The sequence below is a fragment of the Homo sapiens genome, chromosome 13 (assembly GCF_000001405.40).
Source record: "Homo sapiens chromosome 13, GRCh38.p14 Primary Assembly".
In the NCBI taxonomy this organism is placed as follows: domain Eukaryota; kingdom Metazoa; phylum Chordata; class Mammalia; order Primates; family Hominidae; genus Homo; species Homo sapiens.
Genome location: NC_000013.11, coordinates 86,775,468 through 86,908,949, shown reverse-complemented (window position 1 = coordinate 86,908,949; position 133,482 = coordinate 86,775,468). Strand labels below are relative to the sequence as shown.

At 35.6% G+C, this 133,482-nt stretch overlaps 1 long non-coding RNA gene across 1 annotated transcript, besides 6 other annotated features; it reads right to left on the bottom strand.

Annotated features, from left to right (window-relative positions):
• Positions 25,393-25,994: an enhancer, noted in NCBI's record as "H3K27ac hESC enhancer chr13:87535211-87535812 (GRCh37/hg19 assembly coordinates)". NCBI's record gives its function as "activates a minimal SCP1, AML or CMV promoter by ChIP-STARR-seq in naive H9 embryonic stem cells {active_cell/tissue: H9 hESC(naive)}" and the evidence as "EXISTENCE:reporter gene assay evidence [ECO:0000049][PMID:30033119]".
• On the bottom strand, positions 25,747-116,628 carry LOC105370300 (uncharacterized). Its single transcript, XR_931621.3, has 3 exons — positions 116,366-116,628; positions 113,974-114,071; positions 25,747-25,995 (listed from the first exon to the last, which is right to left on the bottom strand). It is a non-coding gene; the product is annotated as an uncharacterized LOC105370300 (long non-coding RNA).
• Positions 25,995-26,596: an enhancer, noted in NCBI's record as "OCT4-NANOG-H3K27ac hESC enhancer chr13:87534609-87535210 (GRCh37/hg19 assembly coordinates)". NCBI's record gives its function as "activates a minimal SCP1, AML or CMV promoter by ChIP-STARR-seq in naive H9 embryonic stem cells {active_cell/tissue: H9 hESC(naive)}" and the evidence as "EXISTENCE:reporter gene assay evidence [ECO:0000049][PMID:30033119]".
• Positions 26,597-27,198: an enhancer, noted in NCBI's record as "OCT4-NANOG-H3K27ac hESC enhancer chr13:87534007-87534608 (GRCh37/hg19 assembly coordinates)". NCBI's record gives its function as "activates a minimal SCP1, AML or CMV promoter by ChIP-STARR-seq in naive and primed H9 embryonic stem cells {active_cell/tissue: H9 hESC(naive and primed)}" and the evidence as "EXISTENCE:reporter gene assay evidence [ECO:0000049][PMID:30033119]".
• Positions 27,199-27,802: an enhancer, noted in NCBI's record as "OCT4-NANOG-H3K27ac hESC enhancer chr13:87533403-87534006 (GRCh37/hg19 assembly coordinates)". NCBI's record gives its function as "activates a minimal SCP1, AML or CMV promoter by ChIP-STARR-seq in naive and primed H9 embryonic stem cells {active_cell/tissue: H9 hESC(naive and primed)}" and the evidence as "EXISTENCE:reporter gene assay evidence [ECO:0000049][PMID:30033119]".
• Positions 67,501-68,000: an enhancer, noted in NCBI's record as "H3K4me1 hESC enhancer chr13:87493205-87493704 (GRCh37/hg19 assembly coordinates)". NCBI's record gives its function as "activates a minimal SCP1, AML or CMV promoter by ChIP-STARR-seq in naive H9 embryonic stem cells {active_cell/tissue: H9 hESC(naive)}" and the evidence as "EXISTENCE:reporter gene assay evidence [ECO:0000049][PMID:30033119]".
• Positions 68,001-68,502: an enhancer, noted in NCBI's record as "H3K4me1 hESC enhancer chr13:87492703-87493204 (GRCh37/hg19 assembly coordinates)". NCBI's record gives its function as "activates a minimal SCP1, AML or CMV promoter by ChIP-STARR-seq in naive H9 embryonic stem cells {active_cell/tissue: H9 hESC(naive)}" and the evidence as "EXISTENCE:reporter gene assay evidence [ECO:0000049][PMID:30033119]".
• Positions 116,629-133,482: the final 16,854 nt, after the last annotated feature.

The window sequence follows — 133,482 nt, the reverse complement described above, 5'->3', positions numbered from 1 at the left end:
ACCTTCCTAATACTGAATCTGCATCATTCTAACATGTAGATTCTGTGTCTGCATTTGTCATGAATTCCTGTATTAGGCAGAGCTTCTTGAGAGTGGACGCTGTTTGGCTTTTTAGGTTTCTCCAGGTGACCTAGAACACTTGTATATCTCAGTTACTTGATGGCAAAATCCTTTTCCTGCCTCCAAGTGCTGACATCTTTCTAATATATAATAACACTGTCAAACTTAACAAACACCCTACTGTCCTACAGAATAACTGGCTTCCATAAAACTTAAAATTGCAAGGTCCCAGCATTTTGGAAATTTTTGAAAAAAAAGTTTTCAGATAAAAATCTTTCTTTCATATCATTTCTTAATCTGGGCTATCTCATGTATTATGCCTTATAAATACATTTTGAAACACTGAAGGTGAGAACCTGTAAATGTACTTGTCAATGCAGGAAACTTTGTTTTGGAAATGATTTGCATTGTTCCAAGATCAAATGTTTTCAGTTCTTTTTGATCATACTTATCCAGGGCCACTTTTGCAGAATAACAGTTTTCTCACATCTCACTCTCACCATTAGAAGTGCAATATAAAGGCTGGCTTCTGGGTTACATCTACTGCAAATGGAACTAATTGAATGCTAAAAGACTGACAAGAGGTTTAACATTTGGAAGAAATTATTTTGTAGGATTTGGGAATAGATGGCCTGTAATGAAGTAGGCTACAACCCATGATGGAAGTTTAAATAACATTTACTTCATCACTGTGATTTTTACTGACTCAGATGCATAATGTGTATAATATACAGTTTCAAGATTTAAGACAACACGAAGTATTACTGGTTTTTTTCAATATTTTATAAGCTGAGTGATGAGTAAACTAAAATAATATGATCATATGCCTTAAGAAGTAGAAAACATCAAGGTAAATTATAACACTAGGTTTGACATTGAAAGATTTGATTTCTAGAACCAGACTCAATCTGAATTTTATATAATTTGGGGCAAATCTATTAACATTTTAAGTTTGTTTCTTTCAACCATGAAATTAGGAAAAAGTGACATCAACCTTTGTTATTTTCCAGAAATTTAGCTAAGGCAAATTGAAATAATATATGCTTTAGTTTGTAAACTATAATGTGAGGTAAGTAAAAGTGTGATTTTACTAAAGAGAATTGGATTATAATAAAAATAATAGAACATTTAGCATAAATTTGGATGATTGTAAAAGTGGATGTGTTCTTTGGTTTTGTTTTTTAATAAATCTCACATATAACACTTCCTAAGAATCTATTGAATTTTCCCTGACTGCATAAAGCAGTATAAGATAGCAGATAGATATCAAAAAGAATTTATGTATTAGAATAGATCAAATAAACACATGTGAAATAACTTTAGACTTCAAAGCTAATGTCAACGTTTTGAGAATGTGGTAATAGGCTTAAAGTAAGGACAAACTCAGTCTCAGTCATGATAAATCAGAGAAGACATCAGCAGGCAGGTTTATCTTGTGCTGGCCATTAAATAGTTTGTAGAACACATACTTTGCACAAATGGCAGAACCTTATAAATAAGTCAGAAGGAAAAAAAAATCAAGGCCTATTTCATGAACAGCAAGGAAAAGAAACCAGCTGTAGCCAAAGAGGAGTGAAAACCAAGCTTGAATTAGTCATAAAGTTTCCATAGACCACAATTTGCAAGATCTAGGAATAAATTTCATTCATGTCAAGTACAGTTTCTGCAATGGTCTCTGAATAAAAAAGCAATGATGATTTTTAAAAAATGGATACCAACGAAAAATAAGCAAATAAACAACAAACTCTATGTTAATCGGATATGCTTCCGAATCCAATAGAAGAAAATCAGGTCTAAGTAAGAACAAAGCTGTGATTTTCCTAGTTTCAATGTTATCTTTAGATTTACATCATTTCTAAACATAATATGTCTGACAGCATTGCTATTTCTCAGTTTCTCAAAAATATAACTACCGTGGGGATTATTGGAAATATGTTGATAAAGGACAATTGTCAAGCAACCTTCATTATAATGTGAGCTATACTTCATACAATTCAGATAAAGGTCTTAGAACCCCTGATACTCACCTGGCATCAATCAAAATAATAAACCTGCTTTTGCAGACTATGTCTCGTCTGCGTTCCCAGTATGTATTGAGTTGAGGATTAAAACAAATCTGCACTATTTCTGGGAACATTTGAGAGATAGCTTAACTCTCATCATCATAAGTGGATTTGCCTCTGAGGAGCTAGCTAAGCAGAAAGGCAGGATAATAGAATGGAGAAGAGGCTGGACTGTGGAGTGAGTCACTTGATCTGAATCTGCCATGCATGTATAGGAGACCTTGGGAAAATTACTTTTTCTCTCTAAGCCTCAGTTTTCACCAACGTAAAACTGAGAAGTTCAAATGTATCTCAGACGCTATTTACAAATTTAAAATAATTGTTTTTTATTGTTACATAGTACTTATCATAATGCCTGATACGCAGAAAATGTACAATATATGGTAACTAATTATAGATCACTAGATCTCAAGATTGCCTCGTTTTCCGAAAGCAATGTTACTATGCATATCAATTTGCATTAGGTGTTAGAAGGTTGTCAACCCCTTTTTACACTGAAAGGCACCATAAGGCTTAGAAGTTACATTTAGACTTGTAAATTAGGTTACAAGCTCTTTGCAGTCAGGGACAAAATCTTATTTGACTTCTTCATCCCTAGTTCCTAACAAAGTGCCTAGTAAATAGTATGGCATGTGGGAATAGACCAATTTAGATAACTTCAGTTGTTAAATGAGAAACAAGTCTGAAGGGCTTGACACAACTAGCTTTGAATTGAGCTGTGATACTCTTCAGTACATCAGGGAACTAAAACAATCATGCTGGGCTGACAAGTTCCCACAACGCTTCTGACCCAAAGTAGCTGTTACACATTACGAACTGTTGCTGCTGTTTTCTTCCAGGGTCTTTTCCACTTTATTGTGCAATGATACTATTTTTGTAAAATTGAAAGGTATTCTTTTTTAATACATGCAGCAGGAAAAATACTCATTGCTAATGTTAGCAATAACAAAAAAATGCACACTTTTTACCATTCAGATATAAAAAGCATTAACATTTTGAAGAGTATGCCATGTACCCCCCTATGCATATGTGCAGATTTGCCTAGATAGACAAATATATTAAATGTGAAGACACATTAAAGCTGCTATTTTTAAATTACAGATATTTTCATCAGAATGTAGGGAATAAATAAAAACACTAAATTCAATCTGATCTAAATTCAATCTGATCAAATTGCTGAGATTCAGATAAGTATTTTCACATAAAGGAAATATTAATTTCTTTAAAAAATAGTGAGGGCAAACTATTTTAATAATAATAGCAACACATTACTTGCCCTTTCTACTCTGTTGACATTTATACTGGCGGTGTCAAAGTGGATGGTGGTTAAAACTACTGGCACCTTATCAAAAATCAAGGCAGTGACACATCAAATTGTATTAGCATTCATATTACACACATTTGTAGTGGGTATGGGGTGTGTGATTTCTTTAAGAATGTCTTTGATATATCAGTAAAATTAATAATTTTATAAATTCTGGACCTTGGAGTATACATCTTTTTATTTTTTATTATTTTATTTTATTTATTTATTTTTGAGATGAAGTCTCCCTCTGTCTCCCAGGCTGGAATGCAGTGGAACACAGTCTTGGCTCACTGCAATCTCCGCCTCCCAAGTTTCAACCGATTCTCTGGCCTCAGCCTCCCGAGTAGCTAGGATTACAGACATGTGCCACTATGCCCAGCTAATTTTTGTATTTTTAGTAGAGACAGGGTTTCACCATGTTGACCAGGCTGGTCTCGAACTCCTGACCTCAACCACCCGCCCTGGTCTCCCAAAGTGCTAGGATTACAGGAGTGAGCCACTGCACCCAGCCGTATACATCATTTTTTAAATATTTGGTGTTACAAAATGGGATGATAATGCATTCCTTTTACGTATGGAAGTTGTATTTAAAAAATATTCTTCTGTATTCATTTTCTAATTGTTTTTGATAAGTTTTTAATCTATATAGTTAGGGGTATCTATCTGTAGTGGGTTTTTTTGGTGCTGTATTTTTTGGGTTTTCGTATCAGAGTAATGCTGTTCACTTACAAAAGAAATTTTGCATATGTGAAAATTAGTGATAATGCCATGTTAGTCATGTGTACATTTAACTTCAGAGTTCTTATATATCATGTTATCAATTTAATATATGCACGTGGACATAGGCGATATGGAAGAATTCATGATTAATACTAAAAGCCCGTATTACATCCTTCATTAGAACAATGTGCAGTCTCCAAAAGAAAACTAATTTTAATTTATAAAATAAAATTAAATTTTGTTATAAACAGAATAAAAAATGGGAAATGTAATATCATCAGCCCTTCATTTAAACTGTACAAATATAAACATAATGCTACATTATAACTATATGTTAAAAATGTAAAGAAAATAGCATATTATAATCAGATTTTAAATCTATAAGCGTATCACCAAATTATGATCAGATTTTATACAATACAATTTGTTTAAAACTTATCTGACCATTTACTAACATTAATTCCCAATAGATTTTATTACTAAAATTTATGTAATGTTTTCTGTTTTGAATTATTTTCAGTGAGAACTCTTCTGTTGTTCTTTGTTCCTCTGTACACAATGTTTCTATTTTCTCTGTTTTAAAGATATTTTTTCATTATTGGTATTAAGGAAATTGGTTATGTTTTGAGTTCATGTATTATTCTGTTTCTTATTTGTAAAGTGCATTGAGGTGTTACTCAATTGATAGATGGATTTATTGTTTTTATCAAATTAGGAAATATTTTGATATCTATTTCCTCAGATTTTTTTCTGTCATTCCCTTTCCCTGAGGACATCTTTATTGTATCTTAAAGTTTTTTTATTCAACTCACCGATGCTATTTTTTTCATTTTGTCTGTTTATATTTCGTATTTGTTTCATTTTTGATAGTTTCTATAGCTGTAAATAAGATTTTTTTCTCCACTATCTAATCTTCTGCTAATACCTGTATTAAATTCCTAAGGTTCTGTAATAAATTACCACAAACTGAATGGCTTTAAAAAACTACTCTGTCACAGTTTTGGAGGCTAGGAGTTCAAAACTGAAGTGTCATTATGCCCACACGTTCTCTGGAGGATTTCAGGGAGGTTCATTTCTTGCCCCTGCCAGGTTCTGGCAGTCTTCAGCATCCCTCGGTTTATTGCACTCTTGATTCCTTCTTCACATCGACTTCCCCTCTGTGTAGCTCTTTTTAACTCTGCATCTTTACCCAGATAATCCAGGATGAAATCTTCATCTCAAGATTTTTAACTAAACGACATCTACAAAATTTCCTTTTCCAAATAATGTAACATTCAGAGGCTCTGGGGATTAAAACATAGACATATAATTTGTGGACCAACTGCTCATCACTCCATAGAGTCTATTTTTCATCTCAGACCTTTGATTTTCCATCTCTAGAAATGTGGAGGATCTTTTACTATAACTTTCACGTTCCCAGTTAATATATTCATCTCCATTTTGAATGCATTTAATATTTTTATAATAATGGTTTTACGTTCTTTTCCCTCTTATGATTGTTGCTACAACAGGATTTTTCTTTTTCAAACTCAACTTTGTATTTTCATTATATAGTACTATGTATTTTGTTAGCCATAAATGCTGTGCTATTTTGCCTGGAGAGAAATCTGTGTTATCTTGGCCTGCCATATGAATCAGAATTGAAGCCTAATTTTCTAATTTTATTTTTATTTCTTAGTTTACCATTGCCATCAGCTATTGGTTAACAAATCTACACAATTTGTCTGCCGTTGCATGTGAACATTTAATTCAGATTTTCCTATTTCTTCTCAATACTTTATATTATTTGAGTGTCCCCATAAGTAAAACTACTATATCCAAATGCTTATCATCAATATAAGAGAAATATACCTTTTTAAATTCTAAAATTAATTATATCAATTAATTTTTATCTAATAATAATTGCCATTAACATTATTTTACAATGCATATGGTAGTGTGGCAGTATACTTACTCTGTGTGCCAAGTGTGAACATTTTGCCCTCATACACTTTCTCTGCTCTATTACTTTTTCTGCTAAGCATCACAGGGTGAGTGAACCTCACGAGCTGTGTCCTGTGAAAGTTCATGCCAACTCATTTCTGGCTGATTTTCTCCAATGAGGGGTGCTGGTAAGATATTACAAAATGAGAGGGTCAGAGAGGCTGGTACTTCCTTTCCTTGCTTTTAGCCTCTTCTTGTCATTGCTGCCTTTTTTTCTGGGTGCCTAAGAGATGCCCAAGCAGATCCCTGTGATTCTACCTTTTGTATGTTGGTCCTGTCTTCTGGGCTCTGGTGATACTCTTTCTTTTTCTCAGCTATTTATTATCTATGAAACAAGTTATCTATGTCAAATTCTCACTGTTTTAATAACTTAAGAGTAGTTCTTTATCTCCTAAATGAACTATCACTAAAGCCATTTATTGAAGAATTGTTAGTAGAATATTACTTTTCCAAGTTTTTTTTCCTAAGGAAATGGGTAAGTTTAAATAGATAAATTAGTAAAATAAGATGTCCCAGAATATCTCAATGGGATGAGACTGCATAGCCTTAAGAACAATAGACAAATGTGTGATATTAACTAGTACAATCATGTGACTATTAATAATTAGGGCAACAGTCAGCTAGCATTAATCTCAGTATACAGAGAGAATATGAATGAGAAGTCCTCAAAGTGTTTAAGAATGAGTAAACAGCTGCCAGCAAAATAAACCATTTTAAAAGGTATTGTAACTGAAAACCAGAATGCCCAATAAGATGGGGTGATTATATAATATACCCAAGGGTACCAGAAGGAGCTGCATCTTAAGGAAGTTGGAGATAACTGTCTTAGAAAAAAATAACACAGATAATAAATAATAATAAATATAATATATTTAATATAAATAATAACATAATATTATAAATAATAAATATATGGTTAAAAGTATAGTTAGTAACTGGTATATAGCTAATTTAAAAGGGTTATATTTAAAAATAAATACAGAAGCATAAAGCTGTAATTCTTTATATAATCTTGAGAGCATAACATTCGATTTTTCTACTTTATTTGAAAAAGAAATGAAATCTAATAAAACAAATTAAATCATATTAAAAAGTAAAATGACCTGAAGTCCACCTAGGAATCTGTAGACTCAGTCTAGAGGTCAGATATTTGCCTCTTATTTCCTTCTTTATTCCACTATTTGTCTATTTACAAAATGGTTATGGACAAGATAATTTTAATTGAAAGGTCATTGCAAAGGATGTTAAAGGGGTTTGGGTTAACCTGATGACAGTGTTTCCACAAGCATAGTCCACAAAAAAGTCACTTTGGAAGTTGTTATAATATCTCTTACTGCACCCTCCAAACCCATTAAATGAAGCAAAATTCTTGGAGTGGGTCTTGGCAATCTGCATCACTAACAAGCTTCTCAAGCAACTCTTATGTGTAATAAACTTGGAGACCCTTAGACCTAAAGAGATGCCATTGATTAGACGCTTGACTAAAGAGAGGGTTATGTTTCTAGTGAATAGTATGAGATATCAATCACAGGTATCTTTAAATATAGGATTTTAAAAAATCTGCTCCAAGTAGATAAGCATAGCTATGCCTGGAGGTGACCTTCGGTTTTGAGACTGTTTTTTTTTTTTCTTTTAAAGCAGGATTAATCACCTATCACTGAGTGGGTGTTAGTTCTAAGTAGTTCAATTATTTTCACATTCCACATAATTTTGTTTATGACTCATCAAGGCTAGGCAGCTTTAAAAACAAATTTTACTTGTTCTAACAAATGATCATCATGTATACACAATACACTTGCTTTGACCTCAAGTTGCATTTAATTTGTAAAACCACCATTCATACATGCCAGGTGTCTAATTATTTGATAAAAACACAAATAGGTCCCAGTGCAGCCACAAGACTGTCCCCCAGCTTTATCTTCTGTCCTCATTACTCAGGATATATCTATCGTTAATTTCACAAAACTAAAAAAGTTTATGTATTCAGGGATTGAGAACTATGGGCATCTCCATGGCTTTCTGGGATACTTGACTGGCTTGTCTATGTAAAAATAACTTCAAAACGGACCTTGAGGAAAGCGTTGCAGAAGAAAAAAAGCTAAGAATGTTTTAAAAAGGGACAAAATACACTAGTTGTGGCAGAAAATATATCAAATTATTACTGTTTTTTAAATATTTGTTTCTAAAACCAAATACCTTTTACATATAATGGCAAGAATAAACAAAAACAACTCCCCCTTTTCCAGGGAGAAAAAATCTAAAATCATTACCTAGTTGACTTTAGTTCAAAGTCTAAATTAGGACACCTCATGATCTTGTTTCATAAGTTGAATATTTTTGGGGGGAAAATAAGAAAATTTGGAGTCTAACCTAAGACATGGATAAAGATTATAAATTCAAAGTTTTACACTAAGAATTAGAAAGCTATATTCGCATTTTGCATTGGTTATATGAGAAGAAACAATAAAATTAATTTGTGTGTGGGTAACTTCACTACAATATTATCCTTGGTAGTCTCTACTCATTCTGGTCCTTTAAAAGATGGCAAATAAATTGGCCATCACCAAAAATGAGGCTTACCAGAAAGGAGGAAAAAGTCAACTTCTTGTATTGTGGCTAAAATGTGACATTTTTATTCATTAGTTGAGAGGCCCCTTCTTTTGAAGTGCATAAGGTATTTTTTGCTGATTCGGATTTAATGGTACCTTGGTTAATTCCTGAACAAATTCAGTTTCATTTTCAATCCATGTAACACAGAATTTTAAGCATTTCCTGTGTTGTCTGTAGATTTTTTTTATTATTATTATACTTTAAGTTCTAGGGTACATGTGCACAAAGTTCAGGTTTGTTACATATGTATAACATAAGCCATGGTGGTTTGCAGCACCCATTAACTCATCATTTACATTAGATATTTCTCCTAATCCCTCCCCCTTCCTCCAACCCCAAGACAGGCCCCAGTGTGTGATGTTCCCCACCCTGTGTCCAAGTGTTCTCATTGTTCAATTCCCACCTATGAGTGAGAACATGCGGTGTTTGGTTTTCTGTCCTTGTGACACTTTGCTTAGAATGATGGTTTCCAGCCTCATCCATGTCCCTACAAAGGACATGAACTCATCATTTTTTATGGCTGAATACTATTCTATGGTGTATATGTGCCACATTTTGTTAATCTAGTCTATCATTGATGGACATTTATGTTGGTTCCAAGTCTTTGCTAATGTGAATAGTGCTGCAATAAACATATGTATGCATGTCTTTATAGCAACATGATTTATAATCCTTTCAGTATATACCCAGTAATGGGATCGCTGGGTCAATTGGTATTTCTAGTTCTAGATTCTTGAGGAATTGCCACACTGTCTTCCACAATGGTTGAACTAGTTTACAGTCTTACCAACACTGTAAAAGTGTTCCTATCTCTCCATATTCTCTCCGGCACCTGTTGTTTCCTGACTTTTTCATGATCGCCATTCTAACTGGTGTGAGATGGTATCTCATTGTGGTTTTGATGTGCATTTCTCTGATGGCCAGTGATGATGAGCATTTTTGCATGTGTCTGTTGGCTGCATAAATGTCTTCTTTTGAGAAGTGTCTGTTCATATCCTTCACCCACTTTTTGATGGGGTTGTTTGATTTTTTCTTTTAAATTTGTTTAAATTCTTTGTAGATTCTGGATATTAGCCCTTTGTCAGATGGGTAGATTGCAAAAATTTTCTCCCATTCTGTAGGTTGCCTGTTCACTCTGATGGTAGTTTCTTTTGCTGTGCAGAAGCTCTTTAGTTTAATTAGATCCCATTTGTGTATTTTGGCTTTTGTTGCCATTGCTTTTGGTGTTTTAGTCATGAAGTCCTCGCCCATGCCCATGTCCTGCATGGCATTGCCTAGGTTTTCTTCTAGGGTTTTTATGGTTTTAGGTCTAACATTTAAGTCTTTAATCCAGGTTGAATTAATTTTTGTATAAGGTGTAAGGAAAGGATCGTTTCAGCTTTCTACATATGGCTAGCCAGTTTTCCCAGCACCATTTATTAAATAAGGAATCCTTTTTCCATTTCTTGTTTTTGTCAGGTTTGTCAAAGATCAGGTGGTTGTAGATGTGTGGTATTGTTTCTGAGGGCTCTGTTCTGTTCCATTGGTCTATATCTCTGTTTTGGTACCAATACCATGCTGTTTTGGTTACTGTATCCTTGTTGTATAGTTTGAAGTCAGGTAGCATGATGCCTCCAGCTTTGTTCTTTTGGCTTAGGATTGACTTGGCAATGCAGGCTCTTTTTTGGTTCCATATGAACTTTAAAGTAGTTTTTTCCAATTCTGTGAAGAAAGTCATTGGTAGCTTGATGGGGATGGCATTGAATCTATAAATTACCTTGGGCAGTATGGCCATTTTCACAATATTGATTCTTCCTATCCATGAGCATGGAATGTTCTTCCATTTGTTTGTGTCCTCCTTTATTTCGTTGAGCAGTGGTTTGTAGTTCTCCTTGAAGAGGTCCTTCACATCCCTTGTAAGTTGGATTCCTAGGTATTTTATTCTCTTTGAAGCAATTGTGAATGGGAGTTCATTCATGATTTGGCTCTCTGTTTGTCTGTTATTGGTGTATAAGAATGCTTGCGATTTTTGCACATTGATTTTGTATCCAGAGACTTTGCTGAAGTTGCTTATCAGCTTAAGGAGATTTTGGGCTGAGACAACGGGGTTTTCTAAATATACAATTATGTCATCTGCAAACATGGACAATTTGACTTCCTCTTTTCCTAATCGAATACTCTTTATTTCTTTCTCCTGCCTGATTGCCCTGGCCAGAACTTCCAACACTATGTTGAATAGGAGTGGTGAGAGAGGGCATCCCTGTCTTGTGCCAGTTTTCAAATGGAATGCTTCCAGTTTTTGCCCATTCAGTATGATATTGGCTGTGGGTTTGTCATAAATAGCTCTTATTATTTTGAGATACGTCCCATCAATACCTAGTTTATTGATAGTTTTTAGCATGAAGGGCTGTTAAATTTTTTCGAAGGCCTTTTCTGCATCTATTGAGATAATCATGTGGTTTTTGTCTTTGTTTGTGTTTATATGCTGGATTACGTTTATTGATTTGCATATGTTGAACCCGCCTTGCATCCCAGGGATGAAGCCCACTTGATCAGAGTGGATAAGCTTTTTGATGTGCTGCTGGATTCGGTTTGCCAGTATTTTATTGAGGAGTTTTGCATCGATGTTCATCAGGGATATTGGTCTAAAATTCTCTTTTTTTGTTGTGTCTCTGCCAGGCTTTGGTATCAGGATGATGCTGGCCTCATAAATGAGTTAGGGAGGATTCCCTCTTTTTCTATTGATTGGAATAGTTTCAGAAGGAATAGTACCAGCTCCTCTTTTTACCTCTGGTAGAATTTGGCTGTGAATCCGTCTGGTCCTGGCCTTTTTTTTGGTTGGTAGGCTATTAACTATTGCCTCAATTTCAGAGCCTGTTATTGGTCTATTCAGGGATTCAACGTCTTCCTAGTTTAGTCTTGGGAGGGTGTATGTGTCCAGGAATTTGTCCATTTCTTCTAGATTTTCTAGTTTATTTGCATAGCTGTGTTCACAGTATTCTCTGATGGTTGTTTGTATTTCTGTGGGATTGGTGGTGATATCCCCTTTATCATTTTTTATTGTGTCTATTTGATTCTTCTTTCTTTTCTTCTTTATTAGCTTTACTAGTGGCCTATCAATTTCGTTGATCTTTTCAAAAACCAGCTCCTGGATTCACTGATTTTTTGAAGGGTTTTTTTTTTGTCTCTATCTCCTTCAGTTCTGCTCTGATCTTAGTTATTTCTTGCCTTCAGCTAGCTTTTGAATGTGTTTGCTCTTGCTTCTCTAGTTCTTTTAATTGTGATGTTAGGGTGTTGATTTTAAATCTTTCCTGCTTTCTCTTGTGGGCTTTTAGTGCTATAAATTTCCCTCTACACACTGCTTTAAATGTGTCCCAGAGATTCTGGTATGTTGTGTCTTTGTTCTCATTGGTTTCAAAGAACATCTTTATTTCTGCCTTCATTTTGTTATTTACCCAGTAGTCATTCAGGAGCATGTTGTTCAGTTTCCATGTAGTTGTGCGGTTTTAAGTGAGTTTCTTAATTCTGAGTTCTAATTTGATTGCACTGTGGTATGAGAGACAGTTTGTTATAATTTCTGTTCTTTTACATTTGCTGAGGAGTGCTTTACTTCCAACTATGTGGTCAATTTTGGAATAAGCATGATGCGGTACTGAGAAGAATGTATATTCTGTTGATTTGGGGTGGAGAGTTCTGTAGATGTCTATTAGGTGCACTTGGTGCAGAGCTGAGTTCAGGTCATGGATATCCTTGCTAACTTTCCGTCTCATTGATCTGTCTAATGGTACTGTGAGGTGATGATTGTTCCCTACCTTTCTCTCTCATTAGCCGGTAAGCTCTGCAAGGGCATGGCCAGTGCCTGTCTTTCAATCGTTCATTCAGAAACACAATTTAAGTTCTCCCTTGGTCCAGACACTATGCCAAGAACTGAGGGATACAGCAGTGAGTAAGATAGGCAAGAACTATCCTAAATATATCTGCACCAAATACAGGAGCACCCAGATTCATAAAGCAAGTCCTTAGAGACCTATAAAGAGACTTAGACTCCCACACAATAATAATGGGAGACTTTAACACCCCGTTGCCTGTAGATTTTAAGAAAGTAACCTCTTGCATTAGATGCATTCACATGTTTTACATATTCTGGAAGGAGCTTCATTTTTGATACGTGTGATAGATTGAATTTCTGGCAATTTATATTCTTGTACATAAATTGCTATATGTTACCCTTGTATTCACTTTGTGCTTTACATTGTATGTTTTCTTAATTGGATTTGAGATCTTTTTCTACACTTTTGTATATCATGCACACATTGCACACATAACTATATATATTTTCTTTGCTCCAAGATTCACAAATTTTTACTTACAGTCCCTAACAGTTTTGAATTACCTGTCCAGAGAAAACATCTTTCTCTGCAGTCTATATAGTCAATATAGAAAATAGGCTTTTTATATTAGGAATTGTCAGAAGCAATGTTATTTAAAGGGGGTGACTACAAATAATTAAACCTAAATAATATAAAATTTAATATTAGATTTAAACATATGAATTTTAGACATGCTTTATGTTAGAAAAGTACTCGGCTAGATTTTGGCATAAGCTCAGATGTATGTGTAAATTTTGGTATTTGAATGATGTGAATATTAAAGTCACAGGCATTTGTAACTTACTCTATCATGTTTGTGATGTTAGGCAATAAATATACTAATACATCACTTTATTCACCTGTAAGATAGGAATTATAGTAATAATACTATTTTCCATATTTATTGTAAGGGATGCATTATATGTCATGTCAGGATTTCTGATGGATAATAAATGCTCATATATTAGCTCTTATTATGTTTCTTTTCTTCTCTTTTTTTTTTTTTTGAGAGAGAGTCTCACTTTGTTGTGCAGGCTGAAGTGCAGTGGTGCAATCTCAGCTCACTGCAACCTCTGTTTCCCAAGTTCAAGCAATTCTTCTGCCTAGTCTCCCACGTAGCTGGGATTATAGGCGCATGCCACCATGCCCAGGTAATTTTTTGTATTTTTAGTAGAGACAGGGTTTTACCGTGTTGGTCAGGCTGGTCTTGAACTTCTGACTTCGGGTTATCCACCCGCCTCAGCCTCCCAAAGTGCTTGAATTACAGGCATGAGGCATGAGCCACAGTGGCTGGCCATGTTTTTGTTAGGTTTTTGAATCATAGTGTTCTGGCTGGAATTATGTATATCCCCCAAAAATATGTTGAAGTCCTAATCACTAGTACTTGCAATTGTAACCTTGTTTGCAAATAGAGTCTTTGCATGTATAATCAGGTTAAAATGAGGTCATACTTAATTAAGGTAGGCCTTAATTCAATATGACTGGTGTCTATATCAGAAGAGAGGCGACACTAAGAAACAGAGGAAGGGAATGTCATGTGATGATGGAGGCAAAGAACAGGGTGATGCATCTAGAGCCAAGTAACAACATGGATTGCTGGAAGCTTCCAGAAGCTAGGAGAAAAACATGGAACAAGTAGGTTCTTCTTCACTACTTTCTGAAAGAGGCCATCCTGCCTTGATTTCACCCTTCTAGCATTCAGAACCATATATAATAAATGAATTGTTTTAAGCCACCCAAATTCTTGTACATTGTTCTGACAGCATTAAGAAACTCATACACAGTATACTAAAATTATAGCCATATATGCAGTTACATTTCAATGGTTAACATTAGTGAACTCACTCCATGTACCAGTCTGCTTGGGGAGCAGGACAAAAATGTAAATGTAGAGAGATGACAACCAAGAAAATAAATGAGATAGTCAGCTTTCAAGTGAGGGCAGCCATATTGTGAACCATTCAGACAGACATCTAACAAAAGGAAATGGAATAGTTGTGTGCTAATCAGAAAAGTTAAATGCAGGGATTTAGTAACAGGGATGAATCCAATAAGACTGTGAAATATATTAGAGCTATTTATTCTAGCTTTGCAAAATACTGTCAAATGCTATAACTTGGAATTGCATCATCACGTGCTACTGATCTAGATCTCAGAAATCACTTATTTATCAATAAATTTTTTAGTTCACAAAAGCCTTTGATCTTAGACAGGACAGCTAATCTTAGGAATAGGAGTAGATTTTTGCCTAGGATAAAAGTGATGTGGTGGCAGGTAATTCTGCAGCAAATTAGAGAACTATTTTCAAATTCCACTCATAACCTCTTCAGGATTTTTATCATTACCATAGTATTCTATGAGTATTGTTAAAAAAATCTAAATTTTGAATAATTATACATACACATATATGTGTATCAGATCTTATTATATGTCAAAAGTTGTCCCTTTTAGTTTATCGTGAATTTCCATCCTTTCATCAGGTTAGAGATTTTCATTCAAATAAACTGGAAGAAGTAATATAAATATTTGTATAAAGATGTCTAGAAATTAGAAAAAAATGTTATTTAGATAATGGAAGTGATCACTGATTCTACTGAACTAATAAAATACTTTGACTTGGGGTTTTGTTAAAACTCAAATCTTAGTCATATTGATTTTTTTCCATCACTGTGTTGGAATTTCCATAGGTACCTGACTCATTCTATTTGTCAGTTTCAGTGAGTTTTTTTTTTTTTTTTTGTCTTTTAGCTTTAGTTGAAACTAGATATAGTAGGCATAGGCATCCATAGAGCAACAAAATAAGTATGTATAATTTCATGCTTATTTCTATCCTCTATTTCATTCTATGTTAAATTTGTGCTGTTTAAGGAACTTAAAACATTTTTTGCAAAAGCATTCCATCCAACATGCTCTATAGATACAACATGTAACATAAATTCCACCAATCATACGTAGAAACACACACACACACACGTGCATAGTGTTGATCCCATCTACAAAAGACATCCTCAACAATCATAAGAATCTCTATTATATGGGTAAAGTGAGTGTCATGTGTTATGTGACAACTTAGATTAAATATTGTTTTTCTACATTTGTAACAAAATACCCATTATTTAAAGAAGTTGATCAATTTATAATTTGTTCTCAAACTCTAACCATAATAAATGTATAAAATGGAAAATGTACTTTAGTAAAGTGGTAATTAAAATTCAATATAAAGGTTATTTTTACTAATTAATGAATTTTACATTTAGGCTTTCTATGGTTTTCAATACAGATAGCAAAAAGTCAAGTAATAATGTAGTTTCTCTGTACAATACGAGCAGATTTTAAAGTTTCTTGAGGAGACATAAGAAGTCACCCTTTAAATCTTAAGTCCTTCGTTCTTATTTCAATAGATCAGTAATATTTTACACTTTAACTTTGTTAACATATATTTAAATTGTGTTTTTATCATGTTAAAATAATTGGTGAAATATTCATTTAAAATAAATCAACACTTGATACAGATTCGGATTCAATTATCATCCAGAACTTACTATGAAAGAAATATTCAGTTTCTTATTGAATTTCTCATATTGTCAGTAATGTTTCACAAAAGTAAACTTATCAATCAAATACATTTAGATATGTCTTCTACCCCTTTCTTGTAAAACCTGAGATTTGTATTCAGAGTATAGTTTTTTAATAGCCAGCTCCTATTAAAGAGCTCCCACAACTTTTTCTTCAAGACTAGAATCATCTCCCATTAAGAGAGAGGGTATTCACGAGCATTCATACTTTCTCAGGAGCTCTAGGACTCTGCAGGTGGCTGGAGATAAGAATGGTGAGTCATTGGCGAAATAGGCAAAAATCTGACCTCTTTTTTTCTTCCCTAACTATACACAGCTCCACACTTTGTACAGCTAGCTTTAAACAAATAAATAAACATGATACAGATTATGCATTTGACAAAACAATTACACGCAGGATTTACACATAAGTTGGAGTGTTAAATGCTAAATGAAAAAAAAGAGCCTTAGCCAGGCACGGTGGGTCACACTTCTTATCCCAGCACTTTGGGAGGCCGAGGCAGGCGGATCACCTGAGGGCAGGAGTTCGAGACCAACCTGGCTAACACTGTGAAACCACGTCTCTACTAAAAAAATACAAAAAATTGCCGGCCGTGATGGCGGGCGCCTGTAGTCCCAGCAACTTGGAAGGCTGAGGCAGGAGAATGGCGTGAACCCGGGAGGCGGAGCTTGCAGTGAGCCGAGATCGCGCCACTGAACTCCAGCCTGGGTGAGAGAGTGAGACTCCGTCTCAAAATAAATAAATAAATAAATAAATAATAAAAAAGGAAAGAAGAAAATAAAGAGCCTCATGTTGAAAAATGTTTAAGAATTTCAAGACGGCAATAGCACAACATTAAGCCGTGTGTGGAGCCCTGTGACGCCGTGTAAGTTACATGTCTGGGAAGGCAGCAGCCCTGTTTTAGGAGGTTCTGAGGAGCTATGTTGGATTGGATGAATCAAATGCTTCCAATCTTTCAAAGATTATCTCATATTTTCCCCCTTCTGCCCGTAAGAACAGGAACAGCGTTTCACTGGCCCCTTTTTCCTAATGCTGTTAATACCGTAAACAACACCCCTGCCTACATCTTCCATTGTTCAACTTCCACGAATCCATATGGAGAAGAAATCTAAACCAATCAGCTTTCCTACAAAGCCTTGCTCAAAACAATTATTCCATGATTAGAGTTGAGTCTTAATAAACAGCAATATTTGACAGTTCTTTAGAGCTTTATATGTGGTAGGCACTGTTCTGAGGCTTTACGTGTTGTCTTAGTCTATTTGGGCTGCTGTAACAAAATACTATTACCTGGGTGGCTTATAAAGAGCTATAAATCATGCTGCTATAAAGACACATGCACACGTATGTTTATTGCGGCACTATTCACAATAGCAAAGACTTGGAACCAACCCAAATGTCCAACAATGATAGACTGGATTAAGAAAATGTGGCACATATACACCATGGAATACTATGCAGCCATAAAAAATGATGAGTTCATGTCCTTTGTAGGGACATGGATGAAATTGGAAACCATCATTCTCAGTAAACTATCGCAAGAACAAAAAACCAAACACCGCATATTCTCACTCATAGGTGGGAATTGAACAATGAGATCACATGGACACAGGAAGGGGAATATCACACTCTGGGGTCTGTGGTGGGGTGAGGGGAGGGGGGAGGGATAGCATTGGGAGATATACCTAATGCTAGATGACACGTTAGTGGGTGCAGCGCACCAGCATGGCACATGTATACATATGTAACTAACTTGCACAATGTGCACATGTACCCTAAAACTTAGAGTATAATAAAAAAAAAAAAAAAAGAGCAAAAATTTTTTCTTGCAGGTCTGGAGTCTTGATGCTCAAGATCAAGGCACCCCCAACTTCACAATCTGGTAGGGACCTTCTTCCTGGTTCATAAATGGAATCTTCTTTCCGTCCTCACACAGTGAAAGGGACAAATCATATCTCTAGGGTCTCCTTTATGAAAGCACTAATCCCATCCATGAGGGCTGGATCCTCATGACTTAATTGCCTCCTAATGACCCTACATCTTAATACTGTCACATTGATGGTTAAGTTTCTTTTTGCTTTTCTTTTCCTTTATTTTTTTTTTTTTGAGACGGAGTCTCACTGTGTCGCCTAGGCTGGAGTGCAGTGTCGCTATCTAGGCTCACTGCAACCTCCGCTTCCCGGATCCAAGGGATTCTCCCACCTCAGCCTCTCCAGTAGTTGGGAGTACAGGCTCCGCCACCACGCCCGGCTAATTTGTGTATTTTTATAGTAGACACGGGGTTTCATTACGTTAGCCAGGCTGGTCTCAAACTCCTGACCTCAGGTGATCTGCCTGCCTCGGCCTCCCAAAGTACCAGAATTACAGGCATGAACCACCACCACCAGCTGTTATATTTCAACATATGAATTTTGGAAGAATATAAACATTGAGAAAATACCATACGCACTTACTCATAAAACTTTCAAAACCGGTGGGAATTATATTACCTTTATTTTACAAATGATGAACGGGAGTTGAAGAATGGAGAAGGAAGTAAATTGTTTATGATTATCCAGGTAGTAAGTGGCAGATTCTTGATGCAAATCAAAACATTGTGCATCCGGAATCTGCATCCTTAACTGCAAGTTTATTTTATATCGATAATGGTGAATTTTCTTCTTGTTTTCTTGGAAAAGCACAGTAATATGATAGTATACAGCTGGATGAATTAACATAAACTACCACATGGTTTTAGCAGAACCTCTCAGAAACTCCCTCAATTGCTACCCCTTCTCCAGAGGGAACCATGACCCCAAATTCTAAAATTATAAATAAGTATGTTTGTTATTGAAATTTATAAAAATGGAGTCATTTGGTACAAACTGTATATTCTGGCATTTTTCTTGCAACATTATACTTTTGAGATTCATCCCTGTTATTTGTGCAACGGTAGTTAAATCATTTTTATTGCTGTATAAACCATCCACTATTCAGTAGTAAATATATTTACTAATATACTGTTGGCCATCTAGGTGATTTTTTTGGTTTTTTACTATTATAGATGGTTCTTCTATGAACATTCTTGTATATATGTTTTATTATTCCAGCAGGGATTTGTTGAGTAACAGGTAAAGAACAGGGTCAAATTTAGTAGCTGTGGTCAAAATGTTTTTCACAGGTTTTGAAAATATTTACACTTCTACCAGTAGAAAATCTTGAAATTTAACTATGATTGTAGGTGAGTAGTGATATTCCCCAATTTTTATTTTACACTTCCTTGATGAATAATAGAAATCAGCATGTTTTCAAATGTTGGCCTCTTGGATACCTTCATTTGTGATGTGCCTGTTCATGTTTTTTGTACTTTTAATTTTATTGGGTTATCTATCTTGTTCTTATTTATATGAAAGTCTTTTATTCATTGTAAATGTAAAATTTATATTATGTATAATTTTTGTAAATATTTTTCTCCCTCTGTTACACAGTTTATTTTCTTAGTATTTCCTATTGAGAAACAGAAGTCCCTAATTTAATGTATCTAAATGAATAAATGAGTAATTTATTTTATGCTTAGAGGTTTGGGTAAACACCTTAAAATCTTTTCCCACAAGTTCATGAGAATGTTCTCAAATGTATTATTTTATTTTTTCTCTTTTAACTTTTTCCATTTGTGTCTGCAATTCAACTCAATTTAATATTTTATGGTATGAGTAGGGTCAATTTTTATATTTTTCTTTCTACATGGATACCCAATTGAATCAGAGGAATTAAGAAGACTACTCTTTCCTCATGATGTTAGATTTTTCTCTTTGTTATAATCTTTATGTCTATTTATCTATCTTTATATCCATTTATGTATCTGGCTTTTCTATTCAGTACCATTGATCTACCGCTCTAACCTTGCCCTAACACGAAGGACAAGAAAAAAAATATCTTTCTGAAGGGTTGAAAAAATATCTTTACCTCACCCGTCCTAAGTTCACAGAAGCCCGTATAACAGAAGACAATTAATAAGAAAAAGCATATGGATATATTTCATAGAAAATTTACATGACTTGAGAGTCTTCATAAGGAAATGAAGGCCCAAAGAAATGGGTAAACCTGTAGATTTTTTACAGGTTTTACAAAGAGTGGACATCAGAGAAATATGATTGGACAAAATGTATGATTTAATGTCAATAAACTGGGGGGAACTTAGCAAGATCTGTTTGGTCAGATTCTACTTTGTATTCTTGTGTCCTCAGAGATAAGGGTGCTCCTTTCCTCTTGGTATAGAGGATACCCCTCCAATGAGGGTCTTATGACCTGCTTCTAGGGAAAGCTGGAAAATCTTTCCTAGGTTTTATGTCCTGCTTTAAGAGAAAAAGGCCAGAGAAAGTCAAAGGGCAGCCTTTCTGATTCTGTTGTTTTCTCAAATGCCAATGTGCTGTATGGGGTAGGAGGTCCTGAACCTCATCGCCGCTCTGTCTTAATTAAATTGTTTCGTGATACAGATAGAAACCAGCCAGACATTTGCTCTACTTCCTTTTATTTTAAAGTGTCTTGGTTGCTTGGGGGGATTTGCTTTTCGATGTATGTTTTAGAATTGACTTTGAGTTTTATGAAACTTCCTGTTGGGAAAAAATAGACATGTGCATGATATAGAGACTTACTCTGGTAAAAATATTGAGATGTTCTAATTAATTTAGATTTTCTTCAAAGGCTTTCAACAAGTTAAATAAACTTCTTCATAAAATGATTTATATATCTCATTAGCTATATAATGAATATGGTGGTATAGCCATCCACCCTTTTTAAAAAGATTTTTTACAAGATTTTCTTCAGTATCTTGGTTTCTTAGCATTTTCAGGTGCATTTTAGTGCAACTTTGTCAAACTGCTACCATATATCCTCCCTTAAAATATTCCATTTGTTGAGATTCCATTGAATCTATAGATCAATTTGGGAGACAGGAATTTTTATATTGAGCATTCAAATACACAAACATGGTATACACTTCAATTTATTGAAATCTATTATATTGTATCTCAATAATATTATGTTTCTATGTGCAAATATCTGGTATATATTTTAGTAGAACTATTTCTATGTGATTAAATTTCTTTAATATAATGAACACTAGAGTTTTTAAACCTTCACATCTAATATTTTCTTACTGGAGTTTAGAAATAAAGTTTATTTTTTATACTGATCTTTATCCAATGGCCTTGATACATTTACTTATTAAATACACTAGTGTATGCAATAGTTATACTATTGGTACACAATGCCATCTATGAATAATGGCGTTTTTATTTATTCCTTTCCAATCTTTATACCCATGATTGTATTTTCTCGTCTTAGTGTACTGGCTACATCTTCTAATAAAATAGGGAAGAGAGTAGCAGCTAGCTTTATTATTCCAAACTCGCTGAGAAATTTTAGACATTTTACTGTAGGTGAGGGAGTAACAAATGTTTTCTATGAAGAGTCGGGTGTATGTATCTTTAGACCTGCAGAGCATAATCTCTGTCATTACTATGAAACTCTGTCAGTTCAGGACAAAAGCTATCAGAAATAATAATCAAATGAATAACTGTGGCCATGTTCCTATGTAACTTTATTTAGAAAACAAGAATGGGTTACATTTTTCCTGTGGGCCATAGTTTGCCTTTTCTAGTGTAAGAAATCTCTTTAGTATTCAACTTTCTAGCAGTTTTGTGTAATGAATAAGCTTTATTCAATGGTTTTTAACGTAATATTAGGTAATAGCTTTATCTTCCTTGTTCTAGAAGGAATTTTCAGAATTGCCAAAAAGTTTTAAAAATATTAAGCTATTTACATTCCTGAAGGATATCCTAACTGTATGTGATGCATTATTTTTTGTTTTTAATCTATTGATGGATATTGTAAAACATATTTTTAGAATTTCATTTAGTTGCACTGTGTTTTAACTTTTAAAAATGTAACTTTTAACTATTATGGGTACATAATGAGTGTATATACTCATGGGGTACACGTGATGTTCTGATACAGGCGTACAATGTATTATAATAAAATCAGGGTAATTGGGGTATCCATAATCTCAAGCATTTATCATTTCATTTTGTTAGGAACATTTTAATTCTATTCTTTAAGTTATTTATCTATTTATTTTGATACGGAGTTCCGCTCTTGTCGCCCAGGCTGGAGTGCAATGGCACAATCTTGGCTTGGCTCACTGCAACCTCCGCCTCCTGGGTTCAAGCAATTCTCCTGCCTCAACCTCCTGAGTAGCTAGGATTACAGGTGCTGGCCATCACGCCTGGTTAATTTTTAGTATTTTTAGTGGAGACGGGTTTTCACCATGTTGGCCAGGCTGGTCTCAAACTCCTGACCTCTGGTGATCCACCAGACTTGCCCTCCCAAAGTGTTGGGATTACAGGCATGAGCCACCGTGCCCAGCCAAGTTATTTTAAAATACACAATAAATTCTTGTTGACTATCTTCACCCTGTTGTAGTATCAGATACTGGATCTTATTCATTCTAAGTGTATTTTAGTACCCATTAACAATTTGCACTTGCCCCCAACCAACCAACATTTTTTTCTTTTAGTATTTTTCTATTCCTTTTCTGTCAGGATTATATTGTTCATACTGAGTATGGAAGCATTTTTTTCCTTATTTAACTCTGGCAAATATCATTTAAAGATTTGCTATTTTTTTCCTTAATTATTTGGTAGTTTTTTCATGGTGAGATCATTTGGGCATGAAGTTTTCTTCTGGAAAGGCTTTTAATAGCAGATTAAAATAATTTTATAGATGCAGTACTTTTCAGAATTTTTATGTATCTTCTCCTGTCAGTTGTGCTGTGTTTTTCAGGCACTTTTTTTTTTTTTTTTATAAAACACATCAACTTAGTTGGTAAATTTTGTCACTAAATTATCATTCTTAGATTTCTGCAGAATCTATGGCAGCAGAATAGATCCTGCAGAATTCTTTAATTCTGATTTTGTCTTTTTTTCCCTTTCTGTTTTTTCCTTTTTACCCCCTTCCTAGGATTTATCAATGTATTAGTCTTGTTAAAAACTAAATTTTGACGTTTTTGCTACTACATATGCATTTTTTTGTTTCATTAATTTCTTTCTTGTCATCGTTTCCTTGCTTCTATTTGTGTATGTGTGTGTTCACCTCTATTTTCTTTTCTAACTATCTGAAACAGATCTTTACTGTTACTGCCCTTAGCTAGTCACTGTCTCAGAAGGTCTTTCGATTAACAATAGAAAAGGTGTTGCTTTAAGATGATAAAATTAATCACTTCCTACCCACTATTGTAAACTCTCAGTAAGTGTGAGACAAGTTTATAGGGACACTGAAATTGCATCTTCTTTTTTTGATCTCCTTTATTTACTTTCCATTATACTGCACCAACTATTAAATTTATTTTGACCATGCTCATTTCATTTATGCAGTCTATTCCCCTTTGCTAGTGAACTTAAGACTAGCATATATCTATCATGCTAAAACTGATCGCTTGTAATGAGTAATAAATAAAAAATATTCTCAACTTACATATGATCTATTTCTTCTGATAATCTTTGATTCTTATCAAATATACTCAACTTGAATGTAAAAGGGAGGAAAGACCACACTGAGCAGTCCACAGAGGGAAGTTTCTCAGGGCACAGAACAAGGCAGAAAAGGGCAGGATTAAAACATTTGATCTGAGTGTGTGGCTGACAGGAAAAGTGTTTCTTTCCAGTAATAATTTGTAAATTACAAGTTGTGGAGACAGCTACTTATAAACTAAATATTCATTTCCCTTAAATAAATGACATTAACTTATATTTTGTAGATAAATGGTATTTAGAAATCAATAGGCTACAATTTTCTATTTTGATTTCATGATGAATTTGATTTTGACATTTTATTAACATAATCACTTGGTTTACGTCATAGATATATTAAGTTATACTTATGTAATCAAAGTTGAATTGTTAATAGGCAGCCATGATCTTAATTTATTGAATATTAATTTTTTTCTATAGGAATTTCTCCTAATCACTTTTATTCAAGTTGAATTAACAATAATATTTGGATCAAATATGCTATTTCTGAATATTTATTTACCTCTTCTGTAATCAGCAAATGATTAATGCGAAAGAGCCTACTATAAATTTATCTTTGAGCTAATGTAGAGAAAGAGATAGTACAGGAAATAAAATCTATTGCTTATCTCCCTAATCAACTTCTATTCCACGTGAGAAGTCAAGGGAACCATAAATCATATAAAAGTGAACACAATGAAGATGTTTTTTTCATAAACAAATTGTAAATTGTTTGCTCACATTAAAATTCATATACATATGGCAAACATCCATTTTATGCAATGCTATGCAATAGAAGTGTGGGGGAATGTTTCTACCACAAGAAAAACTATGGCCAGAATGTATTTATCTTGTGATCCTCTACAAAGCTGCAGCTCTGACCAGTATCACATAATAGTACTGTTTTTAATCAAGGTATTGACATCAACCCAGTTCAATATCAATTATATCTAAAATTTCTCTCCACTTCCCTTTATTCAGTGTACATTTAGATTATTCAGAAATAGTAGAAGAAAGATATACCGTATATACTTGTGCATTTGTTGCAGAGTTCTTTCTTACTAGTATCGGGCCTTCATTTATTTCAAGGTTCTTTGTTACTGGTTTAGGTCTAGATTTTTATATACTGCATTGACCTAAGCAAAATCTCTGTTTAACAGAATCAAATTAGTTTGATTTCACAGATCTCGTGAGACTTTCATAAACTTTCTTTATATTTTAGTCATGAGGATGCCATAAATAATTATCGGCAATCAAAAATCTCTGCAGCTTAAACTATTCTAATTCCCACCTTGACAGTCAATTACTGCTACTATTCCTACCTTACCTTTGAAGGTCAATTACAGCTACTTGGATTGTACTACCCACATATCTTATCTTCCCTATTGAAACTGGGAACCCACTTCCATCGCAGAATCATCTCTGGCCTGCAGATGAATAGCCAACAGAGTACTTTTCAAATAAACTGACCTTTTCCTCACCAATGTCCTTCTTTGTGTTTTGGTGAAACAAGGCTTTTGTGGTTCTCCTTCAGGGCCATAATGAGGGAATGTGTGAATAACTTTATAATTTCCACTTTCGCAGTACTTAGGATAAATTCTTATGTATTGCAAAATAAAACCAAACACATATCTAGCATTTCACCTTCATTTTCCATTGGCCCCCATCAAGTACAGGTTTCAAAAATCAGAATCTCTGGATAGTGCAGGCATGTTAATGAATTCATTACAATCTAAACTTATGTTTAGTGCCCTAAACATAAACTTAAAATGTAATTCCCTAAAAATATATCGCAAAACAAGTCCTTCTTGTTTTTTGTAAAAAAAAAAAAAAAAAAAAAAAAAAAAAAGTTAAACAAATTTCCATGTATTTTATTTAAATAACCAAATTCTTTTGTTGTATTTCTCCTATTGGCTTAGTCTTATTCAATAGTGTTTCAATCCTTTTCTCTTCTTGTTCATGAGGAAGGGATTCCCACTCCAGGGTATGAGAATGACTCAACACATGAGACCTGCAATTGGACAGATGAGATGGACAGCAGTGTTTTAGTCACGTAGACTCACAGTCCCAGGGAGAAGGGCACAGCATGTCATGCAGGGTTACATGGGGGTGTCCTTGAAACAGAGTGGATAAGCAGCAGCTGTGGAAAGCAGGCTTTGTAGTTTCAAGAGGGTGCTTGTCCTTTTTCATTCCCTGGGAAAAATGTGATTGCCTCATTTGATCTATGGTCTGACAGAAAACTGAAATCTTCTGTGCTCAGGGATAAGCAGGAACTTCACCTGGTCCTGTTGATAAGGAGAGTTGTTTGGTTAGGAGACTTTACCCACATGAGCGGAGGAGAGGAAGTTGTGGCTACGCCATTTGAGACCCTTCTGATTTCAACAGATGTTAAAGCATCACTTAGTATTGGACTTAGATGTTAAACTTTACTTCACAACTAGGCTTCTCTGGATGTTTAGAACTAAAAAAAAGTTGAGAGAGCTGAGAAATTGTAATCAAAACCAGATTCAGCCATTTGCTGCTCAAAAACCACACTTGAAAGACAAGGGTTGGTATTGATATGGCTCCGATGATTGGAGGAACACCAGGGTCCTTGGTCTCACGCCGGTTTGGATAAAATGACACAGACACACGTGGAGTGGTTTTTAGGAGCAAAAAGTTTAATAGGCAAGAAAGAAGGAAGGAAGAAAACAGGTCCCCCATACAGAGACAGAGGGAGGGGGGACTCGAACAAAGAGAAAACCCCATGTGCAGAGGCGGAAAAGTGGCTGCTTATACTGGGATGCTGGAGGAGGCTGTGTCTGCTTTGCATAGGGCTCAGGGGATTGGTTTGACCAAGTGTGTCATTTACGTAGCCCGTGAAAAATGTGGCCCTCCCACCTTAGTCCTTTCATATGCAAACGCAGGTCACCATGATGTTTCAAACACATGGTGTTATCTGGAGGTGGCCATGACACCTGGTACACCTAGTAAGAAGGAAAGGACAGCAGGAATTGCCACATTGAGTGAACCCAGTTTCTAATGGCTGGCATTTGCATATCAAAGCTTGCCAGCCTGGCCCTTCAAGCAGCCTTTTCTGTTAGAAAAGAGATGGTTTAAGGTTTGTTTCTTATTACAGGAAAATTTCCACCGAGAACATTTACTCTTACTATCTGCCTAAAGAATTATTTCTTAATAACTCCTGTATCAGTGGGAGGAAAAGCAGGTTTACCCAGAAAAACCAGCAAAATCAAAAAGATCATGAACTAAAATTCAGAAGTACGATCTTAAGTCAGTACAAATTTTAGGCTCTTTCTACATTAAGGACAGAGAGAAGAGGCAGGGGTTGACATCAAGAGGCAACTGATGACTACAGATATCTGGGTGACAGGGAGGGTCTGAGGAAACTGGGAACTTCTTTGCCCTTAGTCAGGTCACAATTCACCTCTAAATCTTTAATAAAAGATAGTTAGTTGTTTTCATACGTCTCCTTTAATTCCAGAGTTATTTTTTAAAAACTACATGATTGCCATTACTGCCTGTTATCTCAGTAGTCTAAAATTATCCTAACCTACTAGCAGGGACGAGCAAAGGCCCTTTGAATAGAAATGGAGTTAGGCTAGTCCTTTCCTTGTTTCATTGTTACAAAATGAGGGCTATTAGCTTCCCCTTGAAAAGTCATTGCCTTGGGCAATATTCTTCCAAGTCCCCAAAGAAGATAGAGGCCTCTGCCTCAACAGGAATGAAAAGGCTCCTTTGGCTATTAAGGACAGCTCAATTTGGTTTGGAAACTGGGATGCTCTGAGTATCCCATATCCCCTCCAGAGTCCCTATTTTAATTCCCATTCCTTATTGGTTTATGATCATTGTTCTATTTTTCATATAAAAGAACTGGTAAATTGGTAAATTTGATTAGTATAATAATTTAATAATGTACATGGTCAGATTATAATTTTTTTCACTACCTTAACTCCATGATAATTAGACAAAAGTGATTCATTTGGGACACTTATTTAAATGTTGATTTTCCTTGAACTGAGAATTTAAAACTTTTGGCATCTAATGTACTTTTTTCAAGCTCTCAGTGCAATCACAAGCACCACTCAACCCACGGTTCTTATATTTATCTTGTGGTTCACAATGTTCCATGACAACAGCTATTTAGTAACTAAGGTTTTAGCTTCAAGATGGACTTCACTTTCAATAAGTGCAGGTGGTCATTGTAGAAGATTTCATGGAACACCATGGTTACATATATTCATATAAATTATTTTTAAGCTCAACCAGCTTAGTTTACCAATACCTATTCTCATTTTTATGATGATCTGTTTCATAAAGTAATTGTATTTACTGTTTATAGTGTCAATTAAGATTCTAACTTGCAGTCAAAGCAGGCTATTCTGATTTGCTACATGGAAAAATGTATTGATTAATATATATTAGAAAGCTTATAGAATCATTAATAGAGCTAGAGAAAAGGGCTCATAGAAAATTTTGATAAAGACAATCAGAATCACTCCACAAATTGATTTGAAAGACAACACTGTCATTACTACCTGCAATACAATAATGTGATTGTAATAAAACCTCTACATCTACCAGTACACTTGATCATGTAAAATTTCTATTGATGCTTTTGGTTGCCAGGCTTCTCTAAAACATCTCTTTTCATTACATAAATGACTTATGAAGAGTCCTTTTTCTTAAATAGCTCCCACATTATCTAAAATGCCTGTGGGTCTGATTGGTAAAACATTGGTAGGTTACATTCCTTCTTTATATTGGAGGGACTTTTGACAAAGACTATTTATCCATGACAGGACGTAATTCCATTATGTTAGGGGTCCCTGCAATTGAATGTTAAATCCTACTTGAGAACTCTACTATATTAAAAAATATTTCTTCGAGACTGGTGTGTGTGTGTGTGTGTTTGTGTGTGTGTGTTTCATGTGTGTATGTATGTTGGGACTGGGGTTGGTGTGTGTATTTGGCTTTATTTTCGTATGGGTATATTTTATACTAATTACCCTCAGGACTATTAGAAGAATAAACTGACCTGAATACTAATCTAAATGTTTAACTGGTGGGCATAACTAGTATGCACCAATCTATAACTGTTTTATCAACCTTTGAGAATCCTTCTGTAAGCCCCTGTGGAAAATTCTACAACAAATACCTAAGGGAAATGTACTATGGGGTGGAAAATCAAAACGAGTAGGCAAGTTGAGAGAAAAGTGGTCTCTGTTGGTGGGGCCAGATGAGATTAGAAGAAGGAGGTGATTTTGTACACTCCTCAGTCAAACTTGAAGAAAAAATGCTAAGTTTGTAAAGGAGGCATTTATGAGACTGATAGTTTGACTTTGAAGATGTAATCTATTTATTTTTATAAAAGAAGTGGTATCTAACATATAATAGAATTTTTACTATTTATAATGTATTTTTATATTTTCCTCAAACTTCAGTAAATCTGAAACATGTAGTCTTTCTTTGTGGATGATGGGAAATAATGAGAGGGAATAGCAAAGGAATATATACCCTACCCAACATTAATTTCCCCCTTAACATCCATTGAGAAGGATCAGCATTTTCTCAAAGGCACTTTGTCCAATAAATTGAGAAGATGAATAGCCACAGAGTAAGTGAGCTGCTATCCAGGTCAAAGTGGGGACAGCAGTAAAAAAAAAAATACGGAGAAGGTGACAGAATGACAAATGATGACACAAAACCAACACCTAGCTCTCTCTCCATTTTGAATAAGCATATATAATACATCTCCTAGCTAGGAAGGAAAAAAGCAACACTTTACTAATTCATATTAATTAACAATAACATCCAGTCTTCTCACAACAAAAATAATAACTCTGTGAGATAATGCGCATGTTAATTATCCAGAGTCCGTCATTCCACAATGCATATATACTTCAAAACATCATGTTGTACATAATAAGTACATACAATTTTATGTCAATTAAAAATAACTGAAAAATAGTTAATAACAAATATGTTGCCAAACTGTATAGGACTGGTATTCAAACTAGTAGAACCTTAAACAAATTTGCTAACAAAATATTAAACGCATTTGCAGCGCTGATGTTTGTGGATGTGTTACAACCTTTACAAATATCATAATAATAGAAGAAAATTACGAATTTTTCCACTGTGAACTGACAAATAAATTTCCACTGTGAATTGACAAATAAATTACAAATTGGCAGTAAACTCAGTATTTTTTTTTTTTTTTTATCCAGCCAGTACTGAAGTCTGGACTCTCCTGATAATCTTCTTTGTAAGTCATGTTCCCACCCCCCCCTTTTTTTTTTTTTTTTAGCTTGCTATCTTCCTTTGACAACTACTTTCTTGTTCTTTCTCATTATTCAATGTAAGAAGGTAAATCCTAAAAAAAGGAGTGGAATGAAAGTAAAAGACTGTTCTGAGTTTCACATCACGCAAGGGTTATCCAGAATTGTTTGTAGTTTGGAGTAAATCATTAATCTATCATAGAGTCATACTTTTCTATCATGTTTTTAAAATATATATTCAAATAGGTTCAAAGGAAGGTAAGTGAGGCTAATAAATACTGTGAAATAGCCAAAGTAGAAAAATGTGGGCCAGGCGCGGTGGCTCACGCCTGTAATCTCAGCATTTTGGGAGGCCAAGATGGGTGGATCACGAGATCAGGAGATCGAGACCATCCTGGCTGACACGGTGAAACCCGTCTCCATTAAAAATATAAAAAATTAGCCAGGCATGGTGGCGGGCGCCTGTAGTCCCACCTACTCGGGAGGCTGAGGCAGGAGAATGACATGAACTCGGGAGGTGGAGCTTGCAGTGAGCCGAGATCGTGCCACTGCACTCCAGCCTGGGCAACAGAGAGAGAATCCGTCTCAAAAAAAAAAAAAAAAAGTGATTAGCATTTTCATAAAATCTAAGTCTATGTTAGCATATATATATATATATATATATATATATATATATTACATAGATACAGCTTTCTCTCCATATATAGAGATATTAAGTAGATATCTAGACAGAGATATTTTATATATATATATATACACATATATACAGAGAGCGACAGAGAGAGTTATGCGTACGTGTGTATATACATATATATATAGAAAGAGAGAGAGGGAGAGTTATATGTATGTAACTAAACCCATCTAAACCAAAATAATCATTCAACTATCTATCTATCTATCTATCTATATGTAAAGCAAGTATATCTCAAAGTAGTGGAAAAACTTTTAAAATATTCTAAATGACCAATAATTCTTACTTTTGGTAATGAAGACGACACCCTTGAAGTCAACAGAAAAAGTAACAACAAGAACAATAACGAAAGCCTTTGAGGCATACATTTTCTAGCTGAAAGTGACATAATTCACAAAAGCATTGATCAGAAGAACAAGGTTGCAGAAATGGTATTTTTCTCTGGACACCCTGAAAGATATGGTGATTCTAGTCCATTTAATCACCAAAAGAAAAACAAAATCCTCCAGAATTAATAGCTTGGAGATAATTCTAGTTGAAACAGGAAGCCAATATAAATCTGCCAAGATAGGACTAATATGTTGTCTCTTCACAGTGAAAGTTAAATTATGATCCAACAAGTTCTAGACATGCTGTAATTTGAAGATAGTCTTATCAAAAAAGCCATAAAAATAAATGTTACAGTAATCGGTTGCTGTAGCAACTGTGATGTGGAATAAATAAATGAGAACTTCATAAAAGCAAGTTATACAAAACATGCAAAAATGTGGCATAACTCATAAGGTATTAAATTCACATAAATATTTTAAAATCTCATTAAAATATGAATGCTTCCCTGCTTTTTGTGAAAGTGTCAGTGTTTAAAAGCTTAAAGGTACACATTAAAAATGTAGGCAAGTGCTGTGCATGGTGGCACACACCTGTAATCTCATGTTGGGAGGCTGAGACAGGCGAATTGCTTGAGCCCAGGAGTTTGAGATCAGTCTGGGCAACATGGTAAAACCTTGTCTCTACCAAAAAAAAAAAAAAAGCAAATTAGCAGGTGTGGTGGCACAGGCCTGTGGTCCCAGCTACTGGGGAGGCTGAGTTGGGAGAGTCACCTGAGCCCCGAGAAGTTGAGGCGGCAGTAAGTCATGAGTATGCCACTGCACTCCAGCCTGAGAGAGGGAATGAGACCCTGTCTCAAAAAAAAAAAAAAAAAAAAAAAAAAGTAAGCCAGGTGCTGTAGATGCTGTTACTCATGCCTGTAATCCCAGCACTTCTGGAGGCCAAAGCAGGAGGATCACTTGAGCCTAAGAGTTCAAGATCAGCCTGGGTAAAGTAGCAAGACCCTGTCGCTACAATGAATAATAAAAAAGTAGCCTGGCATGGCGGTTCATACATGTAGTCCTAGATACTAAGAATGCTGAAGTGGGAGGATTGCGTGAGCCCGCGAGTTCAAAGTGACAGTGCCCTGTGATCATGCCACTGCACTCCAGCCTGGACAATACGGCAAGACCTTGAATTTGTTGTTTGCAAGATGGAGAGCTCCCATTCAAAAGGAAAACAAAAGATAGCCTTTAAGATCTCATGAGTTATAAATCTGAAGATTAAATATTAGTAATACCATTGAAGCATATCTTCCTATTTGCACCAACGTGGATGAAACTAGAAGTCATTATGCTTCTAGTACAGAAAGACAAATACTGCAAAATGTGACTTACTTAAAAGTCAAATTTATAGAAGTAGAGAGTAAAATGCTGGTTACCAGGGGTGAGGGAAGGTGAGAGAAGAAATGGGGAGATGAGTGTAAAGTTTCAGTTATACAGGAGGAATAATTTTTTGAGATCTCTTGCATAGCATGGTGACCATAGTTAATGATAATGTATTATAAGTTTCAAAAGTGCTAAGAGAGTAAATGTTAAATATCTCACTACAAATTATGTTATGTATGTGAGGCGATGGATATGTTAGTAAGCTTGATTTCGTCATTTCACATTGTATACAAATATGACAACATCACACTGTACTCCATAAATGTATACAATTATCTGTCAAATAAAACTTTTTAAAATTGAGAAAAAATTGCATCTCCTGAAACAATTTTCTTCTTTTCTTTGTCTACTACTCTCCCATGTTTACATTTCTGTCTGTTCTTACCCTTGTCTTTATTGTTTTTCTTTAAAACTTAACATTTTCAAAATATTTTTCTTATTATATGTCCCACCACAATTCAGTAGGTAGAATAGTATTATTCCTATTTTTCAGGTGAATGAATATGAGCTTTAATAATATTCTATATTGGTGTCAAATTTTAATTTTAAAAAATCTTCCTTCAAAGTCATGGAGAAATACCTTACTGAGTTTTCTTGTAGAGTGCCACAATGTCCCCAAGAGAAGTATATAGTGGTTGAGTACGTGATTGAAGTGTTAGTTTATTTATGAGATAATAATTAATCATGAAATTTTAGAGACAGACTGAAATATGTCAATGGTTCTATTGAGTTTATGCAATATAATCCAGAATTTAATTTAACTAATTTGACTATGAGAAACCAATTTTCCATTAAGCTAAGTAACTAAAATTGCAACATGTTTCAAAATTGCATTCTCACTGTGAGCAAACGCAAAAAGAAATCTCAGAAATTTACTCGTAATTCAAGCAGCTTTCTGTCTTGTATTCAAAAATATAAAATTGAATAACTAATATACTTTATGAAAAACATTTTAAATGGAGTAGGTGGTTTCCTATGTTGCCTCTGGAACAAAAGTCTTCACCTGAGTCAGTATTAACCTCTTTGAAAATTAAGAAGAAAAGATCTGTTAAAACAGTATGAGATCAACATAAAGAGATAAATTGACTAAGAAGATATACAAATCTTAATCACATATAAGCATTTAGGACTTCATTTGTTGTTATCTCATTCTGTTTATATTTTTTTCTTACATCTGTGAGATATTTTGTGTCAAACCCAGCTAGCTGCCTTTGTAAAACTGATCAGTCTCTTATACCTTATTATTATATTCCCAAGTTTCTTTGGGGAAGCAAACGGTCCAGTGTCCAGAGTAATGGTTACTTTCCCAGCCTCCCATGAAGTAATGGATAGAAATCTAACATACTTGCAACAAATGAGATGTAAGTGGAAGTCTACTGGTGGGATTTTCAGACAACCTGATTGTTCTCCTGACAAGGTTAAATAATTAGCTCGTGTACTCATTTTGCTTTTTTTTTTTTTTTGTAACCTCCTTTACTTTCATTTGTCTGTTCTACTCTTCTTGCTTAGAGTGTGGTTGCAATGCTGGAGTTTTCAGCCCATTTTGTGGACATGAGACTGTAAAATCCATGTGAAGGTAGGTAGACTAAAAAGATAAACAGTGCAAATACATTGATGATATCATTAAGGTAAAGAACAGTGTCAATCTTGGCTTGTTCAATATTGGGGCATTGTTTTTATGTGAGATTAAAAAAAAAAACTTCTTTGACAATTCAGTTTCCTATAGCAGAAATTCAATATAGTTCTATTGGTGTCCTAAATGCTCTATTTATATACAGGTTTAGTCACATCAGGAAACAAAATATTTTTGATCATTTTATTTTATTATAAGAGTCATATTTTTCTATACTTCTTAAGTGCCATCTATAGCATCAGAATATGTCAATATTTTTCTGTTAAAGGTGTATTCATAAAGATTATAATAATATCTATATGCTCTATTTATGTGGTTATGACCTATGCTACTTTCAGATTTTCTGTTATTCTGCAAGAGCCCAAATAAAAAGATAATTAAAATACAGATTACATACATAAGTCCATCTATTTGATAGTTCATTTTCTTCTGGAAAGTTTGCTGCTATATATAAAATATTTTTTTAATCTGATAGAAATACTTGATTGGGGCATCACACAGTCTCAGAGCAAAAAATGTAATAGACTCAAGAGTCTCAGAACAAAAAGCTCAATAGATTCAAGTATTTTAACCTCAATTTGCATTTCACTTTAAAATTTTTAGCACACTCATACTGGTTTATCATGAGAAAAGATCATAATAAGAAGTGCATTTACCGTGACATATGGTTACTTTGGAAACCTTTGTTACTTTGATATATTTATATAATTTACTAATTTACTAATGCAAAAAATTTAGATAAGTGAACTCAAAATATTTAATCTGAATTCTATTAAGTTTGAAACTACTACAAGCAAGTCCCCATAGAAACTTAAATAGATTTGAAATTCATGAAACTTTTGCAAACAAGCTCAAACATAAATTTAAAAAATCATTTTATTTTTGCAAATACCAACACGAGGTATTATTCTTATATCCTTGTGGCATATGGATACTTTTAAATTCCAGCAAGACTTTCTTTGATCTTCATTCATAGAGGGATATATTATTTGAGTCTCACATTAGATTAAAGAAAGCTTAACAAAATTTAATAAGTAAATAATAAGGTGTGTTAATTTTTTTGTTAGATACCACAACTTCTGATGCAGAAAAACAATAATCATACTTAAAAGACTTTAAGGTAGAAAAATAATATGTAATGTGCCTTTTGAGCAGAATGTGACATGGGCTATATATAGTTTGGCCATTCTAATAGAGTTTATACCACTGTAAGTCTTTTCATATTGTCTACAAAACCAATTACATGCTGATTCAGAAATCACATTTCACAGCTTCCCTTGTCAGATCACCATATGATTAAGGATGGCAATGATTGTTTTCTTTCTTCCTAATCAAATGGCCTGGCCATTTCCCAAGGTCAGAAGAGTGTGAAAATGAAGTTCACTGTCTTGGCAGCCATCTTCCTTATGCTTTTGTTGCACCTCTCTTCCCACTAGGTAAGCATCACCTCCATTACTGTCCTTCCTGCTGACTTCTAGGTTACTCTTGCCCTCACCACCTATGTATTCTGTTGTGATGATTGCCTAACGCTTAGAAACTGTTTCCAAGTATCAGGTCTCAAAAGAAAGATGCCTTGCCAATAACTCCTACAAACACAGTATCTGCACTACTGAGTTTTTCTTTGTCAGACCAAAAAAAAAAAAAAAAAAAAAATGGGGTTTGGACTCAGATTGCCTAGGTTTAAATTTTTGTTCCACAGTGGCTGTGTGATCTTGGTCAAGTTCTTGAAATTCTCTGTTCTTCACAATTGTTGGCGCTAAAAATTGAGGATAAAAACAGTGCTTACCTTATAGTGTTATTGCAAGAATTAAATCAGGTATTGTGCATAAAACTAAAACTAATAGTTCTCATAAAACTAGAACTACAACTCTTACATACAAATCATGTCACTGATTCATCAATAATTGCATGACATTTTACTATAATACAATATAAGTAATAGTATATTTGAATAACACCAATTCCATTGTTATTTTGAAAAACATCATAGGGAAAGAAATCATACTGATATTAAAATAGTGTCAAATTCTATGTTTTGAGCTGAAATTGTGGGGATGAAAAATGGAATACAAAATAAATGCATGAATGCAGAACCACACATTATCATGAACAGTAACATGGGCACAAGACAAGGCAACAGCTTTTAATCCTATCCTCTTCAGTTTCAATGTCATTTCCTCCTTTTGTGGCTGGGTTGATTTTAAATTTGTTGCATTATTATAGAGAGCATCAATTTAAACTAAGGAAAATATCACTTACCTTCTATATTGTAACACATGATAAGCACTCCATGCATAGTATTATTGTAACATTCTTATCATAATATATTGCTGTTTTCTTGTATAGTGGCCTCTTACATCTTATGCATTATCACTCCAGTCTCAGGATACTCAATGGGTAAATCTTCAGACTGTTTTTCTTATTGCATATATTTATCTAATATCTCAATTGATAATATTGTGCAAACCTCTATAATTAGCATAAAATGATTTCCTTTTATTTCATAACATAGAAAATATATGTTTAAATTTTTCCATAGTACTTTATTTGAGAAGATATTTTTACTTCAGTAAAACAAGAATTTGCAAATTCTCTTATTATAGAAGGAGTATGTTAAAGATAATGTGTCCAGACATTTTAAAGTTATCATCTCATCTTAATTCTTAAACAAGTATTTGCAAAGTTTCCTGAACTTGGTAATACTAAAATGTAGTTGTTTCAGTTCCTCTAATTAACAAGTAGTTATTAAACACAATTTTGTAGAAGCAATTTTTTATTAGTTTAGCATGTGGTATTCTAACTAGATTATATACAAAGCGGAAGGATATTAAGGAAAGAATATAGGAAGAGTTATTCCTTTAAGAAAAGTGACCGATTAGGGAACTCAGGGAATATAATTATTTAAAAAAATGTAGACATTACTCAGTTCACTGACTATAAGTAAACTGTAAAGAACCATTTCTACCACCAAGGCATGTGTGCGTTTGTTGACAAGGAAAATAGAAGTAGGAATATCTGAGAGAATTTCTGGGAAAAAGAAGTGCCTCTGCCTGAGACCGAGTCTCGATCTGTTGCCCAGGCTGGAGTACAGTGGCATGATCTTGGCTCACTGCAACCTCTGCCTTCCAGGTTCAAGCAATTCTCCTGCCTCAGCCTCCTGAGTAGCTGGGATTACAGGTGCCCGCCACCACACCGGGCTAATTTTTTAAATTTTTATTACAGATGGGGTTTCACCATGTTGGCCAGTCTGGTCTCAAACTCCTGACCTCAGGTGATCCACCTGCCTCGGCCTCCCAAAGTGCTGGAATTACAGGCGTGAGCCACTGTGTCTGGCCCCTTTTAGCCAGTTTTTAAAAGGCCTGTAATCCATAACCTCATTATCTGGCTTGCCCCAAAACTGTGGCAAAGTGTCCTATCAGAGATTCACTATAAACTCTTAGAGTATTAAAAAGCAAAGTAGTTTAATTTTAGTCTTGTCCTCATCATATAAACAATTTTCCCAAACAATTTTCCCAATACTTGTTGTAATCTAGTATTGTTAAAGAGAGAATAATTATTCAACAATACTTGTTAAGGTATTGTAAGGCAGACTTTATTCAAAACCATCACAATTGGTACATATGAACCACAGCAATGGGATTTTGCAGTAGGGGAGAGAGATTGGACTCCACTCTGAATATAGCGTGGGCAGGTGGGACTTTATAGCCACAGAGCAGGGTGGAAGTCAGTGGATGAAAAATTACTAATAGGACACATCAGGAATTAGAGGTATTCTGGCTACACTGACCTAGCAGGATTCCTGCTGAAGGCAGGCCAGGGCGATCAAACATCTCCTGGAGGACAGCGAATGAAGAACCCGATTAAATATTTTGGGCGATTAGACATCAGGGAGAGGGAGATTGATTCTAGCTAACCTGATTTAGCAGGGTTCTTTGCTAAAGCTGGATTTTGCAAGGAAGTGCACAGGCAGGCTTAGGAAAAGTTTCCGGAGGCTGACTAAAGTTTGGTCAAGCAAAGAATCTTTGTCTGTATGAAGATAATCCAAATTTATGCACACCATATGCTTTGGACTCACTTTATGGTAAAAGCTGAAAATTACTGCAGCACAATGGTGATTTGTGATCAGAAGAGTCTTAAAAGGGCACAGCTTCAGCTGGTTTAAGGAAAACGATGTGTCTGCTAAGGACTAGTAGCCATGAATGATTTTAGTAACCTGTATGCACAAAAAGAAAAATGACTGCCATCCTAAGACATTGAAAAAAGCATAATGTATTTCTTTTACATTTCTCAAAGATTTTGCCGTTTTTGTGCCTTAATCCTGCCACCTGCTGGTGTTACATAGAACTGAAAAGAAATGGCAAAAATATTTTAATATGAATTTTACAGGAAACATACAATTGTTTCAAATTGCTCTAGTATAGTAACTAATGTTTTTCAGCAAAGTTAGTGTTTTTCTTAGAATATATGCCTCTTTAAAACATTATATTAATATACTCAGTGAAGGAAAATATGGAATGTTAGCAAGTGTTATGTTAATAATTTTCTTTTTTTTCATAGCTGCTTTGAGGAGTTGATGTATAAATAAAAGATTTTTTCACCAAGAACTAAGAAAAGTATGCACAGTAGCAAGGTATTTTTATAGGAACTGCAAGTAATGAATTCAAATGTGGCTTTCAAAACTGTTACTTTTTTTTAAATGAATTCTTATGTATCTTTGGTTTTTCCAGCTTCTTGGCTTCCCATGCCTTTTGTGCAAATATGAGCCAGGAAATCTTAGCCACAGCAGAGCTATGTGAGGAGATGCTATTGTATCACTGCTATACAATGATCATACAGAAGACTTGAGCTAAATCTGTACTGAAAGAAATTATAGGGAGACTGTGTAATTACGGTTTGCAAGGAAACCTACATGATTATAATTTGAGAAATTTAAAGAAATTGTTTTTTTCACATTTGGGGACACAATTTTTGTCTCATGAAAACTGATTATTTTTCCTTTTCAGGAGAGCAAAGACAATTATATACTCAGAAACATAATTGGTACAATACTGATTAAAGGCAAAAGACACTTTAAGAGACTGCTTCTTAGTCATGCATTTTTTCTTTATTATAGCAAGAGACTGTCTTAGAAAAAGGCAAAAAAAAATAAAAATTTCAGGGAATTAAAACAAATTCTTCAGTATAGTTTATGCCTCATTTTTTAGTCTTTAATTCAAATTAAAATTATGTTGCTGACTAAATTGACATCTGTAAAATGCAAAAAGACAGTCATATTTTCTTCAAATAGTTTCACATAATGTGCGGCCTGAAACAATGTCATTTTAGCTAGCACTTTGTCAAGGAAAGTAATCCAAGAAAACAAAAGGGAACATGAGGAGTGAGCAAGGAATAGAAAGCCAATGTGCAAATAGGTTATGGAGAGGGCTGGCTCCGTGGCAACTGATGGAAGATGTGGTAGGAATGTCCTCTAAGAATCCCTGAAACTCCCAGGAAACTGATGGGAAAGACTTGATTCTTCAGCTCTAGTGTCTGATTTGTAGGTGTTTTACTCCCAAGATGTTACATGTCAGGCACTTCTGAGTTGTGCATTCATAGATACCTCAAGGCAGTAGCTGAGATTCACATGGTATGGATATGAGGTGAGGTCCTTTCAGTTGCACTTGCATTAATTAGTTGGAACACATAGTGATTTGATCACTTTAGCAGCAGCTTGAACGAGACAATGATAAGTTCAAGAGCTTCCAAAGAGGTATATAAAAGAAGTGACAGGTAACTCAATATTCAATATTTATTACATAATTTAAATTTTATCTATAAGTCATAAAACCTTAAAAAAGGGAACTGCACATTTCAGTTACTCAGACAGATGTATGGTATCATATAGAGAAGATATGTGAGCATCTGACTATCATTCAAGAGTTACAGAAGGAGGCCTGGTGCGGTGGGCCACACCTGTAATCCCAGCACTTTGGGAGGCCAAGGCGGGCGGATCACCTGAGGTGGGAGGTCGAGACAAGCCTGACCAACATGGAGAAACCCCGTCTGTACTAAAAATACAAAATTAGCCAGGCGTGGTGGTGTATGCCTGTAATCCCAGCTGCTCAGGAGGCTGAGGCAGGAGAATTGCTTGAACCCGTAGGCGGAGGTTGCAGTCAGCCAAAATCGTGCCATTGCACTCCAGCCTGGGCAACAAGAGTGAAACTCTGTCTCAAAAAAAAAAAAAAAAAAAAATTAGAGTTATAGAAGGAGAAATATTTAGACAAATCTACACAACAATGGCCCAAAGTGTTTTAGTTTGTGTCTTTGTTAGTTTGTTTTTAATATGTGTTACTTTAGAAATGAACATTTCAATTGAAGATGAGAAAGACATGGCAAATTACTTTTAAATAAATATATTTAAAAATAATAAATATATATTATTTCACATAATAGTAAGCAACCAAATTGCTGTGTTTTTTTATATTTTAATGTGGCCTTTCTTGTTTATTTATATTATATCTGTATCAGTTTAGAATTTGAGACTTTGAAGGCACTACTCATATCACTCCTATATAGCTGTCACTAACTTTCTTCTCTCTTGCTTTCGGTCATTGTGTTCACGGCCTTAATGGTCATGACTCTGAAAGCCCCAGAATGATCATGACTGGCAATGATTGCTAAAGGTGTCACTATTACGGGATTTCATTTGAATTGCAAGAGTGTTATGCATAGTAAATGTTCCTCCATGTTTGTACCAGGGCAATCAGAGCTTGATGTCAAAGGAGCTACTGGTTTGGCTAATGGTTTATTTTTGTATTGCTGCCCAAGATATTAGCCTGGTTTCCTTTGGTATACAAAACACTAGATCAACTATGTGTATTTACATCGTGTATTTTTTTCTGGAAGTCAAATCTCTTACCTTCAGTCTTTAAAAAATATTCTGTTACATAAATTGTAAAAATATGTTTTTCTTTCAGATTTCATTCAACCCTTTCAGCTTTTATTTGCAACGTCTTGTACCTAGACTCAAATATTATCCACGGAAAATAGGCAAGAATAGAATTTGAGAGAGTATATGTGAATTTCTACTCAATAATTTTCCTTACAAATTGAGCATCAAAATAAATAATGCCACATTGTGTAATACCACTCATTAAACAAAACAATAACCCATTAAATAGAAAGATAAGGAAACAAGGAAGGAAAAAAGGAAGAAAAGAAGGACGGGGAAAAAGGGGGGAGGGCAGATAAAAAGGAAATAAAGGAAAGATCTCTCTTATAGCAGAAGTTAAAATTGTATATAAGTGTGTGTGTGTGTATACCAAAAAAATCCTCAAATATTTCAAATTTGATAAACAACAGAATTTTTTTATAATCTCAAGTTAGATACCTACAGCAAGCTTATTCATTAATTGCACTTATTAATGTTACAGGAAAAAACTGTGGTCACCTTCTTAATTAAGTGATAAAAGCTAATGTTACCAATACTGGATGAAAAGCACATTATACATATGTCTTCAGCTATGATGTGCTGAGAAGGACATAGCACCAAAGGTGTGGTATGCCTGACAAACTGCATAACATGAATCTAATCTTTAGGAAATATCAGAAAAGGTCAATTTAGAGAAATTGCAAAAGATAACTGGCCTGTACTTTTTAACAATGTCAAGGTTAAGAAACAGAAATTAAATCTGTGGAAATGTTCCAGATTAATAGATGCTTAAAAGATATGACAGCTAAATACCATATGTGATTCTGCACATAATCCTGGAAGCAGCAACTGTAAACTATAAAGGTCATTATTGGAACAATTGATATTTAAATATGGACTACAGGTTACATTGGTGGTGTTTCAATGTTAAATTTTCTAGCATTTTACATTTCTGTTGTTATGTAAGAAAATTCCCTTTTTCTTTAAACATACAAACTGAAGTATTTAGGGGTAAAGGGGTCCAGCACATCCAAGGTGCTCTCAAGAGGTTCTGAAAAACAAACATATGTATACATGTAAACTTATGAATAGAGAGAATGAGATAAAATGTTAACAACTATAAAACTGGGTACATGTTCTAAGAAAATTAATTGTATTATTCTTGCAATGACCATGTAAGTTTAAAGTTGTAGCAAATCAAAAGATTTGAAAAGCAATCTCCCTTCCTATATATCTTTTCATACTGGTTCATCGTTCTCATAAAAATTTGTGACTCTTGGTCTCCTGGTCCTGTAAAATATTCCCAAGAAACTTCATTTTGTTAAGTGAATTGGTCCATTAATATATTACAGGATGGTAACATAACATTTAAAAGGCAGTCTATCCCATCAAATTTAACTGAAATAAAAATAAAATTTATTTCATTATTAAATATTTAAGGGTTCAATGTGCTAAGAAAAAGATACAAGTGAATTTGAAGGATTTTCTACAGAGGAGACAATGAAGGATACATTCAGTCAACATTTCTAGGCCTTATTCTCCCAACTAGTTTAATACGAAATTAGCTTTGTGTTTTGTGCGTTTTTCTCCAGTGTATTGTTGGTTATAAATCCCATGTTTTGGCTATGTTTTTTTCATAGTGAAATATGTCGTGCCTTGAAACAAAAAATTGCTGTTTCATTGAAAAGATATTTCCCAGAGGCACTTTGATCCTTCATTCAAATAGATCCCTAGAAATCTGATTACATAGGTCTTCCTTATAAAACACATATGCATACATAAATATCCTACATTTTGTGATAAAAATGTAGTTAAGTGAAAAGAAAAAGAGGCTAATATCCTGTCATGCATAGTTAGTAGATATCTTATACTAATGTCCTAGATTAGGAGATAATATTATATAATTTTAAAATGTTTTATTGTAGAATAGTGATTAAAAATGTATCGTATATAGCTAGCATTCAACATTAGTTCCTATTATATATTCTGGATGAAAATGTAAATAACTAAGCATATAGTAAACAAAAAGTTATCTCTTCCCTCTCAAATTAATAAAAAGTAGTCTCATTTTTTATCAATTCTGGTTTCCCCCATGAAGGGAAATTAATTGAGCTTAAAATTTCTAATTAAAGGAAAACATTCTCAATTACTTAGTTTTACTATGTCTTGATTTTATCCTAAATTAATACTATGTTATAGAAGTTACATTTAGAAAAGTAAGATGTTAAATTCCTGTTTGTTAGCATTGCAATGTATTTTCATATTTGGTATAATAAAATATGTACATCATAATAGTTATATGTATATTGACACTATAATAATAATTATTATTATTATTATTGAGACAGAGTCTGCTCTGTCGCCCAGGCTGGTGTGGAGTGGCATGATCTCCGCTCACTGCAAGCTCTCCCTCCCAGGTTCACGCCATTCTCCCGCCTCAGCCGCCCGAGTAGCTGGGACTGTAGGTGCCCGCCACCATGCCCGGCTAATTTTTTTTCTTTTAAGTAGAGATGGGGTTTCACTGTGTTAGCCAGGATGGTCTCAATCTCCTGATCTTGTGATCTGCCTGCCTCAGCCTCCCAAAGTGCTGGAATTACACGCATGAGCCATCGCTCCCGGCTAACACTATAATTATTTTATAAAATAGATAATATGGCTGTTTTTTATCTTGGTAAAGCAAAAAAGAGTGTTGTTGGTTTGTTAAAGTGAATGCCTGAAACAAAAATGTATCTTCAAGTGACCTATTTGTTTGTTTTAGTATTATTAATGGTTAAAATTTGTTAGATACACTTTTTACCATTTCACAAATATTGACCATTTTATATGCATAATAACCCTATGAGATAATTACATTTATTATCTTAATTTTAAAGATTTGGAAGAGGCAGCCCAATGACTTTAATCAACTTGTCCAGAATCCCATGCCTGTTTTGCTTCTCAACAAGAAGACAGGTAAACACCATATTATTAGTTTTATTTCTGGAAGATGTGACATATATATTTAATAGTAAATACAGAAGACATTCAGGTTAAAGCTATAATTGTAAATGATATAACCTCAGCCCCCATAATATTAACATTTTTATGTGGTAAAGATGTTTTGGAAAGAATTCTACAGGTCACTGAAGCTAAAAAATGCTACCCCTTCCCCTCTTTGTCTTAACAATTGAACTTAAATCTTAGTGATAAAAGTTTAGTTCTAAATTGTAGTAAGTAAACTTGATTTAAATTATTTCAATGTTATAATTTATAAATAAGGTATTTCATGGCAAACCATATAAATCAATTAGTACAACTTACAGCACTATTGTAGCCAGCAGAACTTGGTTTAAAATAGCATATGACAATTTATGCATTTTTTTCAGGTGAGTGATGTGTGTAGCGAAAAATGCATCATAAAGCATGCGAATTCATAACTGGAACTACTAGTTTCACCAGGCTCAGCAGCTCAGTTCCTACCATGAAATATTAGACAAACACCCAATTAGTCAAGAAAGAGATGCATAGGTTTTATTAAAATCTTCGTCCCATTATTTCATTTGTAAACCCTTGTCCATTCTCTTTTAGGTACATTAAATGTACATGTTATTTAATTAACAGGCCAATAATCCAATTAATCTCAATAACCAAATTCAAATGGTCAATGAATTTGAATAGACATTTCTCCAAGTCAAAGATACAAATGATTAATAAACACATGAAAATAATACTAGGCATCATTAGTCATTAGAGAGGTTAAGATGCAAATGAAATACCATTTTAAATCCACTAGGATGGCTAAATAAAAGTGACTGATGATAACAAGTGTTTGTGTTGATATGAAGAAATGAGCACTCTCTTATACTGTGATTTACAATGTGAGATAGTGCAGCCACTTTGAAAATCATTTGACAGTTTCTCAACAAGTTAAACATAGAGTTAATAGAGCCCAACATTTCCTTTTATAGTTATATACCAAAAACAAATGAAAATATTTTTCTAGTAAATAACTGTACAGGAACCTTTATACTAGCATCTATAACAATGGAAAGGGGGAAATACCTCAACAGCATATCAAATAGTGCATAAACAAGATATAATTAACCCTTGAAAAACAGAGGTTACTGCAGGGGTTTTATATTAGTCTGTTCTCATCCTGCTGTAATGACATACCAAAGACTGACTCATTTATAAAAGAAAGAATTTTAATTGACTCACAGTTCAGCATGCCTGGGGAGGCCTCAGGAAACTTACAATCATGGCAGAAGGGGAAGCAAACATGGGATTCTTCACATGGTGGCAAGAGAGAGAATGAGAACAGAGCAAAGGGTCAAGCCCCTTATAAAACCATCAAATCTCGTGAGAACTTACTATCTGCAGAATAGCACGGGGGAACTGCCCACATGACTCAATTAGCTTCCACACGTGGGGTTTATGGGAGCTACAATTCAAGATGAGGTTTGAGTGGGGACACAGCCAAACCATGTCATTCTGCTTCGGCCCCTCCCAAATATCATGTTCTCACAATTCAAAACACAATTATGTCTTCCAACAATCTCTCAACGTCTTAACTCATTCCAGCATTAACCCAAAAGTCCAAGTCCAAAGTCTCATCAGAGACAAGCCAAGTCCCTTCCATCTGTGAGCCTTAAAATTCCAAAATGATGTCCTTTAACTCCATGTCTCACACCCATGTCATGCTGATGTAAGAGTTGGGCTTGGCCGGGCGCGGTGGCTCACGCCTGTAATCCCAGCACTTTGGGAGGCCGAGGCGGGTGGATCATGAGGTCAGGAGATCGAGACCATCCTGGCTAACAAGGTGAAACCCCATCTCTACTAAAAATACAAAAAATTAGCCAGGCGCGGTGGCGGGCGCCTGTAGTCCCAGCTACTCGGGAGGCTGAGGCAGGAGAATGGCGTGAACCCGGGAAGCGGAGCTTGCAGTGAGCCGAGATTGCGCCACTGCAGTCCGCAGTCCGGCCTGGGCGAGAGAGCGAGACTCCGTCTCAAAAAAAAAAAAAAAAAAAAAAAAAAAAAAAAAAAAGAGTTGGGTTCCCATTGCCTTGGGCAGCTCTGCCCCTGTGGCTTTGCAGGGTGCAGCCCCCCTCCTGGCTGCTTTCACAGGCCGGCATTGAGTGTTTGCAGCTTTTTTAGCCACATGATGCAAACTGTCAGTGGAGCTACCATTCTGGTGTCTGTAGGATGGTGGCCGTCCTCTCACAGCTCTATTAGGCAGTTTCCAGTGGGGACTCTGTGTGATGGCTCCAACCTCACATCTCCCTTTCACACTGCCCTAGCAGAGGTTCTCCATGAGCGCTCCATCCCTGTAACAGACTTCTGCTAGGATATCCAGGTGTTTTCATACATGCTCTGAAATCTAGGAAGAGGTTCCCAAACCTCAATTATTGACTTCTGTGCACCCACAGGCCCAACACCACATGAAAGCTGCCATGGCTTAGGGCTTGCACCCTTTGAAGCAATGGCCTGAGCTGTATGTTGGCCCCTTTTAGACATGGCTTCAGCTAAAGTAGCTGGGATGCAGGGCACCCATGTCCTGAGGCTGCACAGAGCAGGGGGGCCTGGCCCTGTTCCACAAAACCATTATTCCATCCTAAGACTCTGGGCCTATGGTAAGAGGACTTGTCATGAAGGTGTCTTACATGCCCTGGAGACATGCTCCCCATTGTTGTGGTGATTAACATTCTGCTCCTCATTGTTTCTTATGCAAATATCTGCAGCAGGCTTGAACTTCTCCCCAGAAAATGGGTTTTTCTGTTATATTTCATCATTAGGCTGCAAATCTTACAAACTTTTATACTCTGCTTCCTCTTGAACCCTTTGCCACTTAGAAATTTCTTCTGCCAGATATCCTAAATCATATGTCTCAAGTTCAAAATTCTACAGATCTCTTGTACAAGGACAAAATGCCACCAGTCTCTTTGCTAAAGCATAAAAAGAGACAACTTTGCTTCAGTTCCCAACAAGGTCCTCATCTCCATCTGAGACCACCTCAGCCTAGACTTCATTGACCATATTACTATCAGCATTTTGGTCAATGTGATTTAACAAGTCTCTAGGAAGTTCCTAACTTTCCCACATTTTCCTGTCTTCTTCTGAGCTCTAAAAATGTTCCAACCTTTTCCTGTTACCCAGTTCCAAACTTGCTTTCACATTTTTGAGTATCCTTATAGCAGTGCCCCACTCCTCCTGGTACCAATTTACTGCATTAGTTTGTTCTCATGCTGCCATAAAGACATATATGAGACTGGGTAATTTATAAAAGAAAGAGGTTTAATTGACTCACAGTTCAGCATGGTTGGGGAGGCCTCAGGAAACTTATAATCCTGGCAAAAGGGAAAGCAAACGTCCTTCACGTGGTGGCAGAAGGAAAAATGAGAACTGAGTGAAGGCAGAGGCCTCTCATAAAGCCATCAGATCTCATGAGAACTTATTCACTATCATGAGACTAGCATAGGGGAAACTGCTCCCATGATTCAATTACTTCCCTCTGGGTCCCTCCCATGACATGTGGGGATTATAGGAACTACAATTCAAGATGAGATTTGGGTGGTGACACAGCCAAATCATATGAGGTTCCCTTATATGCCCATTTTTTTTTCAACCAATGTGATTCTAAAATACAGTATTCACTGAATGAGAAACCTGCATACATGGAGGGCCTACTTTTGAATATATGGGTTTTGCAGTGCCTACAGCAGGACTAGAGTATGTATAAATTGTGCTACACATGGGAGTCCTGGAACAATTCCCTGCATATATCAAGGCACTTGTATAATGTATATCCAAACAACTGAATATTATTTGGCATTGAAAAAAATGAAGTATTGATGCATGGAGAAAATTTGATAATATTATGCTAAGTGCAAGAACTCAGTCACGAAAGATGAGATATTGACTGATTTCATTTACATTAAATGTCCAGAACATGCAAGTATATAGGCTAAAGAGGAGATTAGTGGTTGGTAGGGAATAGAAGGGAGTGAGGAGCTGGGGAGTGACTGTTATGGGCACAGAGTTGCTTTCAGGAAGTAAGATATGCAGAAAAATATATTTCAATGCTGGCTACATAACTCTGTGGATAGTATAAAAAGCATTTCATGATATATTCTACATAAATAAATGAAATGTCATGTTGATGTTAGTGTAGCCTACAAAGACGTCTTTTGGTGGTAGAGCAGACAGGATAGCCATTGCAAATAGACAGAGATATCAAGCAGATATTTTGCTGCTTTATGACTATTATCTCAACCTAATTAATAGTAGCATCCCCGTTTACTTTCAAGAGTTTCCTGAATTAGGTGATGCATGACATGATAACTAAGTGTATAAAATTATGTCCTTTCCTGGATAAGGAAGAAAAGTACAGAAGGAAGTTGAATGTACCTCTTTGGTCTCTTTGGTCTGTTCAGTTTAAGATGTCTATTAGACATTTTTTGGGAAATGTCAGATAAGTTGTTATACATGCAGTTTGGAAATCCAGTGGAGCTAATTTGGAGCTTGGGCATTTTCCAAAATCATATTTGGTCAATAAAACATTGCATGAAACAAAAGGACTAAAGTACTAAATTTTTAATAATAAAGAAGTATGTCTAAATAGTGGTGATAAATATAAATACAATATTGATTTAAATGATGAAATTCTTTTTTATACCTCAACACTTAAATGATAAAATGAGGTATGACACTGAGTAATTCAAGATCAAGTTTATGAAGAGCATTGGTGAACTCCTCAAGAATGTCCATTGGTATACAACACTATTTTTCCCTACACCTATAATATCCCCAGTTACACAGAGAATGGATGACTTGGAATTGCATTTCCCAGAAGCGTTTGACACCACTATCCAAGTTTAAATTCTGCCAAAGAAAAGCATGTGCTTGAGATTTGGAAGGTAAAATAGAAATCAGGAGTCATTTTCTTCCTCCAGCTGTGGCTAGCAGAGGAGTGAGTTTTAGCAGGTGTGGGGATTTGCAGCAGTCTTGACTTTACTCTGCAAATTACTCCTTTCAGTTCTTAGCTACTTGTGTCTGTGAGAAGTTAAATAAAATATTGAACAATCTAATTTAACTGAATTTTAAAGAAATAATTCCCTATAGCAACATATTAATTATTTTTAAAGTATTATGTTGATATATTACTTGGATATATAACAATATAATATACATCTTTATTAACCTGAAAAGAACCTTTATAATTTTAAGTCATTCCTTATAATCTTAACAAGTTAGTAATTTACTTATTTAATAATATTATAAATAATTAATATAATGTAATAGGGAATATTAGTCTGTAGCATACAGGTAATTTTGGGAAATATTATCACAGTGCTTTAATATTTTACATAACATACCATGTTTTAACATGTTACATGATTCACTGCAAAAACTACACGGGGACCTGAGACCTCCTATCTAAAACCAAGTACCCATACATGTCCCTGAAACGTTCAGTTATTTCCTGCAGATGTTATGGACCAAAAAACAATTATGATACACTTGCTCGTGTTTTTATTTCTTATCTCTGATTTTGCTACAAGCTATATATATATAAATATTTTTTAAATATCTGTATATAAAGAATTAAAACAGGGCAATTGCCATATAATCATCATTCTTTTAAAACTGTAATTCAAAATGGTCATATTAAGAATATCTCATATAAAGTCATGTGTCATGCACTACTGAAATGATAAAGACAAATAAAAGCCAAGTCCAGAGTTTATTGTGGGAGATCAGGTCCTTAATGTGTGGTATCCCTAGGATACATTCTCCAAATAATTTTGTAAATTTGAATTGAAAATGTAAATGTTATTAAGTAACAAAATAATTATTAGAACTTTCGAAAATATTGCTGTTCATTTTTTTCTAAAATTGTTTATTTAAATGTACAAGAATAGGACTTTAAGACATTTTAAAATATTTCAAAATCTACCATACTAACATTGCTTCATGGCTCATTCAATGCAAGCAAGAGAAAGATAAATGGTTCAAAATACAAAAGAAAATACCATTTTTAGGAATGCAAAAATCTAAAGGATGAAATCATTTTAATCAGTGCAGAACTTTAGAGTTAGAATGTTTCATAAATATTATATTGTCCTTAAGTCATTTGTCTCCTAATATAAACAAATAACAAGTTAATAGACAAGTTGAATTTATTGTCTCCATTGATAAGGGAAAACACCATGTTTCAAAGCTCTGTCAGTATCTCTGAGAAGGTAAACTCTGAATCTAGTCAGATTTGGAAGTTCAATTAAAGGAGGGTGGTTCAAGGAGAGGACTTGATTGGATTTGGTAAAGCTAATAAAACCAACATAGGATTGTTGGGAATGTATGAAAAGGATTTTAAGAGGAGGAATTTATAGCAACTTAGCCCCCAAATTGTTGATACTTTCTGTTGAGGAGTCATAAGTCTTTCAGAAACTTTCTATAATGAATATGCAAACCATTCTTCTTGGGAAGGATCATTTAGGAAAATTAAAATAATGCTAATGAAGACCATGGAATAGTAGAATTATGTTAATATAGACAGTAAAGCATGGTTTATGTTGTCAGTGTCTAGGCTGAGTGTTTGGGTAGGTAGTTTTGTTTTTGAATGACATCATTAAGATTAATGTGCACATAATCATAGAAATGTATCATTTAAATAATAGCAATCTGAAAACTGGATTTTTAATAGTTTGCAATGACAAATAAATGAAATAAATGCCCTCACAGTATCTCTTCAACCAACAATGGAGCAGCTTGTGCACCTACTTAACATTCACATAGTCCCTTTGGAGACCACCATATTGCCAGAAAACCAACTGAGGCCAAAGGAATTTCAAAGCTTTCTCCAAGGTTATTGAACAGGAGTAGATTAGACATATTACTGCTGCTTTTTTAAAATATAGATTCTGACCAGCCAGGCTCAGATGGGGAACATAAAGAAAAGAGAAAGATACAAAACTAATATTCCATAGAGTTATAAAAATTTAATTTACCAGCCCAGAAATGAGAAATATTTGTTAAATTATTTGAGAAGATATGTAATCATTATTTTAATTTTAATTTTGAGTAACTCACTTTTCTATATATGCTCTATATGCTCTCACAAATTTAATGGAAATAAATAATGGACATTAGTTATCACATAGTTTCCATAGTTGAAGTGTATGGGCATGGCAAAACTGGGTCTACTACTGGGGCATTCATCACTGCAATAAGGTGTCAGGGCTGGGGACTCATCTGAGGTTCTAGGTCATCTCCAAGCTCCAAGCTTACACAGTATTGGTAGAATGAATTTCCTCAAAGCCTTATATATCAGAGAAGAGTTTTGCTTCTTCAAAGACAGCAGAAAAAAATCTCTGATTTTCAGACTGTCTTTTAAAGGGCTAGCCTGATTAGGTCAAGCCTAAGGAGGATAATTTACTTTCTATTAACTTAAAGTCAACTTATTAGGGGCCTTTATTAAATTTTCAAAATCCTTTTACCTTGGCTATACTCCAACAAAACATGGTCACAGGAGTGCTATTGCTTCACCTTTGTCATATTCTATTGGTTAAAACCAAGTTAGACTGCACACAGTGGCTCAAGCCTATAATCCCAGCACTTTGGGAGGCTGAGACGGACAGATCACAAGGTCAGGAGATCGAGACTATCCTGGCCAACTTGGTGAAACCCTGTCTCTACTAAAAACACAAAAATTAACTGGGTGTGATGGCGCGTATCTGTAATCCGAGCTACTCAGGAGGCTGAGAGACGAGAATCCCTTGAATCCAGGAGGCGGAGTTTGGAGTGAGCACTGCATTCCAGCCTGGTGACACAGTGAGACTCCAACTCAAAAAAATACAGGACTGTTCATTTAAGAGAAACACTGGAGTCATGTTACAGTTTGGCCTATCACAAAAATCGTTACTGCTTTTAAAGTATTTATTAGAAAGGTATAACTTATTCAAGATAAGCTATTAGCCATGACTTATATATATATATATATATATTTAAATAAATTTTGATTTATTTTCCTATTATATCAAGGGACTACTTCTAGGACACAACTTCAGCTTTGTAATTCCTGACTAGTTTAATGGGTTGAATTATCCAGATTTCTTTCATTCTCTTTTTTTTTTTTTTTTGACGGAGTTTCGATCTTGTTGCTCAGGCTGGAGTGCAATGGTATGATATCAGCTTACCACAACCTCCACCTCCAGGGTTCAAGCGATTCTCCTGCCTCAGCCTCCCAAGTGGCTGGGATTACAGGCACGTGCCACCATGCCTGGCTAATTTTGTATTTTTAGTAGAGATGGGGTTTCTCCTTGTTGGTCAGGCTGGTCTTGAGCTCCTAACCTCAGGTGATCCACCGGCCTTTTCCTCCCAAAGTGCTGGGATTACAGGCATGAGTCACTGCGCACGGCCCCAGATTTATTTCTTTTTCACTGTAGTAGTGAGTCAGACACATTAGTATAAACTGTTTCAAGAACACATTGGTCTATATTGAGTACAAGTTACTGTAATGACTCACAGGGGTCTATCCTACCTTTAGAAAGCAAAGTAATTTTTCATAATGGGCAAATGCATGAATTAATAATTTTTGATGGTTTTATACAATGCTACTATGAATATTTTCACATATGTGTAACCACTTTTATAGGTGATACCTGGGAGTGGAATACTTGCGTCTCAGAATATATACATATTCACACTCATCAAATATGCAAATAGTACTCCAAGGTTGTTAATCCAATTATAACTCAACTAGTGATGCATAAAAGTTCTCACTACTCTACATGCCCCCACAACCTTTGGCTTTGCAGAATTTCTTGTCTTGTCAACTTAAATGTTATGGGTATTTCTTGGCATATCCTTGATTGTTAGATTCTATTTTCTCTGTTTTTAATGATATTAAGCATTATGTTTCTCATTTTATATTTATATTTGAGAACTGCCTATTTAAGTCTTTTGCCCATTCATTTACACAATTCTCTATGTTTCTCTGTATTGGGAGATGTGAGCCTTTTATGTATTATCTATCAAAAATTTAACTGCTTACATGTATGGCATGCATTATCCCTAGCTGGTGATTTAGATTTACTATTCTACTTATATTTTCGTTGAAAAAGATTTTTTTTCTAACTTTTAAGGTAATATAGTCAAATTTGAAATATTTTTCTCCATAGTGATTTTGTGTTTGCTGAAAAACAGAAAAAAGACCTGTCCCTGGCCAGGCACGGTGGTTCACGCCTGTAATCCCAGCACTTTGGGAGGCCGAGGTGGATGGATCACAAGGTCAGGAGATCGAGACCATCCTGGCTAACACACAGTGAAACCCCGCCTCTATTAAAAATACAAAAATTTAGCCGGGCATGGTGGCGGGTGCCTGTAGTCCCAGCTACTCAGGAGGCTGAGGCGGGAGAATGGCATGAACCCAGGAGGCGGAGCTTGCAGTGAGCCGAGATCACACCACTGCACTCCAGCCTGGGTGACAGAGCGAGACTGTCTCAAAAAAAAAAAAAGACCTGTTCCCTGTCCCCCTTTAAGTCATGTCAATTGTGTTTTATTTATTTAAAAGATTATTTCACTTTTAACACTTAGATCTTTAATCTACTGAAATTATTTTACTGTAAAAGTGAAAGTGTAGTTCATTTATTTTCATACGGATTCCCAATTCAATAAACACCATTAGTGAAACTTCTATAATATACACTACTCTTTTTGAAAACCACCCTTTTCTATATATTACGTGACCAGATGGCTTAGTCCTTTTGGGCCACTATAACAAAATACCATAAACGGAGTGACTTTTAAACAACAGAACTTTATTCCATACAGTTCTGGAGGCCAGGAATGCCAAGATAAAAGCATCACCAGATTCAATGTCCGATGAGGAATTTCTGATTCATAGACAGTATTTGGTAGCTGTGTCTTCACAATGCGAAGGGGTGAATTAGCTCTCTGGTGTCTATAAGTGCACTATTCCCATTATAAGAGTCCTAATCCCATGACCTAGTCACTCCCCAATGCCTTTACATCTTAATACTATTACCTTGGGATTAGATTTCAACACTGAAAATTTGAGGTAGATACGAACGTTCATACAACAGCACAGACGTGAGAGTATATTTTTATATACTTTTTAATCTATGCTAATGTTAGTACCATACCTTCTTAATATAAATTTATATTAATGATTTGTTTCTAATAGAACATTTTTCCCACTTCGTTATTTTTATTCAAATTGTCGTATACATAATATAACCAATATAATAATGTCTATGAGAAAGAGTTGGAATAGTGAAAAAGCCAAATGTTATCTAATTCAAGATTTGATATGTATTTCTAAAACTGCACCGAATATATACAGATTTCTTTTCAAGAGGGAAACTACAAATAAAAAACTTAAACATTGAAGTTGTAGATACAATATTTTATAGTAAATAATTTATGTTACAGGTAATATTTGAAAATTAATGTTGGGAGAATTATACAATTGTACTAGTCTTTTTTTAACACCTACATACAAAATGATATGGGAAGAAGTTACATAAAAATTGAGTAAAAATAAAGCAACTATTTTTTCTGGTTTGCATTTTAATAATCTACTCTTAATTATTCATACATACACTTATTTTAAATCTCTTCAATTTAATTTAATTTTATGATTTTTACATATACTTATTAAATTTTTTTTATAAAAAGTACTGTTAAGGCAACATTATATATTTGTAAGGTGAAAAACATTTGCTTTTGCATGTTCATTAGCCACCAGAAATTCTTCTCTTGCATTAACTCATAAACTTCTCACAATAAATGTTTGAAGTCTGAATTCTCATTACCATTTAAAATAATAATATTGAAGTACACGGGAGTTAATTAAATTGCTAAGTTTTATATGAATGTTTTAGTGCAGATCTGTGATTCACGCTAAGGTCTTTTTATCTGCATTTTGTACTTTTTGCCTTAGTAACCATCTAACCAAAAAAAAAAAAATGCTGCATTTAAAATATTTGTTTTTTCAGTATTTATATCTACAAAAAGCAATATTGTTTTTATTTTTGTATTTTTAACATAACTATTTTTTTGTTTTTCTTAACCTAGGATCTGTGACTCAATTTTTTTTTCAGCTTTTATTTTAGGTTCAGAGGTACATGTGCAGGTTTATTAATACAAGCAAACTCATGTTATGGCGGTTTGTTATACAGAACGTTTTGTCACCAAGGTACTAAGCATAGTACCCAATAGTAAGTTTCCTGATCCTCTCCCTGCTCCCAATCCCCTCCCTCAAATAGGTCTCAGTGTTGGCTGTTTCCTTTTTCATGCCCATTGGTTCTCATTATTTAGCTCCCACTTATAAGTTAGAACATACATATTTTTTTTTCTGTTCCTCCATTAGTTTACTAACAATAATGACCTCCAACTCCATCCATGTTCTTGCAAAGGACATGATCTCATTCTCTTTTATGGCTGCATAGTATTTCATGACGTATATGTACCACATATTCCTTATCCAGTCTACCATCAATGGACATTTAGGTTGAGTCCATGTCTTTGCCGTTGTGAATAGTGCTACAATGAACATATGTGCACATGTGTCTTTATGGTGCAATTTTTTTTTTTTGAGATAGACTCTCACTCTGTCACCCAGGCTGGAGTGCAGTGGCTCAATCTCGGCTCACTGCAACCTCTGCTTCCTGAGTTCAAGTGATTCTCCTGCCTCAGCCTCCCAGGTAGCTGGGATTACAGGTGCCCACCACCATGCTCGGCTAATTTTTTAAATTTTATTAGAAACGAGGTTTCACCATATTGACCAGGTTGATCTCAAACTCCTGAACTTGTGATTTGCCCGCCTCATCCTCCCAAAGCGCTGGAATTACAGGTGTGGGCCACTGTGCCTGGCTATTGTATAATGTTTTGTATTCTTTTGGGTATATACCCAGTAATGAGATTTCTGGGTCAAATGGTAACTTTATTTTTAGTTATTTGAGAAATAACCACCCTGCTTTCCACAATAGTTGAACTAATTTACACTCCCACCAGCAGTGTGTAAGTGTTCCCTTTTCTCTATAACCTTGACAGAAACTGTTATTTTTTTGACTTTTTAAAAAATAGCTATTCTGACTGGTATGAGATGGTATCTCATTGTGATTTTGATTTGTATTTCTCTAATGATTAGTGATATAGAGCATTTTTATATGCTTGTTTGCTACATTTATATCTCCTTGTGAAAAGTGTCTATTCTTATCCTTTGCCTACTTTTTAATGGAGAATTGTTATTTGCTTATAAATTTAAGTTCTTTACATATTTTGGATATGAGACCTTTGTCAAATGCATAGGTTGCAAATATTTTCTCCCATTCTGAAGATTATGTGTTTACTCTCTTGATAGTTTGTTTTGCTATGCAGAAGCACTTTAGTTTAATTAGATCTCATTTGTCAATTTTTACTTTTGTTGCAATTGCCTTTGGTGTCTTTGTCATGAAATCTTTGCCAGTTTTTATGTCCAGAATGATTATTCCTTTCAGGGTTTTTATAGTTTTAGGTTTTACATTTTAGTCTTTATTTTGAGTTGATTTTTGTATATTGTGTAAGGAAGGGGTTCAGTTTCAATCTTCTGCAGATGGCTAGCCAGTTATCTCAACACCATTTATTGAATATGGCAGAGTCCTTGCCTCATTGCTTGTTTTTGTCAGGTTTGCCAAAGATCAGATGTGTGGCCTTATTTCTGGGGTCTCTATTCATTTGTATTGCTCTATGTGTCTGTTTTGGTACCACTTTCATGCTGTTTTGGTTACTGAAGCCCTGTATTATAGTTTGAAATTGAGTAATGTGATGCTTCCAGCTTTGTTCTTTTTGCTTAGGATTGCCTTGGCTATTCAGGCTCTTTTTGGTTCCATATGAATTTTAAAATAGTTTTTTCTAGTTATGTGAAGAATGTCATAGGTAGCTTGATAGGAATAACATTGAATCTGTAAATTGCTTTGGGCAGCAAGACCATTTTAGCAATATTGATTCTTCCTATCCATAAGCATGGAATGTGTTTTCATTTGTTTGTGTCATCTCTGATTTCTTTCAGCAGTGTTTTGTAATTTTAATTGTCGAGATCTTTCACCCCTGGTTAGCTGTATTTTTAGATATTTTATTCCTTTTGTGGCACTTGTGAATGGGATTGTGTTCCTGATTTGGCTCTCAGCTTGGATGTTGTTGGCATATAGAAATGCTACTGATTTTTGTAAATTAATTTTGTATACTGAAATTTTGCTGAAGTTATGTATAAGATTAAGGAGCTTCTGGGCAGAGACTATGGGGTTTTCTAGATACAGAATCATGTCTTCTGCAATCAGGGATAGTTTAACTTCCTCTATTCCTATCTGGATGCCTTTCATTTTTTTCTCTTGCCTGATTGCCCCAGCCAGGACTTCCTATACTATATTGAATAGAAGTGGTGAGGACTTCCAATACTATATTGAATAGTGTTGTCTGGATTTTGTGCTGGTTTTCAAGGGGAATGCTTCCAGTTTTGCCCATTCAGTAGGATTTTGGCTGTAGGTTTGTCATAGATGGCTCTTATTGTTTTGAAGTACTTTCCTTCTATGCCTAGTTTATTGAGGATTTTTAACATGAAAGGATATTGTATTTTATCAGAAGTGTTTTCTGCATGTATTGAGATAATCATGTGTTTCTTCTCTTTAATTTTGTTTATGTGATGAATCACGTTTATTGATTTACATTAGTTGAATCAACCTGTTATCCCAGGGATAAAGCCTAATTAATTTACTGTGGTGAATTAGCTTTTTGATGTGCTGTTGGATTCGATTTGCTAGGATTTTTTGAGAATTTTTGCATCGTGTTCATCAAGAATACTGGCCTGAAGTTTGCTCTTTTTTGTTGTTTCTCTTTGCCAAGTTTTAGTATAAGGATGATGCTGGCCTCACAGAATGAGTTGGGGAGGAGCTCCTCCTCCTCAGATTTTTTGGAACAGTTTCAGTAGGAATGGTACCAGCTCTCCTTTTTATATCTGGTAGCATTCAGCTAGGAATCAGTCTGGTCCTAGGCTTTTTTTGATTGGTAGGCTATTTATTGCTGATTCACCTTGGAGTTCATTATTGGTCTGTTTAGGGATTCAGTTTCTTCCTGGGTTAAGTCTTGGGAGAGTGTACGTGTCCAGGAATTTATCCATTTTTTCTAATTTGTGTGCCTAGAGATGTTCATTGCAGTCTTTGATGGTTATTTGTATTTCTGTGGGGTAAGTGGTAATATCCCCTTTGTCATTTCTAATTGTGTTTGTTTGAATTGTCTCTCTTTTTTTCTTTATTAGTCCAGCTAGTAATCTGTCTTCTTATTAATTTTTTTAAATAACAAATGCCTGGATTTGCTGATGTTTTGAATGTTTACTTTTTTCTGCATGTGTGTCTCAATCGCCTTCAGTTCAGCTCTGATTTTGGTTATTTCTTATCTTCTGCTAGTTTTTGGGTTGGTTTGCTGTTGCTTCTCTAGTTCTAGTTGTGATTTTAGATGGTTAATTTGAGATCTTTCTAACATTTTGAGGTAGAGGTTTAGGTTTAATTTTCCTCTTAAGACTTCCTTATCAGTGCCAGAGATTCCGGTGTAGTGTATGTTTGTTCTCAGTAGTTTCAAAGGACTTCTTGATTTCTGCCTTAATTTCATTATTTGCCCAAAAGTCACTCAAGAACAGGGTGTTTAATTTCCAAGTAAATGCATGGTTTGAGTGATTTTCTTTGTATTGAATTATATTTTTATTGTGCTGTGGTCTAAGAGTGTGGTGGTATAATTTTGATTCTTATGAATTTGCTGAGGATTATTTTATGTTAGATTGTGTGGTCGATTTTAGAGTATGTGCCATTTGGTGATGAGAAGAATATATATTCTGTTGCTTTGGGATAAAGAGTTCTATAGATGTCTATTAGGTCCATTTGATCAAATTTCAGTTCAAGTCCTGAATATCTTTGTTAATTTTCTGTCTTGATGATCTGTCTAATACTGTCAATGAGGTGTTGAATTCTCCCACTGTTATTGTTAGGGAGTCTAAGTTTCTTCATATGTCCCTGAGAACTTGCTTCATGAATCTGGGTGCTTCTGTGTTGAATGCATATATATTTAGGATAGTTAGGGCTTCTTGTTGAATTAAACCCTTTACCATTACATAACGCCCTTCTTTGTCTTTTTTGATCTTTGTTGGTTTAAAGTCTGTTTTGTCTGAAATTAGGATTGCAACCCCAGTTTTATCTGATTTCCATTTGATTGGTAGATTTTTCTCCATCCCCTTATTTGGAGCCTCTGGATGTCATTGCATGTGAGATGGGTCTCTTGAAACAGGATACCACTGTGTCCTGCTTCTTTTTCCAGCTTGCCACTCTGTGCCTTTTAATTGGCATGTTTAGTCCATTTAAATTCAAAGTTAGTATTGATATGTGTAAATTTGATCCTGTCATCATGTTATTCACTGATTGTTATGCAGGCTTGTTTGTGTGGTTGTTTATATTGTCATTGATCTGTGTACTTGAGTGTTTTTGTATTGGCTGGTAACCATTTTTCCTTTTCGTATTTAGTGGTCTTTTCAGAAGCTCTTGTAAGGCAGGTCTGGTGGTAACAAAGTCCCTAAGCACTTGTTTGTCTGAAAAAGATCTTATTTCTCCTTCACTAATGAAGCTTGAATTGGTTGGATATGAAATTCTTGGTTAGAGGTTTTTTTTCCTTGAAAATATTGAATATGGGTCCCCAATTTCTTATGGCTTATAGAGTTCTGCTGAAGGTCTGCTGTTAGCTTTTTGGGGTTCCCTTTGTAGGTGACTTCCCATTTCTCTCTGTCTTTAATATTTTTTCTTTCATTTTGATCTTAGAAAATCTGATGATTATGTGTCTTTGGGATGATCATCTTGCGTAGTATTTTTCAAGGGTTGTCTGGATTTCCAGAATGTGAATATTGGCCTCTCTAGTGAGGTTAGGCAGGTTTTCATTAATGATGTCCTGAAATATGTTTTCCATGTTGCTTGCTTTCTCTTTTTCTCTTTCAGGGACACCAGTGATTCATGGATTGGGTCTCTTTATATAATCACAAGTTTCTTTACATAATGATGTCATTTTGTTCATTCCTTTTATTTTTTCTTATTTTTTGTTTGATTGTCTTATTTTAAAGATCCAGTCATCAAGCTCTGAGATTCTTTCCTCAGCTTGGTCAATTCTAATGTTAATACTTGTGATTACAGTATAAAAATCTTATAGTGTGTTTTTCAACTCTACCAGGTCAGTTAGGTTCTTCTTTATACTATCTATTTCATCTGTCAGCTCTTCTGTCATTTTATTGTGATTCTTAGCTTCCTTAAATTGGGGTTTGACATTCTCCTGTATCTCCATTATCTTTGTTTCTTTCCATATTCTGATTTTATATCTGGCATTTCAGCCTAGTTAAGGACATTTGGTGGAGAATAAGAATCCTTAACTAGGCTGAGATGGCTAGTTTGGTCATTAGGAGGACAGAAGACACTCTGACCATTTAAGTTGCCAGAGTTCTTATGCTGGTTCTTTCTCATCTCTGTGGGTGTTCCTTTAGCTGTGGTGTAGGTTGAGTACAGTCAGTTGAATTCTTTTTTTTTGGATGTTTCCAGAGGGCTGAAGCTCTGTGAAAAGTCTTTATGTGTAGCTGACTCCTTGTATTTGGTTTCACAGTGTGGTATGGTAGTAAAGTATTTTTGACATTTAAATTTTGGAATATGATCCAGTAAATAGCACTTAACCATAATGTAGAGTAGGTAGACTCTTGCTCAACCACATGGCTCCTCTGTGTTTCCTTACAGTTGCAGCCATGCTCCCTCTCAATGCACTGAAAGTATGTGCTCCTTTAACATTTGAGTGTTAACTGCATTTCATGGCTTGGCACTCCCAGTCTGCCCACCACAGCCCTGGGGCAATCTCAAGGTTTATGTTCTCTTCCCAACTTGCAAGTACCAGAGAAAGGGAACTTAGCAGTGCTTGTGGGCAAGGGTCTTTCACTTTTCTCCTGGGGCTCCACCCCAGAGACATGCAGAGCTGTCACCAAACAGCCCCATTGGCCCAGTATAAGGGGCTGTACTCTGGGCCCAAGCTGTGGGGGCTTAGCGAGGGCACCTTGCCTGGTGCCAAGCAGGGGGAGTGGTTGGGACCTGTGGAAGACAGACTGGCCTCCTCTCCTTAGGGTTACTGCAGCTTGCTGGAGGTCTGGATAAATAACTTAGGGTCTTTGTTCCTTCTCCAGTCTAAGAAAAGCAGAGGCAGTGATGGAGGGGCTTTTGGTTGCCCTGGGAGCTCCACCTCTGACAGACACAAAGATACTGCTACAGGGAGTGTTCAGCCAGCGGGTGAGGCAGCTGCACTGCTAGCATGAGCTGGGGGTTCCACTTGTTGTGGAGCATGGATGAAGAGCTCACAGATAGGACAGACTGATCTCTCTTACGGTGATGATGGCATACTGTAAGCTCTGGTGTAGCCCTCAAATTTTGTTTCTTCCCCAGACCAAGGGCAACAGGAGTGGAACCACTGTTGTGGTGTGTCCAGAATTTATTCCTTCTGATGCATTCTTGGTCTCGCTGACTTCAATAATGAAACCGTAGACCTTTGCAGTGAGTGTTACAGCTCTTAAAGATGGTGTGTCTGGAGTTTGTTCCTTCAGATGTTCAGATGTGTCCGAAGTTTCTTCCTTCCGGTGGGTTCGTAGTCTCGCTGACTTCAGGAGTGAAGCCGCAGACCTTTGCGGTGAGCGTTACAGCTCTTAAAGGTGGTGCAGACCCAAAGAGTGAGCAGCAGCAAGAATTATTGTGAAGAGCGAAAGAACAAAGCTTCCACAGCGTGGAAGGGGACCCCAGTGGGTTGCGGCTGCTGGCTGGGATGGCCAGTTTTTATTCCCTTATTTGGCCCCAACCATGTGCTGCTGATTGGTCCATTTTACAGAGCACTGATTGGTCCATTTTTCAGAGTGCTGATTGGTGCATTTACAATCCTTTAGCTAGACACAGAAAATTCTCCAAGTCCCCACCTGACCCAGGAAGTCCAGCTGGCTTCACCTCTCAGTGGCAGTGGCAGAGGGGCTGTTGTTTCCTCTGGGAGCCTCTCCCCAGTGAAACTCAGAGTCACTACCAGTGGGTATGCTCAGTCTGTGGGGCTTCTGTTCTGCAGTCCTGAGCTGGGGGTCCTGCCTAGTTGAATGTTTTGGGTGGGGTTTCCCAGGATAGAAGGACTGGGCTCCCCACAGTACGTTGTGTGCTCTGTGCTGAAGATGCCTGTGTAGTGACTAAGCCTTTGTTCCTTCCTCAGCTGGAGGGTGGTTAGGGTGTTACCACTGCAGCTGCAATAATGGAGAGGCTGTGGGTTGACTCTGGGATTTCCTCCTCAGAGAAATGTTGAGCTACCTCTGATTTAGGTGATCAGGTAGGGGGTGTGGTGGTTATGCTGGAGTCCCAGGTCAAGAGGCTCTGCCCAGTAAGGAGAAGTAAAGTCTGGGACCTCTGTGGAGGACATTCCCATCGCTTTTTTGTGTGTGGCGGCTGTACTGTGCTAGGGGTCCACACCAGCCCCCCCTTCCCCTTGAGACTCTCCAGAGCCTGGAGACAGCAAAGACGAAGGCTGCGGAATGGAAAAGATTACAGCCCACCCCTCCCTCTGTGAGCTCCATCTCAGGGAAGTGCAGAGTGGGTGAAGGCTTGAGAACACTGTGGGGGGCCGCTAGAATCCCAGGTCAGTGGGTCTTGGACTTTGTAAGATGTCATGCAAGTGAAGCCTGCATACCATTGCTGCCTAGCCCCCTCACTCAGCCCCTTTTTGGGGTAAGATAAGGAAGGCTAATATCCCCCTTTGCCAGAGCTCCAGCTACTTATTGCCTGGATGCCCAGGGATCCACTGCTTCTAGGATTCTGCATGTGTCTGAGAAGCAGCTCTGCTAAGATACCATGTATCTCTGCATGTCAGACTGAAGGCTCTGGTGAAATGGGTTCACAGGGGATCTCCTGACCCCAAGGTGACAAAGATCCATGGAAGAAGTGTGGGACCCCAGGGTCTCCCACTCACTCACCATTTCCCTGGGTTGAGGAGCCTCCCCTGGTTCCTTGTTGCTCTCAGGTGGACGGTCATCCTGTTTTGCTCCTATCCATTCTCTGCTATTTCCTTGACTAATCCAAATGAGTGCACCTGAATGTTTCAGCTGAGGGTATATTCACTCATCACTTTTCTTTCTTGCCATGAGAATGACTCACACTAACTGCTTCTTGTCGGCCATGTTCCCTCAGCATAACATAACATTTTACATGGTTATGTCTCCTAAATTCTTATAGTTTTTTCTAAAATTTCAATTTTTTCGAGTGCAGTATTAAACATCATGATACAGAGATTTGAGATCAATCCCCTAATAAATGTATATATACCCAATATTTCCACTTAATAACATGTTGACATTTATCCATTAATACCATTGACATCTGATGTAACAATACAGTTTAGTCAAATTCAGTACTCATATACTTATGTTTTCTACATCATGTCCTTATTAAACACAGCAATATGTGTCTAGACTATATATTAGATTAGTCATAAAGAACTTACAACGTTTTTGTGTTTGTGCTGGGAAGCTACAAAATGTGCAAACTACCAGAGAACCTAGTTCTGAATAAAAACATAACTAACAAATACTGAATGTAGAAGCAGGATTTTAAAAAGCTCTCCCCAAAAGACTGAAATTTTAAATGTCTCCAATGACCCAGACAATATTTTCCCTTTATAAACTATGGTGCCAGTGATAACATGGAGTGTTCTATGTCAGTTGCAGAAAGTATGTTGCAGTTTTATGTACATTTGTGTGTGTGTGTGTGTGTGTGTGTGTGTGTGTGTGTTTTAATATTAGAAAGAGGTGCTATTTTTCCTTAACATGGAGTTTTAAGTGGAAGCCAACCCAAGGCTAAACTGAACTAATATTTCAAGTGATTTTACGAAGACTGTCATCCAGTATCATCCTCAGGGTTGCTCTCAGTAGCTATTCCTGTGGCCAAAGGAAAAAGCATTTTTCAAAACTGTTTTCAGAACTTTAACTTGGGATTCAATGATGAAGATGACTGGTGTGTGAAAAGCTAAAGTGTTATTTTCTTCACGTTGTTTATAACTCTCCAAATTTGTTTGAAACACCTGCTCATTGGATAAAAGGGACAAAGATTGTTTCCCAGTTTAAACTCAGGCATAACTAAGGAAAATGATTTCATTTCAACAGTGTTTCATTCTCTAATTCAATGTATGAAAAATATATGTTCATACTTGATTTTATCCATCTGAAAAAAAACCTCTGAATTTTGTGTTAGAGATATTACTGCTTGAGAGAAAGTTATGCTAGTCATCATGCAAAATGTTCCAGATACTCAACTCACCCATGCACACTATTATTTTCCCCATTATTATTTAAGCATCTTGCCTTAGTTTATGTTATCACATAAATCCTCAGGAAATAAAATCCATTCTAAAACATTTAAACACCTTAAAGAGAACTTTCATTTCTTATGTTCTTATCATTTGTAGGGGCTAATATTTATCAGACTTTTCCTTTCATCACAACCAAGAAGTGATAAAAATTTTCCTAAATTACACTTTATGACAATGAACTGCACACAATTTAAATGTAATTTGTTGTGCAGAAAGTATTTTCTTAAAAAATATTAATTGATCTCAGTGTACAGACATTAATTTAAAAACACAATGAAATGTAATCAAGGTTGAGAAGACCCTGCTTACATTGTCTCTGAGACATGATAATTTCCCAGTAGTATAATGATCTCTAATAAAAATAAAAAATCAGAAGGACATAGGAACATAATAAATTTTCAGTTGGAAATCAAATTAAGTCGAGAAAATAGAAAGGTATTTTTCTTTCAGAGGGAGAAAAAAGCCTTACACAAATTGAGAGCTTCGTTGAGATTATTTTAGATTCACTTTTTTTTGTGACAGAAAAATCACCTTAATAGTCTTTTGAAATTTTTTGAAATGTTCAACACTTAAATAAAATTTTAAATCATTTATCTATTTTGTTATGTCTAATGCCAGCACGCAATATATATTATTGTCTTAGAGTAGGTATTAACTTATTTTCATAACATTGTATTGCATATTTAATTAGCCATAACAGGATAAGTCAATAATTAAAAGTGGCATCTGTGTTGAATATCTTAAAAATATCAAAAGTCACTTTATTTTGAATAAATTTGAAAGCTTATATACAATGAATTGAAAAATATAATTAAAACTGGCTATTTGGTAGTGGAATGAGTTTAAATCTCTAATAAATAATTTTATCTAAATCAGTTTTAACAGACTCCAAGACCATAAAACAAGTAGCTATGAAGAATGTATTTGGTTACCTTTATGTTTATTTTTCAAAATATATTTGGAATCATTTTGACAGTAGATAGCTTTAATGACCAAAATTTTGTATTACCTTTGTTTGTATTTGCATTGTGTAAACATAACTCACAGCATATCAAATAGGATTTAAAAGTGTGAAAATTTACTTTTTTTACATTAAATTGAAAAAATATATAAATTTCTGATTCAACCCACTTAATACTATTGTTTTGTCCACTTATCCAATAACTTGGAGTCAGAAACTAGGATTATTTGAAATGGTAACACATTCAAAGACCATATCAGACAAAAACTTCACTATTTTAACTTGAGCTTTGCTTAGACTTATTTTTATCAAACACACAAAAAAAAGACAGACATTTTCCCCTAGTATTTAAGAGTCCAAAAGAAATAATTATTTGAGGCCAATGACTAGAGAAAATTGATACAAGGAGGCCAAGTATTCAGTGAGTAGAGCAAGGTGCAACAGATGCTCAAATTATTTGTTACAGATTATGTAATTCAGCATACAAACATGCAGTGGAAAGTGGACATTTTAAAATAAAAATGAATGTTACAAAAATTGGATTTTAGCAGTAGTTTGGCCATGTGAATAAGGAAATTTTAACTGTTTGAATTTGCAAGCAGAATTATTCACAATAATCACGGTATGGAATCCACCTAAGTGCGCACTAGTAGAAGAATGGATAAAAAATGTGACATGTATATATATGAAATACTATTATAAAACTGTAAAACTACAATGGAATACTGTTTAATTATTAAAAGACAGGGAATTCTGTCATTTGCAACATGGATTGACTTGGAGGACATTGAGTAAGTGAAATAAGCCAGGCATAAAAAGGTAAATACCACGTGATCTCACTCATATGTGAAACCAAAGAAAACTGAACTCATAGAATTAGACAGTAGAATGGTGGTTATCAGGAGCTGGGGTGGAAGGTAGGGTAGCAGGGGAAGGTTTAGAAGATGTTGGTTAAAAGATAACAAAATTTTACATATGAATAGGTTTATTTAGATAAGAGGAATTACTTTAAGCAATCCATCATATTTAATATATTGCATTCTTGAAAATGCTGAGAGATGTAAAATGTTCTCATCAAAAAACTGAAAACTGTGAGATAATGTATATGTTAATTAGCTAGATTCACTTATTTCACAATGTAGATATATGTCAAAACATCATATTGTGCACTAAATACATACTTTTATCTGTTAAAATTTTTAAATCTTCAAGCGGAGTACATCTAGAAACTACTTTTATTGGAAAAGATGGACTTATCAAGGAAGATATGAGTAGAGCAAAAGTGAATTAATATTCTGGAGAATCAGGGTATCAGACCTGCAAACAACATGGATTCACACAGAAAAGAGGTAAGAATTTAACTACTGAAACAAGATTACAACATGCAGCCCAGGTCAATGAGTAAAAGTAAAAGGCTCTATTTATTTACATTGTATAACAAGGACAATTATAGATGTTAACTTTAAAATATACTGTGAGACTTATCCACCACATCCCCCACCTCCAACCACCCTCCCATCTCCAACACACAGAAACATACACATAGTAAACAAGCTGATTAGTTTCTAAATTCTGAAACAAAGCTAATACATCTCAGTGTTTGGTACCTAGTAAGCATTAAAAAATATTTTTTATTTGAAGAGTCGTTAAGAGAGTTGAATATGAGTAAAGAAAGATAAAGGGATCGTATCCAGATATAACTTGAATATTTAACTGTATATTGCAACCATTACTTTTGGTTACTGCACCTATATCTCCTGCAAAATAGCCAAGTTTCCCATGTGGAGCCAAGTAATAGATTTATCATGAAGTATTTTGAACTGATAGGTTAAAATTTAATTTTTTGTGTAATTAAATACTAATCAATTTTGTTCTGTCTCTTTCACTTAGTTTTTCAGTTAATTACCAAGATATTACTTTTATTAGCAATTGGTAACAATTAGTGTTAATGATGGCAGTGGCAGCCCCTCTGAAGCAGCTGCTGCCATGATGCCAGCTGCAGTGGGGTACAGGCCCAGGATATAAGTCCTCAGATTCAGACACCAAGGCAGGTAGTCCCCGGAGCTTCTCCCTAGGGCCTGCTGCCCTGGGAACACACCTCTGGAAGCCACTTTGGTGGGGCCAGGCCCAGTCACCCCCTGATGTGAAAGCAGTGTGGCTGGCCATGGAGGAGTGAACAGAGAGAGGCCCCAAGGCTGGGCTGGGCCCAGGGAGGTGCTGCTTTTGCACATGGATTCACTTGGAGGACATTGAGATAAGTGAAATAAGCCAGGCACCAAAAGGCAAATACCACATGATCTCACTCATATGTGAAACCTAAGAAAGCTGAATTCATAGAAAGCAGAATGGTGGTTATCAGGAGCTGGGCTGGAAGCAGCAACTCCTGGGTCAGCCCTGAGACTTGGAACTGGAGCTGTGCATCAGAGGCCTGTGTGGCAAGTGGGAGCATCCCAGGCTTCAAGAACCCAGCCAGGATGCAAGCACTACACCCAACCCATCGACAGCACCAAGTTCCTGCACCTCAACAAGAGGCTTTGTGCAGGGCTGCCCAGGGCTGCGTCCCTAGGATCTGCCCCACATGGAGGTGACCACTGAGCCTGACGCTCCCCATGGCCGGGCCCAGGGCCATGATCTGCTCCTGGAGGCGCCCCTCAAGCAGGGCCATCAGCTGGGAGAGGGGGAGACCCAGGCCACCCCTAAGCACTGGGGCCACAGAAAGAACTCACAGCAACATCACCCCACCTAGGATGACAGCCCAGGCCCAGAGAGTGAGGACACGAAGCCCCCGCCCCAAGCTGTGGTGAGGCCCAGCTGGGGCTGCATGCTCCTCAGAGCTGACAGGAGCTGGGGACAAGCAGGAACCCGTTCCTTCTGAGCTGACGGGATGGGAGTTCCCTGGGTGCAGCTGTAGCCACCCTCCCATGGTTGCGGACCCAGGCATCTCTGCATTCTTTGAGGCCCAGGAAGGCCCCCCAACTTTACCCCGCAGATTTGAAAGTGCCTGCTCCCAGTGTCTGGCTTCTCCCTGCTATCAGCACCCACTCTGATCTCAGGGCAAAGTTGGGGCAAGCCCAGGCACTGTCTGAGCCAGGCTGGATGTGCACATGCTCAGGGCAGTGTTAACACACCAGCCCCCTGCCACCTCAGGCCCCTGTGGACTTTGGGCATTGACAAGCATGGGAGGGAGGGTGAGGAGGTGCTGAGGACAGCCCAGTACTAGCATGCAGCCACTCCTTGATATGAAAAGCCTGGGCACCATGAACAGGCATGAGGCAGACAGGCTTCTGAATGGAAGGGAGTGGTCCCAGTGAAGCCCCACTTTCAAGCCAGGTTGGACCTGAAGCCTGGGGCTGGGCTGCCAGTCCTGCAGTCTGGAGAGGGATCTTGCATTACTTTTTTCTGGTGCTGCCAATGCCCCCGCTACATGGACCAGTCAGCACACGCTTCCTCTCCTCTGAGGCTCATAAAAACCCCCAGACTCAGCCAGACTCAAGGAGAGGATGGAGATGACATGATGACCAGCTGTAGAGAGGAGCTACCCTCTCTACTGAGAGCTGAAGAGTTGGTGGGATGACCTGCCCTCAGAGAGGAGCTACCCTCTCTGCTCACTGAAGAGAAGATGAAATGACCAGCTGCAGAGAGGAGCTACCCTCTCTGCTGAGAGCTGAAGAATTGATCGGATGACCTGCCCTCAGAGAGGAGCTACCCTCTCTGCTGACTAAAGAGAAGATGAAATGACCAGCTGCAGAGAGGAGCTACCCTCTCTGCTGAGAGCTGAACACTTGTTGGGACACCCTGCCTACAAAGAGGAGCTACCCACTGCTGGTCTTCTCTAAGCTGTTCTATCACTCAGTATAGCTCCTTTCATCTTGTTCACCCTCCACTTGTCTGTGTACGTCATTCTTCCAGGACACACAAAAAGAACCCAGTGTAACGGCAAGGTTCTTGCTTCGCCATGCCAAAGAATTGGTGTGGTAGCTGATCACAGCAAGTGATAGAGACACAGACCGATAGAGAGAAAAAGCTGTAGGCTTTATTGAGCAGAGTGAAAATACAAAGCTTCCACAGTGTGGAAGGGGTCCCGAACCGGTAGCCACTGCTGGTTTTGGGTGATTGCCTTTTAAACTCTTTAAGGCAGGAAATACGTGCGGCAGGAAGATGTTACTAGAGCGAGAAAAAAAGGAAGTAAATTATTTTGTGACATGTCTTAGATTTTGAGGAAAACCAGAATTGCAACTTAGGTTATATTTACTTTATGACCTTGCAGCGGCATGGCAAAGGAGACAGGATCTCACAGGACTTTACAAAGTATATTTACAAGGAATTGGAATTGGGAGTAGAGATAAGGTCTGCTGGCCACAGAAAAATGGGCAGTTAACATTCCTTTTACTTTAGTTTTGAGGGAGGGGGAATGGAGAGAGGGAGAGAGGACACAGGGAAACTTACAGCAACATTTTCGCTGTTTATATTTTTCTTGAGGAAGAAAACAAACGCACAAATCCTGGTGTTAGGAATAGTTTAAGCATATATCTTCAATATTATTCTTCCAGGACCAAAGTAAGTCCTGATGCAGGAAATGAGTGAGTTTCACAGCTTTTGGAGCCCTTACTCCATCCAGGAAGCCCAGCTGGCCCCTCCTCTCACCAGGACCCGCTCAATGGCAGGGCTAAAGGAGCTGTAACACAAACAGGGCTGAAACACGTTCCTTGCTTACCACATTGCAGGCAACAAGAAGAGAGAAAGAGAGAAGAGCTGCAGCCCTTTGGAGAGCCCAGACCTAGAAGCTTCCTGAGCCAGGGCTACGATATCCTCTTTGGGGTTCTGCAGTTTCTGGCATCTCCAAGCTTCTTGGAGCCACTGCATTTCCTGGTGTCAGCTGTGGAAGTTGCTTATGGTATGCCTGGTGTAGCCACAGCCTTGTAGGGAGCCAGCACCCGTGTCAATGCCTGGGACTGCATGTCCCATCACAGCGAGTGTGCCCGGCTGTGCTCACTGGCCATTCCCCATCCTCATTCACGCACTCCTTGCTGCTTCGTGCCTGTCTTGACCTTGGCAGGCATAGGATCCAGGCCGGTAGCAGGAGCTGAGTGCAGTCTGCCAGGCTGAGTGGGCAGAATGAGCCCTGCAGTCCAGAGCAAAACTCAGGCAAAGGTGCCAGTGGACACAGAGGTTTCTGATCAGTGAAGGGACACCCCAAGGATTCCGTAACATTAATGCAACACTTTAATGCATAGAGTGATTCACATACTAAGTAATGAGGCTCCTAACTACTAAGTGTTTAATTATGTAGAACTCCAGAATATGTAGAAACAAACAGCATAGTGCATGCAGTTAAATTCCTCTTATTATTAACTTCTTAAAACATCTCTCTAATATTTTTAAGTTACTTAATAATTAACTCATTACCAATCATTATTACTTAAGTTTACTTATTAAGGATATGAAATCAGAAATTTGATTTCCCAGGCACTATGACAATATCACTCCTAACATTGAATATTGAGAAAAATTATGGAGACAAATGTGTTAGTTTTCTTTCACTCCGTAGTAAACATCTACGTAGAGAAGTAAACAGCACCCATGTATTATCTCACAGTTTCTGTAGGTTAAAGTCTAGTCACAGTTTAACAGGTTTCTCTGATCAGAGACTCACAGGGTAACATCAAAGTATAATAATCTGGACTGTATTTTTTTAAGGCATTGAGAAAGAATCAATTTCAAGTACACTCAAATTGTCAAAGGTTTTTTTCTGGCAGTTGTAAGACAGATCCCTTGATTATTTGTTGATTGTCCGTTTGGTTTTACTCTCAAGTCTTAGCGCCCTCCCACATTCCTTGACACATGATATGGTTTGGCTGTGTCCCCATGCAAATCTCATTTTGAATTCCCATGTGTCATGGGAAGAACTTAGTGGGAGGTAATTGAATCATGGGGGCAAGTGTGTCCTGTGCTGTTCTTGTGATAGTGAATATGTCTCATGAGATCTGACAGTTTTATAAAGAGGGGTTTCCCTGCACAAGCTTTTCTTTTATCTGCCACTATGTGAGATGTGGTTTCACCTTCCACCGTGATTGTGAGGCCTCCCTAGCCATGTGGAACTGTAAGTCCATTAAACCTTTTTTTCTTGTAAATTGTCCAGTCTTGGGTATATCTTTATCAGCCATGTGAAAACAGACTAGTACAGTAAATTGGTACCAGTAGAGTGGGGCACTGTTGAAAAGATACCTGAAAATGTGGACGCAACTTTGGAACTGGATAACCAGCAGAGTTTAGAACAGTTTGGAGGGCTCAGAAGAAGACAGAAAAATGTGGGAAAGTTTGGAACTTCCTTCCTAGAGACTTGTTGAATTGCTTTGACCAAAATGCTGATAATAAGGACAATGAAATCCAGGCTGAGGTGGTCTCAGATGGAGATGAGGAACTTGTTGGGAACTGGAGCAATGGTGACTCTCGTTATGCTTTAGCAACAAGACTGGTGGCATTTTGCCCCAGCTGTAGAGATTTGTGGAACTTTGAACTTGAGAGACATGATTGAGGGTATCTGGCAGAAGAAATTTCTGAGCAGCAAAGCATTCAAGATGTGACTTGGGTGCTGTTAAAGGCATCCAATCTTAAAAGGGAAACGGAGCATAAATACTTTGTAAAATTTGCAGCCTGACAATGTGATAGAAGAGACAATTCCATTTTCTCGGGAGAAACTCAAGCTGGCTGCAGAAATTTGCATAAATAATGTGAAGCAGAATGTTAAATGCCAAGACTATGGGGAAAATGTCTCCAGGGCACATCAGAGACCTTCACAGAAACCTCTCCCGTCACAGGCCAAGAGGTTCAGGAGAAAAAAATGGTTTCACAGGCTGTGCACAGGGTCCCTCTGCTGTGTGCATTATAGGGACTTGGTGTCCTGTGTCCCAGCCACTCCAGCCATGTCTAAAAGAGGCCAAGGTACAGCTCAGGCTGTTGCTTCAGAGATTGGAAGCCTCAAGCCTTGCCAACTTCACATGGTGTTGAACCTGCAGGTGCACAGAAGTCAAGAATTGTGGTTTGGGAACCTCTGCCTGGATTTCAGAGGATGTATAGAAACACCTGGATGCCCAGGCAGAAGTTTGCTTCAGGGGTGGAGCCCTCATGGAGAACCTCTGCTAGGCCAGTGCAGAAGGGAAATGTGGGGTCAGAGCCCCCACACAGAGTCCCTACCAGAGCACTGCCTAGTGGACCTGTGAGAAGAGAGCCACCATCCTCCAGACCCCAGAATGGTAAATCCACTGAAAGCTTATACCATATGCCTGGAGAAGCCACAGACACTCAACATCACCCTTTGAAAGCAGCCAGGAGGGGGGCTATATGCTGCTCAAGACCGTGGGAACCCACCTTTTTGTCTCCAGCATGACCTGCATGTGAGACATGGAGTCAAAGGGGATCATTTTGCAGCTTTAAGATTTGTCTGCCCCGCTGGATTTTGAACTTGCATGGGGCCTGTAGCCCCTTTGTTTTGGCCAATTTCTCCCAGTTGGAACAGCTGTATTTTCCCAGTACCTTTACCCCCATTGTTTGTAGGAAGTAACTAGCTTGATTTTGATTTTACGGGCTCATAGGTGGAAGGGACTTACTTGTCACTGATGAGATTTTGGATTGTGGACTTTTGAGTTAATGCTGAAATGAGTTAAGACTTTGGGGGACTATTGGGAAGGCATGATTGACGTTGAAATATGAGGATATGAGATTTGAGAGGGGCCAAGGCAGAATGATATGGTTTAGCTGTGTCCCTATCCAAATCTCACCTTGAATTCTCACATGTTGTGGGAGGGAGCCATTGGGACGTAACTGAACATGGGGGCAATTCTTTCCGGTGTTGTTCTCATGATAGTGAATAAGTCTTAGGAGATCTGATGGTTTTAAGAGGAGTTTTTCTGCACAAGCTCTCTCTTTTTGCCTGCCACCATCCACATATGATGTGACTTGCTCCTCCTGTGACTTGCTCCTCCTTGCCTTCCACCATGCTTGTGAGGCCTCCATAGCCATGTGAACTGTAAGTCCATTAAACCTCTTTCTTTTGTAAATTGCCCACGCTCAGGTATGTCTTTATAAGCAGCATGAAAACTAATACAACACATGATCCCATATTGAAAACCAGCAATGAGGAATATTACACTCATTAACTTCCCTTCAAGCTTTGGATCTCTTTCATAAGGAAAAGCTTGGTCCCTTTCAAGTATTCCCTTAATTAGTTTAAATGCACTGAGGATAATATCTCCATTTTAACACCAACTGATTTGGGACATTTAACATATTAGCAAAATCTTTTTGCTGAAGCACCTAGATTATTGTTTGATTGGATAGCCTGGAGAAAGTGTGTGTGTGCTAGAAAATGAGGATTTTGAGGAGCCATCTTAGAATTAAGCATAACCTCAAAAGTAGATGGACTGGAATGCTAAAAAGGTTTACATTATCGCCCATGCATGCTGTTCATTAAAAAGATAGAGAAAATCTATATAATGACCTAATTGCACATAAAATGGACAATGAAAATAAATTGTATTTAATTTTGGACAAAGAGCTAAAATACTTTGTTACCTTTTACCTATATTTAACTAAGGAATTTTGGAAAAAAAACCTAATACATAGGGTGGTGAAAATTCCATGTGAGATCTAACTGAGGGCTCTCTTTCAAGAAAGCTCACACCTATGCATAAAAAATTTACAGCTATGTATAAATGGCTCTTGCCATGCCAAATTATTACTATTTCTTGAACATTCTACTCTGGGTAACATCTGTTCCCTTTGTGCATTTTATTCTTAGGCAGAATTAGATATGCCATTTTCTGTGATCCAACAGTTACTTGCATACATCTCTATTCTGGAGCTTATTACTTTATATTTTTGCTAACTTCCCATGAAATATTGAATTCCATTTTGGCAAGAAATGCCTTGCTGCCAACTGCAACCAATAGATACTTGTTATGCTACCTGCCTCAGAGTGATCATTTCATAAAATATGGTTGTATTATTAAGTTGAATAAATGTAAGTCAATTCAAATAAAAAGATGTGTTTTTCCTACATGCTATGATTTTATATTTTTCAGCTATGTTGAAATATATTGGACAAATAAAATTTTTTTTATATTCAAATGTACAATATGGTCTTTTGATATACATATACATTATGTAATAATTACCAAAAACAAGCTAATTAACATATCAATAACCTCATCTGGTTACATTTTTTATGGTAAGAATAGATAATATCAATTGTTTTAGTGAATTTCAAGTATACAATACAGTATTATTAAATAGAGTAAGCATGCTGTGCATTAGGTCTCCAGAACTTATCAATTTTTCATAACTGAACCTTTGTATCCATGAGCAACAACTTTATGTTTCTTCTGCTCTTCAAATCCTGGTAACTACCATTCTACTTTTTACTTTTCTGAGTTTGACATTTGTAGATTCCACATAGAGGTAAGATCATGTCCATGAGCGTTGGAGACCACTTTCTGTCTCTAGCTTATTTCACTTAGCATAATGTCCTCCAGGTTCAAGTTGTCACAAGTGGCAGAATTTATTCCTTAATTAAAGCTGGATAATATTTTATTGTGTATATACATATATCCACATTTTCTTTATCCATGCATCTGAGGGTAGACACTTAGGTTGTTTCCATATCTTGACTATTGTGAATAATGCTGCAATTAAAATGGAAGTGCAAATATCTCTTCAAGATAGTGATTTTATTTATATATATACCCAGAAGTGAAATTGCTGCATTATACAGTAATTCTAATTTTTTGAGTAGACTTCATACAGTTTTTCAAAATGGTTGTATCAATTTTAACTCTCACCAACAATGCACAAGAGAAGTTTTCTTTTCTCCACATCCTCATGAACATTTGTTACCTTTCGTCTTTTTGATAATAACAGACATGATGTGATATCTCATTTCGATTTCAATTTGCATTTCTCTGAAGCTTAATGATGTTAAGCATTTCTTCATATACCTATTGATTATTTGTATGACTTCTTTTGAGAAATGTGTATTAAGGTCCTTAGCCCATTTTTTAGTCAGGTTTTTTTTTTTTGCCAATTATTTCTCGTAGTTAATTATGCATTTTGCATATTAACCTCCTCTCGTTTACATGGTTCATTTGGCAATTTTTGCTTTGGTTGCCTGTGCTTTTGAGTTCCATAAAATCATTGATCAGATCAATATTTCAGATCTTTTCTCCTGTGTTTTCTTCCAGTAGTGTTACAGTTTCAAGCCTTATACTTAAGTCTAATCAGTTTTGAGTTGATTTTTTGTATATGATGTGAGATAAGGTACTAATGTTATTTTTCTACTTTTATTATAATAGATACTCAGTTTCCCCAACACCATTTGTAGAAAAGGTTAGCCTTTCTCCATTGTGCATTCTTGGTACCCTCATGGAAAATTACTTAACCATAGATGTGTGGACTTATTTTGGATGTCCTATTGTCCATTCGTTTATATGTCTGTTTTTATGCTGGTACCATACTGGTTTGATTACCACACATAGCTTTGTAGCATCTTTTGGAGCCAGGTAATTTGATGCCTAAAGGACAAAGAATTTTGTCCTTTTTGACCAAGATTGTGTTGGCTATTTGAGGTTTTTTGTAGTTTCCTAATCATTTTAGGATTTTTTTTTCTATTTTGGTAGAGAATATTATTGAGATTTTAATAGAGATTGTATCAAAGCTGTAGATTTCTTTGACTGCTATGGACAGTTTAACAACATTAATTTTTGCAGTGCCAGGACTTTTTAATTACATAGTTTATTTTGTTGACTACCTTCTCATAAATAAAAAACTAATTAGTATCACAACCCTAAAAGATTAGAGCATAATCGCTAGCTAAGCCAAAAAATAAATAAATGTGTATGTATTCCATTAACACATGGGAAAAATTCAGTTGGCTGTCAAAATATCACCTTTTACCATTCATAAAATTATTCCATTTTGCTAAAACAAACTATTTGTTTATTTGATATGTGTTAACAAAATATAACTCTTAGAGCCAAATAAATAATGTTTTCTTGGTGTAAGCATACAATTCTCCTGAGTCATTAAGTAATACTAATTCCTAAAAATAAATAATATACAGGAAAAAGATAAGGAACCAAACACTGAAGGCTAAATCAACGTGTTCAAAGTAGTAAATACAGAACCAGGGAAACATGAGCCTACTGTCATAACTTCAGACAGCACAGATGGAATTTTAAAGGCATTATATTTGATTAAATAGTTAAGTGCCATCCAATGCCATATGAGTAACTTTATGTAATCAAAAAAGATTATCAATAAACTATACCAGGTATTGTTTATACATACAAGTAAAAATTCACATAAAGTTTATAATTGTGCTTCAAATCAATATCTTCTGGACTATTTTATGAAGAGTACATAACATATGTGTGTCAGGTATTGACAGATTGTAAGAAAAAGATAATTCACCTGAATTTTTAATATTCCAAACAATCTTTGAATGCATTAAAAAATGCTAACTTGGCATCTGTTTAAAAATATTATATGCAAAATTATTATTCATGCACCCAGTCATGCCAACACTCAACAAATATACAGTGATACATTCTTTCACCCAAGAAATAGAAAACTGAAACTTTTAAAAATTAATTTTCAATCTAATACATTTTCTGTTAAAAAATTACAGAAGTCACAATATGCAGCATTCTATGTGTTATAGGCAATGTGTTACATTTACACATATTAAGTAAACTAGAAATGGAATAATTTTCCATTTTTATGTTTACGTTGAATTATTTTATTTTTCCAGGGTTGCATATTCCCACAATAATCTAACGATAATGCCCAGTTCATGAGGTGTAACAATTACTTTTATTTGTTCAATAACTTACTTAATCAGTGTATGTTAATTCCAGTCTTTAATCTGCATCCAGTGAACTCACTTTATTATAATTACAGAATACATTGTGTGAGTTCTACGTGCCTAATGTTGTGCTTATTGAATTTGAGCCTAACAGCTCTGAAAACTGGCAATTGTATTCCACATTTTAGAAATAAAGTTTGTTGATTTTAGTTATGTGTGTATGTTTGCATGCTAAAATTACTTGTACTATCTATTATTTTTGTTTCCCTAGAGTTAAAAAATGTATTGTATTCAGTTTGCTTAGTTTTCTATGAACTTATAAACTCATCAACAAACTCTTCCTGTTATCACAAACCTTTTCGCAGTATACACAGACACATCAGGCAGCTTATCAGCTTCATCTTCTTGAAGAAATCTTTTCACAACTTGCTGCTCTATTCTAATTTGAAATGTGGTCTCTGTTTCACACTAGTCATCTTGGGGTTTTCCATCATCATTAACCTGACAATTCCATTGCCTTTATCTTACATATATCTCCTTATCTTTAGATCCTGTCTCTTCCTCTTTTTTAGTTTAATCTCTTGTATTTGTCAAGCCCATTTTTCAGTAGCTTTTTCTAAAATATTTATTGGGAGGGTGAGCTTTTTGACACCTTGCTCATATAAATGTTTTCGTGTTCTACCTTCATACTTAAATCAATATATACTCTGGATATAGAATGCTTCCCTTTCTCCACAGCTTACCACCATGCCAACTAGAGTTCATTATAACAACAGTGAATGAAATTAACAAAACAAATAGGTAAACCACAAAATGAGACAATTTTGCAACCCATATACCCAATAAGGAGCTATATCCAAAGGATGAGGGGACTTCAAACAGTTGTGAAAAAAATAGAATTAAAAGATAAAAATTAAAATATAAACTTTATTTTCCAACATAAGTTCTATCAAAATCATGACACTTTTGTAAGTGATGATACCAGTCATTTTTTTTTGATTCCTAAAGAACTGAGGTCCCTGGAAATGTAACCATTTCAATAAAGTATTTTTTATCTTACTAAATGAAAGAAAAAATGAGTGGCCTTTAATTTTTTTTTAAATAAGGATATAAAAAGAAGGCAGAAGGAGCCAAATGAGGACTGCAAGGAGGATGCCAATAATTTTCCATCAAAACTCTCACAAAATTGCCCTTGTTTGATGAGAAGGATGAGCAGGAGCATTATCATAGTAGAGAAGGCTCTCCCTACTGAGGCCTTCCTTGGTGTTTTTCTAAGTCTTTGGCAAATTTCTCAAAACACTTTCATAACAAAATATGTAATTATTCATTGTCCTTCCATAAAGTTACCAAGGAATATGCCTTGAGCATCTCAAAAATCTGTTGCAATGACGTTTGCTCTTGACCAATCCACTTTTGCTTTGACTGGACCACTGCCACCTCTCGGTAACGATTGCTTGGATTGCACTTAGTATTCAGGATCACACTGGTGAAGGCATGTTACATCTCCTGTTACAGTTTTTCAAAGAAATGCTTCAAGAACTTAATCCCACTTGTTTAAAATTTCCGTTGCAAGCTCTGCTCTATTCTGCAGCTGATCTGGATGCAAGGGTTTTGGCACCAATGGAGTAGAAAGTTTGCTCAACTTTAATTTTTCAGTCAGAATTGCATAACCTAAACAAATTGAGATGTCTGTGTCATCAGCTATTGTTTCTGCTGTTAACTGTTAGTCCTCTTCAATTAGGACATAAACAAGAAAACTTTTTTCTCACAAATTGATGTGGGTGGTTTGCTCCACAGGCATCATCTTTAGTATTGTCTCTTTCTTTCATACAATGAGTTATCCATTTGTAAACTTCTGACTTATTTGGAACACTGTCCCTAGTAACTTTTGTAAAGAGCAAATAAGTTTACTTTCTTCTACTCAAGCATCATCATAAATTTGATGTTTGTTCTTGCTTCAATTTTAGCAGAATTCATGTTGCAATGATAGGGAATCTTTTCAACTTTTCTTAGTAGCTCAAACTAGATCCTGTTATACATGTTACAACAAGTTTATTGTAACTCGTACAAGTTTATTTTGGTAAAATTTTTTTAAATTCATGCATAATTATTTTTATAATACAAATTTTTCCCATGAAATTTTTGAAAGTCCTCTATATAAGGAAGTCAAATAATTTAATAGCAAAACAACAAAAACCAAAACAAAAACAAAAAAACAAATGACCCTACTAAAAATGGATGGACAAACCTGAATAGACATTTTTCTAAAGAAAACAAACAAATCGGCAACAGATAAATGAAATTATGCACAACATCACTAATTATCATGGAAATGAAAATCAAACCACAGTAAAATATCACATCACACATTTGGCTGTTATTAAAAAAGACAATAGATAATAAATGTTGAAAGTGTAAAGAAAATTCTACATTGTTGGTGGGAACGTAAATTAGCATAGCCATAATGCAAAGCAGTGTAAAGGTTACACATAAAATTAAAAATAGAACTACCTTATGATCCAGCCATCCTACATCTGGGTATAAATCTAAAAGAAATAAAATCACTATCTTGAGGTGATCTGTACACCCTCATTAATTGCAGCATTATTCACAATAGCCAAGATATAGAAATAACCAAAGTGTTCATTCACAGATGACTGGAGACACACACACAAACAAATCCAGACACACACTGAAATTTCATTTTGCATTAATAAGGGAGAAAATCCTGCCATTTGCAACAACTTGGATGAATCTGGAGACATCATGCTAAATGAACAAACCAGACAGAGAAAGACCAATAATGCATAATCTAACTTATATGCAGAACCTAAAAATATCAAACTCATAAAAGTAAATAATAGAATGGTGGTTACCAGGGACTTGGGAGTCAGGAGAAATGTGGAGATGTTGGTCAAGAATACAAAGGATCAGTTTTGACAGATAAATAAGTTCTAGAGTTCTCATTTACAGCATCATGACTGTAGTTAATAACACTGCATTGTATACTTTAAAGTTGTTAAGAGCATTGATCTCAAGTATTTTTACCACACACGCACAAAATATAACAGCTTGGGGTAATGCATATGTTAATTAGTTTGATTGTGGTAATTATTTAACATTATATGTGTCCATATATCAAAAACATAACATTGTACACCTCGAATGTACTGTATGTAAGTTTTTATTTATCAAGTATACCTTAATAAAGATGAAAAAAACAATGGATTCTAGCAAAAAGAGCTGGAAGGTACCAACTCTATTTAAGAAAAAGTTATTAGGGAAATCTTCATGAGGAGACAAGGGCAGAGACATTAGAAGAATTTAAGCCTCTGGCACATACAGCTAGAGCAAACAAAATTATAGCTTAATTTCTAGCCACATTAACATTAAAAACTCACAGTAAAGTCCTCAGTTCCTACTACATCATACATCATGTTTGACTTTCAACAAAAAGTTAAAAGACGTGCCAAAGGCAATAAAAAAAAGAAACATAGACACATTCAAATTTGATAGATATTGTAAATCCACATAGTTCCATAGTTCTATGGCTTCAATCCATTGTCTATGGGGTGGTGACTTTCAAATTGATGACTCCAATCTTGACTTTCTCTTTGAGCTTCAAACTTAGATACCAAACTACACAAACAACATCTCCACTAGGATGTCTAATGGGTATCTCATAATACAATTTCTAAGAACTCCAAGTAACAGTCCCTATAATGAGATACTTTCCTGGTGCTCCCTACTTTGGTAAATGGTACATTCCTCCCAGTTTTCACAGTATGCACATATAATTTATCCTTATTCCTTTTTCCTACAGTTCTGATCAACTGGAATACATTCTTCGTTTACCATCAAAATATATTCCAAATCCATATGTATCTTAGCAGGTCCTTATTGATCACCTACTCTACTAATTTCTATAATTTTAAATAGACCTTATTTCTTTGAATAATTTTCAATTTATAGAAAATAACAAGATAGCGCAGAGTTGGCATACATGCCTCACCTGGTTCTCTCTAATATTCACATATAATAATGGTATGTTACAGCTTTTACAATGATTAAAAATTATTAATACTCTATTTTCTTACAATCCATAATTTATTCAGATTTCCTTCGCTTTCATGTGATTTTCTTTTTCTGTCCCAGGCTCCTATTATACATAACATTTAGTTGTTATCTTTCCTTAGGGTTCTCTTGTTTATGGCAGTTTCTCAGAAAAACAGGAGCCACTTCCAGACTTTATTGAAAAGACCCTATATAAGCTGTATATAATAGGCTTTGAGCCAAATACAGTGATTTGTTGGGATGCTTGTTGTGGGGCTGAATGTGCTCTGTGGGTTAGATGAAGGAAGCGATGAGGTGTTGGGGTGGAAATCAGCTATCTGAATTGCAACTGATAGATCACTGTTTCTGAAGTCGATGCTTTTCATTGTTCTTCTTTGCAAAATATTCAGCTTTGCAAATGGTGTTCTAAAATGAAATCTCCACTCCCCACCTTATTTTGTAGCTACATGAGTACATATGGCTGAATCCTGACCAGTTTGGAATGAGTAGGAGTATTGTGTGCCGGTTTCCAGAACCTTTCTTTAGAAAGTAGTTTGTGAATCGTCTTTGTTTATTTTGCTTCATTCCTTGTCTTTATTCCTTTTCTCGCTGGGATGTTGTCAGAGTTGTGGACAATGAAGACAAAAGCCACATTATAGAAGGTGGAGTGGTGAAAAAACCGTGATACTGATTCTCTTAGTACCTAATGTAGCAGTTTGCCTTTTTCTCATAATCTCATTCCTCTGCGCTTTTATTCTAGATTTAAATAAATTTCTATCATTTTAAGCTGCACTTATTTTGGGTATTTTTTTCTTTATCATCAACAGTGTAGCCTAATCTTAACTAATACAGACCATGGAGGTAAATGATAGTCACACATATCACAGTGCTGGACACCATGCGTTGTTGACGTATTTTCCACTGTTTTTTACATCAATAACATACATGTGCATATTTTCAGATTAAACACGCAAGCTGTCATTTTTCTTAGCTCAGAGGGGAAGGATACGTTCCGCGATTTTGTCTGTTGAACAGTAGTTGATGTATGCGAATGCTGGGAAAGTGTGTGGGATCTTGTGATACTAAGGGAAAAAGGCAAATATGCTGATGTTTGTCATGGTGTGAGTAATACTATCTTTTTTTCTGAAATAGGAGTCTTATGTTTTTTATTTGAATCCATAAAACCGTGGCATACTAACATAGTAGCTGGCAAATAGAAAAAATGTCAGACACTTCACAATTCCTAATACAACAAACATCCTCTAGCAATATATCTAACTCAGGTAATCCTCTGCAAAGTCTCCAGACAAACAAAAGAAAACTGTTCTATAGCAAGGAAAAGGAATACATTTGTGCTTACCCGAGGTTTCAAGGGAATCTGGAGATTAAAGTTTCTCTGGCACATCCACTCATGTATTCTCATTTTATGTGACTGCAACTCACTCCTTCCGTTTAAGAAACTGACTCTAGCATTGGGACTCATATAGGCAGTGAATTCAGCCAGTTTAGAAATTTAGCTATTTTTCCATTATATCCTCAGCCTGATTTTCTATCACAATTGGCTCTCTGGCTGTTCAAGGAGAGATCTTTCAATGCTCATATAAAGCCCATCTGACTTTCACACTGTCCCTTTAGTTGTTATTTGGCTTACTTGACTCTCCAAGGCCCCACTCCTCAGCATGATAACGATAGCTTAAAAAAAAAAAAGTACTGACTTCACTACTCTTAGAATTCTCTATCCCTGAAAATTCTCAAAGGCAAAACATATTGCTTTGCCCAGTGTATTTTCTTCTACCGGTTTGCCGTCTACCATTTGTGATGTTATCTGAGAAAGAGGGAACTTGATAGATTATCCAGAAAATTATATTAATCATTAGTTAAACCCATGGCACTTTCAGACTTCCCTGCAAGTAATCACTCAAGTGGTCAGAGACAGATCTCAGACAAAGATTTGCATTTAGAAGTCTGACTGATGTACAGGAAAAAATAGTAAGTTTCAGGCATTTGGACAAGACACAGTATTTGCTACTTCTGGAAAGGTCCTTCACAGCAACACTACAAATATTTGTTTTTCCAGGGCACAGCTCAAGTGTACCTGTGGACCAAGCAAACATAAAAGTGGAAAATTGTGACAAATTGATTATTGAATCAGTTGTAGTTATTGCGTTTGCCCACATTCACTTTAAAACACTGCTTAGAATGGTAAATTGCATTTATGTGAATTGAAAGCAAAATAAATATATTTTTATTAGGATATTCTAATATTTACTAAGAATGGAGATTTAAAAAACTGTATGATATAAAAAAAATAGGCTGGATGCAGTGGCTCACACCTGTAATCCCAGCACTTTGGGAGGCCGAAGTGGGCAGATCACCTGAGGTCAGTAGTTCGAGACCACCCTGACCAGCATGGCGAAACCCTGTCTCTACTAAAAATGCAAAAATTAGCTGGGGGTGGTGCACATGCCTGTAATCCCAGCTACTCAGGAGGCTGAAGCAGGAGAATCACTTGATCGTGGGAGGTGGAAGTTGTGGTGAGCTGAGATCGCACCACTGCACTCCAGCCTGGGTGACAGAGCAAGACTCCAACTCAAAAAAAAAAAAAAAAGTAATAAACAATTTTAGAATTAATTTCAATATGTGAGGCTGTTTAAGTAAACTATAAAAACACCAAGTGGTTTAACTCTTAAACATCATTAAAGTACAGTTGATAGTTGGAAATGTTTTATTATTGGGAGATTAAGAGCAATAAGGATATTTGAGCACTGTCATGCACCCCAAAACAATATTTCAATGAGATAGATTATATATACCACAGTGATGTCATAAGATTATAATTGAACTGAAAAATTCGTATCGCCTAGGAGTTATTATACTATAATTTTCATCATTACATTAGAGTGTATAAAATGACCCCTGTCTGTTCCTTCAGGGGGTATTCCACAAGAATACATTGTTAACATAGGAGATAACAGGTCCATGTATGTTACTGCCTTGGAAGACCTTCCAGTGAGACAAAAGCTGGAAGTGAAAGACAGTGATACTGATGATCCTGACCCTGTGTAGGTCTAGGCTAATGTTTGTGTTTGTGTCTCAGTTTTTAACAAAAATGCTTTAAAAGTAAAAATAAAGTAGAAATTTTGAAAAATAGAAAAAGCTTGTAAAATAAAGATCAAAGAAAGAAAATATTTCCGGATGGTTGAACAATGTGTTTGGCTTTAAGCTAATGTTATAAAAGAATCAAAAAGGTTTTTAAAAATTAAAAAGTTATAAAGTAAAAATGTTACAGTAAGCTAAAGTTAGTTTATTATTTATTATAGGGTTGTGTGAACATTTCAACAACATTAATGCTTTCAATCCATGAACCAAGGATATCTTTCCATTTGTTTGGGTCATCTTCAATTTCCTTCATCAATGTTTTATAGTTTTCAGTATACAGGCCTTTTAAATCTGGTTAAATTGATGTCTAAATATTTCATTTTTTTGTAGCTATTGTGAATGGAATTTTTTAAAATTTCTTTTTCAGATAGTTTGTTAGTGAAAAAATCTCAATTGTTTTTGATATGTTGATTTTATATCCTACAACCCACTGGAATTTATTAGTTCTAACCATTTTTCTGGTGGAATTATAAAAATCTTTATGCATAAGATCATGGTGTCTGCAGAAACAATTTAACATTTCTTTTTCTGATTTGAATGATGTCATTTCCTTCTTTCTCTTGCTTAATTGCTGTGTCTAGGACTATATTGGCTAGAAGCAGTAAAAGTGGGCATTCTTGTCTTATTCTTGATTTTAGAGAAAACGTTTTTAACACTGAGTATGATGTTAGCTATGGGATTGTCAGATATGTTCTTTATTGTATTGAAGTACACACCTTCTAAAACTAATTTGTTGAGGCTTTATCATGGAAAAATGTTGAATTTTGCCCAGCTGCTTTTCTGCATCTATTGAAGTGACCATATGGTTTTTATTCTTCATTCAGTTAGTGTGGTGTTTCACATTTATAGATCCATGATGCTGAACCATCTTTACTTCCTACAGATACATTTCTCTTAATATGGTGAATTATTCATTCAATGTATTCTTGAATTCAATTTGCTTGTATTTTGTCAAAAATATTTGAATCTATGCTTATCAAGAATACTGGCCTGTAATTTTCATTTCTTATAGTGTCCTCATCTGGCTTTCTTATCATGGAATGGTTTGTTATCATGGAATGCTGGTCTCACAAAGCGAGTTTATGAGTATTCTCTCTTCTATTTTTTGGAAGAGTTTGAGACAGATTGGCATTAGTTCTCCCTTAAATGTTTTGTATAATTTACCATTGAAGCCATGAGGTCCAGGGCTTCTCCTTGATGAAAGATTTTTTAATTATTGTTTTAATCTTCCTGCTCATTCATGGTCTGTTCAAATTTTCTACGTCTTCGTAATTCAGTTTTGGTAAATTGTGTGTGTCTCACAATTTCTTTCAGGTTATCAAATTTGTTGGCATAAAATTGCTCAAAGTTGTTGCACAATCCTTTGTATTTATGTGCTACTCACCCATATTAGCTGTAATATCTCCCCTTTCATTTCTGATGTTTGCTTTTGAGTCTTCTCTCTTAGTGTAACTAAAAATTGTCAGTTTGTTTAATCTTTTCAAAAACCAATTCCGTTTTGTTGACCTTTTCTATTGTTTTTCTAGCCTCTATTTCATTTATTTCTGCTTTGATTTTTATTATATTCTTCCTTATTATTAATTTGCTTTTCTTTAGTCCCTTGAGCTGTAATGCTAGATTGTTTATTTGGGAACATTTTCTTTTTTGATGTAGACATTTATTGGCATAAATATCCATTAGTTCCCTCAGAACAAATTTTACTGCATCCCATACATTTTAACATGTTGCATTACCATTTTCATTTGTCTCAAGACATTTAAAAATTTCCTGTTGGATTTCTTGTTTAATCCATTGGTTGTACAGAAGCATGTTGTTTAATTTTCAGATACAGGTAAATTTTTCCAAATTTTTCCTATGATTGATTTCTAGTTTTACTCCATTGTGGTTAAAAAGGAAACAATATGATTTCATTTTTTAGAAATTTGTTAAGACTTATTTTGTGGCTTAACATATGATCTATCCAGGAGAATATTCTATGTGTGCTTGAGAAGAATTTTTATTCTGCTGCTGCTGGCAGAATGATTAGTATAGGTTCATTAGGTCCATTTGATCTAAAGTGTTGTCCAAGTCTAGTGTTTCCTTATTGATTTTCTTTCTGGATGATCTTTTTATTTCAGAAATTGAGTGTTGGTTCCCTACTAATATTGTATTGCAGTATATCTCTCTCTTCAGATCTATTAATATTTGGTTTTAATGTTAAGGTGCTCTGATGTTGGATACATATAGATTTATATGTTATATATTCTTGATGAATTGATCTCATAAGCATTCTATAATAACCTCTTTATCTCATTTTATAGTGTTTGACTGGAAGTCTATTTTATTTGACATGAGTATAGCTACTCCTGCTCTGCTCTGGTTTCCACATGCATGGAAAATATGTTTCCATTGTTTTACTTTCATTCTACGTTTGCTCTTACAGAGGAAGTGAGTTTCTTATGGACAGTATATAAAGAGGTCCTGTTTGGGTCTTGTTGTTGTTTATAGTGGTTATTGCTTCTATGTGTGTTTTTCAAATCTATTCAGCCTATGCCTTTTGATTGGGAAATGCGATCTATTTACATTCAAGGTAATTATTGATAGCTAAAGACTTAGTGTCATTTTGTTAATTGTTTTCTGGTAGTGTTGTAGATCCTTTGTTCCTGTTTTTCTCTCTCCCTGCTTTCATTTGTGATGTGATTTTCTCTGGTAGTATGCTTTGATTCCTTACTTTTTAACTTTTTTGTATCTATTTTAGGTTTTGCTGTATAGTTACCATGAGGCTTTCAGGAAATGTAATTTTAATAGGCTATTTAAGCTGATAACAAGTAAACTTTAATCTCATAAAATAACTCCATTACTTTACTCTTCCCACACACACATTTTATGTTTTTGATGTCACAATTTACAACTTTTTATATTGTATAACCCTTAAAAATTACTGTAGCTATTATTTTTATTTTGTCTTTTAACCTTTATACTAAATATAATTGATTTTTACACACTACAATTACAGTATTAGAGTATTCTGAATTTGACTATATACTTACCTTTACCAGTGAGTTTTATACTTTCATATATATTTACGTTACTAATTATCATTCTTCCCTTTTATTTCTTTTTAGCTTAAATAATTACCTCAAGCATATCTTATAAAACAGGTCTGAGATTGAAAAGCTCCCTCAGTTTTTGTTTGTCTGGAACCGACTTTATTTCTTCTTCATTTCTAAAGGGCAGCTCTGCCAGGTAAACTGTTTTTGTTTTTGTTTTTGTTTTCAGCACTGTAATATGACATACCACCCTCTCCTGGTCTGTAAAGTTTCTGCTGAAAATCTGCTACTAGCCCTATTGAAAATTTCTTATATGTGATTTGCTTCTTTTCTATTGGCAATTTCACAATCCTCTCTTTGTCTCTGATTTTTGACAGTTTGATTATAATTCGTACTAATCTTGTTTAAATTTAGTCTTACTGGAGACCTTTAAGCTTCCAATTCCTAAATATTTCTAGGATTTCCAAGATTTAGAAAGTTTTTTGCTACTTTTTCTTAATCTTTCCACCATTTTTTCTCTTTTCCTATGTGAACTCATATTTGCTCTTTTGATGATGTCTCATGAATTCTGTAAGCTTTCTGTAAGCCTTCCTTATTTCTTCTTATATTTTTTCTCTTCTCTCCTCTGGCTGTATACTGTCTAAGAACTTGTATTTGACTTTACAGATTCTTTCTTCCAATTACCAATTCTGCTATTGAGACCCTGTATTGCATTTTTTCATTTTATTCATTGTATTTTTCAGTTCCAGAATTTTTGATTTTCTAATATAATTTCAATCTCTGTTAAGTTTCTAGTTTTGGTCATTTATTTTTTCTTTGATACCAATTAATTTTTTCACTGTGTTGTCTTGATGGCCCCGAGCTTTCCTAAAACATTTAGTTTGAATTCCTGGTGGGTAGTTTATATTCATTTCTTTGAGTTAGGTACTGGGAGATTATTGGGTTCTTTTGGAGATTAGGTTCTTTTGGTAGTTTTATGTCTCCTTGGTTTTTTCATGTTTTGTTGCCTTATGTTGATGTCTGCATATTTGGTGGAGCTGTCACCTTTTGCAGACATGATGGACCAGTTTTGTTGAGGAAGATTTTTCCCTATTGGAGGTGTGAAGACATTTTCAAGGTGGGATGCAGCAGTTCTAGCACCAGTAAGGGAGTCCCTTTATGGTGTCTCTGCAGCTCTGTGAACTGAGGTGGTATAAACAGAGTTTGTAGGAATCTTCAATCACAAATGCTATGGATATTCACAGTGACTGTGAGAGTTGTTAGAGTCTTTGGTGGTGATGACTGCTAAGGTACCTTTGGTCTCTTTTCCTTTCACTAGCAAAGTTGTGTCTAAGAGGGGTCATTTCTCTTAACACTGATCTGGCTTGTGGGCCTGATCATTGTGGAGGCAGCATTAGTGTCTGATGAATGAATGCTGCTTATAGAGCAGCCACACAGTTAAGACCTGAAGCATGGGTATGCATAGAAAGCCTATGGCTCTGGGATTTGCAGTAGTAATGGCATTGGTGCTTGGGATATAGACACCCATGCTGCTCTGTTGGTAATAGAATGCAAGGTATAAATGCTTGTGAAGTAATCAGGGCATTGAGAGTGTGGGCATTCACAGAGTTAAGAGTGGCTATGGGATTGGAGACAGAGCCAAGCTGTCTAGGGCAGCTGTGCTGGTAATTGGGTGCAGGCATCCTGCTGTCACTTTGGTAACCGTTTGTGAAGCACAGTTGCCTGTGAAGTAGCCAGGAAGCTGAGTATGGGAACATAGGTGTACACATGTTTACAGTGGCTCCAATATTGGGAAGGGTGGGGCCTAGCTCTCTATGGCAGCTGAGCCAATGTCTGGAGCACAGTCACTTGTAGCAAGAGCTTGGTTCCAGAGCTCGGAGTGCAAATTAGCTCACTGTGATGATTGTTGCAATACCTAAGATGTGGGTAAGCCTAGTGTGGCCACAGAGCCTGTGTTTAGAGTTTGAGCACTGTAGAGCTTGCCATGGCTCCAGGATTAGGCACCCAGGGGGCTGGAAGATATGGCAGCGCCTTTATTGAAGCAGGGCGACAGTGGCCGTTCCTGGGTGAGGGAGATATGTGAAGACATGTCCACCGCAGATGAGAGATGATTTTTAATAGGCAAAAGTTTTGGAATGCAGTTGACCTATTTCATACCTATTTTTGTGATATATACTTCTCCCAAATTTGTTTTTTAGTTAAGTTCTTCCATCTTTTTTCCTTATTGATATCATCCAGATAAGATTCTCCAACTATCTTCGAGATTATTAATTTATTTTTGGCAACCCTTCTGTTCTCAAATCATCCACTGAGTTTTTTATACCAATTCCTATTTGTCTATTTTTTGAATCTCTGATTAGTTCTTTATAAAATTATTCTTGCTTCATTATTTCAATATCAGGTTGGATTACCTTGAGATGTTCACTGTGCTTGCTTTTAATTACATGACAAATAATTTATTTGTTTGAACTTATATTTCTTCTGAGATAAAAAGAATTGTGGTTGTTAAGATATCTGGTTAGGAGTGAAACTCAAGTCGTAGTTTTTGCCCCTCCTGGTGAGTTTACTGCCGCACTTCTGGGGTTTGAGCTTGCTTTAGGTTGGCAAACCTCAGCTGTGCTAATAATAAAAGTCTCAAATGAAACAAGAGGCTAAAGAGGTACAGTAAACATCTTTTCAAAAAATCATGAGGTTTATAGATAATTTACACTATGCTAAAGACACTGTATATTAAGCATTTTGGTGATGATTTAGTGATTGCTACAGTAAATAAATAATTAAATATAAGGAAATTTTTTTTATAGGTGAGAAACAACATTGGATGGTTTCAGAGATACTGCCTGTTACTTACTGTTTGCAGTCAATATGGTTAAGAATTCAAAGCACAAGGAACAATTATCAAATATATTATTTGAAATATAGAAGTAAAAGTTACAAGGAATGTAAAAATATCAAATAATGTATTATCTGCATAGCAAAAATAGAAGAGTACAACAAATGGCTGCTGTATTTTATTTTAAAGCTTCCTGGTAATATTTTATCCTAAAGGTATGTATATTATTATGTTAATAAAAATAAATAAATATCTTAGGTTGAAATATATATTTATGAAGATTCATAGGGTATACTATATTCTGGGCAAATTTCAATAAAAAGAAACCATGCCTGACAGAGTTTTCAATTATTGAAGAAATATCACTTTATTCTAAATCACAGTGATAGGAATTAAAATTAAGAACTTAAGAATAACAAAGCCTTAGAATAAAATTACATCCAAAGAGCTTTGAATTAATTCTAAAATAAATGGCTCAACCTTTTATGTAAATCTTATTTAATAAATATATACATAAATAAATATTCCAGACAGAGATAATATAGCAAGAATAAAACCACAAAGACCATAAAAATTTGGCTCTAAATATTCACAGATGATGAAAAATAAAAGTATAATAAATACCTTGTTGCATAAAGGATGAAATAAAACAATTTTTCAAACTTGACTCTATAAATTTAATAAATAAACTTTAAAGGATAGTTAATTTTGTAAGGAGCCAGTAGTAGAATTTAAAAGAAAAAGTATGTCTCCCCGAAAAGAATGAGGAAGAGCAAAGTGAGATTTAATAAAAGGCAAAACATGTAATAAAAGGCAGAACGTGTAATAAAAGGCAAAACATAAAAAACATTCACATTTTACATATGTGTGTATGCATATGTATATACATATAATTTTGTTGTTTTCGATTATTCTATATGTCTGCAAGCATATGAAATATAAGCCAATTTATGATGATGAAATAACAAACATAACAAGTTATTCTAGATACATGAGCTATACTACAAAATAAAAATAAAAACAAATCCCTCCAAACAGTTTGCAAGAATGGAGTTTTAGAAGATAAGTAAATGTTTGATAAGAAAACACTCTATTAAAATTAGCTAAATCAAGAAAAAAGAATTTTGTTAAATTCATAAAATAAAACATATATTGAAACTATTCAGACAATAATTCATTTCAAAAATTGTTAAATGGCAGGCAAGCAATTTATGTTATCAAAGCTTCCTTAATATACCTATCAGCTATAGCTCTCATTAATGTTTAATTTTCAGGTTATATTGGATATATATACATTTATATATAAAAATTTAAATTTTTAAAAATGAATATGAAGGACATTTGACAGACTCACCATATCAATAAGATATTTTAACCCAAAACACTTGCTATAAATGACATTTTAAAATTAAAACAAATTCAGAAGTACTGATTAGAACTAATGTCATTATTTATTTTGATTTCAAGTTACATATAGGATATGGTTTCCAACAAATACAGACTAATAATTTTTTAAAAATTAATTAACAAATGAAGTATACATTTCCTTCCCCAAAATATCAACAAATGTAAAAAATATAAAATATCTGAGGCCATGTTTTATCATGTCAAGGCAATTGTCCCAGAATGTAATAAAACATTTGAACTGAAAACATGCACATATTAGAGTTTTTTTTAATTAAAGAAAGAAGAACTTTTACGTAGTTGTGCATGAACACCAAATAATAATTACAGGTTGTTTTACCAGATGACTATTGAATAATATTGCTTATAAAATTTGTTGGTACACTTTTAAAGCATTTTTTAAGTTGGCTTAAAAAAACTTACAGGTACATAGTAGGTTTATATATTTATGCGGCACATGAGATATTTTGATACAAGTATACAATGTGTAATAATCACATCAGAGTAAATGAGCTATTTGACACCCCAAGCATTCATAATTTCTAATTTCTTAGTGTTACAATCTAACTGTACTTCTTTAGTTATTCAAAATGTACAACAAATTATTGCTGACTGTAGTCATCCTGTTGTGCTATAAAATATTAGATCTTATTCATTCTAACCATATTTTGTACCCATTAACTATCCCGGTTGTCCCGCTCTCTGTACTACTCACCCAGCCTGTGACAACCACCATTCTACTCTCTATCTCCACGAGTTCAATTTTTTTAAATTTTTAGCCCCCCAAAATGAATGAGAACATGGGAAGAAGAGTGTCTTTCTGTGCCTGGCTTATTTCACTTAACACAATATGCTCTGATTCCATACATGTTGTTACAAATGACAGGATCCTATTCTTGTTTATGGCTGATTAGTACTCTTTGTGTAGAAGAATCCCATTTTCTTTATTTATTCCTCTGCTGATGGTCACAGAGGTTGCTTCCAACTCTTGTCTATTGTGAACAGTGCTGCAATAAACAAGAGGGTGCATATACTATCTTTGATATACCGATTTTCTTTCTTTGGGGTATATACCTAGTAGTGGGATTGCCGGATCATATGGTAGTTCTATTTTTAGTTTTTAGAGGAACCTCCATACTGTTCTCCATAGTGGCTTTACTAATTTATATTGCCACCAAAGTGTACGGGGTTTCCCCTTTCTCCACATCCTTAGTAGCATTGTTATTGCCTGTCTTTTGGATATAAGCTATTTTAACTTGTGTCCTAGACTGCCCTTCATATTTACTTAAAACCCCAGAGTACTATAGCCTATGGTGGCAAGGCTTGCAAAAACTCATGTTCTGAGCCCTGAGATCAATGATTTCCATATAGGGCTGATCTAAATGCTTCCTCTATGAGTCCCAGGCAACTTCTGCCTTGTGTTGCTTTCCACTGTGACAGGGCAGTGATGAGTTCCAATGCAAGGTCCCACAATCACAGCACTCTCCCTTCCCAAGCACAAGATTCTCTCTCCTCACCACACTGTGTGTTGGAGGATGGGGGAAAGGTGGTGTCAGCAATTCAAGACTGTCTTTCCTACCATCTTCATTGCCTCTTTTCTTGATATAATGTTAAAACCAGATACTGTTGTCATTCAAGCAATTTTTGGTTCATATGAAGGTGCTTTCTTGTCGGGAGAGTTGTTCGATTTGGTGTTCCTACGGGGTGATGTTCACTGGAGAGTTCTATTTAGCCAGCTCACCCCGTTTTCTCTCCAAAAAAATTATTTTAATTTTTGAAAAAAAAATAGTTTCCTAGAAAAAATATCTAAATATGCTCTCCATTTAACATTAATAATAGGCAACTGAACATTCAACTTAATAAATTTGAAAGGGATGAGTATAAAGTAATTATTCAGAAAAAAATTTAAAAGTGAAAATTTCCAAGTAAGGATAGGTAGGTACTTTATTTTAAAGTATAAATGATATAAAGAAGTTAGTGAAAGTCAAATAAAATGTTTGGTAATTTTTGTAAACAAATCATTAGGGACTAGAAAAAAGATGTAAGATATAGGAGTTTAGTATGTATATTTCTGGATAAATATATTTAAATATCTTAATTAGAGGGAATAGTTTTAAGCTACCTAACAAGAAAATTATGTATAAATAAGAATATTATTAATAAAAAATAACCTGAGGGTAAATTAACTTTTAAAGAACTATTTCACAATAAGAATTTAGCTAAAGTGGATCCATGTATACTTCTCCGAATCTTTATCTTGTTTTTAAAGACACTTAAAGAATTATAATGCTACCCAGGTGGAGTGGCTCACACCTGTAATCCCAGCACTTTGGAAGGCCTAAGAGGGAGGATCCCTTGAGCCCAGAGTTCTAGACCAGTCTGGGCAACATAGGGAGACTCCATCTCTACAAATTATTAAACACAAATTAGCTGGGTGTGATAATGCACAACTGTAGTCCTAGCTGCTGGGGAGGTTGTGGAGGGAGGATCACTTAAGCCCAGCAGATGGAGGTCGCAGTGAATCATGATCACACCACTGCACTCCAGCCAGGGTGACAGAGTGAGATCCTGTCACAAAATAAATGAATAAATAAAAATTGAAAAAATAAAAATAATGATAATACCTAGAGCATATGTGTCAACTGAGAAATATAAGAAAGTGTAAAGTATGCAAAAATGATTACTGAGTTTTATCAGGAAAATAAAACGCACCTGCCAACAAAGAACCCCTCTATAGCAGCATAGAAAAGAGACAGAAAAACAATTTATTACTGAATAAAGGTTAACTGATTTACATTCATGTATGAGAGCATGAAAGCAAATACAAAAATGTATAGAGTATCACACAAATTTAAGTAGTAAAGCAGAATAAAGAACAATGAAAACTTCTCTTATCTCTTCAAGATACAGACAGTCTGCACCTCCTGATAGTCTTTTGTACTAAGAGACATCTGAGCTAATTCTGGTAGAACATGTTTATATATTCAGAGATTATTTGACCTGCAAACTTGGCAATAAATCAACTTTGTAAAAACCAGGGCCTGGGAATAATTCCTAAAGAGATTTATCTTCACGTCAAATGTTAGAGTCAGATTCACTGTCTCCAAGGAAACACTACAAAAAAATGAAGAACAAAGGGAAAATGGTCCCTTATACCTTTATAAATTGTTAAAATAATTTTTATTTCCATGTACAATGTCTCAGTGGAAAACTGATCATTGTTTGGAGCAAGAATACCCTCCTGGCTTAGCCATTTCTATCCTTTCATTGACTTTGGGATATTTTAAAGCAAGTTATACTGAAGAAAACAATGGCAAGTCATATGCAAACATTTTTATCCTGTAAAGAGACTTACTTTCCATCTCCCAAACTTAGAAAAAAGCCAGTGTGGCAGGCATTTGTAATTTATTTTAATATACTTGATATATAAATGTGTTTGCTCTTTGCATTCTCCTTTAAATATGCTGTAAACACCTAATCCATTCCTCTATTAATAATGAGTTAAAGATAATTTTAATACTTTAATATTTTGTGTTGCTATAAAAGAATACCCAAGGCTGGGTAATTCATTTAAAAAAGAGGTTTATTTGGCTCACAGTTCTGTAAGCTGTACATGCAGCAGGGCACCAGCATCTGCTTCCGGTGGGGACCTAAGGCCATTTCCACTCATGGTAGAACATGAAGGAGAGGTGACATGTGCAGAGATCACATAGCAAGAGAGGAAGCAAGAGGGAGATGGGTGGGAGGTAGCCAGGCTCTTTTTAACAGTCAGTTATCCTGGGAACTAATAGTGAAAACTCTCTCATTACTGTGAGGATGACACCAAGGGATTATTCCCTATGAGCCAGACTCCACCTGCTCAGCCCCACCTTCCTACACCACAACACTGAGGATCAAATTTCAACTTGACATTTGGAAAACAAATGCTCAAATCACAGCAGCAAGTTTTATGGTCTCAAGATAGAAGTGAACACCGTGAGATACTCAGATATTTCACCATGACCTTGAAAAGCATATTTGAAGCAGCATTTCAAGCAAAAGTTTCTTTGGATTATCTAGCTTAATTATTAACGCCTTTTCAATTAACATGCCCCTAAAGTAAAAAGATGATTTGTCTGATTGGGTTAGTCTACATCTGGGTAATTGTGCGAAATATTTAGATAACACTATATACTTTAAGCTTCTGTAAAGAAAGAAGAGAGAAATTGATTTAAGATACAAACAATAGTAGATGAAAATAATTAAAATTTAAAAGTTCTGTTTGTTCTGTGAAGTCAGAAATTTTGTGAGTTTTGTTTATAATTATTAGTACTTATACAATCAGATTCTTTTCACTTGGGTCTACAAAGTTTGTATCTAGTTTAAGCATGGAAAATTTGTATATAAAAGCCTAACAAATTTATTTTTTATAAGGACAATAATATTGTAAAAGTACCATTAATTATTGCTTAATAACCAAATATATAAAGATCTCAGAAAACTCTATAGGAAAAAATTTAATGATGCAATCAAAAGATGAGTAAAATATTAAAATAGACATTTCTCAAAAGAAGACATACAAATGGAAAACAAGCATATGAAAAGGTCCTTAATGTTACTGATCATAAAAGAAATGCAAATCAAAACTACAATGAGATATCATCTCACACCAGCTGAAACAGCTTCTATTCAAAAGACAGGCAATAACAAATGCTGGTGAGGATGTGGAAAATTGAGAACACTTGTAAGCTGTTGGTGGGAATGTAAATTAATTAGTAAAGCCACTATGAAGAACAGTATGGTGGTTTCTCAAATAACTAAAAATTGAGCTACCATATGATCCATCAATCCCACCCCTTGGTATATATCCAAATAAAGGAAATCAGTATATCAAAGAGGTATCTGAACTACCATGTTTGTTGCAGCACCATTCAAAATCGCCAAGATTTGGAAGCAACATCAGTGTCCATCAACAGATGACTGGATAAAGACAATGTGGTACAGATACACAATGGTGTACTATTCAGCCATAAGAAAGAATGAGATTCACTCATTGGCACCAACATGGGTGGAACTGGAGATCATTAGCTTAAGTGAAATAAACCAGGCACAGAAAGACAAATACTGCATGTTCTCACTTATTTGTGGGATCTAAAAATCAGAACGACTGAATTCATGGACATAGAGAGTAGAAGGGTGGTTACTAGAGGCTGGAAAGTGTAATGGGGAGTTGTGGGAAGGTGGGGAGGTTTAATGGATACCGAAAAAAAAAAATGAATAAACAAGACCTACTATTTGATAGCACAACAGAGTGACTATATTCAATAATAATTTAACTGTACATTTTAAAATAAAGAGTGTAATAGAGTTGTTTGCAACTCAATGGATAATTGCTGGGGGGGATGCATATTCCATTCTCCATGATGTGCTTATTTCACATTGTTTGCCTGAATCAAAATATTTCATGTACCCCATAAATATTTATACCTAGTATGTCCCCCCAAAATTCAGAAAAAATAAATAATAAAGATTTTTTAAAACTTTGGAAAAATATCACTAATTATCTTACATGGATTTTTAAAAAAATATAGAATGGTATGGCCGGGTGCAGTGGCTCATATATTTTTCTGTCATAATAATCTGGAAATAATTACAGTTGGTAATATATTTTTATTAATTTTTGTCATTTCCCAAAAACCACTCTTTACTTTTATTCTATCTTTTTAAAATAATTCTTCATCAGGGCACATTTTTAACATATTTATTCCAACTCAAATTTCTACTTCAATAGCAGAACAATACAGGCATATTTTAGCTAATTTTCTTTACTTCCTAGGTACTAGTTTCCATAGAAATATATATATATATATATATGTATAGTAATCTCCAATGAGTCAATCAGTTGCTGTAGTTGATAAACATAGTGCTATTCTGGGGTTTCAAAATGTAATAAAAATTGGTTTGTTCCACATAAAATTAATATAAACAAAAGTATGGGTTGCAGCTGTGCTGGTCTACTCAGACTTTCCCTGTAATATTCAGATCTATGTATTTTAACAATAAAATTTATCTTAATTTTATCTATAAAGTATCTGTAAAATCAAGTGAGAGTAAGGACACAAGAAGATAAATACATGCTTTTATTTAGCAGCAAATGCATTCAAATTATCTGCTCCTGTTTTTTGTTTTGTTTAGTAATCACAGTAGACAAAACAATGTTTCTGTTTCACTTCTGACATGTAAGAAGTTTGGAAGCAATCACTCTTGTCCTTACAACAAGAAAAAATAGACAATGTGAAAAATCAATGACTTTTCTGGTCCACGACAGAACTGAAGTCACAGAGTAAACCATCATCCCCAAGTTTGAAGAGACAAGCACATCTGGAGATAAACAGGAGCTCTGTAGCAAAAGTCACTAAAGCCATAAAATGGTAGAAGCATTTATATTATAATTTCACAAATTTTATGGAGTTTGAGTTTCAACCTACAAAAGTTTGGGTGTACACTGAGTTGAGAGTGAGAAACTCCTGAAAGCTTAATCTTAGAGGGTTTGCATACTTTCATGAGCTTTACCCCCAGAATCTCCACCAGGTTTTAATGGTGAAGGGCCCAGAAAGATCCCTTTGTCACTCTGGAAAAAGGAAGAGAAGAGTATCATTGTGAAACATTCAAAGAGTTGTCTCTATAATGAAGTGTTATTCTCCGGGGAAATGACTTCACCAGAACACAACTGTGAAAGAAATATCTTTTGTCTCCAGTTCCTCAGCTTTTCTGTCTCACTTGGAGGAGAAAGGGGGAATATATTCAGTTTGGAACAGGAGTTCAAGAAAATATATTTGGAAACTGAAGTCAAACTAAGAAGCAGTGGGGGAAAAAGAAAAAGAAAGTGCTTTACCACTGAATAAAAGCACTTCCCAAAGCCATAGTCTTAAGATATAGATTGGCCAAAGGATTAAATGTATTCAGAAGATTATGGAATAATCCTCCTTCTGCACATGCTACTGTCGCATCAGTAGGGCTCCATTACAATAAAAGTGAATTAGAGCTGAAAGTCTTGCAAAGTGTGGACTCTCTCTAAGAAGAATTACTCAGGAAAGCCCCCAAACAAGAGGAAAGACAAAAACAAAGGCACTGAAAGAATTGTAGCATCTGATACCTGTAGCAACAACAAACATCAAAAACAGCTCCATTCCTACTTAGATTAACATAAGTCCTCACACTGGAAGTCTCTTTATCTCAGTTTCTATTACCTGATATGACATATCTAGGTTTCAACAAAAAAATTGCAAGGCAGGTCAAAAGGCATAGCTATTAGTCATGTTAGACAAAAAATTTAAAATAAATGTGATGGATGTGAAAAGCAGATATCATGCAAGAAGAGATGGGGAATGTACTCAGAAAGAGGAATAAGGTATGAAAGTACTAAAATGAAACTCTAGAAATAAAAAATCTTACAATGGAAATACAAATTAGCATTCATGGGGTGATCAGTATACTGGACACTACCTAGGAAAGAATCATCGACTCTGAAAATAAGTCAATTGAAATATTATAACTGAAATGCAAAAAGAAAAAAAATATGAAAAAATAGAACAGAATATTCAGAATATAACATAATATCAATAGATATTGTTGAACAATATCTAAATCCATAACACATATGTAATTGGAATACAAGAAGAAAAAGAGAATAGACAAGAAACAAATATTTGAAGTAATAATGACTGAGAACCTTACAATATTAATAATAGTTAACCAAACCAGATATAAGAATCTCAGAGAATACCAAGCAGAATAAACACCTTAACACCCCACATTTGGAAATTGCATGTTTAAACTGCAGAAAATTAAAGATGAAGAGAAAATACTGAAAGAAGCCAGAGGAAAGAAAGAATGTACAAATTTATAAAGAAACAAAAATATGTATTACAGTAGACTTGTGTTCAGATACCATGGAAGCAAGAAGGAAGTAGAACAAAATATTTAATGTTCAAGGAAAACAAAACAAAATGCCATGCTACACTACTATACCTAGTATAATATTCTTTTAAATATAAAGGAGAAATAAATGCTTTCTCATATAAACAAAAACTGGGGTAATTCATCACTAGCAAATTTGCTCTGCAAAAAAGAAAAAAAAAAGTTAAAACAGTTATTCAGGTAGAAGGAAAATGATTCAGCCAGAAAATTTAATTCACATAAATAAAAGAAGAGCGACATGGAACAAATTTAAAAAGTTAATATAATTGAAATCATCTAATGGAATCTCTTTCCATATGCAGGATGTTCATGGTGCTTTAAAAATTAAACTCACTCACGTTTTGTTTTGTTTTATTCAATTTTTTAATTTATTTTCATAGGTTTTTGGGGAACAGTTGGTTTTTGGTTACATGAATAAGTTCTTTAGTGGGGATTTCTGAGGTTTTGGTGCACCCATCACCCGAGCAGTGTACATTGCACTTAGTGTGTAGTGTTTTATCCCATACTACTCCCTACCCTTTCCCTCAAGCCCCCAAATTCCAATGTATCATTCTTATTCTTTTGCATCCTCATAGCCTAGCTCCCACATATGAGTGAGAACATGCAATGTTTGGTTTTCCATTCTTGAGTTACTTCACTTAGAATAATCTCCAATTCCATCCAAGTTGCTAGATAGATAGATTTAGATATAGATAGATATAGATATAAATGCACTACTCAGTGTATATCTATATAATATTTATATATAATATATACAATATATTTATTATATTTTTATATTTATTATATAAATATATATTTATTGTAAAATATATAATTTTATTTTTATTATAAAATATATATTATACATTATATATAAAATATTATATATTTTATATATATGTATATACACACACTCTACTCAGCCATGAAAAGGAACAAAATAATGGCATTCACATTCTATCTATCTATCTATCTATCACATTTTCTTATCTACTTGTTGATTAATGGGCATTTGGGCTGGTTCCATATTTTTGCAATTGCAAATTGTATTGCTATAAATATGTGTGTGGAAGTATCTTTTATGTATAATGACTTCTTTTCCTCTGGGTAGAGACCTAGTAGTGGGATTGCTGGATCAAACTGTAGGTCTACTTTTAGTTCTTTAAGGAGTCTCCAGACTGTTTTCCATAGTGTTTGTCCTAGTTTATATTCCCACCAACAGTATAAAAGTGTTCCCATTTCAATGCATCCACACCAACATCTATTGTTTTTTGATTTTTTGATTATGGCCATTCTTGCAGGAATAAAGTGGTATCACATTGTGGTTTGGGTTTGCATTTCCCTGATAATTAGTGAATTTGAGCATTTTTCCATATGCTTGTTGGCCATTTGTATATCTTCTTTTGAGAATGGTCTATTCATGTCCTTAGCCCACTTTTTGATGGAATTGTTTTTTTTTTTTTTCCTTGCTGATTTGAGTTTTTTATAGATTCTGGATATTGTTTTTTGTCCGATGTATAGATTGTGAAGATTTTCTCTCAGTCTGTGTAAACCCACTCATGTTTTGATTCACAGACTTTTACCTTGTTATATATGGGGAGGGTGTACTTAATACTATTGATTGGGCCTGTTGTTTCAAAAGCTCTCCTTCATTTTTATATTGAATCAAAATTTTCAATTCTTAAACTTTTAGAATACAAATAAACATTAGATACTATCATTTGTTAATATAGTACCAGAGTAAATTAACAGCCACATATAAGAAAAAATGATAAATGAGTCATGAACTTTGTGCCTGGATTCTTACCTAAAGCAAAAAGAGAGAGGAAAACCTTATAATATCATAGATCACCATCTTCATAGTTTTGCTTTCTTCTGCTATCATGAAAAGAATGATCAATTTCTCATTTAATTTGCCTTTTCATTCCAATTGAATAACTCTGAGTTTCTTTTAATTTGCTTGAAATATAAAATTAAAATATTAATCTAATAACAACATAAAATTATTAAAAACAGTCCTACGTGATAAAGGTTGGGAGGTAAAAAGTCAAAAGCAGGAGAAAGTCAAAGCAGCTTGGTTGATGACATTTTCTCTGATTCTCCAAATCTAACCATTCTCTACTTTCTAACCCAAAAGCATAAGAATAAGAAAACACACCAAATCTGTGACAACAATGCTATCTTTTCATATAGTTAGTCCACATTCTTAATCCTTCTATGAAGAGAGCAATGAGTTGACATGAAATTCATTGTGCTTATACACTATAATGTGATGTTTGACAAGCCATGAGATATTAATGAACAAGGTTTAGTTTATCATGGCATCAGATCAGCAATGTTTGCACCATAATTGAGTAGATAATGAAATTTGTTTTTAAGCTTTAAAGCAGAGTCAAGGATCTGAGCAATGCTGAGCAATCAGGCTACATTGCTGCAAGCTAATTTAGTGTTTTGGGGCTATATAGATCATTTAATCTGTCACACATCCTATTGTCCTGAATAAACCAAATGAAGCATATTTTAATTTTCACAAACAAACTTGTTATTCATTCTCCAAGACCTCTTCGTATCATGGGATTAAGGATAGTCTTATAGGTTGGCTACATTACTAAAATTTAGGGATGGTGTAGAACTTGATATCAGTATTACTAAGTATAGAAATAGTCATTTTTAACCATTTACTAGTATAAATAATTGCCCTTTGCCTAGTTTGTAACAAATAGGCTGATTTGAAAAATCTGGCACTGATTACACGGTTGTTTTTAAGGCCATGAACAAAGAAAATCTGAAGTATAATTTTGTGGGAGGAGAGTTCTAGTCTTTTATAATAGTCTAACCAAGTGTATAAGAGTACTGTGATTTTCAGAATTACCTTTCCCAACATTTGCTAACTTAAACGTGGCACTTCTCAAAACATTGAACATGTACTCTTATTCAAATCTGTCTCTATGTAATTTTACTCAAATTTCTTGAAAATGAAAAATGAACATGTTATTTTCTTACTTCAAGAGTGGATGAAATTATACAGAAAAAGAGAAAAGAGTTGAATTTAAAATAGTGTTTAGCCAGCATTGATTTATCCTATCACATATATCTTTTAGAATATTCATAAATAATAAGTTCAAATATGAATTATTATCTGAATCTATTGTTAGAATCTAGATTGATTCCAAAATGTATTATGGCAACAGAGCAAAAGAATTCCATATCATTTAGAATCACCCTGTTAATTTTATCACAAACATCGTCACTAAATATAATTAAAATGTAGTAGGTTGATGACAGATGTAGCGATGAAGACAGGAAAAGAGAAGAAGGGAGGGATGGAAGAAAAGTGAAAGACAGAGAGAGAGAGAAAACACCTGGCAAATAGATACATAAAAATTCTTAGAGCCCAAAAGTAAAGATTCTCAGAAGCCAAAATAAAAATAAAAATGTGATTGTGAATGCTGAGGGGACACGTAGTTCTAACCTTCATTTTACCTTTGAAACATTTGCTTTACACTAAAGAATATGTTTCTCTTTTGAAGACCACTAGAAATTATGGAAGAAAGAGTCAATTCTAGATCTCGCCCAAAGTTCAGTGTCAAATAAAAACTTTCACATGGAAACATGGATCACAAAAGTCTACACAATCATATTAGGATGAATTAGATATGAATTCATCTTGCAATATGGCTTATAAAGAGATTCTGTCTCCTGGAAAACTAGTGCTGAGTGAAGGGAACAAATTCTTGGCTAGGAATATGTTACCATAGACTAGCCTACAAATGCATTTGTGTTTCAAATTCAGACTACCTGCATCATCCAAAAATTCTCAAGTCACAAAAAGTGACCAAAAGCAAAAAGTCAGCAGTTGTCAGTCTACACATCCAAAAAGGTTTCATTGTGGGATTACAAATCTACTCACCAATAAAACTTCCTACTTCCCTGCAACTGTTACCTAGTTGGATGATATTGAACCTAGGCTAGAGAGACAATGGGATTATGTAGTTAAGACAAAGAGAAGCACATAGCCTAGTATATCCTTTCTATTTTTCTCACTATAGGCTTTCAATGGCCTAGACAAAGAGAAGACAAGGAGAAGCACATGGCCTAGTATATCCTTTTATTTTTTTCTCACTATAGGCTTTCAATGTGGAGCAGTGCTGAGTGTGAGGAAGAAGACTTCTGTTAAATTACATGTTGAGTTTACATAATTATGATTTAATTACTGCAATAACACTAGTATTGTGACATAAAATTACTTGGAGCATACCTAAGAATTGATATACCAATTTCCAATTATATATAGATACATTTCTGCATTTCTTCCTGTGCCAATGACACATGGCTTTAATTATTATAGTTTTATAATTAATGTAAATGTCTTACTGTGAAAGCCATAGATTTTAAACAACTCTTTAAATATCTTGGTTCTATTAGGACTTTTTTATTCATATACACTTTTTAGACAGTTTGTTACATACATTGTTTAGATTTTGGTGTCACATTTATTACATAGAACAATTTAGTGAAATGATATTAATAATATCCCTATACATTCATGACTATGGTATAGCCTACTGTATGTTAAGTTTTTATTTTATCTAGTATATCTCAGTGTTTCTGGAGGATGATTTTCCTAGTAACAAATCTGACCAGAATAAGTAATCTCCAATTTTCTCCACTAATAAATTTAAAGCCTTTGGATCTTTTGTTGACAGGATGAAAATGTATCAGTTAAAACTTTTATTTATAAAAATATATAAACTTTATAAGCCACTGCTTGTTATTTCAGATGACAGTACTAAAACATGTCAAAAAGTGTGTGTGTATATATATATACTACTACTTGTTTAAATTTATAATGGGCCTGATATGGTTTTGCTCTGTTATCCCACCCAAATATCATGTCAAGTTTTCATTCTCAGAATTGGAGGAGGGTCTTCGTGGGAGGTAATTGAATCACGGGATTGGATTTCCCCCTTGCTGTTCTCATGATAGAGTTTTTAACAAGATCTGGTTGTTTGAAATTGTGTACCACCTCCTCCTTCTCTCTCTCTGTCTCCCCTTCTCAGGTCATGTGATGATGTACCTTCTTCCTCTTCAACTTTGACCATGATTGTAAGTTTCCTGAGGCCACCCCAAAAGCAGAAGTCTGAACAGCCCACAGAACAGGAGCTGATTCAACCTCTTATCTTTATAAATTACCCAGTCACAGGTATGTCTTTACAGCAGTATAAGAACAGACCAATACAGAAGATTGGTACCAGAGCAGAAGGGTATTGCTGTAAAGATACCTGAAAATGTGGAAGCAGCTTTGGAACTGAATAATGGCCAGAGGTGAAATAGTTTTGAGGGCTCAGAAGAAGACAGGAAGATGAGGGAAAGTCTGGAACTTCCTAGAGACTGGTTGAATGATTGTGACCAAAATGTTGATAGCTATATGGACAGTGAAGTGGAGGCCAAGGATGTCTTAAATGGAAATGAGGAACTTACTGGGGAATGGAGAAGGGGTCACTTTTGCTATGCTCTAGCAACAAGACTTGTGGCAATGTTCCCCTGCTATAGAAACCTGTTGAACTTTGAACTTGAGAGAGATGATTTAAGATACGTGATGGAAGAAATTTCTAAGCAGCAAAACATTCAGGATGTGAGCTGGCTGCTTCTAAAAGCTACACTCATTTGCATAAGCAAATAGTACTTACCTTTAAAAGAGAAACAGAGCATAAAATTTAGAAAATTTGCAGCCTTGCCATGTGGTAGAAAAAAAAATCAGGAGAAATTCAAGCCAACTTCAGAAATTTGCATAAAGAGAAGCCAAATGTTAATATCCAAGACAATGGAGAAAATGCTTCCAAGGCATTTCAGAGACCTTTGCAGCATCCCCTCCCATCACAGTCCTAGAGGCCTAGGAGGGAAAAATGGTTGTGTGGACCAGACCCAGGGCCCTGCTGTTCTTTGCTGCCTTGGGACATGGTGCCCGGCATCTCAGCTGCTTCAGCTCCAGCCATGCCTAAAAGGGGACAAGATACAGCTTGAGCCATTACTTCAGAGGGTGCAAGCCCCAAGCCTTGATGGCTTCCCCATGGTGTTAAGCCTGCAGTTGTGCAGAGGGCAAGAGTTGAGGCTTGGGAGACTTCACCTAGATTTCAGAGGATGTATGGAAATGCAGGGATATCCAGTCAGAAGTCTGCTGCAGGGGCAGAGCCTGCATGGAGAACCTCTGCTAGGGCAGTGTAAAGGGGAAATATGGGGTTGGAGCCCCCACACAGAGTCCCCACTGAGGTATTGTCTAGTGGGCCTTTGAGGAGACAGCCACTGTCCTCAAGACCCCAGAATGGTAGCTCCACTGACAGGCTCCACCATGTACCTGAAAAAACCACAGGTACTCAGTGCCAGTTCTTGTGAGCAGCCATGAGAGATGAGTCCTGAAGAGTAATAGGGGCAAAGCTGCCCAAGGCTGTGAAAGCACACCTCTTGCATCAGTGTGGCCTGAATGTGAGATATCAAGTCAAACGAGATTATGTGTTGGAGCTTCAGAATTTAATGACAGACCTGCTGGATTTCGTACTTGCATGGGGCCTGTAGCCCCTTATTTTGGCCAATGTCTCCCTTTTGGAATACAAGCATATACCAAATGACTATACCCTCATTGTAACTTGAAAGTAACTAACTTTTTTTTTTTTATTTTACAGGCTTTTAGGCAGAAGGGCCTTGTGTTGTTCAAGATGAGACTTTGGATTGTGAACTTTTGAGTTAATGCAGAAATGAGTTAAGACTTTGAGGGACTGTTGGGAAAACATGAGTGTGTTTTGAGATATAAGAAAAACATGCGATCTGGGAGGGGATGGGGCAGAATGATATGGTTTGGCTCTGTGTTCCCACACAAATCTCTTTTTGAATTATAATCTTCAGTGTTGAAAGAGGGGCCAGGTGGGAGGTGACTGAATCATAGGGGAAGACTTCTCCCTTGCTATTCTCATGATAGAGTTCTTATGAGATTGATTGTTTGAAAGTGTGTAGCACCCCTCACCCTTATTTGACCACGGAAAGATGTGCCTGCTTCCCTTTCACCTTCTGCCATGATTGTAAGTTTCCTGAGGTATCCCCAGCTGTGCAGAACTATGAGTCTGCGAGTCAATTAAATCTCTTGTCTTTAAATTAACCAGTCTCAGGTATGTCTTTATAGCAGTGTGAGAACAGACTAATACAGGGCCTGTACAAATTTGTATTGCCAAAAGATTTGTAAATAAAAAAAGTAGCATGCAATTATATAGTGTATTAGTCCGTTTTCTTGCTGCTGATAAAGACATACCCAAGAGTGGGAAGAAAACAAGCTTTAATGGACTCACAGTTCCTTGTGGATGTGGAGGCCTCACAATCATGGCGGAAGGTGAAAGGCACATCTCACACAGTAGCAGAGAAGAGAAGAGAGCTTGTGCAGGGAAACTCTCCCTTTTTAAAACCATCAGATCTGGGCCAGGTGCATTGGCTCACACCTGTAATCCCAGCACTTTGGGAGGCCAAGGTGGGTGGATCATGAGGTCAGGAGATCGAGACCAACCTGACCAACATGGTGAAACCCCATCTCTGCTAAAAATACTAAAATTAGCCAGGTGTGGTGGTGCATGCCTTCAATCCCAGCTACTCAGGAGGCTGAGGCAAGGGAATTACTTGAACCCAGGAGGCAGAGGTTGCAGTGAGCCAAGATCATGCCACTGCATTCCAGCCTGGGTGACAGAGTGAGACTCTGTCTCAGAACAAAACAAAACAAAACAAAACAAAACAAGGCCATCATATCTGGTGAGACTTATTCACTCTCATGAGCACAGCACAGGAAAGACCTGCTCCCATAATTCAAGCACCTCCCACTAGGTTCCTCCCATGACACTTGGGAATTATAGGAGTTACAATCAAAATGACATTTTGGTGGGGACACAGCCAAACAACATCATTCCACCCCTAACTTCTCCCAAATCTCATGTCTTCACATTTCAAAACCAATCATGCTTTTCCAACAGTCCTCTAAAGTCTTAACTTATTTCACCATTAACTAAAAAGTCCAGAGTCCAAAGTCTCATCTGGGACAAGACAAGTCCCTTCCAACTATGAGCCTATAAACTCAAAAGAAAGTTAGTCACTTTCTAGATACAATGGGGGTACAAGTATTGGGTAAATATAGCTGTTCCAAATGGGAGAAATGGGCCAAAACAAAGGGGCTATAGGCCCCATGCAAGTCTGAAATCCAGCATGGCAGTCACATCTTAAAGTTCCAAAATGATCTCCTTTGACCACATGCCTCACATCTGGGCCACAGTGATGCAAGAGGTGAGCTCCCATGGTCTTGGGGAGCTCTGCCCCTGTGGCTCTGCAGAGTACAGCCTCCCTCCTGGCAGCTTTCACAGGCTGGAGTTGAGCATGTGGCTTTTCTAGGCAGATGGTGCAAGCTGTCAATGGATCTACCATTCTGGAGTCTGGAGGGAAGTGACCCTCTTCACACAGCTCCACTAGGCAGTGCCCCAGTAAGGACTCTGTGTGGGGGCTCCCACCCACATCACCCTTCTGCACTGCCCTAGCAGAGGTTCTCCATGAGAGCACCGCCCCTGCAACAATCTTCTGCCTGGACATCCTGGTGTCTCCATACATCCTCTGAAATCTAGGTGAAGGTTCTCAAACCTCAATTCTTGACTTCTGTGCACCACAGGAACACCACCACATGGATGCTGCCATGGCTTGGGGTTTGCACCTTCTGAAGCCATGCCCAAGCTCTACACTGGACCCTTTCATCATGGCTGGAGTAGCTGGGATGCAGGGCACCAAGTCTCTAGGCTGCACATAGCATGGAGACCTGGGGGCTGGCCCATAAAACCACTTTATCCTCCTAGGCCTCCAGGCCTGTGATAAGAGGGGCTGCCATGAAGACCTCTAACGTGCCCTGGAGACATTTTCCCCATTGTCTTGGTGACTAACATATAGCTCCTTGTTACTTATGCAAATTTCTGCAGCTGGCTTGAATTTCTACTCAGAAAATGGGATTTTCTTTTCTATCACATTGTCAGGCTGCATATTTTCCAAGACGTTTTGCTCTGTTTCCCTTTTAAAACTGAATGCTTTTAACAGCACCCAAGTCATTTCTTGAATGCTTTGCTGCTTAGAAATTTCTTCCACCAGATACCCTGAATCTGGTATCCACAAAGCTCTAGGTCAGAGGAAAAATGCCACCAGTCTCTTTGCTAAAAGCTAACAAGAATCACCTTTGCTCCAGTTGCCAACAAGTTCATTTCCTTCAGAGACCACATCAGCCTGGACCTTATTGTTCATATCACTATCAACATTTTTGTCAAAGCCAGTCAACAAGTCTCTAGGAAGTTCCAAACTTTTCCACATTTTCCTGTCTTCTTCTGAGCCCTCCAAACTGTTCCACCCTTTGCCTGTTACTCAGTTCCAAAGTTGCTTCCATATTTTCAGGTACCTTTTCAGCAACACACCACTCCTAGTAACAATTTACTATATTAGTCCATTTTCATGCTGCTGATAAAGCTGTACCCGAGACTGGGAAGAAAACAAATTTTAATGGACTTACAGTTCCTTGTGGCTAGAGAGGCCTCACAATCATGGTGGAAGGTGAAAGGAATGTCTCACATGGTGGCAGACAGAGAAGAGACTTTGTGCAGGGAAACTTTCCTTTTTAAAACCATCAGATCTGGTGAGACTTATTCAATCTCATGAGAACAGCATGGGAAACAACCACCCTCATAATTTAATCACCTCCCACCAAGTTCCTCCCACAACACATGTAAATTGTGGGAGCTACGTTTCAAGATGAGACTTGGGTGGGGACACAGCCAAACCATATCATAGAATGTGCTTTTATTTTTAAAAAATCATTAATTTTTGATGCTAGATTTCTGAGTACCTCATAGGTATTTTTGCTGTTGTTCAAAGTTAAAACTTTTTAAGTCGAATTCTTCAGGATTTTTTAAATCTTCTTTTGTTAAGTTTAAAATGTGTGCATTTTATTAAATGTAAGTTAACTTTTAAAATTTATTGTCATAAAAACACTTAACATGAAATATACCTTCTTAACAAATTTTAAGTGCGTAAAGCATTATTGTTGAATATGGGTACAATATTGTGCAGCAGAACTCCAGATTATATTCATTTTGCTCCTTCATTCATAACTATGCTCCTTGATTAGTAACTACTCATTTCCCCTCTTTCCCATTCCTGGCAACCACCATTCTATTCTGAGTCTACGTAATTAACTATTTTAATATCTAGAAGTTTAGGAAATTGCATTGTTTCATCTAATTCTTACTATAATCCTGTAGGTGAGTCTGTTAATTTTATTTCATACATAAGAAACAATACATTTCAGACCAATTGAAAAGCTTGCCCAACAATGCAAAATGATGCAGCCACTAATAGCAGCATGCACATTCCTCAAAAAGTTAAAAATAGATATACCATATGATCCAGTAATTTCATGTCTGGGTATTTATCCAAAAGAACTGAAGTAAGGATCTTGAAGAGATAGCTACACTCCCATGTCCATTGCAGAGTTATTCACACTAGCCAAGATGTGGAAATAACCTAAACATTCATTCATAAAAGGGGAAAGAAAATGTGGTCTACACATACAATGAAATACTACTCAGCCATAAAACAGAAAGAAATTCTGCAGTATGTGACAACATGAATAGACCTGGAGGACATTATGCTAGGTAAAATAAACCAGTTACAGAACAACAAATATTGCATGAATTTTCTCTGTCTTAATCTGGAAGACAAATGTCCATACAACCTCAAAGGAATTCTAGGTGACTCTAACAATCCACAAAAATGTGAGATATTTGGGCTCAAAAAGACCCTGGAGAAGTATAACTTTTTAATTTCTTTTCCTCAAGTGACATTTTTCAAGCAATATAGGTCAAATATTTTCCTCTGAAAATCCTCTTGAGATAACTGTCAGTTTTTTTTTTTATTCAAAAAGTAGAGTAAAACTTTTTGAAAGAAGAATCTCTACAGGGATTTTTCTCTATGCACACAGCAGGGCTTGACCCTAGGTGAACATACCCCCTGACAGAGTAATTGCTCAGCTGAAAGACAGAATGGTCTCACAGTCTGAAATTCAGAGAGAAACTGGAGACTTGAAAGATAGAGACTGGACGGCATCATTACTTTGATTATTTTTTTTTTCCTGCATGATTGTGATTTTTTTTTGTGGCCCTATGTACTCGAAGTACTGCTTCCTCCTTCTTTCTCTACTGCATTTCAAACTCATATAAACGGGAAAGAAGATTGCTCTGTACATAAACGCTGATAACATTTAGCTTAGGCTATCTAAAATCATTTTTGGCATTAAAAACAAATTAGGGAAGAGTGGAAGTATAAAAAATAGCTTTTAGGTTTTTTTTAAAAGCTTTTCACTCTTTTGAAATTCCATATTAGCACAAATACATGACTACTATATTGAAATATATTTTATAAGAAATAATTTACTAAAGTCCGATTTTACCTACATTATTATTTGGCAAAATTCAAGAACGAGCCATTATGAGATCTATGCACATTTTTAAGAGTAGTATAAGATTTTTAAATGTTAGTCAATATTCTGTCTAAATTATTTTTCTGTGGTATAGGTTTGTGAGTATATTTTATATTTTCTTGCAAAATGTAATTCAGTCTAAATTTTTTTTCTCAAGATTACAACACTAAAAGCCATAGTAGATATAAAATACAATAATTCTCATCAAAAATAATTATGAATTGTAACAATCATAATCTTTTCATAATTATGTGTTAATACGTCAAATATTATAACCATTCTTTGCAATGCTTCAAGTTGCCGAGATATCATTTAATTCAACTTAATTTTTAAATTGTACTACATACTTGTAAAATCTTTTTGACTAACTTCGAGGCTGTATTTTTTACTCTATCGTCACTAAGCACTTTTTTTTTTAGAATTGCATTTAATACATTTAAATTAAAATGACATTTCTTTATATACGAAATAAAAAGGGCTAGTTATAATTAATGAGAATTTATCTCCTATATTCTGCATACTGTGTTTATACCTCTAATGAAACATCTGGAGGTATTTGAAGCATTGCAGAAGGGATAGAAATGAATGGAGAAACCAGACGCTAGAAGTAAAGGAAGTATGCTTGCGAAAAAGACCAAGATAAATACATGAAGGAAAAACTCACTTTCACTATGATATGGATTCTCTACTAATTTTTTAAATACAGCACAACAATGACCATTCAACATGACTGTTTATTTGTAAGCCATGCCCACAATCTCCACCTCCATTCGACCAAAAGATTCATAAACATGTGCACGTGCACACATTAAAAAAATAGAGAAATTAAACATATTGTATGGGGGGAAATATATAAAAAAGTATATGCACAGATTCACATAATCTTTATCAGAAATAAGTAAATATGAAGGGAGATCAGGAGATCATCTGTGAAGTCAGGAAAAACAGAGTAGGGTAGATTCTAAGGGTCAAGGAAGGGAGTGGTCCTAGGTGATAAATTGTACCCCTTTCTGGAAAATCATCTATTTTGTAATATGAGCCAAGACCTCTTGCACTCTCCTACTTTATGCAAATAAGACAAAGATGTGATTGAAGTGATAATATATTTAATTTCAAAACCAGAAATTGTTTTAGATTGAAAAGGTGTAATAAAATGAACACATTTGATAAGTTTTATTGACTGACTAAAGTATGTTGTCCATCTGAATATTAAAAGATAACCTAAAAAGTAATTTATTACTATATATTTCCATTCTCTAATGAGTTAATGAGCCTAGCTGTTTCTAATATTCAGAGCATTTTCTTTAAAAGCAAATTACATTTCAAACTGATCTAATTCTGATTAATTTTTAAATAATTGCCAAAAGGTTTCTATATCATTTATTTTTATGGTTAAAATTTTTGAAAGAGTTAAAAGTTTAATTAACCTTTTTTGTAGAAAATAATATTTTTTTGAAAAAAATATTTTTCTAAATAAAGAGTGGTACTTTATATGCTCAGAATAAATTCGATTAAAAACAAGAATTACTCAATTCCATTTTTAATTGAGATCTATAAATACTGCAGTGCAAATACTTTCACAAATACAAGTTTTTTGGGGGGTTTTCCCTCCCTGATTCCGAGAATCTTTATTTGGCAAATAGTTTTTATATGACAAAATTTATCAAGTAAATTATCATTATTTATAAATTTTAGAGTATATTGCAAAATGTAGATGATTCAAAATTGCTGACTTTATCATTTTCAATTTATTCAGTAAAGGATTATCAATTTATCCACTTAAAGACCTAAGGAAATAAATGGATTTTCCCCACATGTCCATATATTCTAAAGTTCAATTAGATAATTTTCAAATTAAATAATTTCCCATCACTAAATTTGTTTAGATTTGTCTTGCTTTTGTGGGATAAACTACAATCGCTTCTTGTTTGCATGTTTGTTTTGAATAACTGCAATTCACTAGAAAGCTTCCAAGAGTTGAATATTCTGGAGATTTATTTGTCAATTTGGGACAAAATGCAAGTAAATAAAAACAATTTTATCAGCTCTATTAATAAAAGTGTTGAATAGCATTATAGATAATCATTTCTTCAAAAGTTTATACATTCAAATTTACAATGGGCAGCAGAAATAGAAAGTAAATATTGTCATACTGGAGTAATTTTGTATATTTAGCATTGGCATCAGTCTCATATTTTTAAAAAGTTGTGATGTGACATGTATGTGTGTGTAAATTTAATAACTTCAGCTTCTTCTTAACTGGTAGTCTATTAAAGTTTGTTTGGATTAAATTATTACAACTTATTGCACGGTAATTCTGGCCTTATGAAAATGTTGTTTCCACAATGACATTTGCTTTACCAAATTCACAATGCATTTTATCAAGAAAAAATATAATATTACTGATGTAATTTTCACTGGATTTATCATAACATACTTTAAAATGTCATGTAATCTACCTTATTGAAATGTACTTTCAAAACATTACTTTGAGTTCCTAAATTGAATGAAAACACTTGAATCATTTTTTGCAGTTAGCTGATTTTCTACTTAATGCATTAGATGATATTGGTATAAAATTTTCAGCTTTTAACTGTTTGCAAATATTTTCTTCTGCCAGTTCAACTCATGCATTCACAAATATCAATTCACTCTTCTATGTGCACATGAAAACTTTGATAAAAATTATTATAATTAATTTAGATGAAAAGTCATTTGATCAAAATAATCATCAAGATAATATATGAATGGTTTTCTGCAGCTGCACATGTAATATCACTGTGTTTTTAGAATATATACTCACTGTGGAAGTTGATAATGGTGCTACTTCAGAAGACTTGATTCCTATGGTTTCATGAGTTCAGTGATATCTTCACCACCTCCATCTGCCATGGTAGACAGCTGTTGTCAAAAAATATTTTATGGAGTGACATGCTCATCATGAACATTCTTATTAAAATAGTGCACACATTTCATTTAAAAGCACTATCTTTTGTTAGCTCTTCGTCTAGCAACGGGATTTACTACAGAATTTTAAAAAATGCATCAACTAAGAAAATACACTAGAAACTTCAGATTTGATTTACTGAAGAAGTGATGAATCACCCTCACAGGAGCTTTCAGTCTATTTCTCTGTTTTTCCCTGAGACAGGGTCTTACTCTATTGCCAAGGCTGGTGTGCAATGGTGTGATCTCAGTTCACAGAAACCTCTGTCTCCTGGGCTCAGGTGAGCCTCCCACCTCAGCCTCCTGAGTAGCTAGAAATACAGGCGTGTGCCACCATGCCCAGCTAAGTTTTTTGTAGAGACGGGGTTTCGCCATGTTGCCCAGGCTGGTGTCAAACTCCTTAGCTCAAGAGATCTGCCCGCCTCATCCTCCCAAAGTGCTGGGAATTACAGATGTGAGCCCTGGCTATTCTTTATATTCATCATATAATTATCCAGCTTCTATTTTCTGTACTGTTATAAAAATAAAATAGTGCTACCAATAGAAAGAATCCTTTGTATCAATACAGAAGAGAAAAAGAACACAATTTATTATTGGATAATTATGTTAGTTTCCTATTCCTGTAAGAAATTACTCCAAACTGTGGTTTTTTTTGTTTGTTTGTTTTTTTTTTTTTTTTTTTTTTGAGACGAAGTTTCACTCTGTCACCCACGCTGGAGTGCCATGGCGCGATCTTGGTTCACTGCAAGCTCCGCCTGCCGGGTTCACGCCATTCTCCTGCCTCAGCCTCCTGAGTAGCTCGGACTACAGGCGCCCACCACCACGCCTGGCTAATTTTTTGTGTTTTTAGTAGAGACGGGGTTTCACCGTGTTAGCCAGGATGGTCTCTATCTCCTGACCTCGTGATCCGCCCGCCTCGACCTCCCAAAGTGCTGGGATTACAGGCGTGAGCCACCGCGCCCGGCCCAAACTGAGGTTTAAACTGTATAAATTTACTTACTTAATGATTTGGATATTGGAAGTCCTAAAACCAAGATGTTGGCAGGGCTGTGTACCTTCTGTACAGTTTTTGGAAATATCTGCTTTATTGTTTTTCTTCCATTTCCAAAAGGAGTTCGCATTCCTGAACTGACAGACCTAGACCTCAGCTTTTGTCACTAATTCCTTCAACTCTAAATATCTTGCCTCTCTTCTCCTTAGAAGGATGTTTGTGATTACATTAGGCTCACCTGGATGATTCAGCATACTCTCCCTCATACAGTTTAAATGTTTGTCCTCTTCAAATCTCATGTTGACATATGATCTCCACTGTTGGAGGTGAGGCCTAGTGGAAAGTGTTTGGGTATGGGGTCAGGTCCCTCATGAATGGCTTCCTACCATCCTCGCAGTAACAAATGAGCCTCACTCCATGGGTTCACATGAGATCTGCTTGTTTACAAGCGCCTAGAACTTCCTCACCTCTTTCTCTCCTGCTTCCTGTCTTACTGTGTCTGAAATTAGTGGGTTCTTTGTCTCACTGACTTCAAGAATGAAGCCGCAGACGCTCGTGGTGAGTGTTATAGCTCTTAAAGCAGCGTTTCTGGAGTCGTTCATTCTTCCCGTTGGGAGTTGTTCATTCCTCCCAGTGGGTTCGTGATCTCGCTGGCCTCGGGAGTGAAGCTGCAGACTTTCGCTGTGAGTGCTACAGCTCATAAAGGCAATGGGGACCCAAAAAGTCAGCAGCAGCAAGATTTATCGCAAAGAGTGAAAGAACAAAACTTCCATACTGTGGAAGTGGACCCTAGCAGGTTGCCAATGCTAGCTTGGGCACCTTTTATTCCCTTATCTGGCCGCACCCACATCCTGCTGATTGGTCCATTTTACAGAGAACTGATTGGTCTGTTTTACAGAGAGCTGATTGGCCCATTTTGGCAGGGTGCTGATTGGTGCATTTGCAATCCCCAAGCTAGACACAAAAGGTCCCCAAGTCCCCACTAGATTAACTAGACACAAAGCAGTGATTGGTGCATTTACAAACCTTGAGCTAGACACAGGGTGATGATGGGTGTGTTTACAAACCTTGAGCTAGACACATGGAGTGCTGATTGGTGTGTTTACAAACCTTAAGCTAGACATAAAAGTTCTCCAAGTCCCCACCGGACTCAGGAGCCCAGCTGGCTTCGCATAGCGGGTCCCTGCCAGGGCCATGGGTGGAGCTGCCCGCCAGTCCCGCCCCCACCGCCCCACCCTTCCCCGCGTGCACTCCTCACCCTTGGGCGGTAGATGGGACCGGGCGCCGCGTGGAGGAGGCCACCTCAGCGGGGCTCGGGCTTGGCGGGCTGCAGGTCCTGAGACCTGCCCCGCGAGAAGGCGGCTGAGGCTGGCAAGAATTCGAGCGTGGCTACGGCGGGCCGGCAGTGCTGGGGGACCTGGCGCCCCCTCTGCAGCTGCTCGCCCAGGTGCTAAGCCCCTCACTGCGCGGGCACCGGCCGGCCGCTCGGAGTGTGGGGCCCGACGAGCCCACCCCCAACCGGAACTCGCGCTGGACCGCGAGCGCCGCACGCAGCCCTGGTTACCGCCGGCGCCTCTCCCTCCACACCTCCCGCCAGCAGAGGGAGCCAGCTCTGGCCTCAGCCAGCCCCCAGAGAGGGGCCCCACAGCGCAGCGGCGGGCTGAAGGGCGCCGCAAGCGCTGCCAGAGTGGGCGCAGAGGCGAAGGAAGCGCTGAGAGTGAGCGAGGGCTGTGAGGGCTGCCGGCAGGCTGTCACCTCTCATTACCATGTCATACACCTGGTCCTCCTTCATCTTCCGCCATGATTGTAGGATTCCTGAGGACCCTAACGAGGAATAGATGCCAGCACCACACCTCCTGTAGAGCCTGCAGAACCGTAAGCCAAAATAAGCCTCTTTTTTTATAAATTACCTATTCTCAGGTATTCCTTAATAGCAATGCAGAGGGACTAAAACACTCCCCATCCTAAAATTCTTGACTTAAATGCATCTGCAAATTCCTTTTTACTACGCACATATTTACAGGTTCAGGGTATTAGGGCTTGGACTTTAAGGAAATTCCATTATCCTTTGACCACAGTAAACTTTAATAGATTTATATGAATGTAATTGATCACAAAAGGTAACACTAAGGATAAAATCTTACACATTTTATACAGCAAACAGAAGAAAGAATAACTTAAAGAATTAGACCTCCTAACAATTTCCTTTACATGTTGTGAGATATCACTGGGCCACTTTTAGTGATACATTTTCACATAGCTGGAGGTTTTGAGTCTGCCGACTTGGAGCTATTGCTTCATTGTAAAACCTGGAATATCTAGCTTAATCCTTGGCGAGATTTATCTCTATTTCACAGGTTATAGTAAGGACTCTAACTCAGTATGTCTTCAAGGAAACAATTTTTTTAAAGAGGGAAGTGGATTAAAAAAATGTACCTGATTGTATTAAACAGGCAAGAAAAACTTTATGTAGGACTATTGCAATAGAGATCAAGACTATTGCAATAAGGTTTGGGGGAAGAGATTGAATTCAATGCCACAAAACAAAAGGTGGAAGAGTTATTGAGTGCTGAGGTGAGGTAGTGGAAAATTACTGGAGGATATTAGAGGAGAGATTGGTCAATGTAATTAGGCCAAGTGTGTTTGCTTATTGGTACTTATAGAAGTTAGACTTATACTGTCTCACAGAGACTAAGAAGATGGGGTACTAATTTCTTGATAATTGCATTGCAAAGAAATTTTTCCCAGGTCCTTGAGAAACACATTCCTGAGTTACATAACTGGCAAAAGGCTGGAAAAAGATTATATCTCAAAAGGAAGAGAAATAATTTACCATTGAGAATTTTCTAAATTAAATGCTGTAAGAAAAAGTGGTCAGGGGCCTAGAGTCAGGAACAAACCTGCTTAATGTTTAGTCACACTTAGGTGGGTATTAAGTAGGGACATGTTATCTTTTTCCTTTACAAATGGTGAAAGACATTTTTATTGATCATTATATTTACTTACATTTAAAGTTTAAGTTTCTACATTTTTTACTGGTTTCACGGATTTTAAGCCTGACTTCTGGTTAGTTTAACAAGGGACCTTTAATGACCACAATATTTTAATACGTCTCCCATTATGCTGGATGGTGTTACTGAATTTCACTATTTTTACAAAAGAATGCTTCATCTTATCAGTGAACAAGTACCCTTGAAATGTAATTTTTAATTACTCTTATGGACTGAGTGCTTGTGTCCTACCGAAATTCTTATGTTGAAACGTTATTGCTCAATGTGATGATATTAAGAAGTGGGATTTTGAAGGTAATCAAGTTTAGATAAAGTCATGGGGGTTGAGACTTAATGAATAGAATTAGTGCCCTTAGAAAAGAGACTCCAAACAGCTCCCTTGCACCTTCCAACATGTGAAGATACAGAGAAGAGATGGCCATCTAGGGAGTTGGTCCTCATCAGACATTTAATCTACCAGTTACTTAGTCTTGGACTTCCCGGCCACCAGAAGTATGATAGATAAATTTCTGATTTTCTAAGCTTCCAATCTATGGCATTTTTTGTTGCACACCGAGCTGACCAAAAGAGTTACCTTGAGCCAGAATCTATCCAAGAAAAGAGGGAAGAATTACTGATGGTTTTAAAATTTAGCCATGTGTTCACTGAACATGCATCTTACACCTTACTAGACAAGGGCATAGGAAAAATTGGAAATACAATGCAAAACCACCATGGCTTACATTACTGTAACTTTGAATAACATTTCACAATTAGACAGCTAACATTTTGATATAAATTCTGAACCAGGAAAAACCTAGGAATAACACAAGTAAACTAAAGACATTATAGGCAAGCCATGACTTATGTTCATTATTGGAATCCAGAAATAACACATTGTAAAGCACCTGAATTGTGACAATTAGAAATGCCTCTATAACCCTGAGACAATCAGAAACAAGGTATCTATTTGTTCTATGGATGATATTCACCCAGATACATTGATGTGTATGGGATGCAACAGAAAGCGAAAATTAGCTCCAGGAAAGTTTCTTTGGAAAGAACTGTAGCCAGAGATAAAAAATAGATAGAAACTAAATTTCAGCCAGGAAAGTGACAGACATATCCAGGAGCAATCCTAGAATGGATCAGGCTCTGCTTTTGAAAGTGGACAACGAAAAGTGCAGAGATTGCTCAGGAATGAAAATATTAGTCTGTAGAGTTAACTAACGATTGAAAACTCAGAATATTCAGAGTTTTGAAGCATGACAGACAATGGGTCCCTAATTTGTTTTCTCTCCGTAAGTAATAAGACAATAAAAAGGCTGCTGAATAATGGCATTTCAATGTAAGCAGGAAAATGAATGCACAGTCAAATCTTTCTGTAAAAAGTGTTAAAATTTTTCAGCTGGATAATCTGTTTATGCAGGTATATTTGGGTGTCTATGTGCATATTAATATGAATGGAAATACTGAATACTGTAAATGTTTGAAATTTATAATACATAATCAATGTTCTTTTCAGTGTTACCTAGTTAAGTAAATTGCTGTCCTTCAAAATTCTTAATTTTGCTATATATATATTGTGTATATATGTATATATATGTTATTATATATATGTAAAACTTGATACATAGAAAAAAGTTCAGTACTTCATTATTGTAGCATTTAGGTAAGAACTGTGATAAAAATAGATCACTGACATTTGTGTTTTAGTATTTATATCTATTTATTTAAATAGTAATTTGAAGGAAAATGAACCATTCAAACATGCAAGATGATTTTAGATGGGAAAGAATAGACATGAACTATGAAGTGTCAGAAGACAAAATTTTATGCTGGGCTTTTCTTTGTCTTCTGTGTCTAGAAACAGAAAGTCACCTTGGAGCACATCATCTTTGTTCTGCTAAGAAGTCATATGATTATTCCCTTTTATTCATGCAAATATTATGCCAGGAAGCACATTTATACACGGTCAGGGTAAAAAAAGGACCTATTGTGTCTTGACAAAGGCAGCTTCTTACAAAACCTTCTTGCTGCAGAGCTGTCACAAAGAAAAGAGAGGGAAAGTCTGCATGCTGACCAAGTAGCCTCCTGGGAGGAAAGGGCGTGATACTTTCACTCCTTCCACTCTATTGTTCACATTTTCAAGACTCCTCCAAAGGAATAAGGTGGTGGAGGAAAGTACACACATAACAAGAACACATCATGAAAACATCAAGCACTATGAAAGCTTCTGGACTCTCATTCATGATCAATACAATAAACTAAATTTAATGGAGGAAGGCTGGCTTCAGCAAATCATATGGCTAAGGGTGATCGTAGAGTTTTGGAGAAATGTAAGAATAATTGTTGAATGTGTATGAGCTGCTGTGCTTATACAAGCCAATGTACTCAGAAGTGATTTGGACCAAGCAGAAGTCACTCATCAGTAGGGGATGAATAGTCATCACAAAAGTCAGGGGCAGCCGGCAAACTTGCTAACTCAAGTCCCTGGGAAGTAGCAGCGGTACCAAATTGATTAGATCCCAAGTTTTCTCTCTTCTGAGTATTGGAAGCAGGATGAAATTTAATTGGATATCAAAAAAGTCCTGGATGTTGGTCAATTAGGCGAGATCTTTAAAATGAAAGAAATTCCTGGTAAAAGGAGTAAATCAAGGCAGGATGGGAGAGGAGGCGTAGAAATATGCAATATTAAAGAAAATAAAGATTTGCCTTATAGGCTGCTATGAAATGACCTAGGACAGTTGAGTTACTCACGTGTAATGTATATTTTAAATTCATAATCTCAGCTTCATTCCCATAAGCATGCTATAACACAATATGATACAATGAAAATGAATTTCAGGCTGAATTCTGCCACACATAGGAATATTAATTAGTGAACAATTAAGGAAATAACTACAGAACTTGATTTATAAGCTTGATGAAAACTAGGTCTCTGACCTTTTGGCAGATCTAACAGGACTTGTGCAATAAAACTAGTTGCGTTCAGTTTACCTCCTAGTTCAGTCACACACCAAAATATATAGCTAGGATGTGGTATGCCAACATCTTTGTTGCCATTGACAGGGGAAAAAATTCCTGATTTTTTCAAAAGCCAACTAAGCACTCTTGATTGTCTGTGCTAAAGGGATTTAAAACTAATCACAAAGATGCAAATCAAGGTGACTGAGCAAATATAACAACATGGTTTTTTTTGTTTGCTTTTAATTTTTATCTATATTATGTGATAATACTTCCCTCCAAAGCATGAAAAAGCATTTGGGAAAATATCTGGGAAAGTTATTTGTAAGTATAATAGGAATTTTAAAAATGAATGGGGATCATAACTGAACTGCAAATTTTAGAGGTGGAAAAAAACTATATATAAATATATCAGCTATTTCAAAAGCTAATTAACTTGGGTTAGTATAATAGACTTGAGGTAAGAGCAGAAAAATGGGTATTTAATATGTCCAAGTATGGATGAGTCCACATTTTGGCTGGATTTGTGGTTACACAGATGTTTGTGATAATTCAGCAAGCCGGGCATTTGTAATTTGTCTAGTTTTCTGTAAGAATAAATGTTTCAAAATAATAAAAAAAAAACTAAATGTATGGTAGATCTTTAGTGTGGAAGTTCTCACATTTACTAACATTTTGCCTAAATTACACTTTAGCTTGTATGTAAAAAATGAGTTTCTTAGGATAAATGAACATTTTAGTTGTATATTGAATAGAGATGTAGAAGAACTTCGTAAAGTTTTTTAGTGTAGCCACTGTATACGATAAATGAAAAAGTGTGACATAGTAAGAGTTAAGAAAGGTAAGCAAGGACAAAGTAAGAATTATTTCACATACCCAAATCAACAAGTTCCTATGTTATTCTTTGGGCAATGTGAAGTCATTTAAATTGTGTAGAACCAGTGGATGAAATAAGAATAAAATTCTAGGGATCATTTATATGAAATGGTTGAATAGAAGTTCATTATATGAACATAAACTTAATGCTATTATTTTATCATCCTCAGCATTATAGCTAAGGAAACTGATTTACAGTGTACTTTAGAAATTTGCACATTTGGCAAGTAGTGGAGGCAAGGTTGACACACAGCCCAATCCGAATGGGTCTACCACAGAATTACTGAAATAAAGGAGTGTAAATGTAAGTCATTACAGATAAGGAAGTTGAGGGACAAATTCTGGAGAATTGGATAGATGATAAATACTATTGTTTCTTTCTGAATTTATTATAGGTTTGGAATAAAGGAAATGCTATATTTTGTATGTGTCCTCCAAAAAGCAGGCGGTAGAAACTTAATCATAATTGTAATAGTATAAAGAGGTAAGATCTTTAAGAGGTGATTAAGCCATAAGGGCTCTTCTCTCACGAGTGAATTAATGCTTTTTTCTCTGAAGTGGGTTTCTTTTAAAATGATGAGGTTCAGACCCCTTTTGCTCTCTCACACACTCTTGCCCTTCCACCTTCCGCCATGAGATGTTACAGCAAAAAGGCCAGCACCTTAATTTTGAGCTTCCCAGCCTCTAGAACTGCAAGTAAATACATGTCTGTTCTTTATAAGTTACCCAGTCTGTGGTATTCTGTTAGTTATAGCAGCACAAAATGGTCAAAGACAAATATCAACTGGGATTCAGGTATTAAATGTCTACAGAGATATAGTAATAACAGAGAGACCTTCCAGAAAAAGGATTGCAGCAGATTGCATGCTGATTACTCGGGCTTTAAAGCAGAATGGTGCTTTACATGAGGCCCACAGAGATTTCTGAAAGTGTTCCTGCAGGTTTACAACAGAATTTGCAAATTATGCAGGGATGGGTGAGAAAATTTCACTTATGATGCTACAAAGGGATTTTTGTTTGCTTGATGACAAGATTTCAGCTAAAGAAAGAAATTAGATGCAGCATTTTATGAAGAAAAAACTACAAAGTGTTACGTAATTTAGGTTTTTATGTTAAATGTACCCAATAAATTCTTTGTGTTTATTCAGGGCTTGAGTAGAATCTGTCAAATACAACTCAACTCACTTTATCTATTTATAAAACAATGGTAATCTTAAGTGTTATGGCTTAAATATGGTTTGTCCCCACCAAAACATATGTTGAGTCTTGATCCCCAGTGTGGCAGTGTTGGAAGGTGGTGTTTTTAAGAAGTGATTAGTCCATTAGGAGGCATTAATGCCATTCTCCAGAGAGCGAGATCTGCTTTCCTAGGACTGGATTAGTTACTACCACAAGAACGAATTGCGATGAGCAAGACCGCCTCTTGTGTTTGGTCACTTTTTGCATACACTTGCTTCTCCTTCTTCTTCTCTTCTGTATTATGATGCAGCATGAGAGCCTCATCAAAAGCTGACCAGATGCTGTGGCCTGATCTTGGACTTCCTAGCCTCCAGAATAATGAACTTAAACCACCCTCCTTTATAAATTATCCAGTCTCGTTATTCTGTTATAGCTTCAGAAAATGGGCTGACATGAAGGAAAATGGTAGATGTCTTAAGAACTAATATTTGCATAGGAAGAAAGAAAGATATGTAGGTTATAAATATTTGATTATTCTTTTGAATATAATACAAAGAAAAATATAGAATTATGAGTATTTAGTTGGGTGAGGTATTCAAATTATCTGTCAATACCCGACAACCTTTATGTGTTGCAACAATGTACTAAATGAAAGGTGCAACAACAATCAGGATTTGGTTGTATGGGTCATGGTTATATTACTAGGAAAATAAATATGCATCATGTGATACCAGTTTCTGATAGGATGAGAGACAGTGTTTTAATAATTTAAAATGGTGTTTTAGATTGCTGTTGCACACATAGTGGTGGGACCATTTCTGGAAATTTCCATTGTCACTATTTGGGTTAGCCTTCTGAAAAGCTACCAGAGACAAGAAATAAGTTATTTATAATAAATTCATTTGTAGGTGTTGTATCTTAGATGACTCATTGCAAACTGACTTCATCAAAGAGCATGTTTAAGGTAAATAAATTACATAGGTAAAGAACTACTTATTCTGCTATTAAATATTTATCTATCCACTCTCTAGCTTTAGTGTATTTAATCTGCCTAACTCTAAATGACCAAAGTATATAATTACTTTGAACCAATTTTAATGAAGAGCCAAATGTGCATAAAAATTAGATCAAATACTTATAGAAAATTAAATATTTTATATTTTATATTACTTTCCAAATATTAAATTATTTATACCTAGATAAGTAGATAGGTAGACACTTAGAGATAATCAGTGGAAACATTTACAATAAATTTTAATTTTAATGTATATATTCTATTGTGATAGCATACATTCTTAAACCAAGAAGCATAAGCACAGTATTTAAACAGCAATAATTCAATAATTATCAAGGCAGTTGAATAATCGTTACTCTACAGGAGATAGGATGATAATTATTGGCAATATCAAATAGATCTCTTGAAAATAAAAAGACAGGACAATTATTTAAAAATGGAGTTTGCATATATATACTCCTGTTTTGATTAAGAATATTTTAAAAAATTACCACAATGTAAATATAGTCATTTAGTACTCTTTCAGTTGTTGAAAATTAGAGTGAAATAATATATTAATAGGTATATCCAAAAGATGATTAAAGATTTAAATAAACAACTCCCTTACATTTTCTCGAATGGAGATTTTCAACTGTGAAATAATAATAGTAAGAAAACATATATTTCTATAAATGTCATATCTGAAGATAATTATAAGCATTGTAAAGCAAAAAACATTAATATTTTAAATTTATGCTAAATAAATAAGCTTACATATTACTTTTTACTGAGCAATTAAAACTCTCTAAAAGTTTAATAGGTTATTGACACACATTTTAGTAAAAATGGTTCAGCTCACATTTTCTCAAGGCATGTTAAGACAAGCCATATGGTTTATAATTTGCAGCTTTCATGAAAGAGTAAACAATCCAGTTTGTTTGCAAATTAAATCATCTAAATAGATTTATTTAAATACATTAAGTGCAATTAGGTTAATTTTCCCTTCATCCATTTAACAGAGCTTATCCTATGTTTGTCTAGGCAGTTGATCAAGTATTTTTGATCAGTGTCATAAGACATAATCATGTAAGTGTGACCTGAGGAAACAAGCTTACATGGTTCAGTATAACTGAGGATTTTACAATCTATGGCCATTTTCAGCATTGTCTTTTTACTTACATGGGAATAGTAATGAAGTTTAGGTTTTCTCTAATGAATCATTGGTTAGTTATTAACATTTATTAATCTACTAATGGATAAATGCAGATGAACTAATGGATTGGCAGAAGGGAGAACTTGATATTGATAGAATCATTAGAAACTTGCTGAAAATAAGTAAATTACACATACTTATTATTTTCACTGGGTTTTACTGTGTATGTAATGCATTATGTCATGATGATGTATAGCAGTTTTAATGTCAACAAGTTATTTGCAGTCATTTGCTGAGATAAGTGTATGTACAATAACAAATAATGCTAAAAAGAACATATTACCATTTATTCTCTGCACTTGCATATCAATATATGCATATCAATATATGTATTAGGTCAATTCCTAGAGACGTAGTTGAGGAGTCACAGCATATGTATATTTTAAAAATTACCAGGTATTGCCCAGCTCTTCTTACACTCCCCCCCCAAAAAAAAATACTATAGAAAAACTTTGAAGTATCAAAAAACATATGGAAATGCAGGTTTGTTCATACTCTCCCTGTAAATATGTATTATAAGTTATTTGGATTTAAAATACTAACACTTAAAATATCACCTTGTTATTTTAGTTTACATTTATTTGACAATGACCAAATTCAATATCATGTGAAACCTGTAAAATTAATTAAAATACATTATTTTTTAATGTAAAATGTCTGATGTATGCCTTGAAAACAGTACTGTTAGTTGACATATAAAGAGCCTGTAAATATATCAGGCATATCAAGGAATTTATCTAGAAGCTAAGCATAGAAGTTACTAACAATTTTCTTGTGAGTCATTTTTTTTTAGTTTAAGATATTTTGTATTTTCACTTCAGCCTCTTATTGGTTGCCTTCCACCACCAATAAGACTGGTTGTGGGCCACTCCTTCACTTACATAGGCTGTAACCAAGTAACCAATGGAAAACCTCTAGAGGGTATTTACATCCCAGAAAATTCTGTAACCAGTGCTCTTGAGCCACTTGCTCAAGCCCACTCGCACTCCGTGGAGTGTACTTTTGTTTCAATAAATCTGCTTTATTCTTTCATTGCTTTTTGTTGCTTTATTCTTTCATTGCTTTGTGTGTTTTGTTCAACTCTTTGTTCAAAACACCAAAAACCTGGATGGCTCATAGTCAAGACACACCAACAGTAACACTAGAAAGGGGGCTGAAGCAAGGGAGCCAAGCAGCATTCTTCTGTGGGACCCATTCACATGGCACATCACAAGTTAAGACCCACTGACTTGCAATACAAGCCAGCCAGTGGCAGCAGACTGGAGACTGCCTGAGATGAACTAGTTTCCAGGGGGAGGGGCAGCTGCCATCTCTGTGGCTCAAGATGGTTGTTTTGGCCTGCCAGCCCTGGGGAGTCTGGACAGTCCACACCAGAATTCCCCACACCACAGTATACAGCTACTGTGGCAGATCATGGACAGACTGATTCTTTAAGTGGGACCTTGATCCATTCCTACTCACCAGGTGGGGCCTCTCTGCAAGAATTTCAGCAACTTCAGCCAGAATTTTATGGACAGAATGCTGATATCTCCCTGGGACGGAGCCACTAAGGGGAGACCTGCCACCATATCTGCAGTGAAACTGACAGCCTTTCCTGCCTACTTGCTCTGGAAAGTCTTAGTGGTCTGAATAAGGAGGATTCCCCATGCACAGTGCACCTGCTCTGCCAAGGGACAGCCAGATTGTTTCTTTAAGATGGTTCCTGATTCAGTTTTTCCTGACTAGGTGAGACATCCCAACAGGGGTCTCCAGACACATCCTACAGGAGCATCTGGGCCAGCATCAAGTCAGTGCTCCACTGAGACACAGCCCCCTGAGGAAGAAGCAGGCTGCCATATTTGCTGTTTTGCAGCCTTCAGTGGTGATACAGCCAGGTGTGGGAGGATCCGAGGTGATTAGGGTCTGGAGTGGACCCCCAGCAAACCACAGCAGCTCTATGGAAGAGGGGCTTGACTGTTTAAAGAAAAACAAACAAACACAAAGCAACAGCAACAGCTTCAACAAAAAAGACCTCACCAAAACCCCATTCAAGGGTCAGCAACCTCAAAGATCCAAGGGAGATAAGCCCACAAAGATGAGAAACAATCAACACAACAATGCCGAAACCTCTAAAAGTCAGAATGCCTCTTCTCCTCCAAATGATTGCAACACCTCTCCAGCAAGGACACAGAACTGGGCAGAGGCTGATATGGATAAATTGACAGAAATAGGCTTCAGAAGGTGACAATAACAAACTTCACTGATTTCAAGGAGCATGTTCTCACCCAGTGCAAAGAAACTAAGAATCATTGTAAAACATTACAGAAGCTGGTAATCAAAATAGCCAGTTTACAGAGGAACATAAATCACCTGATGGAGCTGAAAAACACAACACGAGAACTTCATAGTGCAGTCACAAGTACCAATAGCCGAATAAACCAAGCAGAGGAAAGAATTTCAGAGCTTCAAGATTATCTTTCTGAAATAAGACAGGAAGACAAGAATAGAGAAAAAAGAATGAAAAGGAACAAAACCTTCAAGAAATATGGGATTATGAAAAAAGATGGACCCAGTGATTAATTGGGGTAACTGAAAAAGATTGGGTGAATCTTTTAATCTTTTACCAAGTTGGAAAATATACTTCAGGATATCATCTGGGAGAACTTCCCCAACCTAGAAAGACAGGTCAATATTCAAATTCAGTAAATCCAGAGAACATCAGTAAGATACTCCACAAGAAGATCAACCCGAAGACACATAATCATCAGATTCTCCAAGGTTGAAATGAAAGAAAAAATGTTAAGGGCAGCCAGAGAGAAAGGCCAAGTCATCTACAAAGGGAAGCCCATCAGACTAACAGCTGACCTCTCAGGAGAAACCCTACAAGCAAGAAGAGATAGGGGGCCAAAATTCAACATTCTTAAAGAAAATAATTTCCAACTCAGAATTTCATATCCGGCCAAACTAAGCTTCATAGGAGAAGGCAAAATGAGATCTTTTTCAGACAAGCAAATGCTGAGGGACATTGTCACCACCAGGTCTGTCTTGGAAAACCATTACCAGCCACTACAAATACACACTAAAATACTCAGACCAGTGACACTCTAAAGCAACTACATAAACAAGTCTGCAAAATAATCAGCTAACATCATGATGATATAGGGTCAACATCACACATAACAATATTAACCTTAAATGTAAATGGGCTAAATGACCCACTTAAAAGACACAGAATGGCAAGCTGAATAGAGAATAAAGCCCTATTGGTGTGCTGTCTTCAAGAGACACCTCTCATGTGCAAAGACACACATAGACTCAAAATACAGGGATGGAGGAAAATTTACCAAGCAATTAGAGCACAGGAAAAAGCGGAAGTGGCAATTTTAGTTTCTGACAAAACAGATTTAAGGAAGCAAAGATCAAAGATCAAAAAAGACGAAGAGAGTATTGCATAATGGTAAAAGGACCAATTAAACAAGAAGAGCTATTTTATTTAAATATATATATATATATATAAAAATATATATATATTTATATATATATAAATATATATAATATATATAAATATATTTATATATAAATATATATATAAATATATTTATATATATAATATATATATAAATATATATAATATATATAATATATTATATATAATATATATATTATATATAATATATATAATATATATATTATATATATATATTATATATATAAATATATATATAATATATTTATATATATAATATATTTATATATATAATATATATATATAAATATATTATATATATAAATATATAATATATATAAATATATATAATATAATATATATAAATATATAATATATAAATATATATATATAAATATATGTATAAATATATAAATATATATATATAAATATATGTATAAATATATATATAAATATATATATATAAATCTCTTTGTACATCTCTAAGAACTTGCTTCATGAGTCTGGGTGTTCCTTTATTGGGTATATATATATATGTGTGTGTGTGTGTATATATATATGTATATGTGTATATATATATATGTATATATATATATATGTAGACTCCCACACAATAATAATCGGATGTATTAACACTCCACTGACAATGTTAGACAGATCACAGAGACAGAAAATAAAGATATTCAGCACCTGAACTCAGCTCTGGCTCAAGGGGACCTGAGAGATACCTATAAAACTCTCCACTCAAGAACAACAGAGTGTGCATTCTTGTCATTATCACATGGCACTTACTCTAAAATTGATCACAAATGGGAAGTAAAACACTTCTCAGCAAATTCAAAAGAACTGAAATAATAATAAACAGTCTGTCAGATCACAGCACAATCAAATTAGAACTCAAGATTAAAAAACTAACTCAAAACCACACAATTACATGGAAATGGAACAACCTGCTCCTGAATGACTTCTAAGTAAATAATAAAATTAAGGCAGAAATCAAGAAGTTATTTGAAACTAATAAGAACAAAGAGACAACATAACAAAACATCTGGGACAGAGCTAAAACAGCGTTAAGAGGAAAATGTATAGCACTAAATGCTCACATCAAGAACTAGAAGGGTCACAAAGTGACAACCTAAAATCATAACTAAACCAGACAATCAAGAGCAAACCTCCCCCAAAACTAGCAGAAGACAAGAAATAACCAAGATCAAAGTGGAACTGAAGGAGAGAGAGACACGAAAAACCCTTTAAAATTAATGAATCCAGGAGCTTGTTTTTTTTAGATACAATAAATTAAATAGACCACTAGCTAGACTAGTAAATAAGAAAAGAGAAAAAAATCAAATAGACACAATAAGAAATGATAAGTGGTATTTCACCAATGACCCCACAAAAAGACAAAAACCATCAAATAATATAGTAAACACCTCTATGCACATAAACTTGAAAACCTAGAATAAACAGATAAATTCCCAAACTCATACACCCTCCCAAGACTGAACCAGGAAGAAATTGAATCCTCATATAGACCAATAATGAGTTCTGAAATTGAGGCACTAATAAATAGCCTACCAACTAAAAAAAGCCCAGGGCCAGATGAATTTACAGCACAATTCTACCAGAAGAACAAAGAGGAGCTGGTATCATTTCTACTAAAACTATTCCAAACAATTAAAATGGAGGGACTCCTCTCTATCTCACTTTGTGAGGCCAGCATCATCCTGATACAAAAACCTGGCAGAGATACAACATGAAAATAAAACTTAAGGCCAATATCCCTGCTGAACATCAATGCAAACATCCTCAATAAAATATTGGCAAACCGAATCCAGCAGCATAATGAAAAGCTTATCCACCATAATCAAGTTGGCTTCATCCCTGGGATGCAAAGTTGGTTCAACATCTGCAAATCAATAAATGTAATTAGTCACATAAACAGAAATAAAGACAAAAACTGCATGATTATCTCAATAGGCACAGAAAAGGCCTTCAATAAAATTAAACGTCAAATTATCTTTGTTTGCAGATGACATAATCCTATGTGTAGAAACCCCATAGTCTCAGCCCAAAAGCTTCTTAAGCTGAAAAGCAACTTCAGAAAAGTCTCAGGATTCAAAATCAATGTGAAGAAATAACTAGCATTCCTATACACCAACAACAGGCATGCAGAGAGCCAAATTGTAAACAAACTCTCATTCACAGTTGCTACTAAGAGAATAAAATACCTGTGAATGCAGCTAACAAGAGAAGTGAAGGACCTCTTCAAGGAGAACTACAAACCGCTGCTCAAGGAAGTCACAGAGGAAACAAATGGAAGAACATTTCATGCTCATGGATAAGAAAAATCAATAAAGTTAAAATGTCCATACTGCCCAAAATAATTTATAGATTCAGTGCTATTCCTAAAAACTACCATTAACATTCTTCACATAATTAGAAGAAACTAATTTAAAATTCATGAAAGAGCCTGTATAGTGAAGACAAACCTAAGTAAAATGATTAAGTTTGGAGGCATCATGCTACTCAAACTACACTACAAGGTGACAGTAACCAAACAGCATGGTACTGATACAAAAACAGACACACAGACCAATGGAACAGAATAGAGAACTCAGAAATTAGACCTCACATGTAAAACCTCATGTGTAAAACCATCTGATCTTTGACAAACCTGAGAAAAGCAACGGGGAAAGGATTCCCTGTTTAATAAATGATGCTAGGAGAACTGGCTAGCCATATGGAGAAAATTGAAACTGAGCTCCATCCTTACACCTTATACAAAAATTAACTCAAGATGGATTAAAAACTTAAATGTAAAACCCAAAACTATAAAAACCCTAGAAGCAAATCTAGGCAATCCTATTCAGGACATAGGCATTGGCAAAGATTTCATGATGAAAACACCAAAAGCAGTAACAACACAAGCAAAAATTAACAAATAGAATCTAATCAAATTAAAGAGTTTCTGCACAGCAAATGAAACTGTCATCAGCGTGAACACACAATCTACAGAATGAGAGAAAATTTTTGCAATCTATCTAACAAAGTTCTAACATCCAGAGTATACAAGGATATTTACAAGAATTTGAGTACTGCATTTAACAACGTGCTTTAGCCACAGCCAGTTTGTACCTGTGGCCACCTCCCTTATTTGCCTGAAGTGTGAAGGATTTATCTCAGTAAATAAAATACTGTGGAAAAATAAATAAATAAAAATGTGCACACTGCAAGGGAATGAAAAACCTTCAAGAGACCTCTGCCATCCCAATCCCATAAGAGACAAATTTACAAGAATAAGACAACTCCATTAAATGTGGGCAAAAGACATGAACAGATACTTCTCAAAAGAAGACATTTATGCAGCCAAGAAACATGAAAAACAGCTTAACATCACTATCATTAGAGAAATGCAAATCTAAACCACAATGAGATAGCGTCACACGCTAGTCAGAATGCAATTTTAAAAAGTAAAGAAAGAACAGATGCTGGTGAGATTGCAGAGGAAAAAGGAATGCTTTTACACTGTTGGTGGGAATATAAATTAGTTCAACAATTGTGGAAGACAATGTGGCAATTTCTCAAAGATCTAGAATCAGAAATACCATTTGATCCAGCAATCTAATTACTGGGTGTATACCCAAATAAATATAATTTTTATAAAGATATAGGCACACATATGTTTGCTGCAGCACTATTCACAAACATCAAAGACATGGAATCAGCTCAAATGCCCCTCAGTGATAGACTGGATAAAGAAAATGTGGTACATATACACCATGGACTACTATGCAGCCATAAAAAGGAATAAATTATGTCTTTTGCAGGGACATGGATGGAACTGGAAGCCATTTTCTTCAGCAAACTAACAGGGACAGAAAATAAAATAATGCATGTTCTCACTTATAAGTGGGAACTGAAGGTTGAGAACACATGGACACATGTAAGGGGAACAAAACACTTTGGGGCCTGTTGGAGGGGGTGGGACAAGGGAGAGTATCAGGAAGAATAACTAATTGATGATGGACTTAATACCTGGGTGATAGGTTGATCTGCGCAGCAAATCACCATGGCGCACGTTTGCCTATGTAACAAACCTGCACATCCTGCACATGTACCCAGAACTTAAAATTAATGTTAAATAAAAAAAATCCACTGCATATTGTTATTCCCTAAGTGTCTATTGTATTTCTAGAAGTTCTGATTGGATTTTCTTTAAAATATCTCTCTTTAGAAATTTTTTACACACATTCTGAATTGTTTTTAAATTCTGTATGTTTTTTCACCTTTCTCTGGTGTCTCCTTGAGTAGTTTAATCCACCTTTTTAAGTTCTTTATCTGGTATTTCAAAGATTTTATCTTGGTTTGAATCCACTGCTGGAGGGTTAGGATGATCTTTTAGATGTGTTATAGAACTCTCTCATATTACCAGAATTATTTTTCTGGTTTCTTCTCATTTGAGTATACTATTTTTTTCTAATTATTCCTGAATTTATTTTTGATATGACTGTGTTTTTTTTAAATTTTCCCCCTTAAGAATATAACTTTAATATTGATAGTTTATTGTAGCCTAATTTGGCTCTTGGTGCTTTCAGGGATGAAGACTGTATGAATTCCTTGGATATAGAGTCTTCATACGATGGCTTTCTCAGATGCTGGTTGTAGCACCAATGTGTTTGGTGTGTGAGCAAGTTCACTGCCTCTTATGGGA